This window comes from Athene noctua, chromosome 5 (assembly GCF_965140245.1).
Source record: "Athene noctua chromosome 5, bAthNoc1.hap1.1, whole genome shotgun sequence".
Taxonomy (NCBI): Eukaryota; Metazoa; Chordata; class Aves; order Strigiformes; family Strigidae; genus Athene; species Athene noctua.
In genome coordinates this window covers 60,639,206-60,783,384 of record NC_134041.1, presented here as the reverse complement: position 1 = coordinate 60,783,384, position 144,179 = coordinate 60,639,206, and the positions used below count along the sequence as shown (strand labels likewise).

At 40.9% G+C, this 144,179-nt stretch overlaps 1 protein-coding gene and 1 long non-coding RNA gene across 3 annotated transcripts; both read left to right on the top strand.

Annotated features, from left to right (window-relative positions):
- The first annotated feature begins 38,660 nt into the window (after positions 1–38,660).
- LOC141961521 (uncharacterized) lies at positions 38,661–83,725 on the top strand. The gene is made up of 4 exons (XR_012633771.1): positions 38,661–38,843; positions 52,062–52,157; positions 83,074–83,170; positions 83,534–83,725. It is a non-coding gene; the product is annotated as an uncharacterized LOC141961521 (long non-coding RNA).
- A 6,741-nt stretch (positions 83,726–90,466) lies between these two features.
- CACUL1 (CDK2 associated cullin domain 1) lies at positions 90,467–141,329 on the top strand. 2 transcript variants are annotated; one of them, XM_074907823.1, is made up of 9 exons: positions 90,467–90,926; positions 97,493–97,619; positions 102,147–102,249; positions 112,814–112,909; positions 118,866–118,968; positions 132,107–132,196; positions 133,290–133,428; positions 136,694–136,737; positions 137,878–141,329. In XM_074907823.1, the coding sequence occupies exons 1-9, from the start codon at positions 90,623–90,625 to the stop codon at positions 137,916–137,918; spliced, it is 1,047 nt and encodes a 348-aa protein (XP_074763924.1). In that variant the 5' UTR covers positions 90,467–90,622; the 3' UTR covers positions 137,919–141,329. The 2 variants fall into 2 exon arrangements, with proteins under 2 accessions (XP_074763924.1, XP_074763925.1); XM_074907824.1 differs by lacking the exon at positions 112,814–112,909.
- Positions 141,330–144,179: the final 2,850 nt, after the last annotated feature.

Here is a 144,179-nt window from a genome sequence, read left to right as displayed (position 1 = left end):
AAAGCATCTCCAGAGGGCTGCTTTGGAGCTGTGACATCCTGAACCTTAAAGCTATGCCTGGTCTGTGTGAACCAGGCTGCTTTGTGTCAGCAGGGAGGCCCCCAGCAGAAAGTCCCTCTGGTCCCTGGGTGAGGAGACGAAAAATTGTGTGTGTTTGTGTGCGTGTTTAGACAGACAATGCTCATCCAGCTCTCCGGTCCCTCTGCTAGCAGGGTGTCTCTCCAGCCCCAGGGAGCAGATAAATCTATTGGCGTGGCTGCTTCAGCTCCCCTCCAGCCTCATGCACCCTTGGCTCAGCATGCTGCAAATTTAAATGATTTAGAAAGCATTATTTGCCAGTTTTCCTCTTTAATAGGGATTAGTGTATCTTCCATCTATTCCTTGCACTGAGGTCATTGTTTCATAGCTGCAAGGCTATGACCTCATGACTCCAGGTCTTCATTGTGTTTTAGGATTACTTTCCTGATCCATAATGGATTTGCAATGCAGTCAGAAATGAAAAGCGATGTTTGTAAACCTGTGGGTTGAGGGTAGTTTAAAAAAAAATATCCCTCAACCCTCTTTCACGAGTCTGACTTACAGCTCCACTGAGAAAAGATATGCATGCACATGTCAAAAATATTCTTCTTGGTATGGTTTTGAAATGGAGAGGTACTTGATGTCCAAATATTGATCTTCCTTTAGAAGTTCTAATTTTTATAGTCTATTCTCAAAAGCCTCACTGTGTTCTTCCCAAAGGTAAATAGACATTTAAAACAGGTCATTGTGCACTGGGGGTCTTGGCTGTCCTGCGTTTTCAGGTCCTTTGAGCAGCAGCATCTGCCCACTGATATTTGAAAAAGCTCTTTTAATGGGGAGGGTGGTAAACTGCTGTAGTTAGTTTCAAATTTCTGCTCCCCCCATGCAGCCTCTGTAAATCTGAAAGAAGTGTAGATAATCCTCAGTGAGAGATAGTGGAGGAGTGTCTGGTTCTCCTCATGGGTATGGGCTGGGAGAAATTAGGAAAAAAAAAATAGGAAAAAGCCTAGTGTGGATACCAATCTCACCCTGGTTGGTCTTGCAACACTTCAGACAAGACACAGTCCTCTCCTCCATTATGTGATTTGGACTCCTGCAGAGTCATGGCATTTGAGATTTTTTTGATGCCTTGTGCTGCGTGATTAATTGCTGGTGCAGGGAGGGCACATGACAGCCCACGTCTTGTGGCCCCAGTCATGGCTCCCTGTCCCAAAGTAGGCAGTAGCTGGTATACTTGGATATTAAACACATAGAAAGCTACTGTCAGACTGCATAGATGTGTATTTCATACCTCTCACTGGTGGCTGTCTCTTCATGTTTGTATTACATCCTGGTGCTTGTATTAAGGAACTTGTTTTCCTTTGCTAAGAGAAGTGTGTATGGAGGAAACTGTCTCCTGATCAAAGCAGAAGACTTGGATTCAGGGTTTCTGACTTGCTTTCCCTTTGAGTTGACTATTCAAAACTTTATTTTTTAATGCTCGCACTGCAAAACAGATGCAGTACCTGAGTTAAAGCAGTGTGGTGAATCACGGTGCTTTACAGGGACATGCTCAGGTAACACACACCACGGTACCTGATGTGCATATTTTTGAAGGGGAGGGACATCTGATCTGAATCTGAATGTCTGCCAATGCAAATTTGTTAAATTTGCTGGGAAGTGTTTAACGTACATGCTCAAACTCTCAAACTTCCAAATTTGTGCAGAAGAAAGTCTTGTTTGGACTCGTTGCTAATCTGTGAGAGGTGCTTGCTTCCCTTGTCCGGCTGGCAGCCTTCCCAGGCAACACATCCAAGTCTTGAGGCAGCACTCCCAGATCATATCACCTCGGGGAAAGGACCTGTGCTGTGCACAGCGTTCATGATAGCAAGGGAGGAGATTGGAATGAGGCTTTCAAGGAACTGAAGAGAAAGGAGGTAGGTGACCTTGAAATGAGAGGGTCTTTATCCTATTTCTAATCTGAACCTTGCTGGATCAGGACTGGCTGAAAATTATTCTCTTCTGCTGGTTGCTCAATGGCCCGTGTGAAACATAATTGACAGATTTGGCTGCGATGTTGCCAAGTCTTCAGGCTCCCTGTGAGTAACACAATTCTGGCCCCTGCTGTGTAGAGCCTCTCTTACTGTAATATGAGGCGTTGCTTACTTTCTGTGATATTTTGGGGGAGGAAGGCAGTTTTCTACCCCACACAGTGACTCACAGCTGAGAGAAACACAAATGCACAAGCTCACAGGCTAAGTTTAGGCTGTTGTTTAGTTTGCTGCATGTGTCTCATGAGACCACTTTCATACAATTTGTACTAACATTCATCCTTCATTAAGATAGCATTGTGGTTTTTTGCATAATACACGGTTATGCCAGATGATGTTAGGAATAGGTTGCAGCAGTTAGAATCATCCCACCTAGCCGTAGGTGCTCAGATGATGTGAGTCTCAGCTCCTTGCAGTCAGAGGAAAGAGACATCTGTGCTTTGAGAGGGTGACAGTCTGGGGCCCTGCAGAGGGACATCTGGGTCCCCATTGTCAGTGGGGAGAGAGAAGGGTGATGAGGGCTCCTAAATCCTGGGTGATGATTCTGAAGTTGTGCTCAGTGAACATGAGCTGAGATCTCTAATAAAACAGAGGTCTCGTTCTGTCACTTCAGCCACGGGGTCTCAGAGGGGAAATCACGGAGGTGGCGCTGCCTCACTCGGTAGCAGGGGATCTACGTGCAGAAGTGTGTGGCTCTATTGGTACCTCCAGGGAGATTAGGACAAGGTGTTGGCTCCCCTGGTGTTCCTGGCCCAATGTCTGGGGATGGGCTCTTCAGCTCAGCTGGAATCTCTCAGCCTTTTCCATCCTTGAGACCCAGGCTCAGTTCCTGCAGATGATTCATATGGGCTGATTGCTGTCTTTCACTAGCAGTTAAATAACAGTTTACCTCCAGAGGCCATGAGCAGAAGGGTGACCACTGGTTTTGGTAGCTCAGTGTTTGCTGTGGTGACTTCTTTTACAGATTGGCTGACTTAGGGGAAATTTCCCCAGAACTGACTTCAATAGAAGAAGTTTGATAATTCTGTGTTTCAGGCTTACAATTTGCTGGTGTCTTTTCAGTGTATTTTATGAAGAGAATATAAAAGACTGTGGCATCATTAATGGGATGCACATATAGGATCATGGGAGCATGGGGCAGGAAGCCCCGGTTCAGCCACTGGATCCCACCAGGTGCTACCACAGGGAAAGTGCAGTGTTGAGATAGGACTCCGGATATTGTGCTAGTGCTGGTTTTACTGAAGTGCTTTCCATATTTAAGGTGGCTAAATGAGGAGTGTGTCTGAAGGAAAGATGCTTCCTGTGTGCCTGGAAGCTGCCTAGGTCTGCTTGGGTGAGGTCTGAACAGGTAAGTCTAGAACAGACATTTTTTTTTTGAGGCAGCAGGTACTTTCTACAAGGTATGAAGATTTTGTTTGAAAATGGGAGAGCTCTGTAGTATTCAGGGCTGGATCTCCAGTCTTGAGTCTCAACTGGTTCAGTTATGTCTAGAAGTTCCCATTCAGTGGATGTTTAATATGAAGTGAATTTTCATCTTACTTCTAATTTTTTTTTCAGTGCTACCATCTGATACGTTGCCCTGAGACATTTACCTGACCTCTAAATTGTTCCAGTCTCTCTTTTTGGAGGTGAGGCCTTGCTGTGTTTCACTAGGGATGAAGTAGGGCAGCACTCTTCTAGGGCTTAAGCATTTACTGCAGCTAAGGCATGTGATTTTCTCAAAGGTTTTATCCCATGATGTGAAAATACTGCTTTCCTGTTTCTGCCCCAGGAGAGTCACTTGGGCACTGCTTGCTCCCCACACTGGAGGTTTCAAACTGGCAGTGGGGGAAAAAAAGTGCAGGTGGCAAAACCCACTAAAGCAGCAGAAAGAGCAACAGGTACCGAGAGGGGAAGCAAGTTTGCTCTGCAGTCTTGAAAGATCTTTGGTGGCTGAGAGTGGTAAAGGCCTTGAAGGAATTTTATTTTCAGATACCAAAATCATCCTATATGAAGTAAATCTGTGTTCATCTTATTTGTCAAAAGCCTCATTTCCATCATGATTTACCTCCCCCCATAAAGACTTTCTAAGCTAGGCTGCCCTAACCTCAGAAGAGCTGAAATAACCCAGAAGTGTCCTGAAGGGCAGACAGTGAAGCCCAGCCCCGTGGAGCGCTGCAAGCTCTCGCTGAAGCCCTTCATGACCACCTCCTCAGTGATATCTTCCTCTTCTTCCTCTTCCCAAGGCAGCTGACACAAAGCAAGTTGAAGGGACAGTGTTTTTCCACAGATGCTGCTATGCTGACTGCTTAATTTAGCAGCCGCTTTGGCAATTCCTCAGTGCCCAAAGCTGTCGAAAGAAGCCTCCGTGCAGTGAGGGGAAAAAATAAACAAGTCAAAGGCTTCATTAGGGAACGAGTCCATCAGTTGTGGCTGGGGGTGAAAGATGAAGCCCTTTGCTTTCCTGGGGCTCCGTAGCAGGTTTTCCTGTCTTGTATCCTTTGCATTCTCCTCACCTTGGAGTTGTTGCTGTTGACCCTGGTGTAGCTGCCACACAAGCATAAATTGGATGAGAGCTAATTAACTGTCAAAACCCAGGGCAAAAGACAATAAACCCCTGCTTCACCTCCTGGTGGGTTTTAGTCTTTTCTCTTTGATGTGACAGCTTGTCCTCCATTCCTTTTGCAAACAGCTCACCATTGCAGAGGAAATGCAATACAGCAAGGCAATCGCTTATCACCAGTGACAGCAAATAAACATGAAAAATGGGGTTTGAAACACTAAAGGACAATGATCAGAAAGGTTTCTTCTTTCATCCTAAATCATGATGTTTAGCACTCAGCTGTAGTATTATAAGTTATTTATAAATGTCTTGGCTTGTTAGGAAATATATGTTTTTATATAAAGATAAATAATGTTTTTAATCAGATGATAAATGTACATGTTCTGTGTGGGGAGGGGGGAATGCGGAGAAACCAACGCAGACTCAGTGTAATATCCTCATATTTATGGGGAGGAAAATATTGCAAAGTGACATTTGCTCCTAGGCATGTGTAAAACAAACATGTTTATACTGCAGGAAAGCTAATCAAAATTTCTGATGGAACAAGTTTCTGTCAGAAAATGCAGTTTCATCAAAATCAGAATGTCTTACTGAGAGGTGTCAGTTGCACAGATATTTTCAACTGAGGCACATTTTTGTTTTGGTTTGGTAAGGTAAAATTCTTGTTTCCGTGTTTGTTTGGATTCTTCACATAAAATGTTGATATACTTTAGCAGGGTTTAATTTGTTACATTGCTTTGACATTCTCAAAACAAAATGTTTAAACGTATCAATATGGATGGGTTCAAAACTTGATTTTTTTGGATTGTCAGTTCATGAGAAATTTTAGATTTTTTTTGTTGTTGTTCTGATTCAGTGTAAAAACATGCCAAAATGTCAGTTTCTCATATGACTGAATTTATGTTTTTCACTAAACTCCAATTATAGCATTTGAATTTTGAAATTCAAAGAAGCAGAGAGAAACAGAAGGCAGGAACAAGATGTGATAAAATCGCCTTTCCCCCCCCCCCCCCCCCCAACACACATGATGAATCAGCTTTGGCAAACTCAGCATTTTCCAATGTTGTTATTGGAATTGGAATATTGGTGTATTATTATTTCCATGTTATTGTAGGCATGTTCCTAGCTGGGCCCCGGGGGGATGTAATTCTGGGAAAGCTCAGTCCCTACACCTGAATGCTGGGTGCAACCTCCTCATCCCACTGAAGCAGGGTTTTCTGTGGATTCTTATTTCTGCTCCTTGGGAGGGTCTTGGGTCATTTTGCTGATTAAGTGTTTAGAAGTAATGGAAGCTGCTGTTCTCTGCAGGCTCTGGAGTATCCTGCTGACTTGTGGGACTGTATTATGGAGTTTCAGGATCCTGTGTACAGCGAAGCAGCTGTTAGAGCTGCTCATAGCAACTCCAGAACTGGGAGGGCTGTGAAGGCAGCAGAAGGATGCTGTACCAAAAATGAACACCCCCCAACACTCCCCCCACCCCACCCCCCCCAGCAGTAATGGTGCATCTGCTGTGCTAGCAGCTTTTATTTAAAAAACATTCCCAAGTCTTCCATGTACTGTTTAACAGTGTGAACATGCCTGTCTGTGATTTTTTTTTTTTTCTTTACAAAGAAGTTGTAACACACTTTGGAGTAGTCTGTGAACAGTTATAGGCACATATATATATATTCAAGATTTAGTTTATCTTGCTCTGAGATTAATAGGTCTAATACCTTTGTAAGGGTTTCTTGAAATGTAAAACTTTACCTTTTTGTAAACACAGAGGCAAAACAGAAATGCAGAATAAGCCAGCTTGGAAACAAGATTACAATATTGCCCTTGCCACTGCACACACTTCTGGGTCATTTCAACAGTTTTGAGGCTAGGGCAGCCTAACTTAGAAAGTCTCTAAGAGGGAATGTAAATCAGGCTCGAAATGAGGCTTCTGACAATTAAGATGAACACAGATTTACTTCATATAGGATGATTTTGGTATTTGAAAATAAATTCTGTGCAACAAAGGCATTCTATTACTTAATTACAGGATTTTGACAGGTTTTATTCCAAGAAGAAAATAATGTCACCAATTGTTGTGAGCCAACCTGAATAGGATCTTGTCTGTACAATCCTTTTCCATGCTATTTCAAGTTATACTGTAGTAAATTTGGAGCAGCTTTACTGAGTTCACTGGGAAGTGACTTTGGTTTTATACAGCTGGAATTAAAAAGTGATTACTCCTATTGCATTTGGATTTGTGCCTGATTTTAGACATCTGGCAGGTTAGCAGGTGTTAACACTATTTGCTAATCTGAACTACCAGAAATGGGAGCCCGCACTCGGTAATGACATTGGGGGAGTGATAAGATGGGGGAGAGAGAAAGATGCTTCTTGAAAATGTACCAGTATATCCCAGATTTTCCAATCCCCATGTCATCATCATCAGTACTGCCAAAAGGTGTGCAGGAGGAGCCATCCAGCCCTGCCAACGTCGCGGAGGTGGGACTGAGGTAAGGTCTGTATGGATGTAGCACACACTCCTAAGTGTGTGGATCCATTTCAATCTTTTCAGCAATAGGTTTGTTACTACAAAGTACCAGTCAAGCTGTAGCTAATAATCAGGTCTGTTCCTGACTATCAGACTTGTGTGTATATCACTATAACAAACTTGGATAGTATGTAGATGTTTGCATGTGTGCATAAGCAACGTGGCTTCTTGTATGACCTTTGGGACTTATTATATGAAGTCCTTGGCCATTCTGACATCATGCAGCCCATTGCATTGTCCTTCCCCATTTCATAAAAGGTTCTGATTTGGGTTTGGGGTTTGTTTTGCTTCTGAGGGAGGAAGGAAGACAGTACGTCACTGTGGTGAAAGAAGGAGGGGGAAACTGCCTACATGGGTCTTCACATGTGATTTTGTTTGCGGAAAATGAACTTGGATTGCAGATGGTTCAGACTGTGGTAAACTGGCATGCTGGGAGCCCCTTCTGAAACAAGCCCTCCAACCTGGAACAGCTCCATACAGAGCATGTGCTCAAGTATGGGGAAACAATCCTGCAGCAGCAAAAAGCTCTGCAACTTCTGCACTGTCTTGTAAGGAACAGAGTGGTTGTGGTGCTGTGAGAAACCCAGGCACTGATGGTGGGAGATGTCAGGGTCGGTGGGGTGTGCAGGCTGCTTGATAAGCCTTGAAGGCTGAAGTCCTGTTTCAGGGAACTGCAATTGTTAGAAATCAGGCTTGTCTAGATTTTATTGGTTCTGTTGGGTCCTTCAGGGTGACTTGTGGAAGTGCACAGCTATTAAATGCAGAGACTGACTCCCAAACAGAAGAGTGACAAGAAGGCACAATAACAGCCTGTGAGGGCAAAGACGTGCCTTGGTAAAAGATTCCTTTAGCTGAATTGGAGTTGTGTTAAGCTCTTCCCTGAGGGCAAATACTTGATTTTATTTATGTCTTCTGAGTTAGAAGAAAGTCTTCATTTTAGAAAGGTTTCAGAATTATTTCTCTTCTCTCTTCCACTTGTTTTATTTAACTAGCTGTGGCACTGACTATCGTTTCACATGATAAAAACACTCTGTTATAGAAATCAGAAAAGAAATCAACCTCATAATAAACTAAACTATCCTCGTATTTCTTGGTTTTCAAATCAGGTAGCGGTGGAAATGTTTATACCTCTGGCCTTTTAAAATTCCCAGCACTCCAGTATTTCCCCCCTGCCCCCCCATAGTCCCTGTGTTAGAATCAAGCCTTTTTAAACATATTTATTTTCTGAAGATAACCAAAGATGGTTTTGTGTCCAAAACCTTCATGCTCAAACATGGCTTATAACTTCAATAATGGGATAAGCATGACAGGTAAAATTCCCCAGTAGGACTAACACTGGGAGCAGCTCTAATCATTAAAAAAAAAGAAGGAGAAATGCTGTTTTTTTCCAGTTAAAGCTGACAGATGTTAGGCACTGTTCCTTTTTTATGCAGGAGCTTGTGTATGATGCTGGCTAAAGTAGGCCATGATATTTCATGCTTTAACCAGACCTAGAAGCCAGCATGCTGCTTATCTCCCTCTGACCACAAAAAGTCTGTATTGACACTGCTGGGCTGCATAAGGACTTGACATTCCTCTTATTAAAATCAGATGTTGGCTAGCAGGTAAATACCAAGCCCTACACCCCTGCATTATAGGTGCCCTGGGTACCAAGGTGATGTCAGGAATCACAAGGGACTGTCCACAGTGACTCGTAGCTCCTGTCCAACTGGAAGGAAGGGGGTTATTTGTTTTTTTCAGATAACCGAGGCTGTTTAAGGCACTGCAGGTTAGGTCCTGAAGCCAGCATTGCTGCTGCAGTCCCAACACCCTGTCGTTGACATGGGCTCTGCTGTGTCTCTTCATGCTGCCATCAACTTTGGCTATGGAGGGGTTCCTCTTTCAAGCACTGACCTCTGCCTTTGTGTGTGTTAATCCAAACTGGGCGTAAGGACCAGACAAGATAAATAACCTAAATAATAGGAAAAATAGAGGTAAATATGTGTAGCTGCTAAAGTGGGCTGAAAAAGGGACTGGGACTCTTTTGGGGCACTTAGATGACCTCATGGTCAAGTGCATCTGACAAAACTGAGCAGGGGAAGTGTCCTGTTCCTCACAGTTCCTGGGGGTTTGCACTGGGTCTGGTCTTGGCTTTGCTTCATTCAACTCAGGGCCCTCATGCCCCTACCAGGCAGCTCCGGGTTTTGCTCCACGTGGGAAGTACTGGTCCTCCTGTATTATTTCCACCCTGGCTCTTGCATTCACCTTGGTTGCCTGCACACTGAGCAGTGTTTGAGCTGCAGATTGATCTTAGTCACTTGAACTGAGCTAAGATCTTGCCTTCTATGTTCTAGTGCAGCACGACCCATCAAGGTGGGGTGACTCATTTAACTGTTTCTAGCCCTGCTGAAATGCAGTAAACCTAAATCTGCCCCTTCCTTCTCCTGCCAGCTCCCATTTATCCACGGACCCTCCTGGTGTTTCCTATTGAGAGCAAAGAGGTAGGATAACCATGTCCTTGGTTAACGATACCTACCCCCACATTGCACAGTGAGAGTCATGTCTGTACTTAGAAATGTGAGCAGAAAGCTTCAAATGGACATAACATAGATGAGGGCAGAGCTAGAGAAATCTTGGTTTACATTCCTCCCTCCCCCCTCACCAGCATCAGTAATATGAGGAGCCCAAGGGAGTGAGCTGCCAGGCAGGTTTTGCTCTTCCTCCTCTCTCCAAGGCAGCTTTCAGAGTCCAGGGAAGCATTTGCAAGACACATATTTGTGCTCGATTTTGACAGATCCCTGCAAATGACTCCACCAACCTGAGCCTGCTTTGTATGTCTGCCCTTGGCACAGCCAGAATCCAGGAGTGTTTGGCTCTCTTCGATAGCGTGCAGCCTGCTTGGCCTCCCCTTTGGACTGCTCCCCTTTCTCAGTGCTGCAGGAGATCGCTGCTGTGCGGGGCTGGAGGGGGCTGATGATCCGGCATGTCGTGTGGAGTGGGCTGCAGAGGTTGAGCAATGAACTGATGAATAAAGTATGGACCAGTGATTTGGGGTCTACGCTCTGCATGATAACATACCCATAATAGAGCAGCATACCAGTCTCATTATCTGGTGGCTTCCCTAATGACCTCTGCTCAAGACTCTTCTCACTCTTTGGGAAATCGTTCTTTTTGTCTCTGTTCAAGCTCATCTCTGAACCAGCCTTTGCAGCTGTCTAAGGTTTAGCTTTCTGCACCATTTATTTGTTGTCTGTTCCCACTTAAATTGCCAGTCTTGATGCCATATGGCTCACTTAATAGATAAATAAGCCTGTGTATGTGGTGTAAATATTTCCTTACAAGTTAGATTGCAATTGAGGAAGTTGTTATTTCATCAGAAGAAATTGAGTTTTTAAAGAGAGATTAACAAAAAAGAGTCTAGTTGAATACTACTCTAAAGGGCTTCACCCTGAAGCTTTTGAATGCCTGATGCATCCTTTTTTTTATTTTTTTAAATAAACTGGCTAGATTTTTAATTACTGTAGCAATTTTTAAACTGGCCCTTTGGTAAGAGTCTAAGATCTATTGGGATGTTATAAAGGGCAACAAAAGACCCATCTCTTTTTTTCAGGCAGTAGATATAGCATTAAAAAAGGTTTAAGAGCACTAAGATAATGTGATGTATAATGGAAAATACTGGACAGTTTGCAGTGCATTTACTGCTGTACAGCCTAATACCCTCAGTTCAAAGCTTAACAAAGCTGCAAAGGCTAAAACAACAACAACCCCTCTCTCCCATGAACGTGCTCTGGGAACAGCATGTAGCTTATTAAATTATTACAGATACTATAAAAGGATGTATTTCAAAGCTCATCTCTCAGATGTACTTGCCTGTATGTGTACATTGAGTTAGCTTGCTGGCAAGTTTGCCAAGAAATGCATATGGAAAGGAGAGGAGTGTCCTGATATTTACTGCCCTTGAAACACTTTGAGGATAATGTGACTGCATCCACTTCTTGAACCCTGCCTTTTTTTTCACAGATTGCTTTATCCTGACTGGAAACGATCATGAGAACAGAGGTGTTTAGCTGGTTCTAAGGAGTCAATGGGGGAAGAAAAATTTAAGGATGGGGTGGATGGGCTACAGACTTGTCCTCTGTATGGAAATCTGGAGTAAGACTGGTTGTTCAAGTCAGATATATGAACATATTTCAGTGTTGCTTTAAAACAAGTATTTAATGTCATGCCATCTTCCAGAGCTTAGTGTTAAATGTTTGGCTTTTTAAAGAAAAGTTCCCAGGTATTCATGACTAAGCATACTCCAATATAGTCTTGTAGTACTACGGGGTGGGCAGCGATAGTGAGTAGGGGGTACTATGGCTGTAACTCCAAAGAGATGGAAATCACAAGGCTTCGTCCTGCAACACAGCAGTACCTCGCAGAGAGTGAAGATGAGGGAAGTAGTATTCAGGCCAACCAATAAGATGATCAAAGTTCAGCTATTTGTGAAATGTGATGTAGCCTTAGGTGAGTTGTTAACATCTCAGTGCATGTAGGTTGTGCTCAGAAAAGTTCTAGCTCTTATCTAATGGAAGAAATGGTTCCTGGCACTGGGTAGCAATGGTCTTGAGAGTGAGGGGACTACTGAAGCACACAAATATGAGAAGCACCTGTTGAGAGTCCAACTCTTGTGCATTTTGGTGCCCTTGAAATTTAGGCTTCTAGTTCAAGTATTGGCTTCTGAGGATAAACCCTCTGGCTGAGGCAGGCAGAGAACGTTTCCAGAGAGAAGTGGCTGAAGCAGCAGAGCTGCAAGTGGCTTGGTCTTGTCTGCCTTTGAGAAGCCAAATGATGGCTCCCTGGCCTGCTGCAAACCCCCCCTTGGAGTTTGTTCTTGGAAGCAACAGTGATTCTCTCTGTTCAAGGGAAATGCAGCCATGTGCTGCTGGGGTGGACTACTGAGGCATGGTTTTATCTTGTTTGAATGGGACATGCAGCTGTTTTGGGTTTCTTGGGATTTAGCCATGCAGGATTTTGCCACTTAGTGTGAACGGTAAGTGCTGCAAAATGGAGATCTTGGCAGGTGGCCGGTGCTGTGTTTGCAGCTGAGTTACTGACCCAATACTGTCTTTGCCCTGGTGTTGGACAGGCTGATATTAATGTCAGTTTTATCATCTTTTGTTCCTTCTCCCAGGCACACACAGCTTCCAAGCACTGCCGGTACAAGTAATGCTGGGTTTTGAAAGCAAATGTCCTGGAGGCTGTGCTCCCTGGCAGGGAGCTGGCTTCCCTGTCGGGGAGGGTGAGCCAGGACTATACAGCATAGCTCTGTGGTCCCCGCACCAGCTGGGAACATGCACTCCTGACACCGAATTCCTAGCTTTCATTCAGTTACAGAATTAAAAAGTGTGGTGGTAGAGAGGAAGAGTCTACTCAACAAGCTGTTGGTCACAAGGGAGAGTCAGCTTCCCAGGAGGATTCCTGTCACCTGGTGGTGAAGAGAGAGGATATATCTTTTCAGAAAACCCAACATGGTGTTTCTTCCAAACTGGCTGCATTATCTCATCCCAAAGCCTGAATATGTCTGAGTAAAATCCTGGTATGCTGTTTCGACTGCAATATTTCACCGTTGCTGGTGGTGTGGCATGCAAGGCTGGTCGAATAACTTCTCTCTAAACTTCTGCTTCTGTGAAATCTTCTGTCTTTAACAGTCTGATTTACTTTGCCACCAGGGATTTCCCTGTATCATTTTGCAATAAATTTCAACACTAAAAGCAATGTTTGCAAAATGTTTGTCCAACCCCCATAGAGCTCAGTGGCTATTCCACAGTGTCTCCTGTAACCTGGAGCATCAGTGAAACTCCCACTGTGGTGTTTGTGCCTCAGAGGGTTGCCAGGTTGGATAAAGAGTGTAAGGAAATGAGTACTTTTGTGCTCAGTGTCCTATGTGCTTGGAATGATCTGCTGGCAGAAATTTAATTTTGTTTCCAGTAATTTGAGGTTATAGATAGGATTACATCTCCCAGTCAGAGAGAGACATTAATCAAGAAATAGGCCTCTTAATCCTCCTTTCAATTTTAATGAAACACTGTAAAAATGCCTTTCACCGGGGGATGTCAAGTATCAGTTGTGCTTTGATTAACATGCTTTTGTGACAGGTTTACTGTTGTACCATGTACCAAGTTATTCAGCAACCTAATTTAAGCTGTCTGTCAAGAGAAAACAAGTACAAAGAGTGCATTATTTTCTCATTGGAGTTGCAATAACAGACTTGTGTATCTACAAACATTTATTTTTTTTTAATGCTGGTTACTCTCCACCGGTTGTGACATTTTTAACCTTCAGAATAAATGGGCAAAGACTGAATGTGACACAAATCACACTGTCCCCTGAATGGCAATTAGGAAAGAGATAAGAAATCGGAAATGTTTTTGCAGCCGATATAAGTTAAGCACTTGCCCTTCTCCCAGCAAATTGGAATTTGAATCAACTCTGCTGAAGTATAATGGGTGTAAATCTGGAGCAATTGAGAGGAGCATTGGGTCCTGAATCTCTAATCCCCTCTTCTTTTTTCCTCTCCCCCTTCTAAAGTCAAAACACATTTTCAATGGAGGCTTTGTGGTTTGAGTTGCATTTGGCTTCTTATCTGCTCAGTTCTTTCTAATGTGGCTTGATTATATTAGATATGAACTTCCTTGTGGCTGGAAGCCAACACCAGACAGAGTATTCTCTCTCCTAGTTGCTGAAACCTGACAGGGGAATGCCAAGCCTTTTCACAGAAGTTGATTTATTTTTAGAGAGGTTTTTTTCATGCCTCTTTAAAAATTGACCTCTTGAAAAATAATGACTCCAGATCATCTCAAAGTAGAATATAGCTGGAGTCTTCCATGCAAATGCAGCCTCTTCCAGCCTATATGGCACAAAACCTCACAGGCTGCACTCACCAACCTGACTCCTACCAAGTTTTAATAGCTCAGTTCACTGAGAGAAGTTTTCTATGTGAGTGGGTGCAATTGCACTCCCAAGGCTTGGAATATGGATTAAAAGGTTCACAGTGCACTGCCTTGTATGTCAGCTGCTCTGTGGACAGAAGAAATCAATTCTAAGATGGTCTTTCTCTTTGCAAAGTTTATAAGTGAACTCTCAATCTAATTCTGATGATTAATTGTCCCCAGGAGCCTGTGGCACCACATGCCTTGCTTGGCTTGCTGGAGGGAAGGGCTCGTGGGGTTGCAGCATCTGGAAGCAAGAGAGTCAGGCGGGCTGGCAGGTCTTTCAGGCAGGCTCTGTAGAAGTGGCTAGTCCTCTCTGAATGGGGGTGTTTTTTTCTGTGAGGAATGGACATCTTGCTGGAGTTCACCTGGGTCTCCCTCCAGCAGGGTCCCCTTGCTGCTGCCCAGCCAGCGAGGGTTTTGCAGGAAAGAAGGCTGAGGCGTGTTTCCCGTGACACTGTGACCTGCTCAGGTCCCTAACCTCTCACTCCCTCTGCTAATCTGCCAGGGTGCTCTGTATATCCTGGTGACCTGAGAGGATGTTCAGGAGCCATTTGTAACATCTTAATGACCAAATTAACACCTCTAATTGTAAATGACTGGGCAATTAGTCTCAACATAGTAGCTTGAACAATTATGTTTGCCCTACTGAAGTGACAGAATATTCATTAATGTAATAATAATTTTAAAAATGTCTCCTCGGGATTTGTCTCTCTGAGGAGAGTGGCCTGGCTGTTTGTCAGCTTTCAGTTTCTTTTAAAAAAAAATGCAAGTTTGAGTACAACTCTTCCCAGCTGTCATTTATTCCACGAAACGCACTTATGGCAAGTGTGTGTCTACTTTGTCTCTGTCTTGATTCACAGGGAAGAAGTCTAAGAGTGAGAAAGTGAGTCAATCTCTATTTTTTACCAGGCCTGGAGTCTGGGGCCTCTTAGCTGAGTCCCAGAATAAGGTGAGGGAACTCACTGAGGTAACCAAGGGACATATACTTAGGGTCAGAAACTGTGCTGGAGGTTGTGCCAGGTCTGAAATCTTCTTAATATTTATACTACTTCTGCGCTTGAGGTCTCATCTAAAAGCAGACTTGTTTTTCTGGAGGAGACTGTTTCAGCAGAGCCAGTCCCAGCTCTGAAGACCTTGTCTTCACCAAGACAGCCAAAACCTGAGGCAGCAGAGAGAATGAGGGGATGTAACGTGCCTAGACTGATGGCACGTTACATTTCTGACTCTCTCCATTAGATTTCACTGCTATTAGACAAGTGAAAGCACATGTGGTTTGATTTTGGCCATGAGACAGAAGCTGCAAAATAATGGGTCTGCCTTCAGTCACTTGCAGGAATTGGGTCTGAAACCCTGAAATTAGTTTCCTTTAACATGTTGGTTTGGTTACCTACTCGCTTTCTCTCTCTTTCCCATTTGACATGGAACAAGTAGTAATTTTCCAGGGGTGTCTCATCTGGTATTTGCATCACAGATCTGAGGGAACCCATGGGATCTCTTTGGAGCTGGGGGTTTGCTCAAGATATCGTGGTGGGACTTTGGTGAAGGGCAGCCCTAGAGGCAGCCTCATTTTCCTAAATGCTTTTATATGTGGTATTGCTATCAAGAAACTTGTGGAGTGAAGCTAGGATCTCTTTAAACAAGCTTTTACAAGCTTTGTTTTAACCAACGAACATCCTGGTATCTTAGATGAGGTGGCACTAGATTTTTTTTTTTTGATAAATGCATCTGAAATCTGACTAGTGAGGTTGTCATTGTTTCAAAACTAGCTTCATTCCTAAGTGAAAGCTGTCATTGCAGATGTGTTTTAGCCCAGTGGAAACATCAGGACTGTGTTTGGGACTGCAGGATCATGACATCTTTTTAGGCATAGTGGGAGACAGATGGGTGAGCTGCCAACTTGATGCAAAAACAATAAGGACAAATGAGCTTTTTAAAAATAGAACAATTGCATTTGGAAAGAGGGTTGGAGGGGGTGAAGCTGAGAGGGAAATAATTCTCCCATGATTTTATCCTGATTTTTATATTAAACAAAACATGTTGCAACATTGTCTTCATTAGAAATGAAGTGACAAACTGGAGCGCTTCCAAAATGGCTGGCTCCAAACTGCTTTCATACTGACCTGAAATGTCAGCTGCTATTATGTTCTGCTGACCACTGATTGCTTCCAGAGTAGCATTTTCTTCTGTGAAATGAAAGAAGTTTTGTCTCGGTGATCTCAGTGTCTCCTGGTGTTTGTGAAGTATGAAAGTCATGGGAAATGATATCGTCTTTATTTCAAACCACTTCTCAGTTCAAGTGAAATGAATTGTTAATCTTGAAGTTATTTATACCGTGTGAGTGCGTTGTGTGCAAGAACATTGTATTTGCTCATCTAGAAGATTCTCCACTTCACCTTCTTATAGCCAGCAAACTAAGGTAAGTACCTCTAATTTATTTCCCTACCTTCACACACATGTACACAGAGTTGGGCTTTGATGTAGCAATGTCGATTTGTTCTGCAGGCAAACTTACAATTTTTTCTATGGAGCTATGCAAAAAACATCAACACGGAGAAATGGGACTTCTGGTAGCATTCTTAAGTTCTGTGATCAGGCCTCTTACGATATAATGGAAAGTGTACTGGGTTTTTTTGATGTTTTTTTTAAATCCTTTTTACAAGACAGGGGAATATTCAGGTAATATTTCATTTCACATAATGCAGACTTAAAGTTATGTGAAAACCTCTTGGTCTTTAATTGTAAGGGAAATGAACTAGGTGATCTGTAAGGTCTTTTCAATCTTTCTCTTCTGAAAACCTGTGTAATATGATTTATTCATATTCCTATGCTCTATTTTTCTGTAGTTATCACTTGAGAAGGACTCTTTAAAGAAAAGTGAAGGAAGTAGGTCTATCTTTTCCAAGAAGATAAACAGGTCTGTTACTTGCTAAAGACCAAAATGAAATATACGGACCAAATAAATGTACTGGATCTACTCTTGTAAGGTAACAGCAACTAAATGTTCTGTAAAATGTAGGAAAACTCTTAGATATTTTTTTTTTTTTTTTTTTTTTTTTCCAGAGACAGATGATTTCCACTTCTGGAAAAATCTCAGCTGTTGGGTTGGGCAGAATTTGATTGCATTAGTTTCTGTGATAATTGGGCTCCAAGAGGAAATGCATATGAAGGGCATGGAAGTGTGCAGCCTTGGTATGACTTGGGCAAAGAAGAAACTAGCTCTTACATCTCTACTAATCAGCATCCCTTGATTTTTTCCATGTCTTTTCTGAGAACTTTTCATCTAAGGGAGTGACCGTTAACTAAGTACAGCCAATTCAGCCTGTGGGCTTTCCCAGTATCTCGGTAGCAGCACAGATGGACTCTAAGGATGGCCTTGGGCCACTGCCAGTACCTATTAATGTACCATTTCCCTTCTTCTTGTTAAAGTCCTACTCAACACTTGCATTTCTTTCATTTGTGAATGAACTAGAAACAATGAGATTCCTAAAAGGAGAAGGAAGGGAAGTATAAAGGAGAAAGGTCATGTTTTTGTCAGAGGCTTTGACTTTTCTTTATTTTGTGTGTCTTAAGAATCAAAAGATGGAACTGTAGCACTCTGGCTACTATGTTGTACAGGGAAGTCTCTGATAGTTTTGTCCATTCAGATACATTCTCTCTTTCTCAATTACCTCTCAGTTAAAACTAAACTCAACTTGTGGAAGGATCAACAGCTTTTATGGGCATCAGGCTATTGGTTTATTTTATTTCTTTTTTTAGAGAGAGCTAGCTCCATTCTATCTGATCATTTATTAAGAAAATAAAATCCGCAGCATTTTTATCAGTTTCTAAAGGAATGCTGAAATACCCCAAATACCAAATAAAAATAAAATCAGGTCCTTGATGGAGGAGTAGACGAGGAGTTGAATATTGGCAGGACAAGAAAAAGAATGATACTGTTGTGCTTGGTATTTCTGAATGCTGGCTGGGGATTAGGTCAATAGTTGAGGGGACCACTTTAAAGATGAAATCCATTGCATGAACTACAAAAGAAAATAATACCCTTATATTTGTGATAGTGATCTGTGTGGAGAAAATAAACAATGCCTCAAGCAGGAGGAGGTTTCAGCAGAAGGACAGACGTTTAAAGGGTCTTGTGACTGGGACAACCAAACAACAACTCGAGATGTTTTACTTGCATACAGACAATGAGTTATGTGACTTGATTAATGGCACTTTCAATGCCTGAATTTGTCACCTTTCCCGAGCACTCGAATGACTGTCATCGCGTTTATTAAGCGAGGCAGCCAGGACCCGGGACCCGTGCAGACAGCCTGGCTTTCAGGCAGGGTGCAGTGCCATCTGCACCTCCAGCCCGGGTCCCTGCCTGCCTTCCCCGTCTGACTGCTGTCCGCAGCCACGGCGGAGGCTGAATTGTCCCTTCTGATTAGTCCTGGGAAAGGTGCTCTTGGCAGCTGGCTTCCCGGTCTTGAGCGGAGAAAGATCTGGGCCCCATTTCCTAACTGGAAGATTGTATATCCTTAGAAACGATGAAGCCTTTTTATTTCCTACATAGTACGTATATTTGCCTGCTAAGCAAATTCTTCTTTCTCCTAAGCTTTCCTACCGTGAGCAGTTCTCTGTTCAATATTAGCCATAACTTTTGATGATTGCGTTCTTCAGATCTGGGAGCCCATCTATACAACAACGCAGGAGTATGTTCTTCATATTGCAAACAAATCAAATGATTAATGGCTGTCCCTAGTACAAGCCAGGCAACCTCCCTGGTCTTGGGGAGAGCCTGGGATCCTGCTCTGTGCTTGCAAGGTGAATGGTTTGGACTGGGACTTTCATTATTTGCAGTGTTACCTTGGGGGCCTCCTGTAATACCATGTACTGTAACAGGTTTAACTTCAAGCTATTTCAGAAAAGATAAAGAAGTTTTAGACGTTGTCTTCATTTTTTTCTCTTAATTTTTCCCTGGCAGTGGGTTAGAGGTGCACCTATGTTAGTACTAATACTATATGTGATCAGAAGCACTGTTTGAGATTTTTTTAAAATTTCAAATCCCTTTATTGTACAAAATGGGTGCAGTTTTTGTTACCTGCCAAGCTAGGATGGCAGAGAAGGCTCGGCTATTTTTCACCATTCTGCTGAGAAGAAATCTGTTTCAGGCAGCTGCTGCTTTTATTATTGTAATAATTTGTGGAAAGCGCAAAGAGAACAGCACTGGGGGCTGGATGTTTTGTGCCAGGTTTCAGGAGATGTCGTGCTCTTGACTGTAAAGGGAATGTGGAGGAGGAGCAGCAGCACAGCTGAGAGCAACGGCACAAAGGGCTGTGCAGAGGGAGCTGGGAGAGCGCCTAGGTGAGACGCTTCCCAAGATGAAGGGGCTCCTGATGAATGAAGCCATGACTACCTGGTGGCCCTTGGAGGAGATTGCTGCTTCCAAAGGATCTCAGAATAGCTTTGTTTACAACATTTGTGAATAATTGAAATATTAGCAGTGCGATTGAGTCATGGCAAGATGAAAACAGTTTTACAGCTGCTGTGATGATTCTCCTGAATCTACAGGGGTCTGCCCATCGGGAATTTAATTCCTAATGGTAGAAATAGCAACTCTTACTATGAGTCAGGGCTCATGCTTAGCAGAAGGCAATTAGGGCGTTGGTAACTCGAGTAAACGTGAGTCAGTGCAACTGCAGGAGCAGACCACAAGGCTCCTGCCGCAGCCCAGGTCACTGCCCAGAGGCGAGCATGCCTATTTTCCTGAAATCCCACAAAGCCTTGGTTGAAGTCTACCCCCTGTTTTACTCCAGTCTGGTCACTTACAAGCATGCTCTTTCTCTTTCAAATGGACCGAAGTCCTCCAGAGAACTCCAAACAAACAGCCTTCCCAAGGTGCTTCCCAGAAGGTAGCTGCTCAGCTGCCTTTACTGATGCTCTCCTGAAATGTCTGTCCTACAAACCACGCGTGAAGGGCACCTGGAGGAACGATCCCTATCTTCTGGGAACAAGGGATGTCTGTGCAGCAAAGCAAGGCTTTAGGGATGTATTTCTGCTTCCTCTTTGGTTCAAGATAGTGGCCCTTTTGTTTACATGCAATACAGGTGAATAGATTCCCTAGGGTGAGTCTGTCCCATCCTGGGTTTTATCACAGTCTGCAAAGCCTGCAGGAATTTTGTCGTATCTCCTTGTTAAAATATTAGCTGCACATCACTGAAAAACCTAATGCTTTAAATTCTGCTGTAATGGCCTCCCACCCCCTGCAAATGTGGGGGGGGAAATTCCGTCCAAATAAAGGATCTGTAAAGAGAAACATCTCTTTTTATATGACACCCTTTTAGCCCTAATGACAGTTTTCTCTCTGTAAGTGCAGTAAAGTATGGAAATATTGCTGTGCTCATGGTGCAATTTTCTGACTGTGATTTTCGTTGATAAAAGCCTTCAGAGAGCACATTTCCCTTCCCACTTATCTGCCATCAAAAGACAGCAAATACATGAAAAATTTAGCTGTCACTCTAAACAAAATATACAATTACTCTGGGTAGATGTTTTAAGCAGAAATAATTTCCATGGCAAAAAACCTGCAGCTATTTTCTAAATGCTATGATGTTTAGTTCTAGCTTTTTGCATTATGCATGTATCACCTGTTTTAGATATTTAAATGCAAAGATGAGATATCACTAGTTAAAACTTACCACTTGCCAAATTAAATATTTGCTGGGCTGAGCCCTAAGTTCATTATTTCACTGCTGTTTTGCACCGGAGAATGAAAAATCTTTTCTAACCTGCCAAAGGCAGTTATTTTAGGAAGCTGATGAAGAGGGCAGATGTTATTCAAGTGGTTGGATAAGAAAAGGAAATAGTACATGTTAACTCTTCTGGAATAACCAGATAGATGAAAGAAAGTGGAAATGTTCCTGAAACGTGACAATTTGTTTGGACAAATCTAAGCAGAAAAGATAGGATGGAAATTTTATATCTCATCTTTCACAACTTGAAATGTTAAATCGGGGTTCCTTATGTCTCATGTTGCTTGGAATGAAATTCTTTTGGGGCATCTCTGAAAGCACCCAAAATCCCAAAGAGTGTTCCTGTGGTTTGGTGTCGTGTCCAGGCCCCCCCCGTTGTTTTGTTTTTGCCTGTTTTGGTTTCTTTTTTTTGGCATACAACTGTTATTAGAGATCAAGAAGACTGTTACCTTAATGTAACTGTATTTAGAAACAGAGATGGAAATTTTTCTTACTTTGTTTCAAGGGCTGAACCTAAAAATAGTAGTAAAAAGCAACTTACCTTGGTAAAATAAGCAAAACTTTATTTTTGCCTGAAACTGAAAGATCTCTTTTATTTGTAAGTTGCTTAGGTAATGTTCCTCTTCCCCACACCCCCTTAAAAAATTCATACTTCCTTTGTGTCTTTCTGAAATGCAAACTCAAAACTCAGTTTAAAACTTCAGAAAGTACTTTAGCATGCCTAAGCAAGAATCATTGAGTTTGGAAGAGAAATCTCCCCCCTCTCAAATCAGAAACACTGAAATACTTTGAAGACGTGAAGAAAAAAAATATTTAGTGTTACAGAATCACAAAATCGTTTAGGTGGGAAGGGACTTCTGGATGTCATCTAGTCCACCTGCCCTGCTCAAGCAGGGTCAGCTGGAGCAGGTTGCCTGTGTCCAGTTGGGTTTTAACTGGACACAAATGATGTCTTATATTTTCCGGAAAGTATTAGTTAATTTGAATGTTAATGCACTAATAGATTTTGTCTCCTCCTAAATTCCATCTCTGAAAATCTATCATTCTTCAAAAAGAGTAAGAAAAAAAAACCTCCCACCTTACCCTGTTACTCATGTCCCCGAAAATACTGCCATTTGCACAAGTTTGGTTTTTGTTATTGCTGATTACATATTTGACATTCTCTGGAGAGCACTACAACATCTTCTGGTTTCATACAAAGAGGTCTGATTCACTCTCCTTGTGGAAATTTTCATGTTATAATTAAATCTGAGTTTAGTTCAGAGGGTCTCTGCAGTGGAGACTCATTTGTGCTGGTGAGGTCATGTCACCATTTAAAGTTCCTGCAATGGAAGAAAGTCCAGAATGCAGATACGTGGCATTCAGTTAAATTATTTTGACAAAATGACCATTCCATGGTGTATAAAGACATCATTTCACTGTGGCAGAAAAAGTCATTGACCTTCCTATGCAAGCAGCATGGCTAGTTGTTCTGACCTGAATTAGTCCTGCTCTCAAAATGGCAATAGGTCCGCAGTGCCAGACTCTCATTGCTGAAAGGTTCATGGATTTCAGTTCCTCTTAAGCTCAGGCCTAAGCTGTAGCACCTCAGCAGTGTTTTGAAGTCTACTCACCCATTCCCATTCCTAGGGATAGGCTACTTGCCTGCTCCTTCTCCTCAGGTCGCCAGAGCTAGTTTCAGCCTTAGAGAAGTCTAATGCAAAGCAGGACTCAGCCTACAGAAGCAGGATTTTAAACAGAGGACAAAAGCAAGCCTCTCGGTGAGACTTAAGTCAACTGCTCTGCTGTTCATATTTATACAGCAGCGGTGCTCAACTCTACAATTAAAATCATCTAATACGCTTGCATAAAGGTCAGGCAGCAGATGCTGCCACTAGACCTGACAGATCCACTGAGAAGCTTTCACTTTGAGGCAAAGCTTATCAGAAGAAAACAAAGTATCAACATTTACTATTTCCAGCAGCACAAGTGCATACACAAGCGTACATCTTAGCAGTGCATTTATTATTCATTTTTTAGTAGAAATACGTACTACTAAGGCTCAACCTTTTGAGAACCATGCCACACACACTAAACAAAACGGGTATTTTAAATGAGATATGTGACACAGCTGTGACTAGCAATTCTTTAAGTACAGCCAAGTGTTTGTGTAGCTAATGGCAAATGAGATGTGTTCTGAAGAATGAATGGCTGCTGCACTAATATACAGAATATCTTTGCATAGTAATAATAGAAGAAAAATCAAATTATTCCAGAGTCTGACTAGGCATTGAGTGGAGTTATATGAGAATGTAAATTGAGGAGAGAATGGGCCATATCTCTGTATTCTCACCAATCTTTTATAGTAATGAATTGTTTAGAAAATGTAGCTAGGGAAAAGCTTTTGAGTTGGAGTCTGACAGTCCTTCAGGGACTTAGAGGTTATCTCTGCAAGGCAGGTGGATGAGGAAAGAGACAAGCTTAACCCTATAAAAATAATTATGATATATTATTAGCAACTAATGGCAATCTAATGGAGTCTTTTCAGCAAAGGCACCACTGGCTGCAATTTCTCTCTGTCATATGCATAAAAAAGCAACTCTTAATGAAACCTACATTCTGGTAATTTCTCAAACTCAGAGAAGTTAGCAAGAAACTATGCTTGAAACTTCACACGCTTCAGCATATTCCATGCTACTACTATTAATGGGGAACACTCCACCCAAGCAGTATGAAGCAAGGTTCAACACTTAAATCAGCGTTAGAAACCTGTTGAGACCACGTGATCCAGTAGATCGAGCATGTACCTGGGTTTTTTCCGTTCTTACCTAAATATTTCCTTCCTGAGATTTATTTTTTGCATGAGACAAACTGGCATGACCTTATGATGGTTTACATATCAGAACCTGTTTGATGGTTTTACTTCACAAAGGCATAAAAAGCACTCATGATAATTGTATCCCTACAGGCTTTGTGAAAAGATACAGCTGGATAAAGGGCAGAGACCCTATATAAACCCCCATAAAATCAACACGGGGAGAAAAAAATCACTGAAAGAATGGAATTTGAGAAACTAATCAGCAAGCAAAACACCTCACACATCAAGTTTCACTTCACAGTCCATTGCCTAAAAAGACTTAGGTAATGACTGGAGAAGGGGCAAAGGAGAGGGAGAAAAGGACAACATTAACAAAAACCGGAGCATATTATGTAGTCAATCAGTAACTGCTGCAATTGGAGCTCATTATCTGCTTAGCACTTAACGTCTTGGACTTTTCAGAATGAATTTTATTAATGCTAATTCTTAAGAGAACTGTAGCGGTCATTATCTTTGTTGATTCTTGTGATGTTTGAAAGTGAAGCTCTTCTCCTCTTGCTGTTGATTACTTGTCTCTACCAAATTCTTCATGTTGCTAAGGGCTGTCAGACACTTTTGTCAGACTCTGGGGTCTCTGAGAGTGAGGAGTGTCAGGACTACACTCCTATAAACCTTCTTGTCCTTCAGATGTTTGGAAATGAAGCAAAAACTGCTGGAAACCATCACCTTTCCAGGGATTGAGGTGGGCCCAACCAGCCTGTAGTTTCCTGGATCCTTCTCCTTGTCCTTACTGAAGACAGGAGTGACATTTCCTTTCTTTTAGCCTGCAGGAATCTCTCCTGATCACCGTGACCTTACAAAGACAATCAAGAATGGCCTGCAATGACATCAGCCAGCTCCCTCAGCACCTCATGATCAGCTGTCACGGATTTGTGTGTGTCCACTTTGTTTAAATGTTACCTAACCTGAATCCAGATGCCTCTTCCACCAAAGTAGGTCTGCCTTGCTTCAGGCTCCCACTGGTCTCAGGGGCCTGGGATTGGTGAAAGCTGATCTTGCCAGCAATGACTGAGATGAAGAAGGTATTGAGTATCTTGGCCTTTTCTGTGTCCTTGGGGAGGAACTTTCAGCTAAGTTTGAGTGATGGTGGCTGCTTTCTGATGAAGAGTGCTGCTAAGGGTGACCCCCTGGTGCCACCAAAATTGTTCTGGAAGACTTACCAGAGGAAATACTCCAAAAGCAGAGAGCTGAAAGGCTGGTTGCTTTCAGCATCCCTGATTCCACATACTGCATTTGTTCCAGGTTTCAGGATATGGAGCTGCCACTATCTCTGGTCTCAGGGAAAGTTCGTTATAACCCATCATCTCTCCAGCAGAGCACTCTCAGGTGTTCTGAGGATGCCTTGCTGGTGAAGGATGGCTTTTACTCATACGCCTTCCTTGAGAAAGCAGAGCACGGGTTTCTTGTATGAATTCTGCTGATCTTTTGCCTTTATTTATCTTCAGTTTCTCTTTTCCTTCCATCAGTTTCCCCAATTAAGTGTAACAATCTGAGCTGCTCTGGGCCCTTGCATCAGGAGCAGAAACATTTGCAATCCTGCAGAAAGATATTTTTTGTGAATTTCCTCTGAAATTGCTAGGCAAAAATGATTTGCATGCTCTAAAAGTGAGGGTAGAGCAGAGACCTTGGAATGATAACACTGCAAAGACCTTATTCTTTGTCTTTTACAAAACATTGATTTCTTGAGGAAGGAAGATCATCAACAAAGGAAAAAAAAAGAACTCACATGCTGGGGTGGGCCCATTAGAGGCTCATTAGTCCTACTAAATATGATACTGCGTGTAAAGTCAAAAAAGCAAAATGAGGTCTGGAAAACTTGGCAGGAAATCAGCCAAGACCCATTATATTATCTTTCACATGGCTTGTTAGTGGTGACACTAATTGAAGGCTGGGCCCTCTTTTTTGCTGACTCTCTAACATAGGGCCATTTTAATTTCACCTGATTATGTTGCCCTATTGTAAGAAGTTTGACAAAAACAAGATTTGTAGAAACTCCTACCAATGAGTTCTTGGCTGCCCAAAAGCTCTCTTGGCAGCTAGAAGGTTTCTGTTAATAAGTGGACTGACCCATTTTTCATTTCTAAATATCCCAAATAAATTGGCTACTGTACTGCTGCATTTTAGTTAAAGCTGACCAGGTTTCTGTAGCTTATCAATCTATATTTACTACGTGTGTGAAACTTGTAGACATATTAAAAATGCTACAATTCCTACCCACCCTTGTAAGAGAATGACTTAAGCAAGACTGCCCACCTGAGGGTTGGCAAAGAGTAGGAGAAGATAAAATAAGTGCTGTTGTAGGAAAAGACCATAGAATAGTGGAATTGTTTTGAGAGAACTTTTTATAGTACATTTGGACAAGAACTGTGTTTCTGTTGCTGCTTTTTTTGACGTTATTTGTAATTTCCTCTTACAGTTCTTTTCTTTGCATTTACCTGAGCAGATAAACTCAGCTGTATAATAAAGAGCTGAGTTTTACCTCCCTGGTATCAGTGTAAATCTAAAATGACTCTGCGGATGTCAAAAAGATCTGATGTTGGTTAGGAGAGAAACAGTCCCACTAAAGAGCTTGTTAAAAAGAAAAATTCCCTCTCCAATTGGGGAACAAATTAACTATTAGAAGCAGCCAGCTGGATGTACCTCTCTGTGGCTGATGACCAGAGAGACATAAAAGTCCATTAAGCTAATGCCTAAGTTCATTCTTTGCACATAGTGTGCACAGAGGAACTGTCCTCGCAAGCTGGGTTGTGGCAAGGTGCTGGGTCTCCATCGGGGAAGGGATTTACATCAGTAAGAAAACATTTGGTGATTATGACTACAAACAGCGTTAATCATCGGCTTGAATTAAAAGTCACTGACAAGTTGCTTTGGGATTTGTGTAGCTATGCAAGGGAAAAAAGCCAGAATGAGCATTTCTGAGCAAACTAGATGTGCCAATGGGGGATCATCCTTTCCCTCTGATGACTGCTGACACATCGCAGAGAAATGGGGCTCTGTCGGAACATGACAGGCCCTTTATGAGGCAAAATATGCTCTTTTGCTTCATGAGGCATGGGTTACAGCCGGGGGGATGCTGGTTTTGTTTGAGGAGGGGTGTCAGTGCATGGTTTCACAGGGTCCTCGCTGCTGGACGGCTGCCCCAAACAGGGCAAAGCTGGGTCCTGCCTTCTGCTGCCTGAACAGCTGCTCCGTGGCCAAGGGAAGCTGGGTTTGGAGGACCACACTTCCTGGGGACCACCACCAAGTGCCCTGTCTGGAGACCTCTGTGAAGCAGAAGCAGCCTACTAGTCCTCTGAGCCATCTAGTGGTGCCTGCCTTGACTATGGAATGGTCTTATGGAAAAATATAAACAGCATCTGATTAATCGGAAAAGAGTGGTTAGTGCCAGAAACAGGCCAGTTACAATGAAATGTCAGTGTCTGGGTAGGTTACCAAAGCAACAGAAATTCTGGCCTGAAAAGGGCAGACAAGATAAAGAGGTGGATGCCAATGTAGGACACTAAATGCTAAGGAGTTCGGTTTGGTATGGTCTATCTTATGCTTTTGTCTTGCATCACTTTATGGATGCTCATTGAATGAGGTTGGGATTTTAAAAGAAAAGCTGAACTTTCCAACCTGAAACCTCAAATCCTTTTCTGATGGTTTTTGTAACTGAAAAGCGGAAATAGAGTCTTCAGTAATTCAAAAAAGATTTGATGATCAAAGCTGCAATTAAAAGTGTGGTGAGTCATCTCACAACTGTCCATGTGCTAAAAAGTACAGGCTGTGCGAGAGATCATGTTGTCATGACTGGTTTTGCTCAGCGAGGATATAGGAGCTGCTATTACTTCCAGCTATGGAAGCAATCTGAGTTCTGCAGAATTATGTTTATAGAGCAGAAGAAAAAGCAACAGTCCTGGCTCCCCCATTTGTGTATTTTATTTAGTAGTTCTGTCTGCAGCGTTTGAATTCATTATGGTGCTTTATTGCTTTTCTCCTTTTTTCAGAGTGTCTGCTCTCAGTAGGAATCTTGATTATTTTTTTTCAGTTTACACTAATAAATTACACACCAAAACAAATACAGAGGGAACTGATCTTTAGAGTATTAATATCTCTTTTTTGTTGTTGTTGTTGCTTTCTGCAGCATGCACTAACAATGAAATATTTAACTGAACATTTCACAGTGTGTGCATTTTCTCAAATTAAAATTGCAAAAGACAAGGAAATGAAGATAAAAATATCCAACCGTGTTGTTTCTCAGAAACCTTCACAAGTAATCTAATATTTCCCTTTAAATCCTGTTGTTTTATTCTGCTTGATACAAAAATTAGTGCTAAATATATTTTTGTTTAAGTATAGGAGAAACTCCTTATTCCTAAAAATGTTTAGCCTGTCACATAGAAAAACAGCTAAAAGGAAACAGGAGAATTTGTAAGTTTCTACTGGAAAAATATAAAGGATTTGGATATTTTGCTACAAGTCTTGCTTTCCCAGTTCCTCTATTCCCTTCCTAGTGGCAGTGAGGTATCTTCATGTTTTATTTTCAAATTCTCATAACAGCTGCAATATTCAAACTCTAACACACTAGAATGTGATTGCCTATTTTACAAAAATCATTGCTGTAGCTCTGCTTTTAAAGATTTATTTGTAAAACACTCTTTTTTATCTTGCTATTTTTGACATCAAGTGCCTCAAGTCAATGACAGATAGCTATAAATCACCGCCAGCTTTTACAAGAATCCCAGAAGGAACATCTGATGTAAAATATAATGCAATCAAATCAATTGGTACTTTTTTTCCTAGCTTTATCTGAAAAGAGACATGCTCTGTATGCTGAGAGACAAAACAGGTTATCTGATTTAGCAAGTCTTGTAAACAAGCAAATTCAAATATCTTGTCATGGATCAAATCCATTGTGGTCACTGAATTCATTCAGTTGACATAATGGACCTATAGAAAATGCTCTTAATTTCTTACATTATTTTACAAATACCATTGTTTAGCAAATAAGAAGCTATCTCTACATTTGCAGTGTATTAGAAGGGCCTTTATCTAATGCAGTTGAGGAATTGCCACAGTTTAATGAGGAAAGAGAAGAAAGCCCTGTTTAGAAAACATGGATCTTGAACTGTAGAAATTTATGGGCTTGTTTTAGAGGTGGTCCAGGCTAGGACAAACAGGTTTTGTCCTTTGAATTGTGAGGGAGAAGCTGCCCATCTGCAAAACCTAAGAAGGGGCAATGGTTTTTGCATAGCTCAGCCTTGCCTTGCAATGGGGGAACACTTAGCAAAAGCGGTGAGAACTTCTCCAGAACTTGGATATGACATTCCAGTAGGTTTTGACAGAATCCACGAAAGTCCTGATGTGGTGTGAAGTGGTTTGTACCTGCCCGTGGGGTGAAAGAGCTGCAACTGGCCTGCTGGCTCAGAGCAACATCTCGGTCTTGATATTAAAGAGCCAGAGCATAACCCTTGCAAGGAAAGTGCTAGGCTGTGCAATTACGGAATTCCCACAGGAGAATTTTCTTCCCACCAGTCAGTCACCTGTTGGCTGATGGTCTGAGCCAGCACTTCTCTTATTTCTTATAGATCATTTGTCCTCACCAATGACATGGTGAAATTCTTCCCATCCATACCGATGGGAAATCTTTTCAAGTGGGATGATAGGGAACCTACATATCTCGTAGCACACTGCTATGAGGCCCCCAGGTTCATTATATGCTTACTTAAAAAAAAAACCCCAAACTTTCATTAGTTTGAAACTTACCTCCTTTTGCCCTTTCAAGTTTCACTGTGTACACCCTGCTGTCCTACTACAAAAGAGAAGGCTATGTTAAAGGACTTGATGAGAAGATGTGAGAACCCTCTTTGTGTACCTTTATTTTTACATGAGTAGCTGCCCTGTTCCATGCTGTTGGTCTCTTCTCTAAATTCAGCCACCTCAGACATTCCAGAACCTCATCATATACTTCCCGTGATGGCTGTGTCTCAGCCACTCATCCATGCAAGTGGGGATGGCCTTGCTACCAGATACAATCATAGTGGATAACTTCAATGTTGATGAGAACTAAAAGCTTGACAATAAGGAGGAGGACCTTTCAAGGCTCAGGCACCGAAAGCCGAGACAGAATTTGGCTCCGTTGTATTTGCTTTTTATGTGTTCAAAAGAGGAAAAAGGCTTCTTGCATTTTAATATCATTTCAGCAATCTAAACTGAGAGGGAAGTAATTATACATGAAAGAAATACAGTCTTTTGTAATAATGTTTTTAAAGTATCAGTTTCATTCTATCATAATATTTTTATGATTAGATTTACCTTCTAATATTTTAATAACTTTAGTATGAAGTAAGGAAGTCCTTTGTAGCTTATCTCACAAGCCCGTCTAGGACATCGCACTTAATGAGGTTTATAATTCAATATAACCACATCTGCATCTTTAATAATGCCCAACATTTAATCTTCATTGCACCACTTGAATCAAAAGTTCTAAAATTAAACCTACTGCAGCTTAATCTAATAATAAACATGCATGACATTTTGTGCAAAATGTATGCCTGATCAGCACAGCGCACTCTTACAATTGTATCAGATGTAGAAAAACATAGTTTATTCAGCCAGAGGTAGATGGTGACATTTAACCCCTATCAATGCATCTACTTCGGGGAAACTCTAAGATACTGCCTCTGGAAGAGAGGACTGGTTGTCAGATCCTTAGCAAACTTAAGGCCAAATCCTCCTAGTTAAAGCCGTACTGACACAGACCCTACTTGTAACAAGTGGTTTTCAGACCCTCTAACTTCAGACAGGTAATTTTGGTACCTTCAACAGGAGCCTTGGCTTCGTGTGTAGGCAGTGATAAGGTGCTCCTAGTTTCCCTGGTAATTAACTGGAGCATGTAAGCTCCTGAGGCACTTGAATGTTGTTTGGCTGTTGTAGGCAATGCAAGTGCCCTTCCCACCGCAGGTCCCCATCGCCCTTGTAGGCTGTTAGAAGCCTGCTGAGACCACGCTAGCAAGTTCTCCAGTGGGAAGGTAAATCAGTCTGGATCACAAGGGTAGTCTTTCAGCCATAGGTAGCCACAGACATGACATTTGGTGAGTTTTGGTAGCCACGGTAGTAGGATTGTGCTCCTCCACTAAAGAATGAGGGGACTGCACATGAGCCATGGACTTTATCTGTGTGCCCAGAGGAACTCTGCATGAGAAAGTCCCCCTGAATTAGTGGAACTTTGCACAAGCGGCTGGAGCAAAGGGGCCAATTTCTGCAGAGCTCTTTTTGTGGATTCAGGGCTTTTGCATGGGATCTACAGGTTGGTGGTGTTTCTTTTCAAAGATATAAATATTGCTTTGTGATCAGGTCTTATTCTTTTATAACTACAACAGTTCTGTCCCTACCACACTGATGTTTATCTCTGATGAAACTGAGACAAACAAGTAAGACAGAAGACATAACACATAGAGTAAAATTTTGGAGAACAGGCAGTGTTAGCATCATCTATATTTTCAAGTGAAATGATGAAATTCTGAAAGCTGAGCCCAATTATTTAATGAGAATCTAAAACTCATTTACCACCTCACTTACCCTTAGGCCAACTACACTCAAAATCACTGTTTTAATTCCTTACAGGTGCAAAAATTAGCAACAAGTCAGTGAAAGATTGGAACCTGTATTAGACCTTGATCCAAGTTATATGCTGTTCTCCCTGTATTTAAAAGGCTCTGGCTGTGGTCTTTACTGGATTGTAGAGCTGTCAAAGTCTGTTTTCTTTTAAATGTATTTTGAAGCTATCATGGTGAACAACAGCGTAGCTCCCCCATGTGAGATGCCTTTGTGATATTCACAGGAAGTCCCCATCACAAATAAAAAGACAGTTCTTCACCAGGATCTGATCAGAATAATTTGACATCAGCTGGGTCAGGATAGGAAGCTTTGATCGGAGGAGATGAAAGACTGGTGAAAACTCTGTTGGGCCATAGAGTCTCCTGCTGAAGCTGAAACTTCACATTTCTACTGGGCTCCATCTGACTTTAATTAAATAAGGGAAGATCAAAGTCTACAAATCTCCCTGATCTATGTCAGCACGGCAAACTAAAGGTAAAAATTCTCAGTATCTTTCTGTTCCTTTGAACTTTGTGCTGTGCATGAGGACACAATGAGCACCATTTGGGTAGCTGCAGATTTACAAAAGTTTTGATGTAATGTTTATGTGAGGGGAAGGAGAAAATCTGCATCTTGAAATGATGTCTTTGCAGCTGTGGGTCCGCGCTCCTCCCCCAGATTGATTTTATCTTTAGGATTTGCTTTGTTTTATGATGATGCTAGAGGCACAATTACATCTAATAAATCAGGGAAACCATTGTCTTAGTTTTCCTTCAGCTATAAATCACAAACTATTTCATTTTTGTACAACCACTTCCTCTCTTGTCTTCCTTGCATACTAGTGAGGTGTTCTGGAGACTGACTTGATAAAAACATCCTGAACCAAAACAGCTGGAAATAGACAGTATAATAACACCAGCCCGCTGTCAGCCCTCATCTATTTTTGTTTGATTGGTATCTGATTGTGATTGAAAGGCTTACTCCCTGAGTTTGCTACCTTGAGGCCAACCTTGAAAGCGTGTCACATTTGGCTACTTGATAGTATCTTAAGCACAATGTTAGATCCAGAGCATGCACAGTGCAAAAAATAGAAAGCTGGCATCTTGCTACACTGCACAGCAAAGGAAAAGCACCATGGAAAGAATCTGGCAGACATGCAGAGAAATGGAAATGCTGCAAGGCAGAGAGAGGAGCCAGTACATGTGCATTAGCAGCTCTGGGCAGGACGAAAAAGTGACTTTCCCAGGGTCCAGGTTGGCTTCATGTCTAACCATTGTTGCAAAACACAGTGTCCCTTCTCTGCAGCAAGGATCTACGTGAGGACAGCTTTGCCTCTGTGTGTCTCAGGAGGGCTGAAATCAGAGCTGTTCCTAGAGTTAACAGGGTCTTATTTGCTGGGGTTGGGGTTAAGGTTATGGAGGGTATGGAAAGTATGTTGGTTTGTGATGCAGCTGTGCTAGGGCTGTGTAGGATGCTTATATAAGACACGTAAGTAGGGGAAATAAAATAAATTATGGCTATGTTGAATAGAAGTCAGGAAAAAGTGACAGGGTCTGTTATGGAGGATAGCACTGGTTATTTTGATTTCAGTTTCTGTTGTCTGACTGACAGCCGTAAATAATAGCTGTGAGGCTAAGAGATACAGATCTTCAAATCATACCTCCCTGAAAAGAAGGGAGGAATGCTTTCGGATGTTAAGGTACTGAGGTTAATAGCAAAAACCATGGCAATGATCTCCGGAAGAGAGAATTAGGGACATCAATACACCTGCTGAACAGAGGGATGCTCCAGGACAGAGACCAGGAATAGCAATGGAAGGGTTGTGAGAGTAAATAGCCCTGTCTTTCATCTGCACTGGAAATGCAAATAGGAACTAGATTATATTGCCATAGGAGCAGGAGATGTTGTTGGTATTACATAAAATGTGGCTTGGCTTTGGCTCAGTGTACTGTATTTGATTCTGGCTTGTATTTGAACTGCTCTGAGAATAGCATGATAAAAACCAGATAGCGTGCTGCTACTTTAGGTATCACAAGAAGATATATCAAAGAGGCCTAACCAGCAGTCCTCACCAGCAATAAAGGACTTTGTGAAACACAAGTTGCAATTGATATCTAAGTTGCTTGCTTTTTCCAAACATCTTAACATCATTCTTATATCAGCTTCTCTAGTGGGTTTCTAATAACATGTTGAGGTTGGTCTCCTGTGGTATGTAACCTGTAACATACCAGTGGTGCTTTCTAACGAACTTTTGAAAGGGAAGGATTTTCCCTTAAATGGAAAATCTATAGAAAGCCATTGTGATCATTGATGAATACCTCCTATACGGGTAGCCTTTCGTACTCAGTGTCTGAGATTTGCTTTTTTTTGCTTAGGAGCAAAGCCCCTTTCAAGTTCCTTACTGAAGCAGTGGTTGTGTTTTCACCTGCACGGTTCACCCCCTTCGGATGGGGGTTTTGAGACTGCACACAGCTGGGCAGGGCTTTCTGCCTGACCGTGCACACGGGGGTGAGTTCTGCCCCAGGAGATCAATATTTACCATTGGACACACTGGTATTGTCGCACTGCTGCTGGGGGAGCAGGTGGAGCTGGAGGAAGGAGATCTTTATTAAGCAAGCAGACGAGGGTAGGTTTTAGAGGGCAAGTGGGACTTGCTGTTCATCCTATTTGTCCCCAGAGTTCAATACTACACTGAAAGCAGCTAACGCCTCAGGCATGACCTTCACTCTTTGGTGATGCAGGCAGCCAGGGAAGTGATAGGAAACCTGAGTCTAGGAGGGAGCTCTGATGTATTTTTACTATTACTGTAAAAGGTTAATGTCAATACAAAGCCCTGACAGCAAAGCGGGCCTGTCAGAAGCACTTAGTGCTTGCATTGCTGGAGTGGCAGAACAAGGCCACTTCAGATCGCTCCTCAAACCCCACCTCTTTTCCAGGTGAGCATGACAATGGGGCGTATTACTTTCTTGAACTATTTATTTGTGTTCTGAGTTAAGTAATATCTATAGCCTCAAGCAAATGGCTGTCTGCTAGTGTATGCCCATAACAAATATCCCACCCCACAAAGCACTGGCTGTTTATTCCCACCGATGCCATTTGTCATTTTTGGCTAATAGGTGCAGAAAAAGGAACAATGAACAAAAGGTTCCCAATGGCTGTCAGTAAATTTATTTTGCGGTTAACAGCCTTTGTAACGCACAGACTAACTTTATCTCATTTCACTGTGGGTGTGCTGGGATAATTGCTCGAGTACTTTGTTAAAAAGAAAAGCTCTCCACATTTCCATTAACTCCCTGCATGGTGTCTGTTTCACTTGACTGCACTAGGTACCATTTACAGTTCAATTTCACAGTCATGATGGACTGAAACATATAAACCTGCTTTCTCTCCACTCCACTAATCACATGCATTAATAAACAGGGAGATTCATAAGGTCTGTTACTTTTATTTTTCCTTTGTAAGTCTATTTTTATGAATTAAATCATGACATTTTTTTTCCCTGTGAAATCCAAACTGTCAGAGGAATACAGTGCTGTCTTATCCAGTAGGGTGTAATAAGCTACTATATTAGGGAAGCAAGCCAGGCATACAGAAGTTGTTGCAAACTAAAAAGGGAAAAAAAAATCCAGCACAAAGCATAGCATTGTATGATGTCAATCTACAGTATGCATGTGTTTATATAATCACTTTGGAATTTACTTTGAACTTTAGCCTGGAAAATTTACTTACTGAAGGGAAGGGGAAAGGATTTGAGTATCTAAGCACCAAAATAGCTAAGACAAAGTAATAAAACTGTGTGGTTGGTTGTACAGCAGAACCACGTGAAAATGCAAAGAATCCCTTTTGTAACGGGTAGAGACAAGTAAGCCACTTGATCATTATGGTATGAGATAAGTATACAAGCCACAGGAAATGCTGTGTTATTCACATTCCTCTCTTATTGTTTTTCCAAGGGTGGCTAATTTTGCCTTTTTAAGGAACATTTTTGTACATGACTTGTTCTTGCTCTGGTTTAATATCAGTTCTCTGCAGAAAGAAAAAGAACAGTCATAAGTGGCATTACATGAGATAAATCATGGGTAAGATATCAGAACCCCAAGGGCTGTCTTTTCTCCTGTGGCTTCTTTGGTGAAGCAAGAAGAAAAAAACCCATTTTTGACCTACTGCAGCATTTATTAGTCCTCATTGATACTGATTGAGGGCTCAGTTGACTAGTCCCAAGTTCAGCGCTGCTAGCCACAAGACTCCTACTCTCTGTAGGGGCTGCCCCGTCTAGTCCTTTGTAAAAGTGGATGTCATAGCCTTTCTCTGTTAAAGGCTTATGAGAGAAGCATTCTGATCTCTTAACCACATTTTAAAAAGTGCTCAATACCCAGCAACTTCTTTTGGGTTAATTTGGCCAGAATAACAAAAGATCTCAACACTCTGGTTCCTGAGCCATTTAGGAAACGATATTGCTTTTGCTGATAACATGGAAGCAGAGCCCGCTTCAAAACCTCCCTCAGAAATGTTTGTTAAAATGGAATGCATAGTTTTGCATCATGATTTTATTTTTTATCTGTCTTATGGCATAGTCTGTGACAGTGGTATGGCCACATCTTTGATCACACATGGCCCATTCTTCAGTTGCGCTTGAGGAAAATCTTACTGTGAACAACACTAATTCAGATTGCAAAAGATATAAGTAATGGGCTGCTGGATTTGTCATCTCTTTTTGGTTTTTTTTTGAGAATGGACAACAGTTAAAATTGCATCTTCTGCTTAGGCAGACATTAAAGTGTGTTTTTCTCTTAGTAAATGTCCTAAAAGCAATTGGGTGACTTCTGTGATAAACCACCTGCGGTGTATAATGGCAACGTGATTCATCTTCAGACCTAGCTATTGCAATAATAAAGCTTTTTACAGTCAGTAGCTAAAGTAATTTAATTACAGTATTTGAGCTGGAAGATATAAGCATGTAGAAACTTCCTCTAAGTGACTCACATAGTGTTTGGAAATTCACCATAGCAGCGAGCCTTTGCTTTAAAGTTCACTTTTCCCCCCTCTCCCTGCCCTGTTTTATTTGGTTTTAGCAAGAGCTGTTAGGATATGTGAGTCCAGGGCAGCCCTTTGCATCTTTTTGAGATGGGGATCTAAGAGAAAGACAAAGCAGGATGACATTAGGTCCCTTGCACCCCACCTCACTGTGCAGCCTGCAAATATGTGATGGGGTGGAAGGGATAAGGAAACTGGAGAGGCCACGAGACACATGGAGAAGAGGAAGCTGGTCTTAGAAAAACTGGATCCATGCTTCTATCAGTTGCAGAGGTCAATACTGAATAACTCAGTCTTCTGCTGTCAGGGGAATTCACCAAAATCCTCCTGACCCACTACATAAGATGATCAACTATAAGATGGGAAGTGATGAAGACTCTGTAAATGTGCAGTGCCTGTTTTCCTGGGCAATAGTCTGATCCACAAATGACTGATGTGGTCATTTCTCTCAGGACAGCAGATTCTCTGTGCTCCTCTTTGGGTCTGGGGTTTGCAGAGTCCTGCAGGAATGTGCAGAGGGGGCTTTGGCTCAAGTCCATGTTTCTGTGATACTGCATTTTATTTTATACCCTGGAAAGCTTAAGCTGGATGTTGTTTGCTTAGTTTGCTTATCTCTGTGCTCCACAGACCTGGGTGTGAAGCACGTCCATTAAATCAACAGCAACAACGGAAATGAAATAAGACATCCTACCACTCTGTCATTAGACCTTGTTATTCCATGTAATTCATTACCATTCCCCTAAAGTAGTTTCTGCAGCCAATGACTTTTCCTCACTTGGTTCCCTCCAAGTGAGGAAATATTCTAGCCTGCTGAATTGCTTCAGTTATGAATTTTGTAAAAAATAGCTTTAACCTCATAGATTCTGTGATATTTTTTATACTTTTGCAGTTAGTAGTAACAGCTATGATCCTTCTCTTTCCAGCATCTTTGTAATTCCCATTCTCCACTTGGATTCCTCAGAGCCTGCAGGGTTGTGGGATACCTGCACCTACAGCCGTATTTTTTGTTTCCTTTGATAATTCTTAGATTGAGTTTTATGGTCTTCTCATCCCTTTTTTCAGTGACTCTATAGAAAGTCCCTGTCATCTGTGGCATGAGGTCAGTTTTACTTATGGATCAACAGCCTTTTCATGCAGCTCACTTTTTCCTGTTTCTTCTTTCTAGGCTAAAGCTGTTGTTATGCTAAAGCCTTGTAGCTTCAGCTACCAGTAGAAATAAATCTGGATGTAGCTTGCTATCCTTGTCTGATTTCTGTAGTCATCCTTAGCCATTCCATCATCATCTTGTCCACTGTTGACACATGTGATGACTTGCTGTAAATGTTTTCTGTCAGCTTGATCAATCTCTTGAGATATCACAAGTTTGCAGAATTCACCATCTTTCGCTTTCTGTACGATGCTGTCAGAGCCTGCCCAAGTTTTATGAAATTATTATAGCAGGTTCAGTTGAGTCCTTCAGCCTTTTCTGAGATTTGTCTTAAAATAGTATGTTGGTATGTTTTTCTTGAGTAGTGCTCTAAACCCAGGCTGTTTATCTGCAGGTATTTCTTTCACTTTCCCCCCAATGCCCGTCTTTATTTTCATTGTTTACTCTGCTTTTATTTACATTTCTTGAGGAATTAGTTTGTACAGCACCTTATCTGTGGATTCCCTGCCTGTCTGTAGCATATGTTTCCAATGCCGTTTTTTTTTAACCTTTTTCTTTTCTGAACTTTTTTCCAAGACCTTGAGACTTTGACTCCTTTGTCTAAAAAAACCCAAACAAGCCCCAAACCAAACCGCAAAACCAACACACACCCCCAGACCAAAACAAACAACTTTGCACCTGCTCTCTCTTATTTGTGCCAGGAAGCTTCTCTCAGGATCTTTCATCTGCCAGGTTCTCAGTTCTTCAGACCACTCTTTTCTTGTATTTTTGCTTCTTCACCTCGAGTTCTTCTTTACAAACAGCCTCTTCACCTCAACATCCATACCTCTCTCCTATTCATCTGCATAAACTGATGTTGCTGGGGAATCCCCCAAAAAGTATCCTGACCTAGTGACTGATCAAAACCCATGTCAGAGCAAATAAAAATCATTATTAAAAAAAAAAAAAGAGTTGATACAAGAAAGGATTAATGGACACAAAGTTTTACTGTTCCCTTCTGCTAAGAGTGCCTCTGAAAGTATCCTAGAAAAATGACTACTGGATCTCAAATTTTTTTTTTTTCCCCTCTTTTTTTTTTTTTTTTTTTTCGTCACTGCTTGGGTTTTGCTGCCTTCTGCCTTTATGCTGATAAAGATGACTTTTGACAGGAAACAATAGGATCTGTGTGTAACAGCCTGTGTTTCTGGTCTAGATTCCTTACCAAAATAGCTACACTTAACACTTGCACAGTTCTTTCCATCTTCAAAGCCTTTCACAGATCTGATGTAAACAGCTGGAGTTCCACTGATTTTGGTGGCAAAGAGCTTAGTAACCTTCAGAAAAGGATTATGCATTTGCATGGAAAGTAGGAATATCATCTGCTCTGCTAGCTAAAATTTTATAAAGATATCAAGCTTCAAGCTAGAAAGCAATTGTTGGCTGAATGGGGGTAAGTAACTTTCCTTGTGGTCAACATGCATATTCCTGGCTACAGCTTCATTGGGTGAATCCAAGGATTGATTATTGAATCAATCCCTAAATGTGCTTACAAGAAATGCAATTGCTGAGACAAACAGTATTTTTGAGTGTAATTGATTTTGATGTTTTAGCAAGACGTGTACCTGTATGTCCTATTATGTATGCTCAATGTGTACAGAGATGTTGTCTTGGTAAGTTTTTTACATTGTATTAATAACTAAGATTTACTTTATGTTGTTTCTCAGTATTTAACAAATAAGACACTTTATTTCACTAGTATATCCTATGAATATGTTGCTATTTTTAAGCTTGGAGTGCACTTAAGAGATCAAGAGCTAGTCCCTCTGCCTGCTCCATGGCAGAAACAGGTCTGTCTAGCCTGGGAAGATGTTTATCAATTATTTTCTGCTTTTACCTATTTAGAGGCTGATATTCTGTTTGACTTACAGTAAGGCAACGCCTGACTCTGCTTCCATAGTGAAAATTAAAACAGTTGTTTCAAACTTTTCCTGTAAATCATGTTTGTCTATAATTATTATGATTCTTGTTGATCTTCTCTGAACCATCTCCAAATTCTCCACATTTTTTCTGGTATGATGCACAAAGATTGCAATATTCCAGCTGAGATCTCTCAACTGTGTGTAGAGCAGAATGTTCATCTCCCACGTCTTGCATGTAACGCATCTGCTAGTGCATCCCACAGCAGGATCAACCTTGTGTGTGCAGCATGATGGTAGCAATTCAGATTCAGATGGTCTGTAATAATCTCCATTTCTTCAGTGGTTCTGCCAGACCAGTTATCCCTGACTCATGTTTTTGTGTTTGATTTCTCTTTGTGTCTCTACTGAATTTCATCTTGCTGGTGTCAGACCATTACTTATGAACTAATGCCCATTTGTAATACAGGACCTGAATTTATTAGCAGCAGCACAGGCATTCTCTATTGTGGAAATAGGAGTTCCTCCTCAAAATCTGTTGGGGAAGAGAGGGATGAGGAGGGGTAAAACTGTTTTAGTGGTTGGAATTGCTCTTTGAACTGCTCTTCCAACTCAGCACACTTTGTCAGGTACTCTAAAATCAAAAGCTTTGGCTTGGTCAGAAGGTTTTTATGGTGTTGCTATTGAGATGAAAAATAAATCATTCCTGTAGCACCAACTCTGATCCACCCAAATAGGGCCACTGCTTTTTACATCCATCCTTCACTTGGCTTTCTGTCAATCTGGACATCAGATTCTTGAGCCCAACCCTCTTGTGGTGTCCAACCTCCTCCCAGAGCCGTGAAATGTAAACGTAGATGTGTGAGTGTTTTAATTTTGCGTGTGGGAAAATGAAGCATACGGTGAGCTGAATTATGTTCACCACTCTGAGTAAACCACGCAGCAAAGCCAGGATTTGAAACCACTATTTCAGAGTTACAGGCTGGTGCTTCAGCACAAGCCTGTTCCTCTCATCTGGAGAGACATAACCTCTGGAATATGAATGATGGTGAATTAAACCAAACACTCATCTCCTCCAGTGATTCATATGCTTTTTAGTTTCACTTGGTGGACAATTTTGTCCTTTTTCTCTGAAGAAGCAGTTTAGAGTAATTTCCTTTTAATTTATCACCAGTGCATTCTGCCAGGTCCCTAACCAAAGCGTTGCCTTCAGAAGCCAATTCAGCAAACCTGGCTCCAGTGTCCCCAGTGCAAGTTGTTCTTCTGGGGAGGACTGTCATTGCTTCTGCTGTACCTTATCTGGAGCTCCCTGGAGCAGACCTGGGTGAAAGAGCAATAAAAATGTCTTCAGCTGTTTCTATAGGCAAGCATTCCTGCTGCTTCAAAAAGGTGGGAACCAGCCTGCATCAAAGGGAGATGTCCTGAAAAACATCCCTGTAAACACAAGCCTGTTAGTGTCTTGCTTGTGAGCCATATTGTTTACAGTCAAGTATTTCACTGCTACCTTAAAAACACAGATTGCAGAAGGATTCAGAACTAATCCCATCCTCTCCTCTGCGGTGCAGAGTCATCCACTTTCAGCTCTATATTCCCTTTCTGAAGTAACATCTGAGGATTTTTTCCTTTTGCATCCATCAGGAATCTTCAATCCATCATTCTCTGCTCTTAAATATTTGACAGTGGCTTCCTCTGGGCTTGCTCTTTTCTCCTTCAGTGATTCCTTCATAAAACCAGATTCCTGTCTCCCAATCCTTTAGTGAGGTTTTTGATTATTTCCCACCTCCCCTCCCCCCAGTGCCTTCTCTTCACGTCATTTCTTTATTGCTTTCTGGTATCAGTTCTCTACACAGGCCAATAGCTCTTATTTGAATCCTTAGATAGCTTTGTGAATATAATTTTTCCTCCCTTTCACTTTCATTTAAATGTATTCTGTTCCCAAATAGCTCCAAACTGCCACAACAATTATTTCCTAGTGAGACTGAAGGAGATGCTTGCAAATATTTTCAAATCACTGCATTCATCATTCCTCGCTTCCCATATTACCCTCCTTCTCTGATTATCATGGGCAGCCAGCAAGACGAAGGAGGGCTGTGAATAACCCTGCTTTCTGCCCTGAACACCTCTCCAAAGTGAAATCCTCTCTCTTCTCTCAGCTTTAATTTTCAGAGGGTGCATTTGCTGCTATACTTCCCTCCAGGATGCTGCCAAAAGAAGTTCTAGCTCTGTTTTATGGCCTCTCTTCTGATGGGTGTGTTGTTTTCCTCTACCCTAACGCAATAAATAGGTGGTTCTGCCAACAAAGGTGTCACCATTGTCCTTGGACATGCCTCTAGCAGCGTCCCACCAGCCAGACCCCTCCTGCTGTCCCTGCCCGGGGCTGTGCTGTGTGCTGGGGGGCAGCGGCTGCTGCGGGGGGTGGCAGTGTATCACCCAGCCCAGCATATTCATCCCCATCCTCTGGGATTGCCTTTTGTCCTTCCAGCTGTTATAGACCTTTCTTGGGTTGCCAGTGGATCTGTCCTAGCAACAGGGTAAGTTGCTACCGTGAAAAGGCTAATCAGAGAGACAAGTATGAAAATATGGTAATGATATTTAAACCTGCAGTACTTTTAGCTAAGAACTGTTTAGCTTTGCTGGTTCTGTAAAGCTCTACCTTTGTACAGTGGGGAAACCTGGTGTGAACCAATCCTGTAATCTGCAGTTAATGCTTATCTCCAAAATACAAACGTGATAAAAATAGCAGCCCTTCAGACTCTGCTTGATGTATAAAGAAATGCGCTGTGGTATATTTAGGATTAAATCCTTTAATAGCAGTAATTCTTCCATTACAGCACAAAGCATTTTATTTTATATTGGAATATGTCCAGAAAGACTGTTTAGTAGCTTTGATTAAAGACTTGAATAATAGTTTAAATATTTAGATTATCATCCCATATCCCAGATTCAGGCTTGTAAAGGAACAAAAGGAGAGAACTTTTTTTCCACATCCAGAGGACTAGGATATTGAATGCAGAACTCCAGCTGCATGGAAATAATGCAGTACACCAGAAATATGTCAGATGCTGTATCAGCTGGGTAATTTTTTATTGCTATTTTGAAAATGCATCTGTTTTGATGCAGATGTTGCTGTCCAATGCAAGACCAAAATGAATAATATCTTTGTGCCTCCTGGTAGTAATATCTAAACACTGTAGATTAAATTTTTTTTTTTTTTGAGCATATTATCTTTCATTCTGTCTGGGGCAGTATTATTTTGTGTTGTGCTAGGAGGAAGGGTGAGCATAATCATTTAGTTATGAGACACTGAATAAAATAAATGATCTTTTCACAGATTCATCATATTAAAGTTCAGAAGGCATTGTTGTATTTAGCCTGACCTCTTCTATATCACATCTTTATAAAGCAGGAGCTGTCTCTACTGCACTAATCATTTTTTGAGGCCCATGTTGCATATAATTATCAGTCTCCTGGATAAATACCAGCTGTTGGGATCCTTCCAGCTATGCCTTTTCCTGAAGAGGCTTCTGTATAATAAAAGGGGACTGATGATGCTCTTTTTGAAAGAAAATTGTGCTACAGGAGCCAGGAATGTAGGAAGGAGCTTCAGGTCCAGGGAGAATGAGGGTTTCTGGCACAGATCTGGAACTAGTAAGGGTGAGTGTTGAATTGAAAGGATTCCCCTGTTTGGCAGCCAATTTCTTTCATTTCATAGGGAAGAATCATGGAGAGAACAGATGACAGTGCCCCAGAACAGGAGACTTCTCCCTCAGTTTGCAGCAGCTGGTTGTGTTGTCCAAGAGGAAGATGCTGTATGTAAAGAAGAAGCAACATTTGTCCCTATAACAGTAAAAGGACGTGCTTTTTTTTTTTTCTTTTCTTTTTTTCGCTGTGCATGTTGTTTCAACAATGAGCAGATTGCCCATAACCACAGCAATCAGCAACAATGTGATGGGTTTCTAATGGGCTAATCACAAAGGGTTATAAATGTCCTGCAGTGAAACTGTTTTTGTAGGGCTTCTACCTATTTTTGCCAATAATTTAGTCGTATCAGTGCACAATGCTAGAGTGACTCTGTGTGTGCACATGCAGTGAGAGGATGGAGTGTGCTGACTGCAGTGAGGAGTTATATTTTAGTGATACTGGGTTTTACTAGGAGCCTTGTGTACTTGACAGACAGATACTATAGCCCTCCAAATGTTCATGCGAGTGCGTTTTTGACGCCTCCTGTGTAGATATAATTACGTTAGCACATCCATATTAGACACTATCAGTCAGTACTGGTTATGGCTGCAGTTTCAGAAGTGGGGTGGCAATAGGATGCCTGCAAAATGAACCTTCATTTTTACACTGTATAGAGCATGAACTGTATCAGGGATTAGACTGTGGCTGCTTCTTACTTCTGAATGCTCTGTTTTCCTAGAAAAAATGAGCATGAAGTGACCTTTATCCCATGCTCCTTATACGTGCCTTGTGCTTGCAAGGCTGTAACAAGCTTTTTTGAGAAGATTGACTCAATCTCCCTTCCTTTTGTGAGCCACTCAACACGTACCAGATGGGAGCCCCAGGTGTGGAACTTGAACATGGCTGCCTCACCTTCTTTCAGGACAGCAACTGGGAGTTCTGCTGGTTTCTCTCCTCCAGTCTGTTGGTGTTTTTTTGTTTGTTTTTTTTTTTTTTTTTTTTTTTTTATAATGAATGCAGCATTTGGTTGGGGCTCTCATTTCTTCTGAGTAAAATGCTTTCAACCTAATCTTGAATCTCTCTGTGGGAAAAAGATACTTGGGAGAAAAATATCTTCCCTCCCATTTTGACACAGCCTTCTATATAGTCTGAATGTCAGGAAAGCCATTTATAGAGCATGTACAGTAATTGCATGCTTAATATTTCATCAGGTGCATTAACAGTAATGTCACTAAAACCAGGTATAGATTTAAAAGGATCCTTTTTGATTAAAAGTGGCTTTAGAGCTGCTTGTGTATAATAATAGCAGCAGTATATATTATCATAGATGTTGCTATGGGTTTCTGAATTTAATAATTCAACACATATATACACACACAGAGATTTGCATTGAGATTTTGGACAAAGCATATGCTTTATATTTGGCAGCAATCCTCTAATTACACCAAGATTAGACTGGTGTGAAGTAGATTGCTTCAGCTTGAGCCACGCTCTTCTTTCACAGCCAAGACATTGCAATATTTTAGGATTGTGCAAACCCCCATGTTTTCATTACCATGCTACACTTAGCAGCTGTAGGAAACAGCGGTTAGAATAACTGATTGGTTTTCTACCAGACTTACTTTAGCCTCTCGTGATACAATGTCATACAGTGTTTGGACATGAGGCAGAGATGTTTATTTTGAAATAGTGTTTCGTTTCACTTGAACTCCACTGCGGCGTTGTAGTAGTAACTGAGAGCAAAGATCTGCCGCCAACTCTCAATGGGGCTAAAACTCTGTGAGCATGCTTGAATGGAAAATAAATGAAGGAATTTATTGGCTCGGTCTTAATAATAAATCTCTTGAACTTCATTCTTGTCTTAGAAATGAGAAATAAACTTTGCAAGAAGATTCTGTGTTAAACGGTACTGAGGAATCCCTCAACAGCAAGTGTCAGTTGGCTTCTTCAGAAACACACTTGGTTATAATTTCCTTTTATTATTGAGCTAATACTTTCGCTAAACTTTAGTGATGGATCCATTGTGTTTTTGGCCAGCGATGCGTAAAAAAGTTTTGTTATGGTTTTTTTTTTTTTAATGCATGTGCTTCACTGATGATAAATTTCACCCTTTTTTTCAAGTTACAATCGGCAGATTTCATAGATGTCCTCTTCCAGTTTGAGCATGTGCACATCTTACATTATACATCCTGAATTTCCATTGACAACCAGAATTCATCTCTGTAGACACGACTCAGGGCATGCTAACATGCTGGAATTTGTAAATTCCAAGGACTACTGTGCCAAAAGGTGAAGGTGTCTTAAGAAATTTGAGTGGTGATGCCAAACTGTGAAGAACATCTTTCACAGGAGCATAAATGCTTTATGTTGCACAGTTGTAATTTAGGACAATCTGTGCTCTAAATTAAATATATGTGTGTGTGTGTATATATATATATATATATATATAAACACTATACATGGTTCTTCCATGGTTAGGAATGGAGAAATTGTTGCTCAACATTGCATAGATAATATACTGCCTTCAAAAGGTGCATATGAGTTATGGCAAACCATTGTTCATTTTCCATCTGGATCAACCATGTTGAGTGATAGCACCAGCCATGTACAACCACTGTACACCTGCTCCAAGTTTTATAGGTGAGGAAAATTTATGCATGTCAGTAAAATGAAACTCAGCTTCAGTGCTTACTTATGATTCAAACTGTAATTAGCTGCTTTACAAATGTAGTCCTCCACATAAGTGTAGTGCAGTGAGAAATATATCACTCTGATACTTCTGGTCATATTATTTTCCATTCTGTTGGGGTGAGAGCAAATATATTGCAAGTTTCTTTCAAACTTACGTTTTTTTTCTTCACACTTCTTGTGGTACAGTAATTCCATGGGTGACACCAACATAATAACACCAGTGGGATACGGAAGTTAATTCTCAGGATCCAGGAAGGTGACAGTTACGTTTCTGGATGTTATATTACCTTAAACTTGCCTTCTGCTTTCATGGAGGAATGAAGGCTCCGCCCCACCCCTATACTGTGTTAGCATTCTGTTTCTTTTCAGCTGGGTCGAACTGTCCTTCTCTTTTCCTGTTTTTTTGGTTGTACTGAACTAACATCTTCAGTTGACTATGTCAACCCTTTCTACTAGATATTAAACACACATGCAAAGATTTGAGTTTTTTGGGTTTTGTGTCAGATAGTTGATAAGTCCAGGTTTTTTAAATTAATACCTGCTTTCATAATATTTCAATATAACAGATATAAATGGAGAGAGGGAGAGAGATACTTACAATGAAAAGAAAATAGGGTATTGCAATGTTTGTGTTATAACTGTTGTGCTTTTTCCTTTGAAGATGGTCAGAAAACTTTGACTGAAAGAGCAGGTAAAAAGAGACAGAGAGTCTCAGCTAATTCCGTTGTTGAGGAATATTTATTTAATGAAGAAGCTTTTACAGGAATTCTAGTTTTCGGTTCAATACAAGGCATACTTACTTTGAAGCCAAATTATCATCATAATATTAACTGATGTAGTTACTTAACTCAGTCTAATGCTGTCTTTACATTGTAAAACATCAGGATTAGTTCTTGGTTCTATGATGGAGTTTAATGAACACAAATCAATTGCTATTACTGCTCATCTGGAGACTGCAATTAAACAACTGGTAACTAAAAGGTCAGAAATGCTTACTATTGAAAAAAACAATCTCCATCTTGTCATCAGCCTTTTAGCACTAATTTTAATACCCATATTTAAAAGAGAAATAAACCATAAGAACCCTCAATAATTAATGACTTTGCCTTTTTCTGTGTGGGAATAGTGTGGTAGCTTCATCCTAGTCTTTCCTGGAATTTCAGCAAATGCTCCATTTAATGAGGGGATGGGTTTTTGTTTAAATGCTCTGAAGAATCTGGCTTCCAGTTCTGGGAGTTTTCCAAGCTGTAAACTGTTGATCGCCCTTTCAGGCTCTGCTGGAGGTATTGGCTCCTCAAATCTAATTACATCCCTTTGTGATAGAACTGCCTGATGTACTCATTTAAATACTTTGCATCTGCTCTGTAGGACTAGCATATTTCTCTATGCCTAATTTGGTGAAGACATCCTGAAAAGTGGATTTAGTGGATCTAGGATAGCTTTTGGTTCTCCTTTCTTTTGACTAAACTCCTTTCTGATAAACTTTGTAAACAGATGTGTCAGTGCTTTAACTGCTTTACTTCCCTTTTCATAAAGGCTGGTTTTAAGTGATTTTCTTGGTACTGCTTTGTTTATCCTTAATCAATACATTAATTTCTCCACTAATATTCCCTAGATTCCTTCTGCCTTCCTGAATTCATGAGAGGATCCTCCCATCCTTGTACTATTGAATGGAGATCTCTTTTTTTTTTTCTTTTTTTTTTTTTTTTTTTCCTAGCCATACCGTGCAAATTTTCTTGCCAGGTTACATTTGCCACTCCTTGTGAGATGATGTTGCTTGCACCTCCTGCCTTGTTTGATTTCTACCTTCAATAACCCCTTTGATTTTATTTTTTTTTTCCTGAAAGTATCCTGAAGCTCTGTAAACTGGCTCAGTAAAATTCAGCAAACCTCAGTATGGATGCTATCTGATGCTCCCTTTGTGTCAAATGCTTATATGCTTTGCCATGCAGGATTAGGCTCAGTCACATCCTCAGCGTTGATGTGAACATCGTAAGAGGGATATTTTGGGGATTCTCAGAAGAGTACTTGATGCACAAGGAAAAAGAATAATCTAAATCCTGCCTGCAGAATGCCAGACTCAGAACTGGCATTTAGAGGTTAGGAATGAGCCATTGCTGATGGCTCTTTGAAATCATGAGATCCATGTGCAGTGGCAGCCACAGAAGGGAACACAGTGCTGGGTGTCCTCAGGAAGGGCCCTGAGCATTGGGAATTATTTTGCTGCTGAGGAAGATATGTCCAGAGTTAGTAGAATCATGAATCAGGTGAATGCAGAACTGTTTCTCACCAAGTTCTGCACTACTTCTCTGTGGAGGAACGTACTGAAACTGGTAGGAGATGAATGTAAGGCAGGTGAAAGAAATTACCTTTTCATAGCAGGCAGCAGACTTCTGGGATATGTTGTCACAGGAGTCTACAGAATGTCATGGTGTCAGCAGGTTCTAAACAGAACTAAACACATTTAATTTCAGACAGTGGGTTGGAAGTGAATATAAAGAGTGGAGGTACACCAGTGTCCTCTACATCCCTACTGCAATCCCTATTTACAGCTGCTGGAGGAGCACAGGGGCTACAGGCTGAAGACAGTGGTCAGGCTCACGTGTCTCCCTAAATAGCATCTCCCACAGCCATGGTCCAAGGCAGGGGGATTTCTGGGCTAGAGAGAACATAGCTCCAGCCCCTGAGAATGTTTTTTGTTCATCCAGGCTACGCTGCTCCCATTGTTCTAGCTAGGTCTGTTCAGGCCTGGATTTCTGTACTGGATACTGTAATGTGCCAAGTAAACCTCCATCCCTTGACTGCTACTTGCTTGTGGAAATTAAACCTCCAAGAAGTAAGGATCCCTCCTTGCCCCTTGCAGACTTTTTCCCATGTCTCACCCAATGCAGCCCATATTTTGGCTTGGGTCCTTAGGTGCCACTGTGATTTATGCTACTAAAAGGGTTTCTGTTCTACACAAATAAATTTACGTACATAATGCACATTAGTGCATCGCTGTTACGCTGTCATTGAAATATCTGGGCACAGGTGACTAATTTGAGGCAAGCAATGAAATTCATGTGTTTCAATTATTAAAAGGGAAAAAACCCCAAGCTAGCACTGTAAATGCCTTTCTGCTTACTTATGTCAGCCCACTTCCCTTTTGGCATTTCCCTGTCGTGGTGTCATTAATATTTCCAGCCCCCTGTATCCTTAATGATCTACTTGGTTGACCTGCATCATTTAAAATATTTTTTCATTATAGAGATTTTCTCATTTAGGTCCCCAGGAGATCCCAGTATGTAATCAGTTTTCTCTAACAAATGACCTCCTTTAACTTCATTAGTTCAGAATTAATTTACTAGCATCCAAGATATTGAATGACTCTGATTAGTAAAATACAGTAAAAAAATTAAAGTTCTCTTTCATTCATGGTCAAGGCAAACATTAATTAAACCCTATATTTCTTTGCTAATTTTGTTCACAGTTGAATTTAATAAAGAGGGAACGTTTGACGGTCTGTCACTAGACATTAGAGGTTGGGGATGGGATTACAGGCTTTCTGCACATCTAACATCTTCAAACGGCTGCATTTTGCCAAATGCTTCACTTCTCTCACAGCTTCCCTCACCTTTTAGGGAGCTTTTTAAATGAGTGAGGCAGGAAGAGCCGCTACCTTCGGTGAAAGGCGGAGGAAGAGCACAGCGAGGGCTTTGGGGAGGCCCTGCTTTCTGCTGGCCGACACTTCTCAGCCAAGCACCCCTGCTGCTTGTGCACGTCAGCTTCAGCTCTTGGGTTGTCTGTCTTATCTCGGTATCTCGCCTAAGAGATGTGCCTCCCTTGCGAGGCGTGCAAGTTATTTACAGAATTAGCCACGCTGCCAGCCCTTTACCCTTTAAGGCTTTGCAAGTTTCCATTTTGTGAATCTGCTGCAGCAGGCACTGGCCTGGTGATGGCATTTTTCTTCCTGTCACTTGACAGTAAGCACACTTGCACTTTGCACTGCACGCGGGATGGCTGATGAGGCTGTATGGAATGTGTGCAGTGAATAGCAACAAGGCTTTACTTAGGGAATGATTGTTATTCCTGGAAAATTCCAACCATGTAGAGGAGGGTACCCACCTTGAGTTGATTTCTCCCCTTCATCACTCCCCATGCTGCTATATTATTTTGCAAAAGGCAGAATCAAAAGGTACAGATCGTTTTAAATAAGCTTCCTTTTTTCACCATGCTATTGGCCTGCAAAGGACTTTATTGTAGTCTCTATAATGTGTTTTGAAACTGCATTGACAAAAGCTTCATGCTTGCTCTGATCTTTGTAGGAATAGGTAGTTTTGGTAGGGCTCCAGCCATGGCTTGGATCCCCAGTGTGCTGGGAGCAGAAGAAAGCCAAATCCCCCATCCAAAACTTAAAACAAATTTCTCGTCTCAGTAATCTTAGCTGTGGAAGCGACTTTCTGACTGTGCATGACTGAAAGCCTTTTTAGATATGGATTTTGGATTTTGATACAGGCTTGTTCCTCCATATGTCTGTGCCAGTGTGGGAGAAGAAGGGCCAGGGCAGCTGCCTGGTCCTGATGATCCATGTCACTCAGCAGTGAGGTCTCCTGAGCCCGAAGAGGCCTGGCAGTTCATGCTCGTGGCAAGCAACATCTTTATGGGAGGGTGCCACCACCAATGCTGTGTGCCTGTTGCTCACCGTGACCAGAGCCTGTGCGAACATCCAGTAATGTAGGCGAGATGGCCTCAGGCACTAGTGCTGCTCCCATCCTCCTCCCTGCTGCTGCTTTGGCCTCTGCCTCAGCCAGCCAGCCCAGCCTGCTGCTGGGTGGGTTTGTGTAGACCTGCCTCCATCACAGTTTAGACTATGGGTTAGGCTGACCTGGGAAAACTGAGGCAGAGGGGCAGGACAGGTCCCTGTGCCATTACCAGTGTGCTGGAGGTGGTCACCTCTTGTAGAGGAGCATCACAGATCCCTGTGACAGCACCTCAAAGCACTGCAGCAAAACTAGACTTACTAGAGACTGCTGCTCCTGAGGCTGGAGCCTGAAGTGGTCATGCTCTTGGCCTGAGCCTAAGCTTTCACTTTGTTAAACTGTGCCAGTTAGCAACTTCTGGCTTTTTATTTGGTCAAGTTATTTTATGCCTATTCTGTAGCTGATTCCAGCCAGGAAGTTTGAAAACCAGTCTGTTTGGTTTACACGCAAGTGATTTACTAGCCCAAGAAGAACTACTTTTCAGGCACATCCCAAGAGTGTATCTCAGGAGTGTCCCTTATCCCTTTGCTTCTCTGGGTCCTGCTGTATTTTCCACGCCACTGAGCTGAAAGGTACAACAGACCCTGTGCCCATCCCTCTCGGCCAGGCTGTGGGGCAGCACGATGTGGGGCTATGGGGGCTGCTCTGCTGTCTTGCTGGACATGAAGTGTTGTAGTGGTGGCCTCTGAGAAAGGAGACCTGGAGCTAAAGGGAGATTAGGTGGGGCCAATGGCTTTGTAAATTATTCTCCCCTATTCATAAGAATAAAGTTTGTGGAGGGATTCAGGCAATCAATTTACATCTCTTGAAGGAAAAGAAATTGAAAACACTAAAGCAATTTATTACCTTTTAAATTTGGGGATGAGGGGGAATGTAAGGAGCACTTAAATTTAACTACCTGCAAAAGCAAGTAAAGAAAACTGTAATATTTCACAAAGCCGTAATCCACTATACTATAAGTGCATTTTCAAGTTTGTTGTGGAAAATATAAGTTACTATTGCTTTCTGCCTAAGAACTTGCCCATAAAGCAATATCCAGTTGGTGGATTCAGTAGTATTTCTGGCATGTTTTTTTTATTTCTTCTTACTTTCTTACAATTTGCATAAAACAGACTGGATTTTTTTCCCCTGTCTTGTATTGCAGTGTTCCAAGTTTTCAGCAAAATAAGTGTTTTGCCTGCAAGGACTATATCTAATATTGGTTCATTTTGAATGTATTTTCCTATTTAAATGTTAGTCCAGGAAACCAAAGTGATTGTAATCAAATGAGTATGCTCAATATATAGTTTATATGACTACAGGGTGGCTTTCTCAGTCTAATTCAAATGCTTTTAGAAAACAGAAGAGATGATTCAAGAGCTGTTCTAAGAGTCTTGCTTCTGGCAATATTTACTCTTATGTAGATTAGAAAAAAGAAGAGCTGGCATCTGAGAAAAAGCTGAAAACCAAAATGGGCTAATATCCACTCATGTGAGGGCAAAATCACTGACACCGATGCAGCAGAAAGCTAAATTTGCCCCCTCTGCCTTTGAGAGCATTTCAGAAGAGTCCTGGAGAAGTTCATTGTAGGAAGAGAGCATAAGAGATGTAACTTGAGCCTCAGCCAGGCCACAAACCCTTACTGTTCATTTTTCCCTCCAGGAAAAGTCATTCTGCAAGATGAATCATTGACGGCTTGTTTGTGTGGGCAGACTGATTGACTGAGCTATTCTGGGACAGCTACAGCTAGCTCTACAGGTATTCTGGAGTATTTCTTCTGTTCAGATATAGATAACTTCTGAGATAAAGCTAACTTCTTCCTGGCATAATTACTTAGAGAATAGCTTTGCTTCTAGGTTCCCCGAGGCAGCTCTTGGGATAGCAGCCCCTTTCCTCTGCCTGGAGAGTTGAGAGCTTCTCCATGTGACAGTTGCTATCGGCTACAGCTAGGCTAGCCAACCCTCCCATGAGTGGAGCTGAGCCTTCCCCTACCAGCATCAACAGTATAATGTATGTACCCTTTGATAAGAACTTGCGTTGGCTTTCCACCCTCCCAGGCTGCCCTAGGTGGGACCTCGTTGCCTCTGCTCATCCTCACCTTCACATCAGAACACAAAGGGCTGAACCTTCCTGTGGTTTAATCACAGCTAAATGAGAAAGCTTAGTAACAGCTTCCATTTATTTAACGATTTCACATCTTTTTGTTCCTGCTTCGTACACTTACAAGTTTCTCAATTTTATTAGCTATTTATAAATACCTGAATAAATTATGAAGATAAGATTGATTATTATGTCTCTTGAGGTACTGCTGATATTCTAGACACTTTATGCTGGACCCACCGAGTCTTAGCACAGAGGGGAAACAGATATATTTTTCCTTTTAGAAATGCTAGAGCTGTTTTCTGTAATTGTCAGTCTAAATTTAAGCAGAACTATTGCTCTGACCCTATCATATCTGCAGAGATTTTTGAATGTATGTTCATGAGACAGTTCTGTGCATAGGGTTTGTAGCTCCAGGGCTGTAAAAAGGATAATTTAGAGAGAATGGCATTTTTCCCTTGCATAAATGCATTCGTATTCACTTCAAAGGCTATGGTGGGCTTCGAACCAAGGTGTGCTCTGTGCAGACTCTTCACAGAGGTGAGCTTCACCCACCGTGACAGTACGTACATAGCCTAGCTCGGATGATAACAGAAAATGACTACGCAGAGGTCTGGGTTTCTCCAGAGATGCACTAACTGCCTGCTGCTGCAAGGACATGTGAATCCTTTTAGCCCATTGCAGGATAAAGCCTTCAATATTTAAGACCCACTCTGGTGCTGCAAACTCTTAAATGTAATGGACTCTGCTGCTGTAAAATGATGTAGCTCCACTGACATCAACCCTTTCCCTGGGGCTGGAGCCCAGGGGATTGCAACGGGACTATGCTGATTTACATGAAAATCTGGCTGTATATACTTACAAACCAGCCTTTTGTGATCTCTTATAAACATGCCTAGTTAGGACACAGTTAAACCTGAAATCAAACGAGTGTTTAGAAATACTGCAACTACAGCTCTCAGTCATCATCACTGTAATTAGGATTTCAGCTGCTTTGCTTTGCTGCAAGGCCTTTGAGCATTATGGCTGACTGGTGACATAAAAAGTAGATTTACTGTTATTAGCCATAAACATTGTAGCACAACAGAAAAAAAAACCCAAATGTTAATCTGTGCCATAGCATAAACCATGCACACAAGTCATGACAATTAACAATAATTTGTCATTCTGTGCTATATTTAATTTTAAAATGACCAAACTGTTGGACAAAATACTCCCAGCACATGTACAGAGGCTGTGTTGTTACAACAGCTGTCTTCTGCTCTAAGCAGCAGCACCTTCTCCTTTCCCCAGAGCCAGCCTAGGATGCTTGGCATGAACAAACCTCGTGTCTGTGCACAAACTTGGGCAAGGAGAGGTCTACCTGAAATAAATTCTTTTATCAGGGGAAAATTTTTGCTGTAGATTTACCCTAATGATCTAGGCAGTCCCCTACTTCACCCAGGGACTTGCTTTCTGAAGGCCTGGGTAGGCAGGCCTGGCTTAGGGCAGGTCACAGCAGTGTGGCACAGCGCAGCACCTCTCTCACACACTGAGGCTGGTCCCAGAGCTGAAGCGAGCATCGTCCTCTTTTGTGGCTGGCAGAGATTCCCTAGCACTGAAGCGAGGAGAGATGAGAGCTGGCGTTGGTGTCTTGAGATAAATCACTTGAGATGAGTCTTTCTGTGAGCAGACCATGATGCTGTCCTGAGATAAATCACTTCAGGTGGTATTGATTTGTAAATTTTGTCTTTTCAATCATAAAATATCTTTTTTCCAGTACTAAATCTTAACCTTATCAAAAGTTTTCCCCAAAACCCGTCCTAGCCATTCCTCTTTCCCTCCTTCCCTGAAATAGCAGAGTGTTTTGTAAAGATTTTATCTAAGAAAAATGAAAATTTTGAAAATAACCCTACTTTGAGCCTATTTGTTTATTGCAAATTTATTTAGAATAAACCTATTTATTTTTAAACTCTTCCTAGCTGTGATGAAGTGGAGGATTTTAATGATACATTACATAGTATGGTTATGCACTGTCTGGAGCTTAATGGAAGATGTGATTCCTGGATTACAGATCTTGTTGTAGCTTTGAAAGACAGTCCAGCCTGAGCAGTGGTTTGCTCTGGCTTTTGAGAACTTCATTAGCTGGGACTGAAGTCAATGTAGACTTCTGGCACTGACAAAGGTCTGAACAGTTTGACAGATTTCCTGTAGACTAGAAGACTGTCTAGCCTGTGGGCTTGGCTTAGACGCAGCCTTGTTCCAATAAGTATTTATTGAATATAACATTTAGACCAGCTAAGGAAGGTCTGCTCCAGTTCAAAACCACTGGTTTAGCCTAGGTAAAGGCTAGAATGATTCAGGAACGGGGAAGGAGGGATTTGGGATTTTTTTTTTTTTTTTTTTGTCTGAGAATTTTATTAGCATCAAGTCACCTGTGAATCTTTGTTAATTTAGCCTGGTTTCTATGGACCTGAGAATCCTAGCAAGCTTATTTTCCCTGTGTTTTTTTCAATGCCCAATGTGTCTTGTTTTCTCCCAACGATATTTGTGTCTGCAGCAGTGCTGTGTGCTTTTGCTCCAGACCCTCATGCAAGGAATGAAATGGGATTTGATGTCCAGCCAACTGTGTTCCCTCAGTACAGCAGCCTGGGACCTCCCCGTCATCTTCTGGGCCTGGCCTGCAGCCTCAGAATTGGTGGATGTGAGATTACTGTGTTGAGTGGGTTTGAGGACTCCTGATGAGATCAGGAAAATGTATCTGGCAGGAATACACCCTCTGAGCTGTAAGGGTTAACAGCAGATTGCTTCTTCTCCTCCTTTGCCTTTACTGTTATCATGATTTATATATTTGAAAGTAGGGATGATTAATAATCCACAAACCTTCAAGCCTAGGAGGAGAGCTAAGGCACTTAGTGTACCAGAGTGTACTATGATGCAAATAGTAAGAAATGATTAACAAGTCTAACATTTTCCCTCCTCCTCAAATAACTCAAGAGCAGCATCAATGGTCCCTTGCTCTTTGTGGCTCCCAGCAGTTGGGTGAGAGCTTCCAAATGGCTTCTGTATCAAAAGGCCACAGCTAAAAGTCTGTGCACTGCAGGTACCATGGTGATGAGTCTGGCACAATCTCCTGGAAAGATAAACATAGTTAGCATGCTGTTCCTGGAGCTGGATATAAATGTCTCCATTCTGTATGTGCACTGTTACTCTCGCGATAAGGAAAAACTGGCCTATAAAGTCCTTTTTGACCTAAGAAGTCAATTAAAGTACAGAAAGAGCCACTGAGTACAGCAGTGGAATTCATCTGCTGTTTATCAGCTTGGACCTCGATGCTTTCACTGCTCAGCACTGGGATAAGTGTAGAGGAAGGACAATGTGGCCACAGAAGAGAGAAACAAAACCAGGAAAGTAAATTAGAGGGAATTTGTCTCTGGAGTAATGGCACACTGAATGCTGAGTTGCATCAGTTCCCAATATCTCTTCAGTTCATAAAGACTGATCACAGGAAGCTTTGTTCTGTGGTCTCTGGTGAAAAAGAAAGGATCCACTTAATTCAGAAAATACTTTGGAGGTCAGAAAGTGGTTTTCCTTCCCCTGGGGTTTTCAATGCCAGCAGCAGGGGCAGATTTGGTTTCTTAAATACAAAGAGGCAACCTAACAAGGTCCTGTCTCTGTGCTGATATGAAAGGGATGAAGGGAAGTCCTAGTAACCCAGCAAAAAATGTACAGAAGAAAATCAAATAGACATGTGAGCAGCTCAGCTGTCCCTTTTTCATGTGATAGAATTAAACATGAGAAAGTAATTTGCATCATCCTTATGTGAGAAAAGAACCTTACTTTTTTTTGTGCTAATCCACATCAGTAGCAAAGTGGGTAGACGGGAACTGGTAAGGGTTATCTGTGACCTACTTCTTTCATAATGGTACTAACAACCCTTTTAAACAAGATACAATGGCAAAGCAGGGCCTCAGAGGAGATTCTGAATGCTTTCCCTTCTCATCAGGGTCAATAGGAACTGAAAGTCTTCAGCATGTTGCCAGCTATCACTGCAGTGTTCATGGTGAGAGCACATTCAATCCACCTGCATATTCCTTGCGTTGGAGGGCAAAGGACAGCAGCGTGGATGTAAAGAGATGCAGTTATTGCAGCAACACCCATGTATAGCAATAAAGTTACTACACGGTAAGCGTGAGTGGGGCTCTAAGCGATATTCTCTTTGTTTTTAATAAAATGTGCACCATACCCGAGTACAGGCAGGTTTTGGCTGGCATATTCTTTTATGATCCTTAAGAGGAAGTGGGATTTAATTTTAAAGTGAGACTTCCTTAGCAAAAATGAAAAATTCCTGTTAAGTTTATTTCAGTAGGCACCACAGTTTGCACAGCTGCTCCACTTTCTTGGCAGCAGCTCCTCCCTAAACACTGCCCCTGCCGTGCTGCCCTGAGCCTGTGGACACAGTGCCCTCCAGCACACTCAGCTGTGAGCCTTAAGAAACCTGTTAGATTTGGCTGAAAATATCCTCTAACACTGTTTTTAACAACAAACTGGACTTTCAGTGAAGTTAAACTTCTTGAGAATAGTCCCTACTTTGTCTTTTACTCTCCCCCCCCCTTAAGTCAGATAACTGAGAATAACGTTTTATTTAGAAATATTGAAGGATGTCTTATGGGAATTTTATGTCCCAGATGGATGGCCTGATCCCTCATGTACCACAAACAGCTGTCTCCTCACTCTGGAGAATATTTTGTAGTGTGTGATGAGGATATAATATGACAGGGTTATGTGGCTTCTGGAAGAACTTGGAGTATAGGCACATTACTCCAAGGAGGTTCTATGGTAGTACTTCAGCAGTGATATTTAAGTTTTCCCTTTCTTTCTTTTCCACAATAAGCTTCAAGAGTTTTTTTCACTGAAAGCAGTCTAACGTCAAATGTGCTGTACAAATATTTACTATGGCATGCCAGCAGAGCTGAGCAGAGAAGGAGATCATCTACTGTACAATCCAGTTTTGGGAGAAGAGACTCTACAGTGTAGGTGGAGCCAGACACGGGTTATAAACAAGGGAGATGTGCATTACCTCAAATTTGTTCCTTAAGATGGTTTCACTGAGCTCTCTGCCTCTGAACAAGGTCCTTCCTACAGTCCTTGCAGCTACATTTTTATATTTTTCTGGTACACCAGAGGAACAACATCATTTCTGCAAGTGTATACAGGTTATACTGCAAACACTGTTACGGAGACTAATCATAGATAGAGGTCAACAAGAAGGTTTTCTTTGGCTTTGCAATTACATTTCACTTGGCACCACATGATGGTCTAGTCTTATAAAGGTGTTAATGAAAAGGCAGGACCAAGACATGGCCAACACTGGACTAAATGTCTCTTAAGATGATGACTGGCAGAGGACTGAATGACCTGCTATGTCTCAATTACCCTTCTCCTGCTCTACCTAGAAAGCACAGGGAGTTGAAAGTCTTGTCAAGATAATCAGCAAAATGTGATGAGCTGAAAATATTCTGCTGGACAGTAACAGTGTTCAAGGATAGGGCAAGGCCCTCCGAAGAGTGGCTGATTGATTTTAGGACACATATTTCTTTTCTGCAAGATGAGGGACAAGGCAACACTGATCACCCTCTGAAGGATAGAGGGAACAGCACAAACAAAAAGCAAGTGGCAGCATGTCTGGGTATTGGACAGCTTCATCTTCTGAGAAATTTCATCACATTGGACAAGGATTGCTTTGAAGAGGTTGTAAAGAGAGTGTGTCTGGTGCATGAAACTGCCGTCTTAAAGTGAATAAGGAGAGACAAGGGAGTGAGTGTCCTGAGATTCAACGGGCGAGTTCCTTGAGAAATGCTTGGTCTTGATCCTGCTTTCTGCAGCAAAGACAGTACCAGCACACAAAACCTGCTGGTTCTTGAAATAAAATGACACAGAAGGGCTTTATAATTACCTGATGGAGCACTTCAGAAAACGAGATGGTCAGAAAAAAGATTAGTGTAAAGGAGGTGCTGAGGATGAATAAGGGAGCTCCAGTTGTTCGGACACATCCAGACAGCCTGCTAAAAGCCTTGGCCTTTGACTGGCAGGAGGAAGGCCATCGAGAAGGCAGGCAGCTCGGGGTACAGCCAGACAACGCAGCTCAGCGGTGCAGCAGGCACTGAGAGACCCTCTCTGGTGCATTGCACTGTGTAGCACCATGAGGAATTAGCACCTTGGGCTGCCAGGTTACACGACTGAGGGAGGAAGTGACTGTAACAGAAGCTACAGTCTGGGGTCCTTTTATCTTTCTGCTCTTGCCGTGGTGCAGTGTATTGTGTCCTAGATTTGTACCAATGAAGCTTTTTGGTGGCATGTCACAGCCAAGCTCTGGAGACCCTCCTGTCTGATGCTTCTAGTGCAGCATTGCACACAGCTGCAGGAAATCTGACAGTGTGCTAGGTCCTTTTTGTCCTGTGTTCTGTCCCTAAAACCAAACACTGAAGGGTCAGTGCAGCCCTTCTAGGATCAGAAAAGCTTCCTGGGGAGGAGCTCGTTACAGGCTGTGATGCACACTTGGAAAGAGCACAGCTCTACGGTGTGTCAGTGGCTCAGGTCACCAGGGTAAATCTTATGTAACTCCAGTGTTAGGTGGTGCAAAAGAGACAAGCATTTGGCCAACAAATCCATAAAAAGGAAATATTTCAATTGTCTTCTCTGTTTCACATCTACTTTTCCCACTTCTTTTAATTCTTCACCATCTCTTCTCAGACCTGACTGCTTTCATTATAAGGTTGAAGGGCAGTGCCAAGTGAGTACATTAATCTCACACATTTTCATGAATATCATCTACAACTTGGATGCCAGAAGATTTTTCTTAATTTCAGCAGAGTCAAGACCTAATTCTTTACACAGACACTCTCTCAGGTAAAACCTGGGGGTGTTTTTCCAAAGTCAAGCCTGCCATTTCTTCTTTCCACTCCCTCCCACCATGCTGATAGCTGTTTGCTTTTTTCCTGTATTATCTATACATACAATGCTTATTAGGAAAAGCTGTTCCCTTTTCTGCCCTTGAAAGGCAATATCCACACAAGCTCTCGGGCAGAATTTGGAGTGTAGAATCTCTGCTGTTCAATTACCATGGAGCATATCTCTTTCATATGTGACTAGATAATGTGTTTTGGTGTGGTTTTGTTGTTGTTTTCTTTTTTTTTTCCTCAGCAAGACTGAAGTTTAAAAGGACAGAAAAATTTCTAGTGCTCGCAATTGAGGAAGACATCTGGTGTTGAAATGAGTGGAGTTTATGGACTATTGGGAAATAGGACTATTTCTGAGGGAATAAATGTTTCTCTTATTCTGGTCTCTGTTGCACTCTTGGTTGGCAGATTCAGATCATCATGACAACAAAAAGGTCAAAAGCATATAGCAAACCTTACATCTATTCTTTTCTACACATGAAGCCACCTTTTGCTTTCAGAATCCGTATTACCCACGGTAAAATAAGCTGTGACTGCATGGCAGCTGAAATAAGGCTAGGGAGAGCTGGCAATATTTTAAGGTACTCTATTTGAATTACAAAACCACCAGTGAGCTTTACTTATGGTTAGCATTCCACTTTGCTGGCTGCTCTGCAGAAATCAAGTAAAAAGGCAAATCCACCCAAAAAGAGATTTTGGTTTAAGCCAGTGGTTCCCACACTTAGTTTGCTCAGGTACCACTGCTGTGGGAGGACTCTGATTACCAAAGGCAGCAGCTCTCCCTGCCATCCCCAATGCTGCAGCTGCTCTCCTTGGAGGAGACCAAGGACTCGAGCCTTCCCTGGTAAACAGGCAGCAAAACAGCAGTGCTGGCACATTCCCCGCTGTGGGAGCTTGCCTGCTCCTTGCTGGTGAAACCCTGGTCAGAGGGATTGATACTAATGGTGCTTACAGCCGTGTTTCCCAGAAACAGTGATCTTACCCTTTTGCAGTATCTTTCAGATACACTCCTAAAATGGCTGAGAGCTGGAGTGTCTATTTTATGCACACAGGCTGGGCAACTGAAAAGGGGAAATATATGATCTAAGATACATCTATTAATTTTGGGTCAAGACGTGGCAGCCTACCATGAAGTTTTATAGCTATAGATAGTAACAGGAGCAGTGACCTTTAATTACAGCAAGATAATGGGCACTGCTCTAACACAGAAACAGCTAAAAATAAAAGCCAGTATAAAAATACAAAGTATCTCAGAATGTGATCACATTTTCCACTAATGGAAAACACAGCTCAACTCTCTGCATTACTGAAAAATGTTTTATTTTAGAGACACTAAGGTTACATTTAGATGCTGAGCTGGTATGGTTTAATTCAAGGTATCATATTAGACTGGTGAATTGAGAGTAACCAGAAAACTGTGTGGATATTCCCACTTTGGTTTAAGCAGGAGTTATTAAATTTTGGTTGAGTTTGATTTGATTTGGTTTGAATTTGAAGTAAATGAAAGCCCCCACTGTAAAATTAAATTTACCACCCATAAATTAAAACAAGACAGATTCTTCAATGCTTTTACTTTAGCAAGTAATCTGGTTTTGTAGATGTTGAGGGTGAAATGGTGCTGAGGCCCTGATGTCCACACTGTGTGGGTTTCTGGGGGGTTGTTTCAGATTAATTCAGTCCTGTGCACTGAGCGCCCGTTAAGGATCGGGGTGTTATTGCAGCTCATCTGGTGGTTTAGTTTCATCCAAGAGGAACCCAGAGTGTGTGCTCCCAGACCACTTTGCGTGTGTCACCCAAAGCAGTGGGAATGGTCAGGACAGTTGCTTTGAAAGGACACTTCTGACCTGGACTAAGATGCAGATGTGGTTGCCTCCTGGCTACCTAAACGGCCTTTGATAAATTGGTGCATGTTTATGTGTCAGAAGCGTCCATGAGAGCTCCTAATACCTCACTTGGGCCCCATTCTGTGAAACAGCTTGTACTGGGGCTCCCACAGTAGGCACTGAAATGCCTGGGAGCCCCCAGAGTAGCCCATTCAACTTCCTTCCTTGAGGAGAAACTTTCCAAAGTTTCTGATATTTCTTCTGTGAATTGAAAATACTTTGGTTTTCTTTCCAAATTTACCAATCTGTAGGTAAAGCTGCTATTAACGCATGGAACTTAGCCTCATTTTTCTCTCAGAGAAAGTTAAACTGGCCTGTTGGAATTAAACCAGTGACCCAAGATAGGAAAGGACTGCTTACAACTCAAAACATCTGAAAATAATACAGCCTGTAAAAGCCGACAAGGTTCTCAACTTAGAAATGCAGTTTTCACTTTACAGAAATGTGGGCATCTAGGTTTTTGTTATGTGTCAGAGGCAAGGAAAATTTCCCACTTTCCAGGTTTTGCTGACAAACTTTCTGCACCTATTGAGATAAAGTGATTTGTGAACTGTCTTGAAATGCACCAACAATTGCAAACTGTGAATAGCAGCTCTATTAATATGCTAGTCAGGACAACCATTACGGTACAAATTACAGAGCAAGCTAAAAAAAGTTTGAAGAGCCGACTTCTGAGCATTGAGAAGCAATCAAACCCACCCCTGCCCCGGCACATATCCTTCCACAATAGGATCTTCCCCATATCTGTTGACAAACTTTGGCTAATGTTTCTGCTCGCTAAAAGGTTTTCTGCCAATACAGCAACATATTGCAGATAAAACCTAATGAGCTGAGTTTAACAAAAAAATGCCATGTGGCTTCCTTACAGTGATGCCCATCTGTCGGCTTAGTGAAGCAGGAGTGTGCTGCAGCTGTACTCCTTTGCTTTTTATCAAATCAAAATAAAGCTGTGCACCCCAGAGTCAGGTATGATAAACAGGCCAGCAAATTGCCTTACATGGGTATCATACAGCTCCTTATCTGTCTCACTTTTCAGAGCAGCATAACCAGATGGCTCCTAACGGTGGGTGAAATTTTCTCCGTTATGTTTTTGGCATTGAGCTAGAGGGACGTAGTCCAGAAGTCCACCACAAAAACAACAGATATTTAAATTGGACTGGGACTGAGATTACAGCCTGCAAACAGAACTTTTGAAATTGAAGCAGATTTCATTAATAGCAAACGAAATGCCTATTTAGAGTGGGTCTGGTAGAACAAAAAGGACACAAAACAATAAAAAAAAAGGAGTCTTTGTGAGCAGCCTCACAGAACAATGAGGAGGTTGGAGGAAGGCCAACCTCCTGTCCGGCTGGTGCAAAGCAACTGGCCTTTCCACACCTCCCTTATTTATCACAGGGGCAGTGGGAATAGGAACAACTCTCCTGGCCACTGGATGGTGGCTGGAGGCATCATCTCCCACCAGTCCTCTCTGCAGCCAAGGGTGCAGAGGAGAATACCATTTTTGTCGTGACTGGAAGTAGGGCCATTAAGAGGGCTTGGGGATATGGAGCATCTGTCTGTGACAGAAATCCCCTGCTGAGAGCAGGATGTCATAGGCTAAAGGCTTCAGTTTCTCCTGGCTCATCTTTTTCCTGCTTCATTTGTCAGACCAATCTGAAGTTTAAAATGTAAAAGAGGCTTGTTCTTTAACTGGCTACTAAACAAAAATTGGTGCTTTTGTCTTATCTGTGGTCTTGGCATCAGTTTCAGTTTTGGGGAACAATCAAAAAGGGTCTAGATTCAGGGTAGAGGCAGTTCTTGCTTGATACACTGCGAATGGAGACTTAGTTAATGCGTGTGCCATGCTTTTGTAGGTGGGTTTTAAGTTCAGTTGCCTCTAGGTCTCAAAGCCAAATGTGAAATTCATTATTTGCTGCCAACGTGTAAGCAAGCCCCTTCTATTGCTGGGAACATGCAGCAGATTTGCATGAGTTTTTGCTGTCACCAAGAGAAATGTATGAAATAGAGCAGAATGAAATTGTTTAAAAATGTGACTGCTGTTGAACTTTTTCAGCACATTATGCTTCTGTGAATTTAGACTTATCTGAACATTTGTGTTGTAAGCACGTGTGTGTGCTGGTGTCTGCTTTGTGGGCTGTCACCCGCACAATTGTACTAACATTTCAAAGGCTGAAACCTGGATCTTCTCAGTTGTGTGTGCTCAGGCGAAACCGAAAATAAAAATGTCATATATAGACAAGTGACTGAATAGAGGCAGAATTGGCAACTTTTGTCCCCAGGTCATAAAAAATTATCTGAATCTACCATACTGCTGGAGAACAGACTATTTATTTTCATGTGCCTTTGCATGTAGGTCGGAGCCTCACTTTAGGCACAGACATCTGGAAAAGTTGTCCTCTTTTCCCCCAGTGCATGCTTTATATGCCTTGGGAAAATATGCCTCTGCTGAAGATGAATAAAACAGTATTAAATAAGCTGTAGAGATGTTGAAGATTGGTGCTGAGAAAAAAAAAAAAAAGGTACCTATTTCTTGTGCATGAGACATTTCAGGATTATCAGTACTGTGAATTGTGGTCGTTCCTTGCTGTGTGGATGAGATGGTGAAGGGTGTATCCACATCATATAGCTGAGGCAGGCCAACCATAGGATCAATATCGGAATCAGGCAGCCCTTATTCACATTCTTTCTCTTCATAGTGTTGTGGCTGCGTCCTGTGGGTATAACAAAATGAGAGGGCGTCTTGAAACAGGTGTCAGAACTAACGTGGAAAGTAAACAGTGTGGTGGCATCTAAATGCAGCAAATGGATTTTTCTTATTTTGGAAGTGATGACAAATGCCATGTTGAACTGGTTTTGCTTGAGCAAGACTGTACAATGGTGGCCAAAGTTTGCTGGGAAGTATTTTGTGAAATATGTACCCTTGGAGCTACATTTGCCCACCGCATGTGCTGTCACTTGCCTTGCAGAAGCAAGCCCTCAACTTAGGTCAGTAGTCTGAGGCAGCTCTCTGTGACCAGAGTAATTTTATTGCTATCTGCCCATTGTCTCAAATTCTGTCCCATTTGTTATATTCCTAAGGTCACATCTTTTTAACTCTTGCATTTCACCTCCAAGCAGTGCGCTGTGTGGAAATCCTCCCTAAACAGAATGAAGAATGTTGTAGAAATCCAGATGCTGCAATTTGCTTAAAAGCATGTTGAACAATTTGACTTTCTTCCTGGTATTTTATTCATGACTGCAGTTTCTTCATTTTAGCCAAGCTGTAGACAAGAGGAAGAATGAACAAGATGGCTGAGTTAAATATAGCGCTGGGGTTGAAGCATAACAGACTGTCCAGGGCTCCAGTCATAAAAGAAGAAAGAAATTACTTCAGAGAGGATTAAGCACTCTCTTGCTATAGAAGTTGTACATGATGTCAAAGAGTGGAGAGTATTGAACAGCATGCTAGGAGAAAGAAAATCCTGGGATGCTGACCCTGAAAATTAACACACTGCTCAGTGGTTAGCTCAAAATGGAAGAGGAGTTTCACGACTCTTTTTCCTGAACTGGTGACAGCTGTGACAAAGCAATGGAGTTACAACTCCAGCTTCATCCTGAGTGTGTTTGTATGTGCACACCTGTGGGTACAAAAAAGTCATGTCTTTGTGCAGCTACAGTGATGCTCTAGAGTGAGTGAGCTACAGGGTGAATACACTGTGGGCTGTACTAAAGGAAGAAATACAGCCAGCCTCTCCCCACCCTGTAAATCTCTGCTCAGACTTCCAGGAGTAATTTTCTCATGCCAACTCTGTACCTCCTAGTACTAGGAGGCATGAGAAAATTACTCCTGGAAGTATATATGAAACCCTCAAATGGAGGGAGTGTGTTTGGATGCTGTCCCTGAGCCTTCGTGGAGGCAGAGGTCTGTAGATGTGCTATGGACAATCTGTTGCAGCCTCAGGATCTGCGTCTCTCACTGATCTGTGTGGGCAGCTCCAAGACCTGGCTAGCAGCTCCTGACCCATGTTGGCAATATCACTTTCCAAATTCGAAGATAAGAGCTGGGCTGCACCCAGACAAGGAGCTTTTGCCTGGGCAAGGGGGGAGATAGACAAAGGAGGGCAGAGCTGGGTTTGAGAGCTGGTGGTTGGAGGCTTTACTTTGTTTTTAGTATCACTATTAAATTGTATTGCGATGGATGCAAGAGGTTCCCCGTGGTGAAAATCAAGCTATCCCCATCCCACCATGCTGATAGGTGCTGTGTAAAGACCCGGAATTTTTTTATTGCAGAGACATACTGGGAATTGAGTAGCTACAGAGAAGAACATGTTACATCAGTAAGGGACCTGCTCGCCCTGCTGCCTTCCCCTCTCTCTCCATGAATGTAAATGCTCCTTCTGTGAAGAGAGGAATGAAAGAAAATTAGACATTGAGAGCAAGACCATTCATCTGCTATCATCTATTTATTAAACTAACATCATAATAGTGATGATTAGCAAAAGGTTTCTTTGAAATACATCCAATACCTCTCTCTGTACAGAAACCACTATAGTAAAATGATGCTTATGCTGAATGGATAGCAGAATCATCATAAAACCTGTTGAACAATTCAACCCACAAATCGACTAGATTCTAGAAAACCATTCCCCTTCAATACTCCTCTTTTGTGGAGAAAAGGAGATGCTGGACACTAGTTTAATTTCAATTTGTATGTCTATATGAAAGCCATTTGCCCATTGAGTTTCGTGCCCTTTATTAGGAATGACTTACTGGTGAAGAATGTGTTTCACATTTAGTGACCCCAAGCATTAGAAATGGGTGAAGAATTGATTTTTTGGTTTGCTGACTGAACTAGGAATGTGTGAGGAAAATGCTTGTGGGTTGATCCCCCCAACTCTTTTCATCTTCCCACAGAAACGTAAAATAAAAAAGCTAGACGAGATTGTGTTGGCCCAAGCATTTCTTTGACATAGAACAGAACGTGTCCTGAAAATGTGAAAATGAATGGCCTAGCATGCTTTTACCAGAAAAAACCAGTATGTTTTCCAGTGAAAAACTGGGATTTGTGAACGATTTCAGTTAAGCAAGTCTGCATTGTGTTTTGGTATAAATATTCTCTCTAGTGTGCTCATTCCTAACAAATGTAGACATTTCTGCTACGTGCCCCGGTAGGCTAAGCATGAATGACCGTACCTATTATGCCTACTGGAGCCTGAACTGGAGTTTGTTTTGATTGCGTTAGGTGATATATCACCACCACCCTGCTAAGTTGTGGTGTTCTTCATGTTATTTCATTATCAGGATGTGAATACCTGCACTCCATCTGATCCTACTTGCTCTGTCACTCCTAAGCAGCAAAGAATCCTCCACAAGGCATCTCAGCTCCTAATTCTGGGAATAAGTAAGGTCCAAACCCCAACTCTGGTGAGTCATCATCAGAGCCAGCTCATCATGAAACAGGGACAACCTGCTCAGGAGCAGTGCCTGGTTCTGCTGGGCTCCCTGAGCACGGGCATCCCCTTGTCCTCAGTCGGGAAGGAAGCTGTCACTGTTGCCTTGTCCCTGCTCACTTCGCTCCTGAACCTCCTGTGTTGGTTCAGCAGTACCTTCAAACAAAACAAGAGACTAATGTATATCACGATACAGAGACCATTAATTGCTTGTGCTTGTCTCTAGTGATTTACACATCTTTTACAAATGAGCAGTAGCACCAGCAACAACAAAACATAGTTGACAGAATTTTCAGTGGCAAAAGCTTTGACAGAAATGGAAATTGCTCCCAAAATACTATTTTTGCAGATTGTTTCTAAGTTTCTATTTGAGAAAAGATGTGGAAAAGAATGTTTCCCAGCAACTAAAACTTAAGGTTTTCTGATTTTAAATGAAAAGAAAATCAATTTTTGAATTTTTCGGTTCATCTTCAAAAATTCTCAAGCTTTTTTAAACATGAAAAGGAAAATGGTTTTACTTGTTCACAAGAATTTCTCGGAAACCAAGTTACATCTCTGTAGACACTTAAATGCACTGTGGTCAGAGCCCCTAGCTTTTCATGGTTTTGTACTCATGGAATTCATCACAAGGCTTTTATTTGCTTTCAGCTTAGAAAGGGTGATACAACTGTACATGAAACTTTTGTGCTTGCTCTCAGACGAGCTGGAACATTTTATAACATTTTCTGGTCTCTTTTCCAGTCCTGTATCAAGTAAATAAATGCTTTGATGTTACCAGCAGAAAGCCTAATCAGTCCTGTAATGATCCTTTGTTAAGTTACCTCTTTGCTTGTTGCCTGTGAAAATGTTTTCCATTGACTGAGTTCATGATGTTTTCTCTGAAAGGCCGTGATGTGATACATTTTAGGAGATTTTCCATAAAAGACTTTGGAAACTTTGGATCTTAGTTATTGGAAGAGGAGGTGTTGCAAACACATGTCTTGAAAGCCAAGAAACATAACCTTGAGAGCTTCACAGAAATGAAACTGCTCTATTTTAAGAGCTCTCTCTCTTTTAACTGCTCTTGTGTACTGTCCATTCTGGTAATTTGGGGTGTGTGTGCGCTATTAATTGAGAGAAGGGAGAAGCATGAATAAAGAATAACCTTCTATCAGGCAAGAGTAAATCACTGAAAAGAGGAAGCCTTGTTTGCTGCAGGGCCATGCTCACATACCCCAGCATGTTTCTGTCTGGCTCCAGCCCCTGCACCACCCAGCTCCTGAACCTTGATCCTTCTCCTACGGAATCAAATGACCCTAAAAGTATCTCTTGCTTGGGGGCAAGACACGAACTCTTCATGATCATCTTCCAGAGCAGAGGAAGCATAACTTCCCACATCTATTTACAAGGACTGTCTGGTGTGTTCTACCATGTTATTCCAGTAACAGTAAATTTGCCTTCTTGGCTCTTTCCAACAATTGAGTTTCTTTTTCTCAAGTCTTCCTTCTTCTCCAAAGTTGGTTCCACAGCTGTGTTTGTTCAACCCCATTAATACAGATCTAACACAGAAGTGGCCATGGTATGAAATTATTAATGCTGTTCCATGTGCATGTGGCATGGAGAATCTTGCTTCATTTCAAACTCATAGGTCCAATTTTCTAGTCCTTCTTTATTTATTGTGCAGAAAACATCAAGATTCAGCTGTGGGCTATTCCTTACCTTTTGCCCCATCCCTTCATAATTGTTTAAAGCTGTATGATTCTTCCTGCTGCTCTGAATGTGTTCTCCTGTGTTTGTGCTTCCTTTTGTTAGTGTTGGAGCATGAAGGAACACAATGAAACAGTAAGTAATATGAGGTCAAGGAGTGAGTCAATGGAATTGATAGGAGGTAAACAGGGAAAATGAATATAAACCAGCTGCAAAATGAACAGAGGCTGGAAATCGGCAGAGAGCTTTTAGGCATTAGGGGAGTATGGCCTTGCAACACATCCCACAGACTTAATTACTTTAAAGAAAGAGTTTGATCAATTTATGTGCAATTTTACATGGAAGAGATATTTGTAATAGCAGGACTGGGTCTTAGCAACCTGGAAGGTCTCTTCCAGCACTAGTGTGTTGCTCTTAGTCAGAGGCACGTGAGTAAATGCTGCCATGTACAGTTTTTCCGTAGGGAGGAACACCCAGTTCTCTCTGACCCCCTCCTGCTTGCTAATTTTTCATTAACGGATGAGAAACTTCCATGCTGTGGGAGAAGGGGGTCAGCAGGATAGGTGGACATGTTCCTCTGTGGTTGCACAGTTGGGGCAGGGGGAGGTGACTGCTTGGCAGCATGGTCTGTGGAGCTGCTTGAGGGACCAAGGGGCTCCTATTCTGGTGGCATCTGCTGGAAAAGACTGGCAACTCTGGAAAAAAGTCTTTGAAACAGGAGACCGAGTGGGCAGGTCAGGGTACATCTTACAGATTTAGGATCTGTGTTGAACAATAGGCCAAGCTGCTAATGAAAATAAGCCATTCCCTACAGGTTAGTGTTTGCAAGCAAACATCCACGCTGTGAGTGATTTGTTAACAGCACGTAGTGCCTAAGAGAGTGCAGAGCAGCTTAGTTCTCTAAAGAAAATGAAGAACAGGATCGAGTACAGGAGATTTATCATCTAGGCTAGATGTAAAGCATCATGAGTGAAAATGGAATAAATGCCAAGGGGTTAGTTAATTCTGTGTAGCTGGTCCCTGGGCTGTATCAGCTGCTGGAGGTGCATCAAATAATAAAGGCCTGATAGCACTTGCTCCCTCTGAATACAACAGCTCCTCTGGCTGTTGGGAGAGCTGAATCAATTCCTTGCTATTGCCACAAGGGTCATGCCTCTTCCCCCCTTCTGGCATCCTTGCTCACGTTCTTTGTCCCTTGGCCTTGTACTGGTTGTGGCATAGGAAACTTCACTTGGTTTTGTCCCCCGGATTTGACACCTGCCTGCTTAGTGCATTGAATCAGCTTGAAAGGGGTTGGGGGTCAATATAAGAGCCAGCTCCAAGAAAGGGGGCAGGAATATACAGACTTAAACTGGGGGGAGAGGTGGGGTGAAGAGCAGGGCTGCCTGTTTTTGCAGGCAGCCAACAGCTAGATCAGCTCAGCCTGTCTTTTTGCTCTGATGGTGCCCTCAGCCTATTTGCAACAATTGCACCTCAGGTTAGCAGGGACCATGCTGGGGAGGCAGTGGGTCTGCTGCGGAGCTGGCATGGGGTGCCAGATGTCCCCAGTGCCGACAAGTCATACCTTTTGTTATGAGTGCTAAAAGCACTTCAGCTGAAGAAGAAAAAGAAACTGGTGAAGCAAGACAAAGATATAATCCATTGTGAAAGAAAAAACCTGCCATCCCATAGAAAACACGTCGCATCACATGCTCTGGCAGAGAGTTCATGTTGGCCTAATTTAATCAAATATTCATGTTGTGGTTTTCCCTCATCCTACTGTGACGGCAGCTGACATCGATCACCAAAAGCCTTTGACAGAGATAATTGTCCTTGTTGAGCTTTACTTCTATTTCAGCACACCCCCCCTTAGCAGCATCTTTTCACACCTTTATAGATCTGCACATTTACTCCCATTACTTGATTTCAGGAGCCTTCATCTTGTGAAGTTCTGGTGTCTCACAAGAAGCCTGTGCATGATTGAAACACAGAGCACATCCCCGCGGAGCCAGCATGCAGCCTCCTTTGACAATTTTGATACGACATGTATTAACATGTCATGGCGCCTTTTGTACAGCTGATAAGTGTGGCACTTTTTAAGAGCTATAAAAAGGCATTAATGAAATCCTGCATCATATTATTGGCTCTCTGCTATCTTGTCAGTATTGTTCTCCCTTGTTATGCAGAATCAAATTGTGTGCCTGCAGAATTTGATAAACTGTAGCACTTCACACATCTGCAATGGACTAACTTGATTATAATAGTTTAATTCTGCTTGATATCAATCAGCTCTGTACACAGTAAGATTAATTATTGCTGTCACTTTGTCAGCTTTGTAATAAGAAAACATAGATTCTGAATGACAGATGCGAATTTGTTTGGAGCGGGAAGAGTGAGTTTGCCTCCCCTGCTCCCCAGGGAGGGAGAAAACCTGCAAGAGGTGAGCGACCTGGGAAGGGATGCGCAGGCTGGAGCTGGGATTCTCACCTGCTCCACGCTGCAGATGGGTGCTTGTTAGTATCTAAACTGATTCCTCTCTTCTGTCACCACAGCAGAGCATCTCACAATTACATTTGCCCAGGCAGACTAATTTTATTTGCAGGTATGCAATGGTGAGCATGGAAACTAGCTGCTGCCAAATGTTTGTCTTAAGGAGACTGTGCTATGTATTTGCCTCTCTTAAACTGTACCTCTTTATAGTGATTTTCTCTGATCCAGAGTGGGTGTAAAATGCCACCAGATCAGAACAGCAATGATTTCCACCTGCTCTGTGCTGCTATAAATGACTACGCAGGAAACTTGGACTGAAAAGCTGCCTGCTGTTGCAGAGGTGACAGACATAGCTGTTATTTTTGCTTTATTACAGTGCACTGACATTCTAGTGCAAAAGCTGCGTTGAGTTGTAGATTAGTATTTAATTTTCCTCATTCTCTACTTCTATGAGATACTTCAGTTATCTTATTGCAAGGAAGTGAGCTAGAGCATCCACAAGCTGCTCCAACCTGCTCAGGGTAGTGAAGGCTCTGGATCAAGGAGTAGCGGCAACCTCTTTCCTCTTCCAGCTTCATCCTTGGAACAGGGAATGGAGCAGAGCTCGGAGCAGTGAAAGAAATGTGTGTGTTTTGGTGGCTGGCTTTGGTAAAGTTAGCCTTCAGGTAGTAGAACTGGGAAAGGAACAGGCTGTTATTTCATGACACACATTATGGTTTTCTAAGCAGATCTTGTCTTTTTGGATTTGTGTCTTCTCATTTGCTGGGTCTGTTGCACCTGCACGAAGTGATGCAAGATCCTCTCGTTGTGAGTCCCAGAGGATTTCTGCCCTGCTAGTGTTTTACTTCCTAACTTGCAGGTTAAACAGCCACCCAAACCAGAAGGCCACAGGTTTCACTATTATTTCTGATTCCTTGAAAAGCTGGTGAGTACACATAATTGTCTGCAAATATGCAGACAAGGCAGCCTTTTGGTGATCCAAACCTTGCATGTTTTTATACTGAAACAAGATGGGTCCACCCTGTTCATGTCAGGTTGCTGAAATGCCTCTCCATCCCCCTGGGCCAGGCTAACCAGGCCATTTTCTTGGAAGCTGATCCAGCTTTGCCTCTTAGAGGTACCTGTGCTGTGGCCGGGTTTCCAGGCTGCTTGAGCTGAGTGGTGGGTCGGACTCTGAGGAGGGACAGGCTTAAAAATTGTTGTGTGACAAGTGGAGCTGAACTGAGATCCACTCTTCTCTCTCTTCTTCTGGAAGCCCTTTAGAAGTTAGAGAACTGAATCAAACACAGCTAGAATTTTCATCATCAATATCAGATCAGCTCTAGGAGAAAGGGTGGAGCAGGCTATGAACTGCTTCCCAATCCTGAAGTCTTATGCAGCTTGCAGTGGTGCTCACCTTCCCCCAAAAAGAAGTGACCGAGGAGGGCATGGTCTGTAAACTGCAACACCACTTAGGCACCTTCCAGGGAAGTCAGATGTCCTGCATGGAGACTCCACAGCCTCAGGCGTGTCTACACGGAGCCAGCAGCAGGACTGAGCTGTCAGTCTGTCCTCAGACAGAATTCTCATCCATCAGCAGGAGGAGTTGGCTGGATAAGCTTTCAGCACCTGGCCTGCATCTGCTCCTTGATCATACAGTTTTTTCTAGACATGCCAGGCTTCCCAAGTCAAGTCTTTGAGATCAGCTGGGGTGGTTAGCTTTAAAAGCATCTCTTAGTGTGATTAAGGTGATGAACCACTATGTTGGGTAATGACTTTGTGTCCTAATCGTCTGCTCAGTCATTTATGGCCACAATAGGTTACAAAATGGGGTTTTCTAATAGAGAAGAGGCCAAGGTGGAGAAAGCGGTCCCAAGCTTTTCCCCAGGGAATGGACATGACATAGGGTGGGTCTGACATTTTGCTCAGAGGGATGCTCGGCTTCCCATGCCCAGCATGACTACTCCGCTGCTCTGGAGCAAAAAGTCAGAACTCCTCCCCTTCTCTTTTTGCAGACAGGGAGCTGGATTACAGGTTCCCGCTGCCATCACTGGCTGATGAACCATACGGCCTTGTTTCATTCCTATAAAATTAGCACAGGAAATGTGTCCTGAGAAGAGATACAATTGAAATGCTTTTTGGGAAATCCTTTTGCTTATTTGCAAATAGAATTGGCATTTAAAGTTACACAAGAGTTTCCGGATTAAACATTTCTGTATGTGGGAAAGTGCTCACAGGCTCATTTTAGATATCTAACTTATTTCTCTCTGCTGGTTATATGGGGAGCTGAAATTCTGTGACCAGTCCCCTGGAGAAGCTGAAGTTGTCTTTGCTGACTGTCAGAGGAACCTCGAAATCTATCTTGGCTGCCCGAGGTTTTACAGCCCCCTCAGACTTGTAATTTGTAGGAAGATTTTCTGTTGCAAAGCAATCCATAGGTCTGCAAGCAATTGAAATCTATGATTAAAAGATTGTTACTGTATCAGCCTGTGGCTGTCTAAGATCTGGGGCTACGTGAACTGTGCTCCTCCCTTTCCCCCCCTTTTCCCCCCCTACCCATGGGGCAAACTTGAAACTCCATTTTCTCCCAATGTAATAAACCCTTTATTCACAAATAACACCCCTATTCACTGATCTCCCTGGTATCCAGTGATAGGATGTGTGGGAATGGTTCAAAGCTGCACCAGGGGAGGTTTAGACCGGGCATTAGGAAGCATTTCTTTACTGAGAGGGTGGTCAAACACTGGAACAGACTTCCCAGAGAGATGGTCGATGCCCCAAGCTCATCAGTGTTTAAGAGCATTTGGACAGATTTGGTCAGACCTGGTCAGGCACTTAGACTAGATGGTCATTGTAGGTCCCTTCCAACTGAAATTATTCTATTCTATTCTATTCTATTCTATTCTATTCTATTCTATTCTATTCTATTCTATTCTATTCCATTCTATTCCATTCCATTCCATTCCATTCTACATTCTATTCTACATTCCTATTCTATTCTATCAATGAAGCCGTAAGAATACTGTTTTATCATGAAGAAACAGGGTACTGCAGTCTTCCCTGCCCAATGATCCTAGCAAGAGAAACGATGTGTTGTGCATAATTCCTGTTTCATTTCCTTAATATACAGTGCATATATCACTGCGGTGGCAGGTGGGCCATTATGGACTACCCGAGAGCTGTCTCCAATATATTACATATATGAAAGGATGATATTATGAGGACTTTAATGTCATATGATGATCCCCTGGCATTGTTTGTCAGACTCCTGTTTTGAATCGGTTTGATGTTAAAGCCCGCTGCTGATGGTTATATCTGCCACACCGCGTAATTCACGCTGTCCTTCTCATCAGTGTTTACTACCTGATGACATGCATTTAGGGAAAGTGAACGATGATAAACTGCAGGAATATATTTAACCTTAACTGTTATTAAATGATTGCTTCTCTCACTGTTTCAGCTGTCAGTGGTCAAATAGATACTTGCTAATGACTTCTGCTTTTAAAGTGTGTGTTGAAACTCCCGAAATTCATCTGGGGCAGTTATTCATGCAGTCGTGCTAACAGTTTTATAGCAGTGGAAAAGGACAACTTAGCGTAGGAGGAAGGCAATAAGCACTTGCAGATCATTTAGCAGAACAGCACCGATTCACTAAAACCCCCATGTTCCTCCCCGAGAATTGAGCTATGGGCTGTGAAGTCTGGTGTTTAAGAAGGGGCTTTAGCCTGTGCCTTCACCTGGAGCAGGAAGGGCTGTCTTCTCACAAGATCCGTGCCAGCTAGGGTAACCAGTCCAACGGGCTGAGGTCAGCACAAACAATTCCTTATGTTTATAAGGCTTTCTTTCCCTTCCTGTACCTATGGAGCCGCTGAGCAGTGCCCTCAGGGTACAGGGATCCCATCAGCAATGTCTCTTTGCTGCCTCCACTTTAAAGATTGTCTTGTCTGGGGGACTGGCAAGACTTGAACTGGCAGCGCTGCTCTGCTGCGAGAAGCAAGGCTATTAGGTATGCTGAAGGGTAGGAGTTAAAGTTTTCTTGGTATTCCTCAAATGCTTAACTTAATTTAGGCATTAGATGGACTGAGAAGAGGTGGCATTGGTGACTGATACAATCCTGTTTGTCTGCAAGCACTGAAGAATGCTGTGCTTCTCCGGAGGTAGCGGGGATAGGAAAGGAGATGGCACTTCTGGTGGTAGCTGATAACCCTTTGCAGCTGAGACGCTCGCCACAAGGCTTTGAAGGCTCCCGCCGCTCGGACACTGCCTGTGCTTTGTTGCCTCCCCCTCATCCATTCACAAACCAGCAGCTAACAAAAAGCCATTCACACACCTTTTCCGTGCTTTTATGGTTAGGTGGCAAAAATGCTACTCTGGTAGTGGTGTGTTTATTGAAGAAGTGAGCATATTTTTTTTTTTTTTACAAATATTTTGAGTTAGCCAAACCTACAACTTTGCATTGTCATCTGCTAAAATTGACAGCAACTGTTTTTGTAATGGGGATGTCTATCAAATGTCAACCCAGTGGAGAGACCTCTTGTCTCATTTCTCCAAAGCTACAGAAGATTCAATTTCACTTCTGATTTAGGCTGGACTTGAATACGTGACCTACCTGAATGGGAAGGACTCTTGCAGTTGCTCACTTTATAGTGATTTTGATCTTGCTTCCTTTGATGCACTTCTACTGCTAATCTTTTGTTAATGACACTTAATTCAGTCTTTTTCTCAAATACCTTGCCTTTACTGAGAAGCACCTTGTTGTATTAGAGAGATGTTCAAAGTGATGCCTGATGCAGGGCAAGCTAATGGCTCAAAACCAGAATCACTAACAAGTGTAGGTGTCTCTTTTTATTGTGTTGTTTGTTTTTTTCTTTTTTCTTTTTTTCTCTCTGCTCAGAAAATCACACAAAGTGTATTCTCAGTAGTCAAAAATACAGGAAGAGGAGGAGGTATTTATCACAGCAGCCTGAGTGCTAGAAAGGGACCATTTGAAAAGGACAGAGGATAAAAAGCCATGAATCAATATTTCTATGCGCCTTCTGCTGCTGTTTATTTGAATCCATTTGTTTTGCTGACATATTTCCCATGTGGCTGGAAATGCTATTTCCTTTGATAACATCAGCAATTGATGTGTTGCTGTACAGCTAGGTGCATCCTAGGCAAAGGGATGTCACTCTGACTCTGTAAGTCTGCTGTAAAAAAAAAAAGCACACGTTCACTTTTATCTCCCAGCTATGCACCCCTGTGTGACAGGCACTGGCTCTGCTGCTGGGCGATGCCGCCCTCGCTGGGAATGAACTGACAGACAGTGAACAAATTGCTGTTGACCAAGGGCATACCATTATTTTTGTTGCATGAGAGCTCTGGGACTTCATGCGATACAAGGTCTCTTGGAATGAATGCCATCGAGGTCTAGCAGGTCTGTTGCTGATAGTGTATGCCAGATCCTGGTGGGGGGATGACGTGATCAGCAGAGAGAACTTCTAGAAGTTTTTACGGCTAGCAAGAACCACTGCATCATAAGCCAGAATGCATCAGAAATACAAAATATCAGAAATAGCATGGCCAGCAGGGACAGGGAAGGGGTTTGACCCCTGTACTCGGCACTGGTGAGGCTGCCCCTGGATGGCTGTGTTCAGTTCTGGGCCCCTCACTACAAAAAGGCCATTGAGTGACTCGAGCGTGTCCAGAGAAGGGCAACGGAGCTGGGGCAGGGTCTGGAGCACAGGTCTGCTGGGGAGCGGCTGAGGGAACTGGGGGGGTTCAGTCTGGAGAAGAGGAGGCTGAGGGGAGACCTCATCACCCTCTACAGCTACCTGAAAGAAGGGTGCAGAGAGCTGGGGATGAGTCTCTAACCAAGTAACAAGAGATAGAACAAGAGGTAATGGCCTCAAATTGCACCAGGGAAGGTTTAGACTAGATGTCAGGAATGGGCTGCCCCAGGAGGTGGTGGAGTCCCCATCCCTGGAGGGGTTTAAGAGTCGGGTCGACTTAGCGCTGAGGGATCTGGTGTAGTTGGGAACTGTCAGTGTTAGGTTAATGATTGGACTGGATGATCTTCAAGGTCCTTTCCAACCTAGATGATCCTGTGATTCTGCATCACCAATTTACTGGGTGATAATGCTTGTGACAGAGAGTCTGCTGCTTCCTTCACTGGCCACATCTCCTCATTACCTACCTTCACCACTGAAAATGTACCTCTTAAGCCTAATAGAGCTTTCCATTTGTTGATTACAGTGGTGTAACAAATGGTAAATGTTTAGCCCAATATTATTTAAATCTATGCACTTAGAATGCAAAGAATTATAAACGATAAATATTTCATTATTTGGTCACTAATGGAGAATTAATTCTTTTAATATTATATATACATAGATAAATGTACACACCAGCTTTGGGCTGGTATTTTAACAAACACACAATTCCTATGAGAACTTAAAAGACAGGTTTTGTTAAGCTACAAACTAGAGTTTGATGTGTGGTGTAGTAAGAGGAGACGACTTCTATTTATCTGACTTCCTTTCAATGCATGTTCTGAGAAGATGGCACTTCTGCTAGAAACTCCCCAACTCAGGCAGTAGTAATTTTAATGAATGACACATTGCTTTATACAAAAAATGCATCTTGGTCTCTCTCATCATTACTGGTATATGGAAAAAGCAATTATATTCTCTTTCAGGATTCAACAAGGAAAGAGCAGCTTTCTAGTGAATCACAGACTATTTCTGCTTTGGGGAGAGCAGAGAGGAGAGTGTAGTGGCAATAGAAAACATTTCCTGTGTTTTGCCTGCTTTCAGTGACCTAGAAAAATGTTTTTTTAGCCTCTCCATAGTTACCAGAATATCCTTTTTTTTTTTTTTTTTTTTTTTGTTTGGTTTGTTTTGTTTTGTTCTCAAAGCCTGGCACCCACAGGAGGTGATTTCTGTGCTCTTTGAGCATTGGATCAGTAAATGGAGAAGAGCACATCCTTTCTTTGTAAAAATGTGCAGTCTCTTATAGTTTTTCCTATTCAGGAGCTGCTCAAAAGAACATACCTTTCAAACATAATTCTTGCTATTCAGGAGGTGGTGCTGAACAAAGCTGAGGCTGGATACTACCCTCTTAAAGGGAATTCTTCCCTTTTCAACATGAAGCTGGTTGCATTCCAGTTTGGACTGGCTGCTGCTTCGACTTTTTGAAAGATGAAGAAGCAGATACCAACATAAAGGGATTTAAACTGCCACGTGCCAATTGCCATTTACTTGAATCTTACGGTGCACATTCATACAGGAATTGTGAATCTGAGGGTGTGGAAACAGGAAAATAACCTGGTACCGTGAGGCTCAACTTCAGGAGACTTCTACCATTGTCTGGACTGATCTTTTTATCCTGTCCAATGTCTGCTCAGTAAATTGTGCAGAGCAGAGATTTGTTGCTAGATTAGTCTCTTCTCTAGTGCCTGGTACAGCAAGGGCCCTGGGACTGGGCATATGTTTCCAGGTAGTCTCCTACAACCAATAATAAATGGCAGGAGCATTGCAGTGCCTTCCACCAGTGTTGTTCTGATTGGATCAGGATAAATTTCATTAGGGCAATGTGAAAAGCCAGAGAGACTATCTGGCAAGTTGCAGAGAAGAAAGAACTTGTGCATAGCAGCCTGGGTACATTGGGATCTTGTAAACAGCTTTTAGAAAAGGAAGTATGCTACATCTATGCCAAATAGCAAGCACAAGCCATGGTACAGTCTTACTCCTGATTGCCCAGAACATGCCCCTGCCCAAACTGCATTCACTTTTGACCCATGCACCCAAGTTTTTCTTCTGGTTTGAGCAGAGCATGAAGGTCAAGATGGAGAGGGACAAGGCTTGTCATGCCTGAGTCTTATTTTCATATAGCTAGAGTGTGGAGGGGATTCACATCCTGACCTGGGAACTGGGAAAGGTTCTGGGAAATCATTTGAGGTAAGTGTCCCAGGCTGGTCACAATAGAGGGTGACGGGAAAAAGAGCATGAAAGGTTTCACCATTTTTTGGGGTCGAAATTTGGAATGCTTGCGTTCAAGGCAACTTCTAATTTTATAAATTTAAAAATGATCAGCCAGCTTGTCTCTGGCATCCGACCCATAAATTACCAGCATTAGTTCACTGCAATGTGTTGAAGGTCGGTGAAGTTCAGCCAGCTTTTCAAGACAGTTCACAAACACACTGAATTCTAAGCGCAGGAGTAGTTGTGGGTTTAGCATTTCTTAGCATTATCTGAAGCGTGTTCTCTTAAACCATATTTGACAGGTGAATGCAATGGAGAAAATATGGTTCCAGTGTGTACATTGAAAGCAGATGCAGTAAACTGAGTTCAGTGGCTCAGAAGGAGGCAGCTGTTGCAAAGCTTGACATAGAGGATAAATTATAACGTGCTATTTCTGGCCTCTGGTGAAAAGAAAGGTGGGCGATGAAAGATTGACTTGAAAACAATCCCTTTAAATGATTTTGGAATTGTATGAGTTGGAGATGTGCTGCATTTACACTGATGGATGAGACCAGAAGCTGACCTAATTCCCCTTATTTTTGTCATACGGGCTTTTCTTTACCTATTTCACTCACAGAAGAAACATTTAAAGAGAATTTAAAGTAATTTCCTGTCTGTGAAGGTAATACACGTCACAGGCTACTTGTTATCTTTTAAATTTATTTTTCTTTAGGTAACAGATTACTAAGTATTCCATTTGTTTTGTCTAATTCAACCAGTTCCTCCATAGTGATGTATTTATTTGGGTTTTTTTTTTGCATAGAAGTTAACTTTCTTTATAAAGCAGCACACAGAGGCTTACCACAATATGGTAATTCTCATTGCACCTCAACAGAGAATGCTTGAAGAAAACTGTATGAAAGGTGGTTAGATTCAGCTGAGATTTCTTGCTGTGACAATAAGCAGTCCCTGTGCTTTTCTTAATTAGGCATTGCAGCAGTGGGTTTTGTAGCAAAATTTCCACATGCCTTAAGTTACACTAATGAATACACATAAAGTGATGTTATTGTCCCATGTCCTTTTATTCACTGTAAACAAAGTTTATTTTGTTTATGTTTACTCCTGCATTGTTTTCCATTCACTTTGTAGTTTTGTAGCATCTCCATTATGATTTTGATTATGGGTGACATTTTCAGCTGATATATATCAAATAAATTGCTCGAATGAATTAAGCTATTTAAAAGCTCAGTCCCTCTGTTCTAGACTTAGGCATTGCTAGTGTTTCAGAGTAAAGCATCAGGAATGCTATGCAAGCTGTGCTGCCAATATAATTCTGCCAACAAAAGTTGCCCTAGGAAAGATCTATGTTTAGAAGTTGTTGTCTAACAGGAAAACAATATTTTTGACCATATGAATATGAAAGAATATTTTCTTTAAATTCAGCTTTGACTTCAAGAGAGACAACTATGAAGCCAAGTGGATAGGTCTCTGATTTAGGAATAAAATCTGTCCTGGTGAATCAGTCTTGATTTCAGGGAAGGAGCAGCTTGCAAGGAGTGGCAAGAGCAGAGAAACTAATTGTCCTGAAGCATATTGTGATAGTGTTACTTATTACCACAGAACAACCACAAAACAGGATGAGATTTGATATTTTTTGCAACATCAGGAGAGGACATTTAAAGGGTGCTGGAATTTTAGAATCCTTTCAAAGCCTCCTTCTATTCTCATTTCCTGATAAGGTCTACAAATACTTGATGTAAATACTTGGCAGAAGCAAAGGTGTGAATTTAAAATATTGCACATATTAAAAACTCCCAGGAATTCTTTTGCATGTTTTTACCACTTTTCTGCTGATGTGCCTTCAGGAAGTTCCGTATTTATTTTATCTTTCATTCTCATATGAAGTCAGAATTAGTTTTCAATAATGTTAATCGATGTTCTTTCTGGTTCATGGCTTCCTTTTAATATGCAATGTCCTATTTGTTGTTTGCACCTAAATTCCTTCAGTCTGTGGTGAACTTGGGACAAGTGTGTTATCAATTAGAAAAGAGTTTGAAACATAATTTTGATGGGAAAAGGTTATGGGTTGATTTACTCCCCTACTGTTGCAATACAGCAGTCGGTCACGGATCAAGACCCCGTTGTGGGGTGGGCTGTGAAAGAGAAAGGCAACGTCTGTCCTTCAAAGCCTGAGATCTCACTATCAGACAAGAAGTAATGAATGGGTATAGGCAGGGAGGGACTAGGAGGAAATATGAGCCACTGCTAGTCAGAGGGTTTCAGCTCACTGGCAGCCTAACACTTAAGGATTTTATTGACATAATGTCAAAGGAGAATTTTAAGGATAATGAGGATAGTTTCACAGATACTTATAGGTGCCTGGGAAAATGCACAAAGGTGCCTGAGTGAGTGTTTTAACAAGTGGGAGATAAGGGCTTTTATCCTGACCGGATTGGAGGACAGAGCTGGTTTCCTGATACTTAATGAAAGACAAGAACTGGATCATAAAGAACCTTGAAAGTGAAGCTTCTGTTTGATGTGAGGGAGAAGGGGGTCCAGAAACTCAAGAGGGGACTGAGAAGGTTTAGTAACATGGTTGGTTTGATGGATAAGGGGGGAACATGACCTCATTTGTTGAGAGGAAGTGAAAAAAAGGTCAGTGTAACTGAGGAGAGAATCTGCTCAGGAGACTTGCAGCTTTGGGTGGGTAAGAGAGGGTGTATGCCAAAATGTTACTTGCACCAATTTCCAAGAATGGCAGGATGTGGGACACGAAGGTCCGAGCCAGGGCAGCACCCAGCTGGGATGATGGGACTGTGCCCAAGGGAAGAGGTAAGAGAAGGAGATAAGGTAGTGAGTCTGAAGGGAAATTAAAAGCGTTCTTTGAAGTTAAGCTTAGAGTTTTTGATATGTTGAGATTGTATTACTGCCAGAAAGGAAGGGAGGAGGAGAGAAAGTTAAGCCAGGGACACAAACACAAGCTCGGTGGGGGAAGAGAGACCAAAGGGAAGAAATAACTTAAGAAGTAGGAAGAAAATTAGAGAGCACTGAGCAAAGAAGCCAGGCCAGACAAGATTGTGGGTGGTGAATGATGCCAAAGCTCTGAGCAGATTGAGGAGGATGAGGCTGGAGCACTGATTGTGAAGTTTGATTAAGATCAGGCCACTTGATGTGCTGGTAAGACCAGTAATCACGAGGGCTGGAGGCTGGCATCTGTGAATCTTTGGTCCTTGACTAATACCGCTTAAAAATCTCTTGCATTTGTTATTTCTGTGTTGAAGTTTGTCTGTAAAACCTATTGCACTTGTGTAATTCCCTTCACCCTAAAGTATTTTACCAAGGGGACATTAGTTTGGCCAGCTGAGATTTTGGCGTGGATCAGAGCAGGTGTTGACATCTGGACACCTGGACAATGCAGAATGGAAAGTGAGAAGTGGCACCGGGTCCTGTTGAATACATGGGTGGATCTTCCTTTAATTACTTAATTGAAAGCAAACCAAGAAACCACACAACAGACTGTCATTAAAGCCTTTCCCGCCGTGATAGCTTACTGGATAAAAGAAGTTTTAATGGACCAGTATTTCCTCTCTTATAGCTATGGAAAGATAGCAGTCCAGTTTAAAACCCAAGGCATGGTGAATTCATGCATTATCTTCCAGCAGAAGGAAATACAAATGCCATTTTTCTGTTTTCTGAGAAAATACCAATAATGAGGAAGTTGATATCCAGTATCTAATACAAAACAAAGACTGGGCGCCAGTTATTCTGTTGCTGGCATGCTGGTGGCTCACACCAGCCGGATATGTGCTGTGCAAATTATTTTCCAGAATGTCTTAGATGTGAAAGAAAATGAAAGATGTGACGGAGGAAGCTTTCCTGCCATCTGATTAAACTGTCCTAGAAAGGCCTATTTTTGAAACAGCAAGAGAAGTGCTGCCTAATGCCTAAAATCGTTGTATGAGACTGTAATCAGTAGCAGGGCTCTGCACGGTAGGGCAGCAAAGCATTACTCTGGAAGGGAGGTGCTACTTGTTCTCTTCCCCTTTATATATTGTTTTTGCTTGTGGAATGATCCTTCCTTCCTGCCCCAGTCTCCCTTCCCAGATTTTCCCTGAAAAATTCTCTCGTGGCTATCACAAATGTATTCTAAACTTTCCAGTAATCTGCTGCTCGCTACTGGTGAGGATGTATCACCCACATATAACCATTATTCAAGCAAATACATGATTTACGTAATTTTTTTTTTCCAGTCTTCCTGCATTATTGCTCAGAAAATGTCGTTCCTCTGTGTTCAACCCTGCAGATGACTGGCTCCACCTCTAGGCGAATGACAGTTGGCTTTACAAGGTGATCTGCCCATTACTGTTTATGCTGGTTTTTTTTTTATTTTCACTTTAGAAAAATCAAACCAGAATGTTTTGTTACATTGATGGCTCTCAGTAACTGGCACAATGCTGCTGTTACTTACCTACGACAGGTCTGGGAGGAACGAAAGTTTTCGCTCTATTTACTCTATTATGAAAAACTTCCATTATTTCCTGAATTTTTATACCTAAATATATTGGTAATGTCCCTTTTTCAAAGTTCCTTGCTACTGAGAAAATCCTACTGGCATCAGTTAATATCAAAAACCTTTCCACTTTTTTTTTTTTTTAAATTACTAAAATTATTGTGCTTTTATACCTGACACGTTTGTATTTGCATTCTCAGCTAAAGAAATGGAAAGGGGAACCTGCATCGAAGATTAAAGCACAAAGGCTTTGGCAGATTCTCCGAAAAAAGTTACTTAATGTATTCTATTATGTGCCCTTATTTTACTGGAAGCAAAGTTTTCACAGACTCAGGAATATTCTCTGAATACACTGTGAGAAAGAAATGAAATACTTAATGATACAATAAACAAAATCTGCTCTGAGAAGTCTAGAGTTTCCTTTTTGCTTTTAGTCAAGAAGCACTTGTTTGATAAATGGGGTGCTTTTAGAGAGCTTACAATAGCCTGCACACCCGAGCGGAGGTGGAGGCTCGGCGGAAGATTACCAGGAGATAATGGAGCAAGTCAAATGAGAAAACATGATGAAACAGCAGAAAATTTACATGCTGTTTTGCTTCTTCCTTTTCCATTAATAAAAATGGGGCTTTTGTGTTGATTTCCAAACGCTACCCTATAAGCACGTGTTGCTGGATGTGCCTGTGCGGCTGATGACCTGCCCAGCCCCGTGGTCCCAGGGGAGCCGGCTGTCATCTAATGACGGGCTGTAAAAACAGCATCAGTGAAACAGCCTCCGCAGCTTTTTACCACATTAAATGCATCGGGCCTCTCCTGAAGAACCTAAATCCATCAGGGAGCCAGACGATGTATCCATTTCGGCCCCGGTGCCAGCTGAGCTGCTGAACGTGGGTGGTGGTGGGATGGAGCCAGTCTTGGTGGGGACCCTCAGTGAACACCCAGCACCGGGGCTGACAGCCACAAGTTTGAAAAAAAGCTGCGTGAAAGTGGCATCACGTCCCCTGTGAGGACCACATGGTGCCAGGACCCTGTGCTGCGAGCAGCACGGCCGGACCCAGACCCGTGGCGATGGCTCAGCCTGACTGGCGATGCCTTTGGTGGTGTCATGCAGTGCCCAAACACATGTGACCTTCCAGCATGGTATTAGCTGCCATGGGGAGCTCAGATACAGCCAAACCCTCGTCTTTTGTGTCACTGCACACAAGACATGGTGCACGCTCTGGGCAAGAGTCGTGGCCAGTTGCCTGCATGCATCCTGGACTTCCAGATGATTGAAGCTTTCCCTGGTGGTAGGGAATTGTCTTCCGTTGTCTTCATATTTTGTGGTGCACAAGCACCAATAGATCGCACTCCAGATTTTTCACGTGTGCTGGAGGGAGGGCAGTGGCTGGTTTTGTAAAGTGCTGAACAGCTTTAGAGACTCCTTTCTATTGCTTGCACTGGCCCAGTGTCATCCAGACATATTAGACTGGCTGACCAAAGGCCCAAGAAACAACTAAAATGAGATTATTAATGAATACATTTTATGATTTAAATATGAGTTCCTTTTGATATTGGCTTCTGGGACAGAATAGTCTGGTCATGCCCATAGTTAGGATTAACCCACATCACATGCCACAAAAATGCCTGTAGTGTAATTATGCTAAAAGAACTGTGCTTTGTATTGGTGCTGTAAAACCAAAACCAAACCCATATGAGCAAGATATACGTGCTGTAAAGTTACAGGATAAACATCACCTATCCTGCTGTCCTCAGGGCTCAGGTTAGGGCGTTGCTTTATGTGCTTGACTGACATAACAGAGCATCCAGCACATGTTCAGCTGAGGCTCTGGCCCAGGGATCACGGCTGCGCAGGGCTGTCTCCCATGGGCCAAATACAGCGTTATCCGCAGATCCAGGAACTGAGTGACACAGACCTTGAAATAATCCTGTTTAATAATTTATGAGGGAGAGAATAACATGCAAAGACCTGGTAGAGAAAGGTAACAGGACTTACACAGCACAGGCAAGGAGTGAAATTCAAACTCTGAGCTTAAATGGATCTCCTGGATGAAAAGGCAGCTGGGTTATGGGTGGGGGTTCTAGGTGAGGCTGGTCATGTTAATTATAGCCGATCAGTGCACTCGGGGCCCTCACATCAGCCACAGATGATGCAGGGAATGTGACCACTAGTGGAGGAGTTGAAAAAATGTCAGGGGATATGCTATTGTAGTCACTGTGCTCTTAATACGTTGCTGATGATGGCGTTCAGGCAGTTCACACAGTTCCGGGTCCTGTTCTCTTTGTAAGGCTGGAGAGGAGGAACACAGCCTTACTTGCTAAAGGACACAAGCAGGTATGCACTTCAACCGAATGTAAAACTTTCCCATTTACCCTAAATGCAAATTATCCAGCTGAGTTTTTTGCATATGCACCCAGCAGTAACAGAGAGCAGACTGTGGTGTGTCTCCCATGACTCTTTTATTAGTTTCGGGAGAATATGATCTGATTTGACTACGTATTTTTGTTGTGCTTTGCACAGCAAGAGCATGAGAAAGAACAAACATGTCTGGAGCACCTGTGTTTGGTTTTGAGCAGCAGCTTACATTTACTTGGCTGTTCCCTGGCTGTGTGGCGAGTGTGTGCTTCTCTTCTCCACCCAAGGCACCGTGTGGGCACCTGGCAAGAGCACGCTCCTGCTGCCTCCTCGCTGGGGGTAGCTGGGATTTCCTTATGTTTGCAGTATATACTGTTTCCTTTGCTTTCTTCTGCCTGTGGAAGATGCAGGGATCGTTACTCTCTCAGCAGCTAATTTCTGCTTGTGCTGTGTTTCCTTCTCCTAAACTCCCAGAAACTGATACTGCTCATAGGATGTGTTAACAGCCTTTAGTTCCCAAGGATTTATCACATAAGCTTTTTTTTTTTTTTTTCTTTTCCCTAGGCAGAAACCAACTAAGAGGCTGTAATATAATGAGACAGACTGTATGTAGTCTGTGTTTGCAGACTGTATATAGCCAAGAAACACTAAGGGTGGCCTCTCCATACTGTAACTGGCAAATTTGCATGAAAACTTTACACTAATCCGCTTGCCCTGAGTGGTAGTTGCTGTTGGAAGGGGTATGCCACAGATTGCCAGACTGCAGAGGGACTATCGGTTCTCTGAGCTCGAGCAAGTTATCTCTCAGAAACTGTCAAAATATGTCTCAAAAATAACGAGCACTCAAACCTCCCTTTTGGTTTATCTGCTCTCCGCCAGTATTCTGCAAGCGGCTGTCTTATTTGCCATTCAAAGAGATATGTTTCATGCTCCCCCTGACAGACTGCTATTTAAGGCTCTGCTTAGTGTTCATATTTCTTTCTTGTCAGAATTATTTTCTTTTTTCATTTGGTTTTTAGAACCAGAGCTATAAATCTGGGAAGCATTTTACGTGCTGTGTTAGGGCTTGATTGAAATCCCATCGAAATCAATGAAAGCTTCCCTACTGACTTCAGTGGACTGGGCATTTGGGAAATAAGGAGTAATGGTCTGTTTTAAAATAAGAAGAATTGTATCCATGTCATAATGTTTATCATCAGTAGCAGGAAATAAAACAAAACATACTATGCATATCCTTTCCTGCCAGGCTTCATATATTATTTAACTGTGACCTACACACGTCCAGCTGTGACATAGAGTACAGCAACATCTGGATTGGGGTACCTAAAAATTCTGCTTTATAAACACAAATATCCAAGGAAAATGAAAATACCCCTACCTGATTGATAGAGAAGTTCATATAAAATTGAAACTACGCAAAAGAAAAACATCCTGCAGAAGGAAGTGCTCTGCTTCTGAGAGCCCAGAGGGAACAGCTCCCCTGTAGCTCCTTTATTCAAATTTCTGTGTAGAAAATACTTCTTTCATGGCTCACACTTTCCGTGGGTACTGTTAGGAAACCCTGATCTTCCCTTTTAATTTGTAGTAAAGCTTGTGGCTGTGACCTGGTTATCAAAAGGGCTGAGCCAAAAAACCAAAAAAAGGTAAATGTTATGAAAGCTTCTGATACTTGTCTAGGTAATTAAATATGGATCCAGGAGTCTAAAATGAAAGTGTTGCATCTGCATGTTACTTTGTTGGTGAAAGTACTACAGTCCACTGATGAGCTAGTTACAGTAAAGAGTAAAGACAAGTCTCAAGTCTCCAGGGATTTTATGGAGACATGAGGATACTCAGGTCTTGTTAGAATGGCATTTGTACATTGTATTCTCAACTAATATGGAAAATAATTATAGTTGTGGTATTGCAAAATGTAATTTTGCCAAGACGGTACTTAAAGCCTGAGTCAAACCTTCACATGCTGACGAGGAAAAAAGGAAACACTGCAGAGAAGTCTCTGAAGTGCATGCAAAAACAAGTGCTGCTTTAATGATGAAGTATTTGATAGTTTCTTTTTATCAGCATGCAGTCGTGTTTAAATGGTATGAGCCATAGATGACTGTTGCAGCTTGTCATTTGCCTTATGGGAGGCAAGAAAGAGCTTCTTGTTTGATCTGTAAGATGAGCTAGCTTGTTGCGCAAGGCAACAGAGGAGACTCTGTAGAGAACTCCACAGCAAAGTATTTCCTAAGCTTTCCTGGACTCCCGCCACAAGGAAGTGCAGCGAGTGTAGTCACAGTGCAAGGAACATTGTCAAAGGGATTAGAAAGGAAACATATCTTTAAAGATCATGGAAAAAAAAAAACCAAAAGATCCTGTCTCATCAGTAAATTACAGAGATGGCAACAAAAATAGGTGCGTGCAAAAAGAGAGTATGAAACAGAAAATAAGAAATGCTAGAATTGGAAAATGCTGGGTTTGTCTTACTTTTCCACTGCTCTTAGATGTTAACATAAGCACTTTAGAAATTAATAAAACAAAGATAAAGCTATGCTGGTAAGGATAAGTTCCTGATTTCTCCTCAGGTCACAGTGTTTTCAGTTACTGGCAAAGAATTTGAGACCCACTACTGAGATCAGTGGAAGGGGGTGAATAGGAGGCTACGACAGAGTTGCTCTGCACGCTGAGAACACAAACATGTCTTTCTTGAAGCAGTGAAGATATGCAAACTTAATTTATGTTTCTTTGTGATTACCAGAAAACTGCAACACTTACCTAAGTTAAAAATGGTGTGCTGCTTTAGCTTTCCAAGTATAATATCCGTTATAAACGATGCTACTGATACTTAATGTTATATTAGACATCCCACTCAGTAAATGTAGAGATGCAGCAGAAGTGAACAAAAATGTCCTTTGTGTCCTCTTTCCAGCGACGGTTAAGGTGTAGATAGAAATAAATCAACAGTCAAAGCAAGCGTCTGAATACGCTGAATCCATCGTCTAAGATCTACATGTGGTGCTCCAAATCAACTGACTCACTGGTGTTTACCAAGATAGAAAATGGAGAGAACTGTGTATTGTTTTATCCCAATGTGATCTTTACATCTAAGAAAAAACACCATTAGTTCAAATATATAAGGCAAAAATGCAATAGGGACAAATTCTTGTTATCGCTTGCCTTTATCAAAGCAACTCCAGATAGACCCGTTCCACAGTGCAGTGAAATCAGCAGCATCTTCTGCCTTTATAAAACAGGACAATTTTGTCTCATGCTAAAATAGAAATCAGTATTTCTATTTGCAAAACAAATGACACTCTTTTTACTTTTCAAGAGACATTCTGGAAAGAAGGCTAGGCACCTCTGCTCTTATCTATGTTTTTCACTTGTTCTGTTTGCCAAGCAAGAGCAAAACCCACACAGTGGCAATCTATTTTCAGTAAAAACCCACTATTCATTTCTGTTCCTCCATTGCAGTAGCCAGTTGCAAATGCAAAGAAAACCTGAAGTAAGTTTACCTGAAGTCTTGAATACTACTAAAAAATTGTTTTTAACTGTCATGTTGTTAACAAGATAAATGGTTTTATATATTATTTCCGTGGACTTTTTTTCCATTAACATGAGAAAAGAAACACTGTAAAATAGCAACATTGTGCAGGCACTTTACAGATCATAGAATGGTTTGGGTTGGAAGGGACCTTAAAGACCATCCAGTTCCACCCCCCCTGCCCCGGGCAGGGCCACCTTCCACTAGCCCAGGTTGCCCAAAGCCCCGTCCAACCTGGCCTTGAACCCTTCCAGGGAGGGGGCAGCCACAGCTGCTCTGGGCAGCCTGTGCCAGGGCCTCAGCACCCTCACACGGAAGAACTTCTTCCTTAGATCTAATCTAAATCTCCCCTCTGTCAGTTTAAAACTGTTACCCCTCATCCTATTCCTACACCCCTGATCAGGAGTCCTTCCCCCCTTTCAGCCCTGGGGGGCCGCTCTAAGGTCTCCCCGGAGCCTTCTCTTCTCCAGCTGACCCCCCCCGACTCTCTCAGCCTGTCCTCACAGGGGGGGCTCCAGCCCCCCCAGCATCTCCGTGGCCTCCTCTGGCCCCGCTCGAGAAGGTCCGTGTCCTTCTGCTGTTGGTGCCCCAGAGCTGGACCCAGCCCTGCAGGGGGGTCTCACAGAGCGGAGCAGAGGGGAGAATCCCCCCCTGGCCCTGTGCCCACCCTGCTCTGGGTGCAGCCCAGCACACGGGGCCTTTCTGGGCTGCCAGTGCACGTTGCTGGCTCACGGTCAGTTTCCACCCACTGATACTCCCAAGTCCTTCTCTTGGGGCTGCCCCGAATCCAGGCATGGCCCAGCCTGGATTGGTGCCTAAGCGCGGGAAGCGCGGTGTAACACCCACAGCCGCCTCTCAGTGTTGTTCTGAGGGACATTTCGCCGCGGCAGTGCCCGTCACCCGCCGGGACGCCGCTGCCTGTGGGGCGCTTTCCCGCTAGAGGGGGATGTAGCCAAAGGCCCGGGAGCGAGGGGCAGTCCCGCGGCTCTCCCCTCAGCGGGAACCGGAAGCCAACACCGGGACGCGCTGCCGCCTCCCCTCTCCAGTTAAAATGAATCCCCGGACTTGGGAGGAACCGGGAAAGGAGAACCTCGGCGCACGGAGCACCGGCCGCCCCACGATGCACCGCGGCCGGCCCCGCCTTCTTCCGGGCGCCAGCCAATCGCCGCTCCGCCCTGCAGGACTACACTCCCCGGCATGCCCCGCGGCGGTGTTCGGCCCGCCCGCCGTCTTCCGCCTGTCGCAAAGTGTCGCGCTGTGCGGCCGGAGCCTGGGCTGGCGGCCGCGGGCCGTGCCCGGAGCCGTGCCGCGGCGAGCTCCGCCGGGCGGAGAGCGGCCGCCATGGGCGGCGGGCGGTGATCCCTCGCTCCGCCTCGCCTCGCTCCCCGCCGCTCCGGCAGGCAGGCAGCCACCATGGAGGAGGAGAGCATGGAGGAGGAGGGCGGCGGCGGCTGCGAGGCCATGATGGACGATCAGAACCACAACAACTGGGGTGCCGGCGGCTACGGGCGGCACCTGCTGGGCCCCGCCGTGGCGCCGCTCGGTGACCGCCTCCTGCACGGCCCCACCGCCGGGCCGCCGGCCGGGCCGGAGCTCCCCGCCGTGCCCGAGGCCAACGGCGTGCTGCGAGGCTGCGAGCCGGGGGGCGCCGCGGGCAAGGGGGGAGCCGGAGCCATCGCCGCCGCCATCAACATCAACGCCTCGACCTCCAAGTTCCGTGAGTGACCGCCCTGCCGTCCCCCCGGGGGCCTCGGGCGTATGGGGGAGGCTTCGTCCCCGGGCGGCTCCGTCCCCCCCTCCCTCCTCAGCCTGCGCTCCTCCGCCGCTCCCTGCCCCCAGCCCGCATCTCCCGCGCCTGTGGCCGCGCTGGGCTCGGTCCTACGGCGGGTCCTTTGCGTGAGGCTTGGCCCTAGAGGCTTCTCGGAGCGAAATCTAATGGGTTAAGGAGCCTTGGAGGGAGAAAATAACCTTTCTTGCACACACCCCAACTTCTGCTGCTGTTTTCCTGTCACGGCACGGTGATGTGGTAGATCTGGCTGTAGAACTGGGAGAGCGAGTGTAGGCAGGGTTTTCGGCTCTACAGAGGCACTATTGCTTTTCCTGCAGCTTTTAGCTCAGGTCATATTTTCCTGAAGACTTTTTCTTCCGGCCAAACCCGAGGGTGAAATCTGTTTGTGACACTCTGCACAAACTGACACCACTGCGGGTGGCAGTTTGTGCAGAGCCCCTGGTGTGCTACCCTGGGAGGCAGGTGTCTTGCACAGGCTTGATGAGACCAACTGGAGATGAATTTACCACCCCCCCCTCCCAATTTCCAAATCATCTTTTGTATGTAGCTTTTAACAGAAATGGCAAATTTGGCTGTTGATTTGCTGAGCTAAGGTTGAGGGCAGGGAAGGAAATATTTTTTTTTTTTTTTTTTTCTTCTCATTTCAATTCTGCTTTTATTTCCAGAAGTCACAACTCTGGGCAAAGTATGTTCTTTTCTCTAATGGCTGTCAGAAAACTTGGATTTGGCTAGTTAAAAGTATTCCTGGAAGTATGACATTGTAACTGCCATGATAAAATTTTGATGGGAAACACACTACTTTTTGTCTTTTGCTTTTTGTTTCCACGCCTTCCTCACGGCTAGTTTGCCTGTCCAGCTTCTCAGCAGCTCAGCTCCAGAGCTGATCAGAAGCTTGGAAGTTCAGGCTTCAGGGTCCCTGCTTCTCTGGTAGCCCGGGTTTCATGGCTCTAGGCACGTTGCCAAGGCTGGCTGCTTTGAAGTTGAGGCTCCCAGACTCTGTGAGCTCTCTGGCTCTGTGCCTGCCTTGCTTGTCAAGGCTCCAGGTACCTTGGGGTGGCTCGTAAACACTTGAGACAGCCGAAATGAAATGTCGTTCGGCCCTGCTAAACTAAGCTCTTGAATTCCCAATCCAGAAATTTAGAGTCTTAGTTTTTCCTTCTATTTCAGAATGAAAGTAGTTTTCAAGCTGGATCTTCACCAAACGGGAAGGTGACTTTCCAGCTAATCTGCAATTTATGTCTGAGGGGGAGAAGAAGCAGCAGTGCATGATTTTTTTTTCCTTAGAGTGTGGTTTTTGAGTTCTTCTTTTCACTTCACAAGCATTGGTATCCCAACACAACATCTGTGTTACTGATGTTAAGTATTGTTATAAAGAAGATTAAAATTACTGTAAAATACAAAATTATCTGAGTTAAGTTCATTAGAACTTTTCTGCAACTTTGTGTTGTGGATAACTTTCATGACACATGTATATGAACAGAACAAGACCAGTGAAGTTGTATGGACTGAGAAAGTACAGGAGCTGAGTTGGGATCCTGCCCGTTCTAATCCTGGCTCTGGCAGAGGATCCCTTAATCTCCTTTGTTTAGTTTTCATATATAGAAAAAGGGAGGAATGTCAGTTTTGATGTAAAAATGCAATGATGCTGTGTGCTAGATCCCCTCCTGCCTGTTCTCTTACCAATGGCAGAACATGTGTAGAGAAGCTGATTGTCAGCCTTAAACTTGATGGGAAAGTTGTCTGTTCTCTGCTGCATGAAGAACTTGAGTTGTCTGAGTAAGGACTCATGCCTTGCTTGCTTCACGATGCAGAGATTTTGTCTTAGACAGGTTATCCTACAGGTGACCTTCAAAAATGTGCGTGACACGTGGTTTCCAACAGTCCTGTGATAAATTGGGAGTGCCTCTGATATTCAGATGGGTCTCTCCCTCTTGATTCTTTCCCCCAAAACAAAAAATCCAGTGCCTGTGTGATTACTTGCAGTGCGTTGGTTTTGTTCATGTTCATAGTTGCAGACTAAGCTGTCTGGTCTAATTCAGTTGGCAGAATAATGAAGGAAGTAGTTTAGATGGAAACCCTTTAAATCTTTCTAAGGGGCCAAATCCAATTCTCCTTCCTTGAGATTTAGGTGAGAGTGAGAATTAAAATCAAATATAATAATGTGTAGTTCATTTAATAGCTTTTCTTCTAGTTAAAGCACCTTAAGAAAATTTCCCACATTTTCGCAAACTTAAAAATAAACCTTTATTTACAGTTTATAAGCTTCAGTCATAGTTACAGATTTCTAGAGCAATGGTGTTATGAAAAATATTTTTCAAAGGCCATAAGGGAGAAAATAAGATTAAGAGCATTTAATACTTTAAACGAAACTCTTCTGTAATAGTAGTTGCAGTGTGTCTGAATTGTGATGAAAATCAAGAGGTTTCCTTCTTTTTTTTTTCCATCCTTTTCAAGCAAGGATGATTATAAATGTATTCAATGCCAGTCCCATTTAGGGTGGGCACATGTGGCTGTGAGCGTTGGCACATCCATTAAATCTGTTGACTATCCTGTTGCATAACGTAGCTCAGTGCAGTGTATGTGCTTTGCTGCGTAGGCAAATTGCCTGATGAAGAAAAAGTTTAACATTACTTTTACTAACCAGTCTAAAGGCAGGCTGAGAAACATGCAATAAAAATAGAATAGAATTGAAAGCAAATACAGGGCAAACTCGTAAACTTGCTAATGTATGCTAGGATGTGTCAGGCAGAGGGTATAGCAAAATCTATTGTGTAAACATGTGCATGACGGCTGAGAAAAGGGAGTGTAGAGCCACAGCGATAGCTACAAGTCTGTAGATTAGTCTCAGACATCTGCTTGGAGAGTTTATACACTTTGGCAAAATATTTTAGGATTGTAGGGTGCATTGCTAATTAAGCAGTAAAGCTTCGTATGCGTCACTTTGTTAGATGAAAAAAAGCTTTCTTTGATTTTTATTGTCAGAAAAAATGACAGATAATTGTCAGACCAATGTCTGCTTTCTTGACAGGAGTTTGGATGACCTGTCCTGCTCTGTCCTCTGCCTTTTTAGCTATAGTTTTAAAAGAAGAATGTTTTTTATACATGAAGGTAGGAAACATTTCAAGTAGCTTTTCAGGTTAAGTTGTCTCATGTAAATAACAAAGCCTACACTGTCATTTTATTTCTTTTAAAATTATTATTCTGTTTTTCATGTTCTGTGTTTCTTACTGTTCCAGCATTTTTTTTGAGCTATGTGTGTTTATAAGGTATTTTTATCAGTTTCACGGAGGATGTATACCTACTCTTGGGCTTTTTAAAAATCTTAGTGTTTTTTGACATTCTTCTGATTGAAGCTGATACCAAAGAATTTGCTAGCTTGGAGCAGGCTGTGTTTCAATTGTGGCTCTCATACTGAAGTATCTAGGTTATGATAGGAAGCTCATGCATATTCTTTTTCACTTAAATGGTTTCACTGCTGCATTTGACTTAAATGGTTTTTCTTTTGAACTTTACTGTATATGGGAAAGCAGCAGTTGCTTCTCAAGCTTTACTTGTGAAGTCTTTTATATTTTGCTGGAAAATACTGGCTTCCTTTCCACTTAATCAGACAGATTTCTCTCCCAGCCCCACTCCAAACTTGCTGTAGTTGGATAAAAGAATGCATTCTAGCATACTTTTTTACAAAATGTCTGTGTCACTTTCCAGAAACTTAATAAATCTTACAGAATTAAAGTAATTTTTTAGTATCACTCTTTCCTTGTGATTTGGAAATGGAGGCTGTTGGACAGATCCTTTTAAATCTTGAATCCCTAATGTAGGCATAAACATTTAAGAATGACATCCTAAAAAGATGGAAAAGTAAAAAATTAAAGAAGTTTCTAAAAGGGCAGTCTGTCTTTTCTTTCCAAGGATGCGTGTGATTCTTGTCCTTCCTGGTCTTGAGGTTGTTCTTGCAGTTTGTAATCGGAGGGTGCTGCTTTAAGTCATCCTTTGTTTTTTGTGTGTGTAAGCACTGCCAGAAAAAAAAAAAAAGGATGTTACTAACTTGTGACAGTTGTTAAAATTTTAAAGTATTTTGCTTGCTGGATTGAAAGAATAAAAATAATGATTGTTCAGTGTGTTGTCTTTGGATTCTTAATTATATATATATGATGGTTGGCTTAGTTTCAGAACTAGTGTGGAAATCAAATGAAATAATCCTTGTGAAAGGCTTTTGAATAAAAATGAAGCTTTTTTAGAATGTTACTTTGAACTCATCAGTGTTTCCTATGCAAGTCTCCTGGGGCTGTTTGTAAAAGCATTTTGTCCTTTACCTGTGCAGCATTTCTAATGGGCAGGCCTTCCCGTCTGCTGCTACTTTCTTTTTCCATATTGTAAAAAAGATAAATTGACATCTCAACAGCCTGTTAAATTATTTTGCAGTGCTCTCATTTCTTACTTGACTATTTTCTTTCAAGTGAGTAGAGCTTATTTAATATGTTAAACCACATGTGGGTGTGATTATACATTGAAATCTTAAGACTTGGTCTAATATTTATGCTGACTTCAGTTTAATGTTTTCTGTAGAACAGAGCACTTTTGTGGAGACCCACCTTTTCTGGGGTAACAAAGTGAAAGACAAATGCTCAAATTTTGCTGTTGAGTGTAAGCATGAATAGTAAAGCTGATACATGGAAGCTGCTCCTGAGAACATCTGCGTGGAGCCTGGGCTCTGTAAGGGACAAGAACTCAAGCAAGTCATTGTGAGACAGATGAGTAAGGGCTGGATTTACTGTCAGGTGCTGTGCTGTTCTTGACTGGACGGGTGCTTTTACATCGTGGAGCTGACTTGCTGGACGTATTCATTTATGTTCCGGTAGTTGTGTACCCATACCTGTAAACTTTATCAACTTGTTAGCAAACAAGTGTCCTACTTTCAGGTTGCAGGCTGGAGTGTTGGGACAGCATCCTGCAGTATTTGGTGGTGGTGACCTGCTCACTAGTCAGACGCATACTATGTTAACTAGATCTGTTTCTGTAGTGGGGATGAAGCGAAAGTTAACCAGTGGCTAGTTGGGTGAGGAGAGGGCTAGGAGTACTGCACTGACATTCCTCACTAAGCAAAGTTTCTGGCTGAAATACCCTAAAAAGACACACAACAGGAATCTGTAATACCTGCTCTTACATTTAGCGTTCAAACACTTTCTTGTCTTGCACCTTTCTATTCCATGTTCTCTTTGTACTCTTTATTTTTTTCATGATAACTGTTAACTGTTTCGCCTGTGTTTCCCTAGACTTCATAATGCTGCTAAAAGTGACTTACCCGGGTCCTTTCAACCCCTTTTGAAAATGTTTCAGAAATCTTGCTCAACCCACCAGTGAACCTACATTTACACGTGTATTTAAAATGCAGCCCTACTCAAAATATTTCTTTTCAGTCTGCTGTCTAAACTGAATTGTTAGGGGTAGGAACTGTCTTTATTCTCTGTTCCATAGAGCCCAGATGCACATGTGGAGTTCAAAAGAAGAAATGACTTTAGATTTCCTGGTCTGGATAGTTTTGATGTGAACTATACCCAGTGCAGTTAGTTACTGAGGGTTTTGTTTTGAGTGGCTGCTGTGAAGCTGTGGTGGTGTGACAAGCCAGCAAGGTAGTCCTGTGAGTATGTCTCTGAAGGGAAGGTGCTAACCCTTCTACCCTGGCTGCTGTTGGAACCGAGTCACAAGGGGTTAGTTCAGAAATCCTTCCTGAAAAAAGAGAGATTAAAACTCTTCTGTGTCTGTGAAGGCACCCCGAGTGGCTTGCACAAGAGGGTGCAGTTGGGAAGCTCAGGAGGAAAATCAGGGAGTGATGGGGAACACTAAATGCCTCCTCTTCTTCCCTGTGTTGATTCTTATCTGGAAAAGGAGTATTATTGTTCCTGCTAGAAGGGGCACTGTAACACAAATCCAAAAAAGTTGCCTGGGATCCTAACTGCTGTTGAAGGCAGAGGGAGTTGCACAAGCTTTTAGGCCAAGGAAACTTCCAGTCCCACCTGAGACTTGTAAAATTAATACATCTGCTGGGAAGGAGTATTCAGAAAAATTGCTGGGTCTTGGCCAAAGCTTCTTTTCCTGCATGTGAGGACCCAGTGTTAATTGTTGATTCTGGACTCCTACAAAGCTGTGTAATTTATTAATCTGGATTAACTACTAGACTACAGTTTGGGTTTTTTAACTATTATATTGTCATACTAGAACTCCCAGGAGTTTGATTTTTTTCCCTGCTACTTGGGCCTCTAAGAAATATGCAAGCACTGATTTAGCAGGTTTTCTGATTTTATTTTATTTTCTGTAAATAAAAAGGTACAAATTCAAGTCTGGGTTTTAGTTTTAGATGAGGTTATTTTAATTGAAGTGAACTGTTCCCAGTTTTTCTGGCCAGCTTATTGGTGTGTTCTGAAATTGCAAAGCATTCACTTGCTTCTAATCTTTTAGCTGAAGTTACTAAATGTAGTTTTCTCTTTTTCTTGTAGTAATGAATGTTATAACAATTGAAGACTATAAGAGCACATATTGGCCAAAGTTGGACAGTGCCATAGATCAGCTTTTAACTCAGAGTCCTGGTGACTACATCCCTATCTCCTATGAACAAATATACAGGTAAGGAAATCTTAAATGCTATGTTACTTTCTTTTTTTCTTTAAAATTAATTTTTTTTTTTTTCATGCATGTGTCATGTTTTGTATTTATGAAGAGGAAGGTGGGAAGGTTATGTAAAGTACAATATTGTTTAAATGTTTGGAATGAGTCAATAATAGATACATATCTTGACATCTCACGTTAACAGGAATAAATGCTAAAGAATTAAAACGCATAAGTGCTGAAAACATCAACATTAAAGTAAGCTCCACCACAGTGGTTTAGCATAATATATTAAGAAACTTACTAAAGTGTCAACATCCTTTTCCTCCAAGGGGAAGAAAAGAGCGGCATGGTAGGCATTTGACTTAACATTTCAAAAGGCTTCTTTATGATGTTTAATAGGAACCAATTTGGTGCAGTAGAGATGCAGAAGTAAATGAAGCAACTGGTGCCAAGGTCCATCCATATAAACTGTCAGCTGTGTGTCTTGCATCAGGTAGATTTGGTCTGATTTCCCCCTTGCCCAGCCTTCCTGCTGCACCTGCAGTTAGATGGTGACTGAAGGACTGACAGAAGGTTCAGTTCTTTGTCCCCTTTCTTGGCTGGAGAACATTTGATTTGTACCTGGCCCGGAGCTGCAGTTTGCTTTAAAAGGGATCTAGTCACACACCAGAACTGCTGTGCAGACTGAGCAGTAGTGGGGGTGGTAGGGGATTTGCTTCAAAACCACACTGCTGCTCCAAACCAAACTGCTAAATGCTTTGGAGACCTGACGGTTTCTGAAGAGACTGACTAAAAAGGAGGTTTTTGTTCTGTAGGTGACAGGTATCCAGGGTGTTGGTAAATAGGATGGAAGCTGGGTAGCTGCTGCTGCATTTACTGGCCAAAATGCTGTTAGAACTCCTGGCCCTTGCCAGCAACACAACTAGTAGCACTGCTGTTGTGGTTTTCTTCACCACAGTGTTGCAGTCTATGAAATAACCCTGGAAACTCAGTCACCGATTGCCATTTTTAGGGACTTTCAGCTCTGTTGTCTCCTGCCTGCTTGCTCTTAGCTCCTTTGTCACTCCAGTTTGAAATTTTGGATTAGGGGACCAGATCAAAGAATGGCAGATGTTTAGTCTTCTCTCTTAACTCCTGTTAAAAACTTTGATTATTTCCTCTTTCCTCTCTAAACATTTGGAACTGATGTTATTAGGACTCACACATCAGCATATATATCAATAATTGAGTTGGTAAATTTGAATTGGGAGACATTTTGGACCTTTAGTGTAAGTAATCAAAATCCTTTTTCCTAGCTTGAAATCCCCAGTGTGCAAACAGTCGTCAGTAAGAGTTAAGCCAACATCTCCTCATAGTCATCCCTGATAAAGAGTAGGTATGCAAAATTAATGCTTTAATACCTAGAGTAGATCTGTACCTAGTTATGATTTTCAGATAACTGCAGTTTATATTTGCCATCTTTTTACTGCTCAAAAGTTTTATTTATTAAAGGAATAATGGGTTTTAAGTTTCTCACAGATAACCCTTATACATCAGGGTGACACTTGATGCAGTACTGTAATGATGCACAGATGTCTGTTGCATGTATTTTACTAAAATAAAAGATTGCCTGTAGTTTAGTTTTACTGATAAAGCTAGTGTATCAGTTTTTTAAGTTTTCTTTTGAATTTTATGTCTGTGGATATAATTGTTCTGATACAACCTCATCCAACGAGGAGTTGTGTTTTTTAATTTTATTTTAAAGGATGTCCCTTTGTTTAACTTATAATCTAGACAACATAGATTGAGGATGGAAGAAAAACTCCTTTTTTACTGACTTTAATGATGATGCTTGCCTGGAGTATTACAGAAGGCCTGTAGCAGACTTGAGGTTTAGCTCCTCTCTGCTTCCCTAGGCTAGCTCTTTAGTCTGAAAATGGGATGTTTTTTGAAGTGGTTCAAACAGCTACATATCTTTTTATATTTTTTTTACAGTGAAACTGAGCTGAAAATACAGTGGTCTTTTTGATCGTCTTTGAGCTGACTAAAGGAATCAAGGTTTCCATAATGCAAACTCAAAATATATTATTAGATACCCAAACTACTGTATTTGACATGATCAGTGGTAACTGTAGTTGTCTACTCCACAGCAGTGAAAGCTAGGAGATAACTTCAAAGGTGTGTATGCAGATATTTACTATGGATCAGTTTACCCATAAGGTATCAAAGTGTGATTAGTGACTGTTTACATTTTTGAGTCCAAAGCCTGCCTGTGCATAGTCACTTCCTATTAAAAGGGTTAAACATATTGACAGAGAGATGTGAAGGAAACTTTGAGATGAGGAAGATGTGAACAGCTAAGTTGTACTTCTGGCAACTGTTAGAGCTGCCTCCCAGGTACAATGCAATTAGATCGCTGTTCTTCAAGATAACTTAAAAATCTCAGATCTTCATCCCTCTCAGTAAATGCTTACCTTCTAATGTCCTGCTTGGGTCTTCCTTTTCCCCAAGGTGTTTGGTTATACTAAAGGACTAACAACCTACTGACTTCTTTTGGGTAATAGCAGGGCAAGGGTGATTTACAGAGTCAGCCCCCAATCAGGAACTGAAAACAGGATCTGAAAATGGGGAAGGAACCTCTAAAAAGAAGTGCTCATATAAAATGTAAACACACTCTGCACGTACATGGGAAGATTGGTGTTTGACTACAGAGTGGGTCGCAGAAGTAGGTATAGCAATATTGTATGTGACACCAAGCAGATGTGTACTTTAAAATTCAGTTTAGTTCTGTTGTTGCAAATGAAGTGGTCAACTTGTGGAAGTGGCTATATACTGGTTAGTTATGGAGCAAACAAACGTATGGCCATTTGCTATGGTTACCTAGCTGACTGGTTTGAAAGGGATCACAAAAATCAATCTGGCTTTTCTTATCACTATTTCTCCCATTGATCCAAATTAAATTGATATTTTTGCTGTTACTGCATCATACCAAAATGTATTTGCACTTGCATGTTCCAAAATAGGATCTGCTATTGGTAGACTTCATGTGAAAGAAACAAGGATGACTTTGGCTCTTATTTAAATAATATCAAGCTACAGATACTCAATTATTTTAAAAATAGAATAGTGGGAGAGGGTGGGGTGTCTTTTGGTTTTTAAGGAATAGCATGGTTTGCCAAGTGAGCAGACTTTGCATAGGGATGAGTGCTGTATTTTGGGGGATTTTTAAGTTGTCAAAGGGAATAAATACCAACTGCTAAAAGATACTGGTAATTCACTTGTAAAACCTTCCTCCAGAAGATTTTGAGGGTGGCAGTTATTGAATGAAAGTGATGTCTTGGTCCCTGGAGGCTTGGAGCTGGTGCCTGACCTCTTACTTGCATTAGAAAATTCCAGTAGCTTGCAGTCTACGGTTGTTTTAATCCCATTTTTGCAGTCTGTTTGTCATTGTACCACCTTCTCAGTAGAGAACTGAGAAGTCCTAATTCCCCTACAGAGACACAGTGTTGCTATACCATAGCTTTAGGCTTTTGGTGCTATTAAAAACCTGCAGAATTCAGGTCTAGGATCTGAACCTCAATAGTTTGTTTACACCTGACCCGAGGAGGAGTTTTTGGCCTATGCTGTTTGCTGTACTCCATGCAGAGGGGGGCAGAACAGAGTTATGAGAGGGAGATTTGTCTTGCCCGGGGTACCAGGTGAAGTCTTCATTGTGCCCCTTGATTTTTGGCAGCTAGTTTTCAAAATGCTGACTTCAAAGAATGAAAGCAACTCAAGAAAAGTAAAAGCTGCTTGGTACAGATATGATGATGATGACTACCTTAATGTTGCTGAAAGTAATGTATATATTTGTTTTACAACTGTGGTAGATATGTTTTCAATACATTGCTTTATTTTGCAGATATGTTATATTGCAGTATGAGAGCAATAAAATGTTCTTAAAAAACAAAGGTAACACTGAAGATCGGAGTTAATAGAGCCAAGCCATGGAATGTAGAATTAAAGTTTTGCTGCTCTTCGTATCTTTATTATGAAAGTGTAGGGTTTTCTTAGAACTTAAGTAACAAAGGATGTAGTAACATGCTTGGGTCTGCAATTTTAGAACTTTTCCTGTTTCTTTTTAAAATGCCAGCACAGTTTTGGTGTAACTTCTATGACTGCTCATCACTTTTGCCCTTCTTTTAAAAAGGGTTTTAGCCTAGAATATGCAGTCATTTAACCTTCTTATTTTGATGGAGACTTCATTCATATAGTAGAGACAAAAGCCAGAATTAGGAGTGTGCTGTTGACAGTTATCCTGGCTGTTCTGAAGCGCACTGGTCAGAGAACTTGTAAATTAAGTGAGGTCGGGGAGGGGAATGGGACGGACACACTGGGGCCTCCAGGGGAGACTTCAGAGTCTGCTAGAGCTCATTCCAAGCTTAGAGCTGTATTTAAAAGTTCAGCAATCATTCGATTAACTCTTATTATCCTCTGAGACTTGAACAAAATATTTTGAAGTCTGTTACCCTTCATTGCAAACTGTTGTAAGTTCATTGTTTGTTCCTATATTTGTTTCTGCAGTTGTGTGTATAAGTGTGTATGCCAGCAGCATTCGGAACAGATGTATAGTGACCTAATAAAAAAGATAACTAACCACTTAGAGAGAGTCTCAAAGGAGCTGCAGGTAAGAAGCTGCACAATCTAATTCTGTCTTTCCTGGGATCTGTGATTATATCAGAGCAGCATGTAGGTGGCACATGGAGGGGATTGCCATTAAGACTGATTTACATTAGCTTCTTAAATTGTGGACTACTTCATTCACTAAATGGCTGTCAGACAGCATACCAGCTACTAGATCTGATTGTATGGCACTGATTAGCCTTAGAGATCTGAACCACGTGGAGAGCAGTGGCTGAACTTGAATATGTAATACAGAATCAAAGATGAGAGTACGGGAAATCTACAGTATAATCTAGGATGTTAATCCTTCAGTCAAACATGATCTGAGCATGATGTGGATGTCTGCCATTGCTGCGTTAATCTGTGTAAATGGTTTATGGTCCTGTGCATCACAAGCAGCAGGAAAGGGATAATCTAAAGGAAAAAATGGAAGTGAATTAAATATGAATTGTGAAATATAAGTTAAGAATTATTGCATATGAAAGTTTTGTGCTATGGTTTATTCTGCATTTTTCTTGCCTATCTCTAGATGTCAGTGGTTTACAGCAGTCCTAATACAGTTTGTATATCCCTATCCTCTGCATCTTATTTGTGCATCCACGTTTGTTTTCATATCTGTTCCTTGTTGAACATTCCTTTTAGTCTACAATCTCCAGGCAAGTTCTTGAATTTGTCATTGCTGTAGCAGCAACACTGATTTATTTCTGTACAGCTTTTGTCACTTCCATAACTGATGTTTCAGTTCTGTACTGACTTCCAGTGTGTCAAGATGCCAAATAGAAAGGAACTCTGAACTACAGCAGCTCCTGTAGTGCTTCTAACAATCGATAACTAATTTCTGTCATTCAGAAGCAGTCTTACTACTTTTAACTGCATCGCGTACTTCTGGCTAAGTGTGCATTCCCATCAAAATATATAGCACCGTGATCGCTCTGATGTCCTTGTTTCACTCTTTTCCCCTTGTTGCTTTCCTTACAAAGAAAAATAACCGCTCTGCATTTAATGGGCACAGTCTTTGACTATAAAATATCTAGGTCGTCTTGAGCTATGTTCTTTGTTTCTTTCCTCTGTTACAATTTCTTCTTTCCTCGAGGAATGACAGCCTCACTGTTCTGTAAAAAATGGTTAGAGTAGATGGACATAGTATTTAAAAGAAAGCCTTCCATTGTTTCTGCTGAGCTGGTGCAGCCTGTACATTTTTCTTCCCCTTGTGAGAACTACGAATCATTGCAGCTGTACAGGTTTGGCCAGTTCTTGTGATACATCCTACAGTAGTGTACTGCATTACTGTGCTTTGAATTTGGGAATACCCCAGATTCTATACTCTGTGATAGTCCTTGATTGTTTCCTCTAAAGTTCTAAAACTGTCTGAAGCAGCTGCTTTTAAAATTTGCTTTAGCACGTATGTGCATTAAATGCTTCTGTGTAAAAACAAGGCTGTCTTCTGAACATCAGCTGTTGAAAGGATAATTGAGACAACTATTTAATGCAATCTTTGTCTTGCAAAAATTTCCTTACATAGGTTAGACACGCCTTGTGGCAGGTGGCAAGAGGACTGTAACATAACATGATACCATCTTTGAGTGTATTATGTCAGTTTTGTCTGATGTGCACATGATTTTGGATGGTAAATCCTTTTTTTTGAGCTGTTTGAAGTAAAAGTCACGTGCCTTAAAATTGCCCTGTAAAGAAACTGTTTTCATTGTGGGTTGTGGTGAAATTTACTATAATGAAATTTACTTTACTACGATATATTTTATTATCCTGATGCTTCTTTGATCTTAATACATTTTGGTAACAGTCACTTGGGGCTTATGTTGAAAATGCAGTGCTAGATCTTTACCCTAGCATAACAACAAATTACCTTTTAGATGTTGGTCACTTGGAAGTTTCTGGTTCACACAGGCAAACAATAAAAATCCCTGTATATATGTGAATCCTTTTAATGCACAATGTGGTGTTTTGCTTTTTCTCACATAAACTTATTCTACCTGCCAACAATATTTAATCTAATTGCAGAGTTCTGTTTAATTGGCAAGCTGTGACTTGATGCAAGATTTTTTAATTTTTTTTCCATGCAGAGATGCAAATGTAGCCCACTATAAGCAGGAATGTTTGTGTGAGAAAGCAGATGATCATGAAAACTGAAATGACAGGCAAATGCAATGGCTTATTCTGGACAAGCTGAGCAACTTCTTTGTGTAGAAGTGCAACAGTTTAATGTCAGGTGGATTGCAGAATATCTTCATGTAAACAACGTGCCAGAGCAAGCTGTCTCCTACAAGAGCTGCTCATCAACAGCAAAAGCAGTAAAACTGTTAGATACCTAATAGCAGAACTGGGAGCATCTCAGGGGACCAGTCAGACTTGCTCTTGCCTGGATTTAGACTTACTGGAGTTTGTTGTCTTTCTGCATGGCATTCACTGCAGAAATTCCCTATATTCCCCCCACCCCCCCTGTCCTGGTTCAGCTAGGATAGGGTTAGGTTTTGCCAGCAGAGAGAAGAGGGGGAAGGGATCTCCAGCCAGGTTATTCATACCATGCTACCCCCCCATATGCTTAGCCCTCAGCCTGCCTGACCAGCTGGCCTTGGCTGAAGCCAGCACAGTGGTGAGAGGAGTCAGTGCTGGGGGCTCCTGAGCTGGGTGTCTTAGATGCTGCCACTGGGTCACACAGGGGCATGAACACACTCCTTGGTCATCCCCTGCATGACTTGTGCTCTTCCAGACTGCAAGACACCTTGTGTGGTGTTGGTGTTTGTCACCACGTGCACTCCTGAAGATCTGCTTCGCCGGTTTTCACCTAAACCCAGAAAATTTCAGTGGTGGCAGAGGTATTATGAAAACGTGGGTGGGCTGTTGGGTGTAAAGCAGTGAATGTTGCCTGCTGAGTAGTGCTACATTTAGATGAGATGAATTTGTCCTCATCAGACCATCAGCTCTTGGGCTATAGAAGGCCCCATATCAAAGACATTTCTAGCTCCCTCCTTACTATGTATGTAGGTAAATGATCTTCTCTTCAGGCTGTTTCAGTTATGGAAAGACTCCGAGCAAGGATTACCTTTCTTTCATTCAGTGTCTGACCAGCTTCTCTGCATCAGTAAGACTGAGTTTTGCCATGTAGAGCTTCCATTAATTGAGAATTAAATTTCCCTAATTCTTGAGTTGATGAGACTTTTGGATTTTGTGTGCTTAAAAAAAGAAAAAAGTGGCTGCAGAAAATGCAAATGAACATGTTTCCTGTTGTCTTGAGGTCTATGAAGTCTGTAGCAGACAGGTGATTTTTCCTAGATGCTTTATTTGGAAATGTTTTATTGGTAATGGACATAGCCCATTATGTTGTGATTTGAAATAATGACAGCTGTTTTTTGTGGGTAAGTGCTGAGTCATTCGGATGTATGAGGTAGTGTGGATACACAGACATATGCTTTCAAATTAAATACATCTCTTATTTTAAAAATGAATAAAACTATATTTGCATTAGGCACTAGTGTTTCTGGCTTAATTTATGCACTCTGATAAAGAAATTTAAAATCAAGTACTCTGCCCATTACATACCTCTTCAGCAAAAGACATTGGAAAATACTTCAAGCATTGACAATCAAAATACACTGAGGCATTGAGCTGGCCCATGACAGCAGTAGCTTTTCTGTGCAAGTGCAGTGGAATATTTTCATTTGAGTTAGAATAATCTCTATAATTCTTCCAGGAATTGACTGACAGCAGAACAACAGTTCTTTGTCATGTTGCACCCTCCTTTTATTTAGAGAAAAGAGAAAAATGCATCTCTTTCTGTTTGTGTCATTTTTTTCATCTTGACCAGAAACAGTTGAATTCACTAAGTGCGTGTAATTTTTATGTTCGTTGAAATTAATAAGTGAGAATCAGTCTTTCTCTAAGTAAATAAACACTGTTTTGCTTGTATTGTTTCTGTTTTAAATAAAACAGAAGTGGTAGCGCTGAAACACCAGAATTTCTTGCTTAAATTCCATCTGTCTAAAAGCATTGGATTAAATTTGAAGCTGGTTGCTGATAGAGTACTTTGTCTTTTGAACACTCCAGAGGGCTTGGGGTTTTTCTCCTCTATTACGTATTGAGTTATGTATGAATGTGTATGTGTGTGGGTTTTCTTATTATGAACAATATTTTTTTTTTATAATGAAGATGACTGAACTGAGGGGTCACTGGTGTTGGTAAATAATTTGCATGGCTGCTGTGTGGCCCCCAGGCCCTGCAGATTCAGGGTCTGAACTGTGTGATGCCAGAAAGCTTTCCTGCTTCATCCTTGCAACTTCTAAGCCTTCTGTCTTGTCAGCTCTCAGACCAGTCAGTGCAGTGTATGAAAATATCTTCTCACCTATTGTTTTCTTGGAAGAATGTGCTTTGGAGTCAGGTTACTGTAAAAGCCATTCCACTATTTTGAGGACTGCCAAATCTCTGGGAACCAAGTGCCTTATATCATGTCACTGCCATCTGTTCTTAAAAATGTCAGCAGTATCTGCTGTGGACAATCTGTTCCTTCCTTGCCTTTTACTTTCTTCTTTTCTGTCTCATATTTGCCTTCCACTTGTCCCTTGTGATTGTATAGAATTTTGCCATCCCATGCGGAGGAGCCTGTCATTTCCTTTCCCAACTCTTTCTGAAATACTAATCTGATAAATACAGATGTCTTACTCCAAACTTCAGATTAGGTTCTGAACTTTCTTATTTGTCTTTTTGGAACAATTGTGTAACCTTCAGCATTTCTCCTGATTACAGGAGTAACAGCAGGAAGCTTAAGTGAGCTTTGCATGTAGTCGGGGTGGTATAAAAATGCATCCAAGTAGTGCTTTGAGGGACTGGTAAAACTGAACTTCCAACTGTGAGCAGAGTTATGTACTGGGTACCATTCATAGCAGTTCTTGATATTTCAAGGTAATTTTACCCTGGATTGTTTTGTAAATATATTTTGTTTTCCTTCCAAGGTACACTGAGGATTACATTACATAGTGCTATATTGTAATTGAATGGTTATGCCAGTCTGTAAAATAGAACTTTTGACAACATCATCTGTGTCTGTCTTTTGTGTAAACTTAATAAATCAGATTGCTAATGAAGTTATGACTAGACTTTAGTAATGTACTTACAGGAGGCCAGATTATATACTCCATCCACATGAAGAAGCCCATTCTTACTACATCATTTGGGCATTGTCTGACATGGTAGCTAAACAAAAAATAGCAAGCCTTCTTCATGATTCATGTCTCCTCTTTTGTAGCATAGAAATAACACTCAAATTAGCTCTCATTAATTTGAAATTAGTTGTTTCCCTGAAATAATTTCCATAATTGCAGTAGTTTCTCAAACTTATGTGGAAAACAAATCTGCCTCCCCTATGTTCTGCCTATAGAAAAGATCAGAAATAGAGGTGGAAAATGGAAATTAAGAATGTGCATTTCCTAACTTTTCTCTACTAAACATGTTAAATGTGTTTCTTAAAGTCCATTTGGGTCAACTGCATGGTCTTTTAATATCTTTTAATAATTTTTTTAAAGAGGAGACTCAGACTGGCCATTTATCTGGTCCATAATACTTAAAAATGAAAAAAAAACCCCAAATCCCAACCCCAATATCCAGTGCCATGGGGGATTTATCAGTTTTGCTTAACTGTGTGTGAAACAAGCCTTTACTGCTGTCAATCAGATCAAATGAATGATCAGTATTAGACCGCAGATGGCAGACACCAGAAGTGTTAGAAATGTGTGCATCTTTACATTTGGACATCAAAAAGATGGCTTTTGACTTGAGGTGGAGGTAGGGGTCACCATATTGCCAGAATTGCAATCAAACGTGACATTGTCACACGTGAGCTAACCTGAGAAAAGCATCCCTGCCTGCAGCTTTTTGAAAAGGCTTGTATTCCTGTAGTCATTTTTAGTTCCTTGCCACACTACACTGGGTGCTGCAGACCCCGATAAAAATACAAAAAGGTATAAATAAATATGGCACAAATGAGTGTGTTTACTAAATGGAGAAGATTCTGAAGATTTCTTACTATGAAACATAGTTTTAATGGTCCTTAGATGCAATCTCTTTTTGTTTTACAAACATGCAGAATGGAAATGGAAACATGGTCTATGTCTGCTACGCTGCTCTAAGACAATGATACGAGGCTGTGTCAGGGTACTGTAGAACTTTGAACAGTTTTGTGTGCAGAGCAGAATGGGAAGACACAGCCTTTGAATGAATTGTACTTTGGCTTAATGTCTCTTTTTTGTAAAAAGTTTTAATGGTACCCTTGCCTAGTGAGGTAGACCTGAGCATCACATAAATTGTCTGCAAGGCAAAATAAACAAATTACATTTTCTTGAGAGAACAGAAACTGGTTTAAGAGACTCGGACCACGTACATGAATAGCAGGTTAATTTGTGCAGTCGTAGCTGTTCTCCCTTTTCACTTGGCAGGCTTGGGAGAGATGCTGCAGCATGTATGCTGACATTTTGGCAGTGAGCATGGTCCCAGTAAAATGGAACTGCCCCTTCAATGTAGGAATGTAAGCTTTACTGAATATATTGCTGATTGTACCAGATGACCATTCATAAACAGATTAATAACTTTGTGTTCCTCAAGCAAAGAACTGTTGTCACTGTTTCTTTCTTGTGAGCCATTCCTGAGTTGTCCTGAGCCAGCAGCATGTCTTCTGGTTTCATATGTATGTTCAGTTAAAGAATGATATTCTTTATGAACTGGTTTTCACACTGGAAAACCTCTCACATCTCTTTCATATATACAGTTTCTTGCCCACAAGTTCATTGGAATGCCTAGATACTAGATTTCAAATAAGGGAAGGGTAATTCAGTGTACTGGGTCTCTAATTGCTTGTTTTGTTTAAGATACCTCTTACATGTCATCCTTTCTCAAATGTGTTTTCTTGTTCCTTCTCATTTCTCTTGGTGCTGAGATGTCCACTATGGTGTTTGAAGAGATTAAATGATGTCTTTAACATCGTTTTTTAACAGCAGCCATACTGTTTTATGCTAAGAAGTTGTCAACTCAGAACCAAGCTGAAGATGTTAAGCAAATGCAACTGCATCAAACTTGAGAAAACTGACCAAGTGTTCAGTGCTCCTGTGCACAGACACACTGTATGGTTGCTATAGGAAAACTTCTTAACCTGATGAATGGTAGATGAGAGCAAATGTAGGAGAGGATTTAAGCTGTCTCCCTGTATAGAGTGTCTTAAAAAAAAAACCCCAAAACTGAATTGATATTTTGATAGGATTCAGGATGGGGAGTGAAGGAATGGAGGATCCTCTTCCTTCCTGGAAAAACCTTAGTCAGGCAGTATATTTTTTTTTTTCTTTGAATAGCTTTTGTAATACATCCCTCAGGTAAAATAGGAGTGGATTTAAATACTTAGTATTTTTTTGAGGGGTTGTAAGAAGTAAATATCATGCTTAATTCCACCTCTTCCCCCATAATTAAAGTACTTGAAAGTACATGCTGACTTTTCTGGACTAGGACCAAGAGTGACAAATGTCAGCCTAAGCAGTTTTTTTTTTTTTTTTATTAATGATAGCTATAGCTGAGTAAATACAGATTTTTAAATGTAAGGTCTACTCTAATGATGGCTATTTAATAGAAAAATCTTAGCAAGATCTATTTGTCAATTTGATGTCATGCACTGCTTTTTTTCTTGTAAAATTTATGTAGTTTATATAAACCTAGTCCCACTCCAGTTACTGTCTTATGTGAATATAGAGATGTAGAGAGAGTTCCTATGCTCAACCAAGTAATTGATTTCTGTCTAGCAGTTTTGAGCAGCCATACAGTAACGGTGTAAGGAGCAGAAAACAGATGGTTCAGTTTTCCCCACACAGATTACGATAATTCATAGATGAGCTGTGAAAATACTATTATTGAGTTCTCTTTGGCTTGGGTTTTTTGTTAGTTTACAAGTCAAGCAATGAGTAGGGACAGTTTGATTGTAAGGATTTTTATTTTTTTTTTTGGAGACAAGCAGTGTCAGTATGTGCTTTCCTGTTAGTGTCTTGACTGTTGAGGCTCAACATAAAACACTGTCAGGAGAATAAGACTGAAAGGTAACATCTCATGCTGATAAAGTGGTTAACACTATGATTTTGCAGTCTAAAGATTAAGACCAAGGCCTGATATTTTCCTGACACTAGTGAGTGTGTCCCCTGAAGCTGTCAGACTTTTCTTAGCTTTTATGTCTTTAAAGAAGTTGTTTTCCCCTTGGTTACAAGGTGGTGGTGGTTAACAGCTTCCAGGTGTCCTTCCATTAAAGGACCCTTGAGGTTGTTCTCACAGCTGGGTGTGCAGTTGTTCCCTCCTAAAACATCTCTCTTAATGCGACAGGCTTTGTGAGGTGGGCTAGCAGTTTTCATCTTCAGTGGAGGAAAAAGATACCAATCCTTAATGTCTGCTGTAAAAAGAGTGGCAGCCTGCCTGTACACCATTGCCTAGGGTTTGTTCGTGGGATTAAATCACACGCTGTCCAGATGAGTTCTCTCTCTGAGGGGTTTTTTTGGTGTTTGGTTGGTTTTTTTTGAGAAGTGCAAACTGTCAGTGAGAGGAGAGTGGTGCCCTGTGTCAGGCTATGGTCTCCTTTTGTCGGGCATGTTCCTTGAAGTAGAATTTTCCTTTTTCTTTAATCTTAGAAGCTGTGAACCAAGTCTTTACAAATCAGAGTAAAACCATATTTAAAGTTGAGGTTAAAAAGGAGTGAAGCAGGAATAAATACTGCTTAGAGATGCAGATTTCATTGCATGCTATTTGCAACAAATTATGTATGTAACTATATATGAAAGGGAGTCCTTGGAGTTCATAGCCACTTCTATACATTGTTGGCATTTTGAACAAAAATTTGTTTGGCCACCCCTGAGAACTGCATCTGCAATAAGATTATAAACTTATGATCAAAATGAGGAATAACCATATATAACCTTTGGCAACAGCATATGGAATAACACTCTTTATTCCTCTGCCAGTTTTGCTTTCCTTTCTGAAACATCTGCTCTGTATTGGTGTTTTCTGTGAAAATTACCCATGTGTCCATTAAGCATATTAAGGAGGGAGACAAAAGAAACTAGTTTAAAGGGAAAAAAACCCCACTTTTAGAAATTTAGAATACTTAATGGAGCAAAAAGTCAACATAAATTCTAACTGTTCTCTCAGAGCCCCTGGTGAACATACATACAAAGGTTGAAAAATCTGCTTCATAAAGATAACAGCTATAAGTTCCAATGAGGTAGTCGAGGTGCAGCTAGCCTTGAGGATTTCTCACATCACAGTTTTTTGGCTTTACAAAAAACTTTGAGCTTGTTTTCTTGCAAGGTCCCAGCCACTGCTGCGTTCTCCATTCTCCTTTGGCTTGGCGCTGTCACAGAGGAAAATGGTGCAAGGGAAGAGAAATTCTGCTTCTCATTAGCAAGCAACACTTTGTCTTTGGGTGTGTATAGGTGTATATATGTATATGAACAGTAGAAACTCGGGCATCTACCCACCCCCCTGTGAAGAGACCATAGTAGGGAAAGCAGGAGGAGTTGGGCCAGAGGCAGAGCACTGTACGTGGGTGGATTGGGATGGAGAGGGGAATAGTGGAGGAACACGTTACCCCAGCTCCACTTCAATCCCTGGGTGTGTAAGTGCACTCCTGAATGCTCTAACGCAGCTCCTCTACATCCCTCCTAATAAATACTTACAAAAGAACAGTGGTTAGCACTTCCCATTTCTCAATTTAACTTAGCTTGCTGCAGAACAGCTCTTTTTAGCTTCCTTATTTCCTTCTCGGGGAAAGATGGTATTGTACACAGAAAATAGCAGTTGTCACTGTGGGCTCTACAAGGCTTATTGTGAAGTTGGCACGTTTGGGTTTTGTGTAGCAAAGGTTTCCTTGGGGCTACAGGTTAATGCTGTCTGTTGGAGCACTGCAGTAGTTTTTTGTGGGCCTGATCTGGAGTGCAGGATGCCAGAAGTGGAGCTCTGTCTGAAGACATTGCTTCATAGTCCCACCAGCTCCACACCCTGAATACTTGACTTGCCTTAGGTGACCCAGCAAAAACTTAAAATTGCTTTCTGTGAAGGACAGTGCTCCCTGCAGCTGGAGGATGTGCCGCTTGCCAGCTCAGATGCAAAGCAGCAGCTTTATGCCTCCCTGCTCTTTTGGAGTAAAATCTTGCAGGGGGGTCGGAGCACACACCGCAGCCTAAATTTGATTATGGATTCTAGGTGTGACAGTGCTTTCAAAATGAAGGTCTAGTCTTTCATAAGTGTTTTTATTTGCATATGCTAAATGCTAGTTTGTACAGGCATACTGTATTCCTTATTGAATGGACCTTTTGCTGGGCACTGATATATAGTCCTAGGCAAAAACCAGTTATTGAAGAAAACTGGTTTTGCTGGAGGGAGTTATAGCAGAAACTCTGGAATGATGTGTGGCTTGCTTTGTGTGGACTTAGTGTATCAAATACTTTGTAGTTTTTGAGTTTGCTATGAAAGCATAGCCCATACTGTTCCAGATCTTTCTCTTGTTCAAATTACAACCTGACTTTTACGGTTTCTTGCAGGCCAGCCCTCCAGATCTCTATATTGAAAGATTTAACGTAGCTCTTGGACAGTATATGGGAGCATTGCAGAGCATTGTGCCTCTTTTCATATATATGGTAAGTTTTAGAAAATTCTTTTCAAATAAAATATGTCCATACACAAGATGCTGACTGAAAGTGAAAAGAATAAAATGCAGCTATAATGATTTTTAATTTGTAGAACTTATGATTCATGCCTGGTTTTGCTACCTGCGTAACAGTACTGATCAAACTGTGTGGGGAGAGGAAGAGGAAGCCATGCTTTTAAACTTAGAGTTTTGCAATTGGTTTCTGCCCTAATATTTCCTTCCTGGGAGTGGGGGGAATGGTTTTTATTTTGATTATAAAAAAGCCTTCCCACATAGTTAGGTGAAGATGTATATATTTTTGAACAGGGATAGTTCATTGGCTTGCTCTATGTTGGCTTCGTAGTTTGGACAGGCTACAAAGGTGATTGTTTCTTGCTTTTAAACTGCACAGATTCAGACAAGACAAATGTCTTGGAAACGTCTGTGTCACTTGATAAAGCAGTTGAGAGCGTTGACTGGATAAAGACAACACTCATGGCACTGTCAGGCATACTTGCAGAGGTTCAGAAACCATTGGCTATAAGTGGTTGTCATGCTGATTTTGTAATGTACGAAGTTTTCTATACCTCTGAAGAAGTTCATAATTTGCATTGTTTTTGTTAAAGCGCCAAGACGTTTAATCGGGTTTTTTATGGTAACGAATAACTCTAAGCTTGAAATTTGCCCTTTTCCCAGAAACTCTCCTTGCATTGACATCACTTAGACATAAAAACTAAAGAAGTATTTGTTGGGAAAGACACCTTTTTTTTCTTTTTAAAGAAAAAAGATGAAACTGATTTAAATGAAAGAAACCTAGGACTCTACTATCCTCATTGCTAGCTTCCCAGAGTTCGGGAAGTATTTTCTAGAAGGATCTACTGTTTATGGTGAATGCACCTGAAATGCGTAATTTGCTGTTGTCTTTCAGCATAGTGTCACCTTTTAGATTTGTTGCATTATTGCCTTTCTTGAACTGGGTGTCTTCCAATACACTCTTTATCTAGTTAATGCAGAATGAAGTCTGTTGCTACAGCTTCACTTGTAAGCTAAGGGATGTGTTCCTGGTCGTGATTTTTATTATTCTTCTGCTTCCTGTTATGAAATGCTGGGGGAGAACTAGGAAGAGACTTTTCCCCCCCCTATTGCATTCAGATATTTTTAGATGTTAGCCATTTTTTTTCACCTATGTATGCTTGACTTGTTTATTGCAGACAGGTGATTAGGCAATCTCATAATTTCATATCCATTTACAAATGGAGATAAGCTGTTCAAGTGTGTACTTCTATCAAATGCTCAAATCTGTCACTGAGGTTGTTCCATCACAGAGGTCAAAATCTATCCTTAACATACAAGACTGCAGTAACTAAGATATAAAAAATGTTCATGATAGACATAAAACCTCACAGATTTTATCATTATAAGCTTTGTCTATGTGTTCAGACAAGGTATAATTGCTGAACAGATTTCTGTACCTATCTTCATACATGGTTGTGGCATAGTTCTTGTATCTTCAGATGAGGAGTGCTCTGTATCCCACTGCTTCCTGTTTAGAGTTTGAGTATAACTGATATCTGAACATAGTGGAAATGGTTAATGACTAATAAACAGACTTGTAGAATGAATAGTTACACAGTTGGGGGCTTTTTTTGAGAACAAAGTGAAAGTACTCTATCATTTTAAAGGAGAAGATTCTTTAAAGGATGACTAGTGATTTGTTCGGGCAGTAAAATTCTGTTCCAGCAAAAACTTTCTCATTTAAGTGACTTAAAGTTAGGCCTGAGAGTTACCATAAAATAGTTTGGGTTGGGAGGGACTTCTAAAGATCATCTAGTCCAAACTCCCCTCCAATGAGCAGCAATATCTTCAACTAGATCAGGTTGCCCAGAGCCCAGTCCAACCTGGTCTTGAACGTTTCCAGGGATGGGGCATCTACCACCTCCCTGGGTAACCTGTTCCAGTGCTTCACTGCTCTCATTGTAAAAAAAAATAAAAAATTCCCTTATATCTAGTTTTTAAGTTTAAGGCCATTATCAATTGTCCTGTTGCTACAGGCCCTGCTAAAATGTCTGTCCCCATCTTTTATAAAAGATCTTCAGGTAGAATTAGTGACTTACGTGTTAGTTCCTCTTGCTGCCAAACGCAATGCTGATTTGGCTCAGCTATATAGCTGGTTTTGAAGGCTAATGTCAAATTAAGTCTCATACTTTTTCTGTGAGATCATTTATTAATCAGTGTTGTGCATGATGTGGAAAATATCTCTAGGGAAGTCAGGATGAAGAATGTTTGTCTCAGTTTTTTCTGTATGCGTATGTAAGTACTCTTATGTACAGCTACTCTTGCAGTTTTACACTGAAGTGGCTAATCAAGTTTTCTCTCATGCAGCAGCAGTTTCCTTTATTTTGACAAGAAAATACAATTAAAAACAATTGCAAGAGGTGAAAGCCCAATTATTCTACAGTATAAATTATAGCCTTGCAGTTACTTTAATAGATACTTTCAGTGTATTGTTAACTAAGAGGACTAAGTTGTTGAACTCTGCCTTTTTCTCAGAGATGGCAGGGCTCTCCTTTTTTGGTAGTGATGTGATTGCTTTAATCAGGAGTTTCTAAGGCTGTTGAGCTTCACTGATAAACTATGTTCTGAAAGGATAATTATATTGTTGCTTAGCAAAACTTTAAATATGCTTTAAAATATTTAAAAATCTATGAATCTGAGGAAAACCTAAAAGTGTTTTTTACAACTAGAACATGTTTTTGTGCCTTGGTGGCCAAAAAAAGGATAGTATTTTGCCTTAGGATTAGTCCTGTGAGTTTTGATATCAACAGCAGCACTTTTCGTCTTATTCTTGATATCTGTCAAACCATATTAATTTCTTAACCTGCTTGTATGTGGTGACCAAGGTGTGTTTCAAAGCTTTTCTTGAGTGATGGTTGAGAGGGTTGACTTTGCAGTTGAGGGAGTTTTCTTTTTCCTCCTTTTGCTAAGAGCACCAGTGGCTTTCTTTTTCACCTGGTGATGCATTTTTCCAGTCTTACGCTGCTACATTGGACTTTTCAGGAAAGCGTGGAGACTCAAAGCACTTCTGTCCTTCCAAAATTCTGTGGGTTTAAGCTCTTTGAAAGTTCTGGGATGTAACTGCAGATAAAGCAAATTAAATTGTAAGTCAATTTAGCACACGGTACTTTATTCCTAAAAATAATTCCTAGTGAATAACTGTTTGCTTTGTAAATCTAGATGAGGTTATTCTGGATACCTACAGATTTTTACATATCGCAGTATGCTGCACACATGAATGAATAAAAATCGTATTTCCACTTCAAGAAAAATTAAAATCAGCATTTAGATGATATACTTCTTTCTAATATGTTTTCAGTTGTTAATTATACTTAGATATGTAGCTGAAAATCTGTTATATTGTGGCATTAAATGAGCCTAACATTTGTGAGCATTGTGGTTTTAAGATAACTAAGAATTTTGTCATTGCCTCTAAAATATTCCTGTTCTTACTGGGTGGTATTGCACTTCATTGCTTATTAGCTAGAGGGCTTTTTTGTGTGTGTCTGCACACAAATATATGTGAGTATATGTGGATGAAATAAGAACTCATACTGACTTTCCTATTTCAAGTATTTATTGCTCTTCTCTTAATATCAACATAATGATTGCCAGATTGCTTTATGATATGGTGGTTTGCAGAAGAAGTGCTTGTATCATATCTGACTTTATCAGTTATTGCTATCTGCTTATCTTTTACCTGAGGCCTTCAGGTGACTTGACACACTTTTCAAGAAATACTGATACAGCCTAGGTAGTAACATATCATACAGAAAATATTCCTGTTTTTCCACTAACAAGAATGGGGAAGGTGACAGCTCTTTTGCTGTCTCCTTTCAGCACTGTGGATTGGTAATGACATACTTGTGTTAGGTCACTTTTTCAGTGTCTCTTTAAGTGCATGCAAGTGTAACATCTTTTGGAAAGGTGTTTCCAGGTGAGCAAATGTGAAGAGTTGTTCTGTCTGTAAGTAATATGTTGTAACTCTTCTTCTTGAAACTACTGAGGTATTTTTGTTGTTTTTTTTTTTTTTTAGTTATGAAACTTAAGGTATAGGCTTTCCAACTCTTAAACAAAAGAAAGCGTCACAGTTTGCATGTCATCAGCTACTTTTAATGTAAGAAGTTCTGGAGGCTAGGCAAAGAACAGAGTAAGTTGTTTCCTTAGCTGGGTGCATTTCATCTGTCAACTCGTAAGAATCAGAAGTTGTCCTAAGAATCTGATATTGTTGAGATAAGAAGCTGACACTGTCAGGTTTGGTTCGGGTCAGTAGACTTGTGCTGAGGTGCTCTGGTCAATCCTGTGTGTGGCACCTGTGGAAGCTCGAGGTGGAAATGATTTAGGAAGTTAGGTCTGATGAAAGTCTGTAGTGTGGTGTATACCTTAACACTCCCCAGAAGATGGGAGTTTCTGTTGCAATGGCAATTCACCATTGATCAAAAACATTGCAAATGAAGTTAGTCTGTTTCTTACAAAACAGGTTATTCTGTCTGCAGAGCCTTTCCCTCAAAATCTCTGCTCAAAGAACAGGCCCACGTAAGGGAGAAACAACTGATTAGCATCCCTTGATAAAACCTCTACAGGTAGGATAGCTTCAGGGAGGTAACTGGCAGTGGGAAGTTACTAAATGTTTAAAACTTCTTAAGATTGTTATCCATCAGTGCAACAAACCTAAACTTCAGTAGGGGCATGTATTCAGCCCTTGGGTTGTCTTTGTTCGAACAGGTTCAGTTTTCATTAAAGGTAAATAACTGCTGCTGAATGCTTGTCTTGAAAGTTTAAGTGGCTTCTGCATGACAGTTTATTATGGTGTGTGTGTAGTTTTGGTAATGGCCAAGAGAATGAGTTTCATAAAATAAATGTAAAGATTGCTCTAATAGTGTTCCAAGGATTTGTTCCAATTATTTTATAAATGCTTTAGTGAATAGGAGAACTTGATTTAAAGTGTGGAAAAACCTTTCTCCCTTAAGAGATCCCTTTTATAAATCTCTAAGATAAGTCTTCCAGTTATTTTTGATTAAGTTGATTTTCTCTTACAGTATCTATTTAACTCTTTCACATAAGTTGTCCAGATGAATTCCGTTGGTCTATTTCCATGTTAGTATTGTAACAATAGGAGATTTATCTTGAAACAATTATTTTTTTCCAGCATTTAAACCCCACCTATGAATAAAATAGAGGCAAGAAATCTTACTCTCTGTTGCAGGCTGGGAACTGAGGAATAACACCAAATAGTGCATTAGGTATAGAGGCCCTGAAGGAACTCATGAATAGAATTTCCTTTGAGGGCTGAAGAGGTGAATTTATTATTAATGCTGAGTGTGTCAAGATAATTGAATCCTAAAAATTTTAATGTAGTTCTGTTTTGTATAGATTTTTATATATCACTTATTTCCACAGCTGATTAATTCTGATTAGCTATCCTCTGAGATTATTGATGAACCACAGAAGTGGATAGCTCTACTGATGATTTATTATTGTGACGTGCGTATTTTAATGGCTTAATCACTTTTAGACATTAGTAAAAATGCTTTCTCTTGTAATAAATGTGATGTCTAGCCCTATTTTGGTGTTAGAGTGTTTATAAAGTTCTAAATTGAAGTATTTTTTTTTCTATAAACTCCCCAGTTTGGATCAGTGTAGAGATATATCTATAGATACAGGGAAAAAACCCAACATGCCTGCATGTGGGTTTATTACCAATAGTACCACATGCATTCTTAATTTTAAATACATGCTTTTCGGTTGTACAAGAACGTTATATTTTGTATAAATGGCAGTCACCAAGGAAGCACTTTACATGTCAAATATTCTACAGCTTTAAAATTGTGAACTATTTTTATTCAGGGAAAAAAATAAATTTATTTGCTATTATGAAAAACAAACTTGAAAACTTCTGTCTTATTTTCCAGAATAAATTTTACATAGAAACCAAGCTTAACAGAGACTTAAAAGATGACCTTATAAAGCTGTTTACGGAACATGTTGCAGAAAAGCACATTTACAACCTAATGCGTAAGTAAACCTATTGAATTTTTCTTATAATGAGAGTCTGGAAAACCTCAATGCTTTCAGATATTGCAGAAATACATGGCATATAGGGAAAAAATAGCAAATGGTTACCGAACTTAAATACAATTTTGTTTTTAAGGCATCCACATGAAGAAATGTGGCATACTTCAACTTCTTTCAAAAATATGATTTTGTATGGAGTCATGGTTTTCTTGAGTATCTGGGGAAACCTATATATATTTTTCCCTTATGACTTGTGATTGTCACATAACAAATGTTTTATCGTCCTTTTGCTTATGCTGTTACTCTTTAAATTCTTTATCAAAATATTGACAAGTGTCATTAAGAACGTGGTGTAGTCAAAGAATTGTGATACCATTGGAGCTAGTCATGATATACTCGAGTACTCCCTGCTAGTCAGTGAACTGCATAATGATGACAGCAGTTTCTCTGTTAAGCTAATGAGTTAATGCAAATAGAATATTCTTTAAGTGGTATGCTTCCTGCTTAGTGCTCCTGTGGGTAACTCCTGTGGTGAGCCCACTGTTTGCCTGCAGCCTGTCACCATCATCATCAGTGTGTGTTTGTGTGAGGGACCATCCTGCTGGGCTAGTTAGCTTCTCGAGGTGACAGTTAGCAAAGGCGGAGATAATCAGACTTGGAGTTCAAACTGGAAAAGTTTGCAGCATGGTGAGCAGTTGACCAACATGCTGGGAGAATTGCAACTGTGCTTTGCACAACTGGATAGTTCCTGTGCCCCATGATGAGTTCATTATCTAGCCTGGTGTACTCCTTTCTGTGACCTAGCCCTACTGCAGTTGTCTGTTTTCATCCAGCTGCTCCTCTCCTCTTTTCTCTGAAGCAGTTAGTATGCTAAATGGATGATTGAGTTGAGTGTGTTTCTCTTTTTGCCTTTACTTGAGTTGTAATTGCCCTTCTCTCTCCAGCAAAGGGCTGGGGGAAAGGAGCTTTGTTATCTTTTTTTAGTGCCACTGTGAGTTGGCATCCTGTGAGAAGGGTGGCTGAACAAGGTAAGGTGATTACTCTGAAGGTCAGGGAGCCAGGTACTAGAATGACAGGAGATCATCAGCTCTGCCATCCTCTTCTTGCCATCTGGAAGAAGTCTCCCTGAGAGCTTTTAGCCATGTAGCAGTTCAGATCACTTTGGAAACAGCACAAGGAGGAATGCCAACCCATGGACCTAATGTTTGTTTTGTGCCAAAGAAATTTAATGGTATCATGAAACTGGTAAGGTGATTGCTGCAAGAGGATCATGGAGAATTCAGCTGATACTGCCTTAAAATTAAATATATTTAGTTAAATACATTTAATTTTAAGTGTATGTGTTTTTCAGGCAATGAAAACATTAATGTGTTTGTTTTTTTTTTTCTTGAATGACAAAGCAAAGGTAATACCAGCCAAATCTTTAGAACATAAGTAATGCAGAAGTGTGTTGCTATGTAACTTGTTTTGTGTATTATATGAGAATGAAATAGAAATTGCAGATGAACTATTGAAAGGAAAAGACCTGTGGTTGTGTGTATGTAAATCTGAAATATTCCTCCCCAGCTCTGTGTTAGTTGCAAAAGTAAAATTAAAACACTGAAAGATAAAAATCAGTGGTCACCAACTGTGGTGATGTATATGGGGCTATTGTTTAATGAGCAACTTCCTTGTATTTCATTTCAGTCTCACCGCCAGTTTATTAAAACTAAGTTACTTAGTTTTTATCTTACTCCTGAGTAAGATAATGCATACTGACATGTATAAACTCCTAACTGTGGTCTGACTTGGTTAAATCTTGGATAATAGGCTCTTTAAATTCAGTTAAAGTATGCCTAAATAAAGTTCTAAACTTACTTCTCGGGAATCTGTTAGCAATTGAAGACACATAGCACATGATACAGTACTGTAAAGGTGCTGAAAAAGCTTTAGTGTTGTATCATTTTCTGCCATTCTCAGCTGTTCTTTCTAGCTTCCTGGAATTCTGACTATAACATTTTAAGAAAATTACCTTTTTGTAAGTGTAAGGGCTCAATGAAAATAGGGTATAAGTCAGTGTTTGTTAATTACTTCCTGATGTCACTGTCGGTGTGTGGTACTGTTTCCTGATATTTGATACAGATTTGGTCCAATAGAAAAGTGTTTTTATATTATGAGGAGGAAGAAAAATAAGGTTTTGAGTGCTTAGGAAATTAGTCAATGAAATTGTGGTCTACATAGAGAAATGGAATCCTAGGGCTTTTTTTTTTTTTTTAAGAGATGCTGCAGCTGCCACTTCAGTGAGAAGAAGCATGCTTTCCCTCTATTTTAAAAAACAAACAAAAAAATTGGCTTAATGAATTTGTGATCTAGTCTTGGAGGACAAGAATAACATCTGCTCGTGCTCTTGAAATTTGTTGCTATGTTTTTTGTACAAAGGGGGTTTTTGTTTGTAGTATCTTGTCATTCTGTCAGAGCCTGGAAGCTGGCATTTCTATTTGAAGTTGTGTTCAGGAAGGACTGTAAGTACATTTCAGGTTCATTTGATCTAAGAAGCAGCTCCTGCTCCACTTCAAAAGATAGGGGGGGGTTGGAAAAAAAAGTCAGAAGTGAAGTGCAGCACAGATCACTTCCTTAGTGTTTGAACTTGCTCAGACTCCCAGTGATTGAGTCGGCCCTTGTCCCTGTGCTCTGTGGTTGAAGGCAGGGAGATGCAAAATGAGCTCCTGGTATAGTGGTCTCTGTGGTGGGAGCACAAGTCTGAGCACTTTAGTTGCAGAAAATAGAGTGATTAAGATGTGAATTCATTATTTACAGAAGAAATATTCCCTAAATGAACTTTACTTGGACAAATTTTGCTGCACAAACACAGATATGGTTCCATTATTTTTTTGATAAGAGGAATTTCAAAAAAACTGTACTATCTCGACCACTTCTGAGCAGTTAAATTTTAAATCTTTTTACCTTAAAAATTGTATAATACACAGATCCATGAACATGGTTGTGTTTGTGAAACACTTTTACACTCACATGTTTAAAGTCAATGCTCTTCACATGTTTATAAAGGTAATACTCTTCAAATTAAAGTGGATACATTTGAACAAAGTTAATATAACCTGATTATTGTCCTTACAAAGCCAAAGGTGGCTCTTGCTGATAAGACTCCTGTATTCAACGGCTTGGGAGGTGTTGATATGTGCAGAACTACTTAACTGAATGTAACAAGCGAAGATACAGCATCTTATTTACAAGAAGTTTTGGAAATAGCGGGGGGGGGGGGGGGGGGGCGGGGAAGATGCAGATAATACTCTGTTGTAAGTAGGAAGGATGGTAGAGAATGTTGTCTTTGTTCCTGCTGGAGTCCTACAGGAGATGACTTGAAGCAGTAAAATTCAGAAGTATGTACTTTCTCTCCTTACACAGCCACTGTTCCTTCTTGTAGGTCTGGGTTTCCTGCACTGTAATCTCAGTGCCTTGGAAACATCCAGCCTGTTTGTTCTTGTGTCTAGAAGAATAGCAGTGATTGCAAATCTTAACTCTCTTCAGTGGTGAAAATGAATAACAGCTCCTGAAACTTTCTAGTTCTTGCAGTAGGTAAAATTCAGTGCCAGAGAGTATTTGCAAGTAACTGGTACTTCTCTCTTTTCGGATATTGGCAGTTTAGTGCCTAAAAAAAGCTTGCTTTTGAATCTAACAAAAGAGAAAGACTATTAACAGGAAACTGTTGTTTCTGCTTGATGGATAATCACTTGGTTTCCAATTACAAGAGTTTGCAATTACCTGTTCTCTTTTTAGAAACTAAAGAAAGGAAGGTGAGCGCTAGGCTGGAGCCCTGCTCTGGGAGGGTTGATGAGGTTCTCAACATTTCAATATAGAGGAAAAAAAGGTGGAAGCAGTTTTAGAAGGCAATGGGAAGAGAATTCTCCTTATTCTTTGCATACAGTGGTGTTTGTGGGGAAAATAGAATGATTGTAGGAAGTGTAGGATTATGGCACTTCCAAGTAGGTGATAGCCTTAGCATCTCGCTGTAGTACTTCAGTGGTTTATATCTGTGTCTGTATGAGCTGGTTTTCTTTCCGTGTTAGTATTTTGAGGTTAGGAAGTGGTTTCTACTCTTGTAGGAGCAATGTGCTGGTAGGTATCATTCAGTGCAGGCTGATTCTTCCCAAAGGAGCATCAGCCTGTACTTCCGGGAGGAAGTTACTCAACTAGAAAGTCAAATGAACTCTCTCAGAGGGGAAAAGTGCTTTCTTTAATAGAAATTCTTCTGATTTTGTTCCTGTTGACTAGGGTAAGCAGAGAATGTTTGTGTGTTCTTACCTTTGATCTATTGTGTCAAGAATAGATCATAAAACCAGGTGCTCTTTATCCAGAGGAAAAGAAACTTCTTGAGCCATGGTGAAGATGCTATAGGATAAATAGTGCCCAAGATTTCATGGGTCTTAATTGTTACCAGGATCCAAGGTGATGCCCTGGCCTATGAAAGAGGCAATTCCCTGAAATTTACTGTTTCCAAAATAGAGCATGGGCTTGAAAACATGTGAAATATAGGTAAAATGATGATTAATGCAGGAGATCTCAGCATTTGGCTGTCTCACATTCTTGTTCATGATAATATCAAGAATTAGCTACTGAAACCTGAGTGTACTGAGCAGTTATCTGTATGTAGTTTCTAATATCATGTAGGCAATGATTGAATGTAGATCTCCAGGTCAGTGCTTGTGTGTGTTCAGAGCTAAAACCCAGTGCAAAAACATACCATGTGTAAAACTAATAGCTTTTCTCATGGATTTCCAAGCAAAAAAATCTTTGTAAAAAATCTGGAGGAGGGAGACGATCACAGCCTATTTCATTATGTTTGCAGTTTCTTATTAGTTACTGGGAAAAACTTTTCTCTTAAGATTCTTATGTATGACAGCTTTGTTTCTTCCCAGTTATGTCACTTGGATTCAGTGGTCAATAGATCTTGCTGATATATTTTCTTAATTTTTATTTTTTTTGCTGGAGGTCTGTTATAGTTCAGTGAAAGGGCTGTTTATATTGGAAAAGGTTTTCCTTTATAAAGACGTCATGAAAGCTATTTCCAGTGCATTGATGCTTTCTGAAAAGTACCAGGAAAGTTAACTTGAAAGTTGGAACAGGTTGCTTTCTGATAATGAAGTTCTGCATCTGTCTTTTTTTTTGGTTGTAGCAGGTACAAATTTAATGTAAAATTACAGAGAATGAATCAAGGTAGAACTGTTAGAGGTTGATAGATGTAGCAGGGAGGATGTTTCCTGTGCAGAGGTTTTTCCTGTTGTTTGTGCTGTGGGTAAGCAGGAGAGTGTGTGTTGCTCCATGGCCACCCAGGCCTACATACTTAGCAGATGTGTTTTGCTGTGTTTATCTCCAGAAGCCTGTTGATCTCAGTGAAGCAAGGAACCCTCATCTCTTTGGCTATGTACTGCTATGACATAATGCCTTTCATTAATAAATTTCATATCTAGCTTTTGTTTGTGAATACCCCAGGGGAGGAGGAGCAGTGCAAAAGGCTGAGAGAAGGACTGTGATTGATGCCAGGTTCGTAGCTTGATTGTACAGCTACGACAGAGAACACAGGGTTTATTTTGATTTGTTAGGTTTTTTATTTACTCCCCGTGCCTCACTCTTTGGCACAGATAGGCAAGAAGATGATGTATTGCACTGAGTTTTTCCCTGCTCTGGTTGGCATTTCTTGCCCCCCCCCCCCCCCCCCCCCCCCCCCTCCATTTTGTCATCTGTCTCAAATGCATATGAGAAGTAAGCTGTCATTGCCTTGACCCACAAACTTCAGAGAAAATCCTCTGAAAAGAGGGGAAAACACTCCTGTTATTTTTCGCTTCTTACAGAAAGCATTGCCCTCACCCTTTTTGTATGCTGCCCTTTTGAATTTACATCCAAGAAGTTGTTCTTCTTTGGGCTTCTCATTTCTATGTCAGGTCTAATCCTTATGTTTCATAAGGAAATAGGAATTAGTTTCGTAAATGAACTTTGTTCTTGAATGGCTGTACTGAGTTAGACCAAAAGTCAGTGTAGCCCAGGTCTTGGCAAAAATGCACAGAGTAGTGTTACAGGTTTGGTGCAGCAGAAGGTTGATGACCATGGCTTTGTATCTTGAAAGGTACGTGCTCTGTAGGAAGAGCTGAAGGTTTCCTTGCGTGGTTTAGGCTATGTCTGCATTAATAAGTGGTGTGGTGTAAAGGGAGCTGGTCTACAGAGTGTGGAAGATGCACATGTTGGTGTTGAGGACCTAGTGTTCACCTTTTATATGTGTTTTGGAGAGTTTTATTTCACACTTGCTAATGTCTGGTCCTGTGGACAGAATGCCAGTTAGAGTTTGAGCACATCTGGTTTAATCTTGCCCAAAAGGAATCAAGGTAATATGCTCCAAGGCAGCTCTGTCATATGTACCAAGGAGCTGTAAGTAGGGATTATCAGTGAATTTGCTTCAAAAGCACGTTTCTAATCTGAGCTAAAGTATTAATATATAATCTGGCCGTAGGCATTTGAAATCACTATTCTTTGTCCTTTGAGACACAGAGTGACTACTGAGATGACAGAAGCGATATGTTGTTAAAAAAAAAAAAAAGTCCTGTTTGATTGCTGAGGCTCTTTCCTTCTGCAGTATAAGAGGATGTTGCTCGGCCCCTAGACGCTGCTTTACTCACTGTTTTCCTTAAAGTATGCAAAATCAGTATGACAAAAAGCCTGCACAACCTTACTCTGCCACCTTCATAAAGCTATGATTCCTGGTTTTTAAGTTTAAGAATGGTGCAGAAAAATAAAATGGCATATTTCTTATTAAAAAAAAAAAAAAGCCAGAATTACTTGCCTGTGGAGTGACTTGCTCTCTGTCTTTAGAATTAGACTGTGTGTCTGGATAGGTAAAATGAAATGAGAAGATTCCTTCCTGAGGGGCTTAAAAATGAAGCAAGGTAGCAGAGGACTAGGAGAAAATATTGATTCATTCTGGTGTATTTGTACCAGACTAAAATGGAGGGATTTCTGTTAGAATTTCTCTACAACAAAAAGCTAATTTACTCTTTTCCCAGCTATAAAGCTGTTGAAATACCAGCTTTGGATAGCAAATGTTTTTGGAGGCAAGAGGGTTCTATAGCAATAAGGGTCTTTTTTGAGATGCAGGGACGGAATGCATTTATTATCAAGTTCTTCATTAAAAGTAATTTTTAAATATTTTTGTGCATCTATAAGATTGTGGATTTGTTCAGTGTTGAATTTCTGCCTTACTCTACATAGGCAAATAGTTTAGTTCAAATCCCCATTCTAGTGGGGATTCAAATGTCCAGTTCAAATTCCCATTCTAACATCAAACCAGCATTTTCCTTCCTTTTCTTCCTTCCTGTTTTCATTCCAAGTATTGGTAGACAGAGCTAACTGATAGTGCATGTCAACTCCAGTATGTTCATTTCTTTCCAGTGTGTGGGGAGTGTGTTGGGATGCTGCTATTGCAGGATAATCAGCCATTCCTCCTTCAAAACACTGAATTGGCACGTTAATATCAGTCTGTTCTTAGACCTCAGCAGGTACCCCTACCCTCTCGAGGGCTGCATAGGATATCTTTTGTAGCTATTAATCTTTCTGACACCCTCCGTGCTTTGCAGATATGATGGAATAATCAAGAATGACACACTTGCCGGTTTAAGGGTGGTATCACTAATAATGAAGTTGTAGCTGTGATTTGACAAGGCTAAATGTATTGTAACCATGTTGGAAACAGTACTTTTACCAAGCATTTTAGAATACACTTATATTCTTTAAATAACATTTAATCTCTACATAAATTTTGTCACTGAACTAAACTCGTCATCAAAGAACTTAAGTTATTTTAAAATGTTGTAGCAGTACTTATTTTTCTTGTTTCATGTTGATTAAGTTGCAGCACCTCAAAGTAAGGGAATTTTCAAATTTGAAAAGTGTCTCAAATTATGACTGTCAAGTTTAATCGTCTTCTTAGTAAAGAATTAGGAATAATGTTCCCATTTCAATAAACCTTTATAAAATTGTAAATGTGAAAATATCACCTTATTTTCCAGTTATAGAAAACCCAAAGTGTCTATATTTCTAGCTTTGGTTTTTATATTTATTTATTCTTGTTACACTGAATAATTTCCATGTAATTAAGACTTGGAATTTTTATTTTAATAAAGCTTTTGGAATATTTCAAAAGCAATCCGTGGCTTCATTAAATGCCTGTTGGCAAATGCTTAGTAATAAATACAACTTTTAATGGCTTTTTATAACCTACATTTTAATTCATTACAAACTTTTGAAGAATCTAACTTGCTAAGAATTTCTTTTTAGTTCTGTTTGAAGGAAAATAAAAATGTAGACTCGTGAGGAGTTTGATATAAGTGCAAATTGAGGGTTAAGTGAGAGGGAAGGTCAGCTTTCATGTAAAAGGTTTCTGAAATTCTAGATTGATAGTTAATGTACAAATTGTACCTGGGTTAAAGTAATAAAGAGGTAATACCTCATCAAACTTCATCAGTCAATAACAAAATGGACAGCAGGTAAAAAAAAAACCAAGAAACCAAAACCCCAAAGAAAAAAAAACAACAAAAACCCCATGAAAAACAACCAACCTCCCAGAAAAACTCAACCCAAGCCAATGACAGCAAAAACCTACAGCCCCATCTCAGGGATGGCAGCTGTAGTGGTTCCCCTCCTATTTAATTGCAGTTGGCACGTGGGGTTCAGTGAAGTGCTTTTGGTGGGCAGGATCTGGGAGTAAAGACTGGGATGCAGGAACCGTATAGAAGGTGAACCCGATGTTATCACAGTGAAATAGAAGGGTGTATGTGGTCAGATGGACCAGATATAATTTAACTGAGAGAAAGGTAATTTATTATACTATAAATTTGACTAATTGTGATCTGATGATATTCCTAAAGGGTGGAACTGCCAGGGAAGCCTGTGCTGTTGAGGTTTGTTCGGGCTGTGCACTGCTGATGGCTCCATTGTTACTGCTGTGCATCCCGGTATTTCCCTCGGTTGTGTAAGGGCTCAAGTTCTGTGGAGATATCAAAGTTATTGTTCTGCAAAATAATTATTGCATATATATTGGAATTAAGTACTAAAGAGTGCAGTTTGTACATGGGATAAAGATCTCCAGAATACATTTATTTTACTTTGTAGCTTTGTTAAACAATCAGACTGGAGAGCAACCGCTGATTAGTATCTTAGTTGTGGAAGCTGTTGGAATTGCTTTTAATGGGAATACACTTTATAATTTTAAGTGCATTGTTGAATTATTACAACTTTGAATAATTCTGCCTAAGCCATACTTATGTATGATTTGTTAAAATATCTTCCTTTGAAGTTCAGTTAGATTATTGAAGAAAAAAAGAATTGTGTGTTAACATGCAAAAGTTTCACTGTTCTGACAGAAAAATTGCATCTTTGCCAAACAAAATAAATGTATTTTGAAAGGAATGTTGAAGAATAGAAAAAGATTATTTTTTTTTTTTTTTAGAATAGCTAATTCTTAATTTTTGCAACTGAATCTTGAGTTATGAATAAGTGAGTTTGTATTTTAAGATATCATCTGCTACTCCTGGAATTACTGGGGTCCTGGGTCTTGCCTCAGGTACCCCACGGGAATTGGGAAGTAGCTTAAACCTTCTTTGAGAGACAAGCTTCTTCAGTGTTACTGTGCAATGATGGAGTAACTCAGTTACTGCAGGGTAGCTGGAGTGCTGCCGGTTCATACCTCACTTACTCCAACATCCACCACTCCTCAAAACAGTCCTGAGGCCATTCTGGATATTGTGTCTTACCTGGGTTCAGCAATATTTGAAAGCATCTTGTATCTTTCTGCAATTAAAGCATTTCATCAGGGGAATCCACACTTCTCTTTGATTCTGCCACGAGTGACTTTCAAGACTATTTGCAGGTTAATTAACTTCTTTGCATATTGGTTACTTAGTCCATCAAATGCCATATTAGTTCATAAACACTGTGGAGGTGGTCAGATAGTATCGTAGTGTCATTACCTTTGTCATTCACCTGAGGTTTAGTTTTATTCTGCCTCACCCTGCTCTTGTCTTTGTAAATGCCGCAGGTGGAGCTTCTGGGAGTAGGTAGGAGTCTGTGCAACTTCTGTGTTGTAGAGTCTCATTAATTATTCTAATAAAGCAAGAGCCAAAGCCTTAATATTTGGAGGCCTTTTGTAAGATTGTAAAAAAACAGAGTTAACTTCAGTGTTTCTGGCATAGCTGTTTCTATTCCTTAAGTAACCCTTTCTAAAGTAATACAGGATTGAATGTTTAAGTAGGTTTCATTGCAAAGCGGGAGATGAATTTATGTGTGAAGAAGTTTTACATCTTTTATCTATTTACTTCTGTCTATAAACCTGCGATGAGGTTTTTTTGGATCTATTCAAAGAAAGGAGTCTTGTTCATTCTTACGGAAATCATTCTGAAAATACATATCCTATAGCAATGCTATTCATTCTTCAGGTAATGATAGCTAGCTTTTGGAAAAGTTGTAGACTGGATTAGTTTATACTCTGTGGTTTTAATGAATACTATATTCTTTTAGTTTTCTTTATTGAGAAATGGGAAATATATGCCATAAGTTATACTGTTGTTAAATATAATACCATCATGTTTGTGTTTACTGACTGTAAGTCAGGAACGAGTGATTTAAATTTGCATTGTAGCATGCGGTGGAAGCAGTTGCAGAAACAAAGATAAGAAATGTTAATTTCTGAAGCTGTAATATAGTGCTGAAGATATTTTTGTAGGCTTGATCTCCAGGTGAATTCTTCCACTGATTTTATTCATGAAATCCCTTTCTAATGCCAGGTGATGTAGTCAGTAATCTAGAACAGAAGCAGGTGGCTGCTCATTTTACTTGCAAATACATCTGTTCACATTACCTTAAAGGATCATAATTGAAATGAGTTTCATGGGTGAATATTACCTTGAAAAAATGACAATATTGCATGTGTGTAATGGTGTACGATAGCAAGATGTGGATCATCTTCTGAAACTATTGCTTACACAAATAATTCTGTTGGTCAGCACCTTGAACATGTTAAGGGACCACTTGTGCGAGTGCTGTGGGGGTTTCGTTAGCTGGAAGGAAAGGAGAAGGGATGAGCATCTTGTACTCCTAGCATGTCTCCAGTACCACAGGCTGAGAGGAATGAGAGGGCTGCCAGTCTGGTGTGCTCATCACCTCTTGTCTTTGATCCTTATATACCATAAAATAAATCTTTTCTTTGTCTGTGCCATCTACTTGTTCTATGTTATTTAGGAAAAAAAAATACAATTGAAAGATGACAGTACATATGACACTGTGCTCAGGTTATAGGCACTGTACTTCAGATTTCATCTGTAGGTGGAAGAAGTGTGACCTACAATTTTCCGTTTACTCAGAGATAGCCAAATAGTCAGATGCCCTCTAGTTAGTTATGTAGTTGTGGGCAGCTTCCGTTAATGCTTGGGTTTGTCCCCAGAGAAATTCTTAATAGCTTCTTTCTTTTCCATGATATGCCCTGTACATACACAATTATAAGTAGCTTCTGAAATATTTTTAAATTGCTTTTGCTGGTTATAACTTGGATACTACTGGAGAGCACAGTCTTCACTGTATCAGGAATAAAACCAAGAAACTGCCAATTGAGTTACTTAAAATGTTCAGGTGGATTTTAACTCTAGACTTTATGGTCTTTTAAGTCAATATTAATTTTTAGGCTTATCCTGTTTTAAATAATTTGATATACATAGCTTTGGAACATAATTTGATATCTATACACGAAGAAAAAATCTAGAATTCTCTGTTCACTTTACAAATCTATTGCTGAATCTTATGCTGAAGTATCTAGAGTCTAATAAAATATATGTATACGCACACACATTGTATGGATTGTGCATTACTGTCTGCATATCTTCCTTAAAAAGCATTATTCCTTTTCTAATTTTATGATTTGCAACTTTTGAGTAGCTGCCAAGAGGCTGTTTGAAAAATCTTTAGGAAAGAAGCTGTAAATATGTCATTACAAAACAAATCACAAGCTCTCACCCTCTCAAGGCTTCAGCTGAAAGGAGCATGCACATTTAAGATGGTTGTTTGTAGAAGAAATTCATCTGTAAGAGTTCAATATAACCACTTTGATTACCTGGAGCTTAGAAAAAAATACTTTTAATCTACCTATTGCATGATCCCCTTAAACAGTTTCACTGAGAGAAGAACATGCTACCGAAGATTTTTCTTTTTATAGTAAGTGCTATAGTGGCAGATGCTGAAGACAGAAATGGAGAAACTTTGAGGTTTAAAAACCAGAGTCTCTACAATGTAAGCAAAAAAATACTCCTTTTAGGCAGAATTGTAAGAGTAATTTCTCTGTGTAGTGGGTACAGAAAGGTGTATATACTGCTCAACTCCTTTGTAGAAGAATATAAACTAAAAGGCAGAAGTTGGTTTAAACCTTACTGATTTTTAATTTTTTTTTTCTGTAATTCAGATGGATGTACAAACCTCAGATAAATACAAGGCCTGGCTATTGTAATATAAGCAGTAAATCTGCTATTGCCAGTTTTTTCTATGAGGAAGATGCAATTATTCAGTGTTTACTACAGGAAAGACTAAAAATGAAATAGAAATGTTCACTTGTGTTTAAGAGAACAAACAACTCTTACTTGATTTTTGCTTCTTTTTACACTACTTGGACTTCATTCATAGATTTTTTTTTTTTCAATCCAACCTTCTCTTTGTGAACAAGATGCTAAATACTGTGAAGTGAGGATTTGTGGATCTCCAGGTGTTTAGCAGACTCAATATGACAGTGTTTCTAAAAATAAATTGTTTACTTCAGTTCTGCATCTGAATACTTAGAGCCATCACTGGCTTGCTTTTTCCTCAGAACTCCAGCTGCCTGTCTGAAAATGGATGAAAAATAAGTTATTTCACATTTTCGTCATACATTATTCTATTTAAAGGTGATGTTTTATTACTCTTGAGAATGTTGCCAATCAGATGCGTTGCTGTTTCCTTTGTGAGGACGTCAAATAACAAAAAAAGCACAACTACTTTATTTCTTTGATACAAAAATGTATGTGTAAGAGCCTATATTTCTTGATTAGAAAAATGTCTAATTCTCTTAATTTTATTTCAGCTTTACTTTTGGAAGCTCAGTCAACGCCGTTTCAAATAACTCCTTCAACCATGGCAAATATTGTGAAAGGCCTGTATACACTACGACCAGGTAAAAAAGAAGACTGTTCTAGGAGTCTCTCATGCTGTGGTTGTGATTTGTTTTCCTAAATATGTATGCGGCAAGGGTTGAGTCACCATCCCTGGAGGTGGACGTGTAGATGTGGTGCTTAGGGACATGGTTCAGTGGTGGACTTGGCAGTGTTAGGTTTACAGTTGGACTTGATGATCTTTTACAACCTGAATGATTCTGTGATGAGGGAGGTTACTGCACTGGTTTTTGATTAAACCACCTGTCCACTAGTAATGATTATTTAGTGAGTTTGCTGATTAAAGACAAGACTGTTGAAGCTTGGTGTGGACCAACTAATCATATATGGGAATTGGATAAAAACTCATGATCTGCCTTAGTGAATATATTTAAAAGCACCCTTTTTTCCAAGTAAAGATTAAGTTTAAGGCAACTGCTACAACCTCTGGAAAATCTGGCTTCAGAAATACTTGAGTATTTATTTTCTTAGAACTTCTTACACAGTTGCTAGAAACCCAATTTTCATCTTTTGCTCAGTGTTCTGTGTTTCTTATCATCAGCCTTGAAGCAGCTTTCTTGCTTCTGTAAGGCAATGTTCAGTGTAGTGGCATTAAAGCACATTTCTAACTTGAAGCTGAGCTAATACAGGTTAAAATTATATACTGAACGTTAAAAAGTGTTCATCTAAGCTTTGGAAGATCAGTGAGAGAATTGCATTAATTCATTTGAAATGGGGGATGGAGAAGCAGGGTTGTATGGTGATATTACTGTGCTTTCTAGAAGTAAGGCTTAGGGAAGAGAAGTGTAAACTTTTATGAATATGCTTCCCAGAGTAAAATGTTATAAATGATGCGGTTGACGACCAAAAAAAAAGTAATTCCTTTATCTACATGTAAATATCTGAATTTAAGTCTGATTATTTGCTCTACTTTAAGGCTTGTTTTCTATGTGTTTTGGGGAATAGTTTTTGGATTGGGGGGTGGTGGGGGTGGTGGGTTTTTTTGTGTTTTGTTTGTTTGTTTTTAATTCAAGATCCTAAATTGTATTTAAAATAGAGCAAAGTTACATTTGTCAAAGAGTACGTATTTTGTTGTTGCTTTCCCTCTTTCTACAGAATGGGTACAGATGGCACCAGCTTTATTTTCTAAATTCATCCCAAATATTCTACCCCCTGCTGTGGAATCTGAGCTTCAGGAATATGCTGCTCAAGACCAGAAACTTCAAAGAGAGCTTATGCAGAATGGATTTACTAGGTAATAATTATTAGTCTTCAGTAGCCATTGTGCTGAACAGTGCTGAAATGGTAAAAATGGATACCCCTGAAAATATTGAAGAAATAATTTAAGAGTTAATAAAGAACATTCACAACTCCGTATCTGAAACACAGCCTTATTTTCCACATGTTTTGAGCACTACCAACCCTGCTGATGGTACCGAAAAGTAGATGATCAGAAGTCTTGAAAAGTTTTCATGAAACAGATTGCTTACAGTTCATGCCTCCCCATGTTTTGATTATGCTTCTGGTACGTGATTGTGCTTTTGTTCAGCCTTTATCTTGGCTGTTTATTTTCTCTAAGATTACTTTCTTCATAATGCTTCTGAAAATGCCTGTTGATGACTTGTCCTTATTCCACTTTTAGAGCTATTAAATAGTCAAGGTATTAATTTTAAATGGGCATTTCTTTGAATTGAGGGGGAAAAAAAGAACAAACTGTAAAAGACAGTGGAAAATATTCATAACCTATATTGTTCACTCTGGGCTGTGCCTGTTTGCTCTCTGCTCTTCTATTTAACTGCCTAGGCAGAAGCACATGGTGCTTTCATCCCAACAGTTACCACTTTTGCATTACTCTGACAAACCACGATCAGGCTGGGGAAGCTGTCGTGCTCTGTTCCCAAGAGGATTGTTTTTGCATGAAATGGATACATCTTCATCTTCCTGTTACCTGTGCAATGCTGAGAAATCTGGTCCTGTAGTTTGAACACCCACTGGATGTGGGAATGGTTAGTGTTAGATGTACTCCTTGATCTCAGACTCTTCTGTTGTTTTCCTCAAAGGGAATCTCTTCAAATCTTGGTAAATTATTGAGCTTCAAAACTCTGATACTGACCCAAATGCAAATGGTATTGTAGACTCACTCCTCATAAGGCTTTCTGAGGAAACTTTTTTGAGTTAAGACACTAAAAACAAAGCCATGAGGCTGAAAAAAGCAGTGCATTTGGACCAAGAAATAGCATTTTAAGACTGAGTAGGCATATAATGCTGACAAAAAAATGTAATGCACAGAATAAAACAAAAAAAAGAAACACTAGTTTTGTCTCACTTTCAATCTTACTGATTCCAATGTGGCTTATAATAGTTCTGCTCACAACTACATTTCATCTGTTTCATGCTTCATAGAGAATTAAAAATGAACTTTCAAGTAGTAACATTCATATCCACAGAAGGAATGGGTTTCAGAAACATTTTTTCATAGGTATCTGAAAATAAGACAGGATTGTCGGGTTGGCTGTGAAGTTCTTTGGCTGGTACTGAGGAGGATAATGTATAAAAGGCTAGGAAGGGTAGTAGGAAGAATCCTGACCATTGCAAAGCCTAGATGCATCTGTGGTGCTCTTTTGTCAGTCTTGGTGGGATCCTCACAATATGTTTTAGCAACTGTTTTATGCAGAATAGTAATTCCATGGCACTGGAACTAATGCAAATCCATAGGAAGCTCTTTCTGTCCTGTGTAAGAGGTGGGAACAAAGAGGAGATAAGGGTTTGAGGATAGTCATACAAGGAAGAACTAAGTAAAGCTTTGTGTGTCACGTTTGTTTGCAGAGTCTAATCTCTAAAAGTTCCTCTTCCTTTTGGCTTTCTGCAGTATGGGATCTTCTGGGAGTTGGACATATGAAGAGGTTTGATACGCCTTGTAGGTCTAGAAGATTGGCCCACCGTAGCCTGTGCTTTTGTGCAACTGCCATTTCTGTGTAGCTTGCTTTCAGTTTATTAAATAAAAATGCAGAATAAAACTTTGCAGTGGAATAACTGATTGACGGCATTTAGTCTCTGATGAAGTGTTTTGCACAATATATTTTATATGGTTTTACTGTCAGAGTCAGTGCAGTCTGGTAAACATGGAGTTTATATAAAAGGTTAGTGTCATTAAAAGGACAGAGGTAAAAGAAAACTGAAGTACAGATAATATATTTGCTACGTGGCATTTTGCAGTGGTATTTGAAATACATTTTTCCTTGAAATGTATTTCAAGATGTGATCTGCTTCTTCCTGTCTATGAACATAGGCTATGTTTATTTATAGCTTTTCAGAATTGTTCTGAGGTTATACACATATAGATGTATATATTTATGGGTATGAAAGGGTTGCTTTTCTCTTTTACCAAGTAGTGTGCCAAGTCTGTTCTCATCTGGGTTTGTATGAAATGTCATCTGTTCTCCTCTAATTGTGCCAGAAATGGTGATGTCTTTACTGTTTCATTTTCTACAACAATAACCATGAAGAACACAGCACAGTGAGGTGTCTTCAGCAGCATTAATGGCATGTCAGGTTCTAGTTGAAATAGTCAAGCTTATCAACACTAAATACTATTGTTGCAAAAAGTGGGAACACAAGCCAGTTGCTTGGCGGTATTTCTCTTAATCAAGGCACACACAGCAGGTCCATCACCTTAAGAGTGGTTTCAGGGAAGAACACTTTGTATTATTAGAAAAACCCCCAATTTCTACCAACTTCCAGGAGATAAATGGGAAACTATAACCACTCTGATGCAAGTATATTGGAATCTCTCTTCTTTATATAACGGTATCAATAGTATATCTATCATTACGAGAAACTTGAGGCAGAAGATTGTCCAGCTTTAAGAGTTTGTGTGCACAATAATAAAAGGCAAAAAATGTTTTCCAAATAGATGGGAATTTGACTTTGGGTTTTCAGGAGCGATGATGTCAAACGGTGTTTATATAACCTTAGTTATTTAAATATTCTGCTTGAAGAGTGAGTGCTGTCAGCTCAGACTTGCTTACAGTCTGATTGTTGGGTTTTCAGGAGCATCTTAGCTTTTTAGACTGATAGATGCAAAGTTTTTCACATAGTTCCGTAAAGTTTGGTTGAGGAGTTTGAATTAAGGACGACAATTTTATGCATGACTTATGATCACACTGCATATGAGCAATTGTCCTTATCTTCATTTTGTAAAAAATTATCCTATAAAATCAAACCTACTATCTTTAACAAAAGGATGAACTAATTAGACCTATAAAATACAGACTACTGTTTTAGTAAATTGAGTGTCATGTGTTATTGCTACTGTGTTTGCATTTTGTTTCTAAAGCCTGTAAAAATTGATGATTGCACTGAGGTCTTCCACTATGTTTTTCCTTTTTTGAAATCATAGAATGCTTTGGGTTTGTAGGGACCTTTAAAGGTCATCTAGTCTTACCCCCTTGTAGGGAGCAGGGATGTCTTCAATTCGTTCAGTTTATCATGAAAATACCTTTCTTCCCCTTCTTTCCTAGAGGTGACCAGTCACGTAAGAGAGCCGGGGAAGAGTTAACTTACAGTAAGTATGCATCTAACCCTGCCCTCCAGTGTGCTGCAGTCCCTGACGGGTGTAGTGGTGGACTTCTGGGTTCTCAGGTGTGGTGTGGTTTCAGAGGCTGCACCTCCACATGTAGTTAGCTGTCTGCCAATGTAACCTTTACCATTCTAAGTAATAATACAGACTTCTTGGACCTAGAGCTTGAACTAACTGTGCTAGAGTCCCACAGCCACCTGTAAGGTAGTAAGATGTTGTAGTTACTGAGGCCAGGATGCTTCCACTTAAATTAAGTGGCAGCTGAGGTCTTGAGGAAAAAGAACATAGTTGTCCTAAGCCTTTCCCTGATCAGGATACACATAGCAGGGAGTGAAATGATGAGCCAATCCACCTCTGATGTAAATCGCCCACTGGTCATGTGTGTTTCTGTCTGTCAGAGGGTTTGGAGGGGTTGTACTTTTCAACTTGGAACCCTCAGTTACGTGTCTGTACAGCCCCGGATCCTAATGGCAGTATTTGGCTACAAATGTTTGAGTCATGCAGCAGGGAAGTTCTCTTCCGTTTGTAGATGAATTCTCTTGCTGCACGTTTAACTGTGAGGTTCTTCACTTTGTCACTCCTTTAATTTCCCCCAGTATAGATTAGGGAGTCTAGGGAAGAGACACAGGGAGGAATGATATGTCCATTCTTGGTTCCTCTGCTCCAGACAGCCCTAATTTGGGTGCAGTCAGTCAAAGGTCTCATTTTCTATGCTGACTCAATATTTGGCCAGGAGAGAATCTAGTCCCATACATTCTAGATTAGGATTAAGGTACAGGCTCCTCACTGTCATTAAATAGTTTTGGGGATTGGGGAGGAGTATCTCTTCTGGTACTGTTGTTGACTTTAGTTCATTTTATTGCATTCTTTTTACCAAGTTTCCTCCTGTACTTTCAGCTGAGTATTGTTTGCTTTACTTCCTACCCTAAAATGTCATATAGTTTTATGATGAACTCTTACTACAACCTGAAATGAATGAATGGATGTCTACATGGTATATCAGTTTACACTGTTAATGTTTTGCAGGCAATGCCGGTTTTGGGGCTGTGGGGGGAAGAGGGACAAAGGACATAAGGTGAAAGTTTGATGTAAGAGAATTTATTGAATTTTTTTCTATAATTTCAGATGGCTCATCAGCTTGTGCAAGCTCCAGGGGGTACAGATAGTGAATATACTGGATCAGCTTCTTATTCCTAGCCAGAACAGACACTGGAGGAGCGCAGGTGGTATCCGGAGCCTCCTTTGGCAACTGCTGATACTCGAGCTCTGACATGAACTATGCCTCAAAGAAGAGTTTTGGACTTTCTTCTTTATATAATAAAATGACACTTGCTGCTACAATTGGGATGACTTTGAAAGACATGATTCCTTGGTCTAGCCTATCAACAAGTTCATGTTCTGCGATTTTTGTGAGGAATGCACATTGAAAAACAATCCTTTCAAAGTGGAAATGGGCAGCCGAAATCAGCAGCTTCCAAAAGCAATTAGAATGGAAGAATCTTTTTTGCACTCTTTTCTTAATATTAAGGACATTCTTAAAACTAGTTAACACGTCAGTGTATTAGTTTTTAAACTTCAAGGTATTTTCTGGAGCTTTTACTTAAATAATAAGAATAAATTTTCATTATTTTGCAGTATTTGTTTGTTAGTTTAAAAATTGTCACCTTTTAAGAGTTGGTCCCATATAAACGTATCTTCTGTCAGGGAGTTTTAAATTCCAGATTTTTCTTTTTATCTCTTTTTTTTTTTTTTTTGTTACTTCGTATTTTGAAATCTGTTTTCTTATGTGTTTGTACTCTGTGCCTTCAGCTGTGCACTTTGCAACTTTATAGACCATATTTTGTTACTGCAAAATGTGTTCTTGAGGAAAAACTTGATGTGAACAAACATGCTGCAAAGTTGCACTTTTCTCTTGCATTAATGGGAGGTGAATTTAAGGAGGAAGGAAGAAAAGTTGAACCTATCACCATCACTAATAGTGACTTGGAAGTTTGTCCCCTTTTATTTTTCATATGTATTAGTGTTTAATGCTGGGACCAACTCTTGTAGAACTTTTCTCATTGACTTTTCATTGGCTTCCATAATTGCAATAGATTGAGATGTGAATTCCAGACTGAATGAAATACTAAGATGTGTTTTATGCTGTGCTGTGTAGAAACATTGTGGACAAAATTCTGCAGTCCAGTAGGTCTGCAAAGTGCATCTCCATCAGCACAGACCAGCTTTGCACCTGGTTGATCAGCGAACCATGGTACCTGTCCAAGATCACTTTGTGGCTCCTGTGCCATTTCTCCTTTTTGGGGATGTGCTGGGGGTGTGATAGTGGATGTAGTCAGAATCGGGGAGTTGAGGAGTGGTATAATGCATGTGTGTGTACCCATTGGCCTCCCACTTCCAGTCTTGTATAAACTCAGCTGGAGATCCAGTGGAGCCCAGTTCCAGGAAATCTGGAACTATGGTCTAAATCCTAATGATTGTGAATGGGTTTTAATCAGTAGTATCAATAATGCAATTCTTTTGTGAGGGAGAAACATACTTGAAAAAGCAGTTTGACTACAGGTTGGTTTTTTTCTTACTATGAATTTATTTTTTATCACCTTTAGTTATGAAGAGAAATGAGTTGGTAATACAAAATTTTTCTGAAGTGAAACAAAATTTTGTTCACTTTTGTCTTGCACAACTCTTATGCCTGTTTAAAAAAAAAACAACACACAAAAAGCCAACACAACACCCTTTATGCTTTCATGAGTTCCTTACAAAATGCAGGAAAAAAAGATAAAAAATAGATGCGGCAGGGACAAAGTTTCTTTTTGGTTTGTATCCAGCCTTCATATAAATGAGTTTAATTCTATCAGTTTCACATCAGCCCATTTGGCAATGCTGTTAGTTTGGAGGGTGGGGAGGAGGAAGAATGAGAAGGATGCTGCTGTGATTGACAGATTCAAATCCGATTTACCTATATATTTCTCTTATTTAATTTTCAGGAAGTTTTTCTTCTAAAATCAAAAATGATTGCTTTAGTGTTTTGTTTCCTATGTAGAACAATGCCAGCAGTCTAATCTCATCCCCAAGAGTGGAAAACCAAACCATCCTTGAATAGGGATTTTTCACGTTGATAACGTTTGTTTCAACTTTGCTACCAGCTACTCCAGTTGAAGCAGAATTAGATAAAAACAGGGGTTTTGAAAATTTTGCTGAAGTGCACAGTGGAGAAGTTAATGAAGGCTAATAGGGAACAAAACTGATATGCTGGTTTCCAGATTTTTATCAGTTTTGGCTTTAAACAAAAATAAAACCTCTGATAGTGTCCTTAGCTTTAAATCACTGTTTGCTGAAATGACAATATTCTTCAGTTAAGAATAATGCATTAACCTAATTTGGTTAAAGTATGTTTACAACTTCATTACCATTCTAGTTCACGTAATACCGTAATCAAGCTCTGTCATCTTCATCAAGTATCAAAAATTTTTTCTGCTTTTAAAGTGGTTTTACTGGTTCAAGTTTGTAAATAACATGTAGTGCTTTTGCTTCATGTTTGAGGCAAGGGTTCAATGTTCATTTCATGTTGCATTATGTTTGGGACACAAACTTCTAGAACAATAATTCCATCAAAAGGTAAAGGATTCCTGTCAGTGTGGTTCACTTCGTACATACTGCGTAGTGCTTGGATGCTTCTCAGTCCTGTGTAGCATTCCCACTTGGCCGCCATACCTGAGAAATCTGTTTGTTAAGCACTGTATTATGTTGTAAATTTGGCATTAAAATTCCTGTATGTTTTGGCATTATTAACATAATGCTGAAATATTGTTTATCTGTCAAAGACGTTATCATTGTGACTGAGCATGAAACAGAATACAGCGTACTATACTAAATTATTTTGTTTCTCTGTAAACTTGCATTTTACTTACAGTAAAACTAACTCAGCCAACTTGAGCATTGGTACTGTAAAGCCACAGTTACCAACAGCATGATCCTAACTGCAGTATTTAATTTAACCAAATAACTTGTGGTAAATCCATTGCATCTGTAGCTTACTCTGTTAAGATTAAGCAGTAAAGTTGGTTATACAATGGGTGTCTTCTTTATGTTGCACTGGTTCCATAGACAAACCTGCTACATTAAAATATTTTTAGATTAATTTCATTTCTTGATTTGGAAAGTCGAAATATTTAAATTCATCCTGCTGACTACTGTAATAGTAGGCAATTGTCAATATATGGTCAAGATGGTCTTTGATACAGATGATGGAGGGGGTCTGACTAGGAAAGTACTCAACTCTTCTACAGCTGGATCTCCCTGATGCCTTTCTGCAGTTGTTGAGGAAGTATTTGTGGATGGATACTTTGAAGCAGAAGTTTTTGACTCCTGTTGTTAGATAGAAATATGATGATCCAGATTCATCCCTTTTAATTTTTCCCTAATGTGATTGTTTACTTTCTACAGGTTTAAAAAAACCCAACAACATAGAAACCAACCACAAAGGCCGTGTTCTGAGTGACTGAAAAATGTTTCCATGTATGCTATGACAACCCCAGTGAAAGGACTATTCTGTAGAACTACGGAATAAAAACCAACTGCTTGAATTTGACTCCTGTCTTCAACCCAGCTCCAGATGAGAGAAAACAAAGGTGTTTTGATGCCTTGACATGCACTAGATACACAGAGGACGCTTAGTTCAGTGTGCAGTGTGCAAACCACGGTACCTTTAGGATCAAAATAGTCGTTGACCACAATGAAAAGGTCCTTCTAGGGAGGATTGGTCATTTCTTGGCTTAGCCTACTTCCCTTTCTGCTCTGCTGGGACTGTGCGATGACATGGGGATAGTCACTGTGCTGATGTCACTCTAGTTAAAACTTCCTTTCTTTGATCGATGTGTCGTATTGACTGCTCGTTTAAGTCCTGAAATTGCTTTCCACAGCTGAAGGCTGCATATAAGTCTGTTAATGATAGTACATGCTTTCATTGGTGGTGTTTGCTGCTCTGGAGAGTTCCTTCGCTGCTCTTAGAGCATGTCCGCTAGAAACCTTTAAATGCACATTAAAAGTTGATGTGACTTTGTGGAGGTGCTTACGTGGTGTAATACTGAGCTGTAAACAGTGCTCCCAACATTGCCACTGGACAGGAAAAATATAATAGATGGTGAGGCTTTGCGTGTCCCTCATTCTCTGTCTGCAGTAACAGGTACTCATGCCTCGCTAGTACAAGGTTCAGCCTTTGTGCTGTTCCTTTGGCTGAGCATAAGCAGGGGAGGGTGGAGCCCTGCGGCGCAGTTGCTTTGCTAGGCCGATGCATTCAGGTCATGTCAGGGCTGTAGCACGTACTTGTGTCCCTTCATGCACGTTCTCAGCACAAAATCTGATCTCAGTCTGTAACTATTAGGACTTTTGTGAAAGGAAATGGAGGTCTGAGCCCTATTCTATCTTTTATTTCTGGGTGATATAGAGGAGGATTTGCAGGTAGAGTCTGAACTTTCATTCTGGAGCTTTTTTTGGGAAATACTCTCTGGCTGGTAGAGGAGAGGGATCTTTCCTCCAAGGAAAAGGACTGTGGGTCATCTGCCTCTGATTTTTGTCTGCTCATCTCCGAAGACAACATGGTGCAAGACAGCCCATCGTATTAGAGTCCACTATGCTTATAGCACTGCAGGACTTTAATTCTGGGTTTAATCAAGGATAAACAAGATCTTTTTGGTAGGCTTTTGAACTTCAGGTATTGGTAATCACAGGAGGAGTGAATCGGGGGTGGACTTACTCTGGCAGGTGTCATTCTATAATTACAGGTCAGAGGAAGTTATTTAGTCCCAGAGAACATCACTTATTATAACAGAAATTGGTTTGACACTGGCCCAACAAGGTATTTTTATACCGCTAGTGCCTATTAACAGAAAAAGGTTGGAGAATCTAAATTTCATCTATCATCCCTGGAACACACTGCCTTTAAATGGGCAGCAGAATCACATGTGAGGGGAAGCCTTACCTCTGTCAGGAGGCACAGAAGATCAGCGTTACTGCATTAGCAAAACAAGACAAACTTGCTGACTTGGCCTCAGTTGAAAGCTCCTTGACAAAGCACTTTGCTAGAGGGAGTGGAAGGATTAAACCCATATATCTTGACCTAACTTGGATGACTGGTTTAAGGGGATTCCAAAATTTCATAGGCAATGAGTACTCAGAAATCCCTTCGGGCTGTCTCCGTCTGTCCCTGAGATGCCCCAGGTACACTTGGTTAATGTTCCTCTTTGTGAGCTGTTGCAAGCTGATCTAATTAGCACAGAACAGGAAAGTTGATTCCCCTAATGATGACAACAGAATGGATTTAGTAATAATACTTATTGCCTCTTTTAGTATTGTTTTTCAACTAGTCATTAGTTAAGAAAAACTGTTAAAGTTTCTGAGATGACCTGGATCATCACCGGTTTCTGTTAGAGGATAGCGGGTAATTTATTTTTTTTTGCCGCATTTGTCATCTATCAGCAAATTGAAGGACTTCATACAGAGAACATTTAATAAATTGATAAGATGGCCAGTGGATGTTACCCAGTGGATGAGGTGCATTGTCAGGATGAGAACACCTCTTCAGAGGTGGTCTGTCTGGTTAGGTTCATGCTGCTGTCCTGTGGAAGTGCACAGCAACCATGAATTGAACTGGGCTGTGAGCATATACCCTGAAAGTCTGCACAGTCAATTGCCATGGGATAGCTGAGGGACTGCAAAGTCACATCTTCTCTTCATAGAAACCTCTTCCTGTGGCAGGAATGTCTGAGCAGTGACATACGACTCATATTTGGAATGGGTCAAGGCATGAAATCTTATAATTACCTATATGTTAAGGTAGCTAACTTAAATTCCCCATGTGGTTAACATGAAGCAAAAGATTTCTCCAGCAGGTACCACACAGCACTAAATGGATATACTTCAAGTTTTCCACTTTTGGGTCTCTTACTGGCCGTGGTCTGCTGGTACTTAAACCCATCTCATCAAAGGTGCTGGAAGCAGAACTTGCCAGACAGGACCTGTCCTATGTATGCGAGAGTGGAAGAACAGGCCTCTTTGGTTCTTTTTTGTAATGACTTCTGTATTAAGTCTTTACTGAGCAGGCACCTGCTTCTCCCTGTTGCTTGGACAGCCTGAGCAGCAATCCCCAGACATCCCCGTTTTGATGTTTTAGTCTGTTGGAATGAATCTTGGGCAGAATTTCATCTGAGCTATAGAACCATTTCCCTTAAAATACAGAGATGCATCATACCTGGTGATTATCTACTTGTAATCTAAATAATCTAATTATACTCCCTCAGTTACAACTTCTGAAAGCCTGTTCAAGTAGTGATATGCTTCCCAGTTATGGTTCCAATTTTATACTTCAGAGAGTGTCGTAGTTACTGAGTACAGATATGCAGGAGAGACAGACCCATAGAGTATAATGAAAT

Coding starts and splice junctions, on each gene's coding strand:
- CACUL1 (XM_074907823.1), top strand. CDS start 90,623: ATGGAGGAGGAGAGCATGGAGGAGGAGGGCGGCGGCGGCTGCGAGGCC. Junction 112,910..118,865: donor TGCCTCTTTTCATATATATG/GTAAGTTTTAGA, acceptor CTTATTTTCCAG/AATAAATTTTACATAGAAAC. Junction 133,429..136,693: donor ATGCAGAATGGATTTACTAG/GTAATAATTATT, acceptor CTTCTTTCCTAG/AGGTGACCAGTCACGTAAGA.